Source organism: Gouania willdenowi, chromosome 10 (assembly GCF_900634775.1).
Source record: "Gouania willdenowi chromosome 10, fGouWil2.1, whole genome shotgun sequence".
NCBI classification, from domain to species: Eukaryota; Metazoa; Chordata; class Actinopteri; order Blenniiformes; family Gobiesocidae; genus Gouania; species Gouania willdenowi.
The window spans coordinates 39,918,849-40,063,027 of record NC_041053.1 but is presented as its reverse complement, the minus strand read 5'-3'; the positions used below and the strand labels follow the sequence as shown (position 1 = coordinate 40,063,027).

The 144,179-nt window shown below is 37.4% G+C and overlaps 1 protein-coding gene across 1 annotated transcript; it reads left to right on the top strand.

The window, feature by feature from the left end:
* Nucleotides 1-29,868: 29,868 nt before the first annotated feature.
* On the top strand, nt 29,869-138,435 carry ppargc1b (peroxisome proliferator-activated receptor gamma, coactivator 1 beta). The gene is made up of 12 exons (XM_028459331.1): nt 29,869-30,010; nt 98,940-99,125; nt 103,545-103,745; nt 115,158-115,283; nt 119,527-120,481; nt 122,196-122,241; nt 125,751-125,818; nt 126,402-126,963; nt 128,154-128,211; nt 130,054-130,172; nt 130,663-130,790; nt 131,781-138,435. The coding sequence occupies exons 1-12, from the start codon at nt 29,930-29,932 to the stop codon at nt 131,870-131,872; spliced, it is 2,622 nt and encodes an 873-aa protein (XP_028315132.1). The 5' UTR covers nt 29,869-29,929; the 3' UTR covers nt 131,873-138,435.
* The last annotated feature ends 5,744 nt before the right edge of the window (nt 138,436-144,179 follow it).

Genomic DNA, 144,179 nt, shown 5'->3' with positions numbered 1-144,179 from the left:
CGTGTTGTCATGTTTAGAGGAGAAGTTCATGTCTGAAACACAGCAGGGCTCCACCACACACACGGAAAAGATATCTAAAAATCAAACCCTTTCAAAATAAAAGCATCACTTCTTGTGTTCCATTTTTAACCCTTTTGTAAATAGGGCTCTTGTTTTGAAGTTAACAGGAAGCACAATGACAGGTCTCCGAAAATCTCTGAAATGTTGGAATTAAATGTGTTTTTGTGAGTTTTATGGATTAAATGAGCACATGTTGATATTCTACTTGTTCACTTTCTCACTTCAAATGTTTTCAGAACTTTCAAAGTAAAGGTGGAGAATCAACAGATATTTAGCCTCAGTGTGAACAAGGTTTTAAACGCTGTAGTTTCCAGATGTATCTTGGGAAACTTGGAAGTATGGTTCAGTGGGAACGCTCATCATTTTTGGAGAAGGGAATGAAGGTATGGACTTGGACTTGATTTTATATAGCGCTTTATCACCACTGAAACAGTCTCAAAGTGCTTTACATATCAGCTCATTCACCCAATCACTCTCACATTCACACACCAGTGGGACAGGACTGCCATGCGAGGTGCTTGTCGACCACTGGGAGCAACTTAGGGTTCAGTGTCTTGCCCAAGGACACTTCGACACATAGTCAGGTACTGGGATCAAACCCCCAACCTCTCGATCAGAAGACGACCCACTACCACCTGAGCCACGGTCGCCCAGGTATCTGAGGGAAAACTCAGCTGTGAAAGACGTGTTTGCTGCTCTGGAATCTAATAAAGTTGTCAAACAAAGTTTGAGGAGTTAAGTGTAAAATATAAACGCACAGAAGTGAAGGTTTGTCAACCTGTTTAACCAGACAAACCTAGATACCATTAAGTCACATTGAAACTATTTCAACAAGAGACTGAACAGACACTTTAGTGTTTGATCAAAGGTAAACGAAACAAAGCGTTGCTTCAAACATTAGACTAGATCAGCAAAATGATGGTCCATTGTTCTATGAATCTGTGATAACCACATTTATTTATTCATCTGAATAATATACACTGTTATCCAGGAACGTTTATTATTATTATTATTATTATTATTATTATTATTATTATTATTATTATGGAAATCCTTGTTTTAATCAGAAATAAAATAAGTTTATAGAGACCAAAAATGGTGGAAAAGGTGGTGAAATAGGATTTTAAAACCCACAGAAATTGGTTAAAAGTTGCAAATTAGAGTGGACAAAAACAGACAGAACAAGTGGTAAAAAAAAAAAAAAGAGTTCAAAGTGTCAATATTGGCTTAAACAATTAATTTAAACTGACAAATAATGAGCATGACAAACTGTGATTGTGGTTAAATTGGCAAAAAATAAGCATGAAATATGGTGAAAAGAGGTTAAAAGTGACAATAATGGATCAACATGTGTGACATTAGGTGGAAAAGTGGTGGAAAGGGTTTAAGTGCTGAACATGTCTGGAAAATGAAAAAACAAATGTAGAAAAGGCTTTGAAAAGTGTTAGAAATGAGAGTAATGTAGCAAAAATACATTAAAAGGAGCAAAAATATGCCAAGAAAAAAGTAAGTTTGGTGTAGTTGCAGAAAAAGGTTAAAATGGGATCCTGACGCCAAGGTTGAGAACCGCTGATCTACCTGATACAAACGTATCTATCTGCGATGCCGTTGTTGTTTTGCTCTGGTTTTCAGATGGAAAACATTATTCATCCCTAGTTGTAGCGTTTCCTCTGGTGATTCTTTGCATCGCTGCTGTAAACCTCAAAGCTTACGTATAATAAATAATGCACTATTAGCCTGAAGCATCACATGCAGAGAGTTGACAGAGTTCATCCTCTCATCTGCTCCCAGCACGTCACACACACACACACACACACACACACACACACACACACCTCAGTCATGACAGAGCAGACATTAAAAATGCTGAGCATGCACCATCTAACATGAAAACAGAATGCTAAGAACACCTTCAGCGTTGTTATTCCAAGTGTTTTCTCATCGTAGTAAAAATCCATCTATTTCAGCGTGTGTAACGATGTTTGAGCATGGCTGTTATATGTAATTAAAGTCATGTAAACTGTGTAACTAATTAATAATTGTGAGAACTAGTAGAGTTTACGTATGGTTGACAGTCACAGTTTTCTACGGTGCCTTCAGTGAATTATCAACCTGTTTGTAGCACAGAGGCTAATGTTAGCTCTGCCTTGGAAATCATTGTCTAATCTCTTGAATCTTTTCAAACACATTCCATTTGAAGCCTTTTTTTTAATATGTCACCTGATTAAGATCACTAACATGTTGCAATAACCTCCAGAGAAAATTCCAGAGAATTGATGTGCGATGAAGTTAATATGTAACAATATGTTACGATTTCCACTTTCCTGCAGCAGGAAATGATTTAAAGCAACACGAGCTTAGCTCAGCAATGAGATGATCAACATTATCAGTGTCTTATTTTTCTGTATTTCTTTTTGTGGTTTTATTTCATTTTCAGGTTTATTCTTTGTCATATTGTGTATTTTTGAAGTAATTTTGTGTATTTTTTTTTTTACTGTTTTACTATTTTAGTAATCTTTTGCAACATTTGGTAAATTTTGTGCATTTCTGATGTCATTTTATATATTTCTGTTTATTTTTGTTGTCCTTTCCTGTATTTTTTGCTAATTTTGTATGTTTCTTGATTAATTTTTTGTACATTTGTCGTCATTTTGTACATTTCTCTGTTGTTTTGTGTATTTTTAGTCAACTTTTCTGTTTTTGTTTTGGTCTAATTTTGTGTATTTCTCCTGTCATTTTGTTGTGGTTTTTTTTATGTTTTTGTTATTTTTGTTGACCTTTTGTGTGTTTTTCTGAAATGTTGTATGTTTCTTGAGTCATTTTGTGTATTTTTGTGGTCATTTTGTAAATTTCTCTTTGTCTCTGTGTATTATTGGTCAACTTTTCAGTTTTTTTGGTTTATTTTCTGTATTTTTGCAATATTATGTATCTTTGAAGTCAATTTGTGTATTTTTGTTGTCATTTTTTAAAAATGTTCTCTTATTTTTTGTATATTATTGTATTATATATTTTGTTCCTTTGTCTTGTCATTTTGTCAGTTTTTGTATTCATTTTTTATATGTTTTTGTTATTTTGTTGTCCTTTTGTGTCTATTTCTGTAACTTTATTTATTTATTTTATTTGTTATACGATCATTTTGTATCAATTATACATTAGGGATGGGGTGAGTTGGGGTCCCCGGGATCCAATTTTTGGTGTGTGTGTGTGTGTGTGTGTGTGTGTGTGTGTGTCGTCTGTAGGTTCTGAAGAGCAGAAGTTGCCTTGAACAGACACCAGCTTAATGAAACATCAATGACAAGAATGCGGCACATCTGAGGCAGAGTACACACACGCTGCTTTGAGTCAACCTCACACACTCGCAATCAACTGGAAGCACACACACACACACACACACACACACACACACACACTCTCTTTCTTTCTTTTATAATCCAGTTACACAAAGGACACACCTTGAATGTAGCGTGCACACTTAAACTCTGATCATCTGTAGCATATTTTGTCAAATGTGCTTTAAATGAATAAAAAATACAGATTTAATTTAGTTCAGCATTGTTTAAAATCTTCTGGATAATATCCACTGTTATCCTGGAAGTTTATTATTATCATAGTCATCTTAAAGAAGGAAACCTTGTTTAATTAATAAATAAAATGGGTTAAAAGTGAGCTAAAATGGTGGAAAAGGTGGTGAAATGTGGTTTTAAAAAAAACCACAGAAATTGGTTAAATGTTGCGAATTAGAGTGGTCAAAAACGGACTAAAAAAGGGTTAAAAATGACAATATTGGCTTAAAAGTGGCAGAAAGGGGGGGCAAGGGGGAGGTAATGTAATTTAAAACAATTAGTTTAAACTGGCAAATAATGAGCATGACAAACCATGAATGTGGTTAAATTGGCAAAAATAATCATGAAATATGGTGGAAAGAGGTTAAAAGTGACAATAATGGGTCAACATGTGTGACATTAGGTGTAAAAGTTGTGGAAAGGGTTTATAAGTGCTGAACATGTCTGGAAAGTGGAAAAAATGTGGAGAAAAAGCAGTGAAATGTGATGATGAAGTGTCAGAAATGGGAGAAATGGCCAGAAAAAAGTGATAAAAATAGGCTAAAATATGTCAAGGGGTAAAAAAAAAAAAAAAGCAAAAATGGGCTGAAATTGTTCATAAAATATTCTGTTTCTTGAAGACATCTGGCAACCCCAGAGGTTGAGAACCCCTGGTTCATGTTGTGTTTTTTTGCTGTTGTTTTTGGAGTCAATTTGCATATTTTGTTGTACTTTTTGTTACGAGTCATTCTTTTGTGTTTTTGGAGTAATTATCTGTGTATTTATTATGTTTTTGTAGTTTTGACTGTTTGTGTATTCATAAATAATAAATAAGGGAACGTATCAGAGCAGAGAGGCTGATCTGTTATTCATCAGTAAATATTAATGTGATCATAAGGCGAAGCACTGTGAACTCTTCCTGATTTATTCATGTTGTCATTTGCCCTCAAACATTTAGCGTTAGCATTAGCATTAGCTCACTGATTGCGTCAAACACCTGCAAACACATCAGTCCATCTTATTTAGTCAGAAATCTTTCTGAACACTTACTTTCAGCCTCATTCACCTGACTAATAAACATCTGATTTTAACATATTTTAAATAATTCTGGATTTATTATTTTAAATACATACAAGGATTTGTTTCGTTTTTTTCTGTAATAATTTTGTTGAACAAAAATACGAACACAGCCAAAGTGTTTGAATTGTTTATTTTTTATAACCTAACATGAGAAAAATGTGTTTTTTTTAGGTGATAACTGAGTAAAACTAAAGGTTAGGCTCAATATGTGTGTATTGCTGTATTATTGGTTTTGTATGTTTGTGGGGAAAAAATGGTGCTTTGTTGAAATAAATCCTGATTCCACTGCAGCTCAGTGTTGATATTCATAACAAAATGAGAGAAAAGAAGATTTTCCCAACGTAAGCTCTTTAGTCCACATTATTGCTGAGTGTGCAAACACCTGTGTGTTAAACTCCATCCCACATGCATGTGTGCACACGCTCAGTGTTACGGAGCTACAGCTGATCGGTGCATCTGTAGGTGATGGCCCAATTTGGGCCTTTTTGTCTTAATCCAGACATTGGCAACTGGAGGCCTGGGGGCCACATGGGGACCTCGATCTATTTTTGTGCGGCCTACAAAGTAAACACACAAATTGACACTAAAATTACACAAAAAAATGCACAAAAGGTCAAGAAAAAAAACCAAAATAATGACAAAAGTATACACAAAATTACTCCAAAACACACAAAAATATCAAATATATACAAAACAACAACAGAAATTACACACAAAATAGCCACAAAATCACACAAAATTAGAGAAATCATAAGAAACAACAAAAATACAAAAAACAATCACAAAAACATGGAAAAACACACAAATAATAATAATAGTAGCAGTAGCAATAGTAGCAGTAGCAGTAGTATTAATAGTATTAGCAGTAGCAATAGTAGCAGTAGCAGCAGTAGCAATAGGTAAATGGACTTGATTTTATATAGAGCTTTATCACCACTGAAACAGTCTCAAAGTGCTTTACATATCAGCTCATTCACCCAATCACTCTCACATTCACACACCAGTGGGACAGGACTGACATGCAAGTCGACCACTGGGAGCATCTTAGGGTTCAGTGTCTTGCCCAAGGACACTTCGACACATAGGTACTGGGATCGAACCCCCAACCTCTCGATCAGAAGACGACCCACTACCACCTGAGCCACGGTCGCAGTAGCAGTAGCAATAGTAGCAATAGTAGCAGTAGCAGTAGCAATAGTAGCAGTAGCAATAGTAGCAGTAGCAATAGTAGCAGTAGCAGTAGTATTAATAGCAATAGCAGTAGCAGTAGCAATAGTAGCAGTAGCAGTAGCAATAGTAGCAGTAGCAGTAGCAATAGTAGCAGTAGCAGTAGTATTAATAGCAATAGCAGTAGCAGTAGCAATAGTAGCAATAGTAGCAGTAGCAGTAGCAATAGTAGCAGTAGCAATAGTAGCAGTAGCAATAGTAGCAGTAGCAGTAGTATTAATAGCAATAGCAGTAGCAGTAGCAATAGTAGCAGTAGCAGTAGCAATAGTAGCAGTAGCAGTAGCAATAGTAGCAGTAGCAGTAGTATTAATAGCAATAGCAGTAGCAGTAGCAATAGTAGCAGTAGCAATAGTAGCAGTAGCAGTAGCAATAGTAGCAGTAGCAATAGTAGCAGTAGCAATAGTAGCAGTAGCAGTAGTATTAATAGCATTAGCAGTAGCAATAGTAGTAGTAGCAGTAGGGTTGCCAACCGTTCCGTAAAAAACGGAATCGTTCCGTATTTAGAAAAAAATGGATGCGTTCCGTATTAAAGTAAGAAGGAACGCCATTTGTTCCGTATTTCTGTCAGAGCCAAAATGAGCAAACATTAATCAATGAACGAGAGAGGACGTTTTATTTTGAAACTGCACGGTATGCCAATTTCCTACTCTTGTGTTTTGTTGTCACCAATGAGATACGGGCACTTACATTCCCACTCAGCTCATTGGTCAAGATAGGCTCACTTCCTTGTAAGGAAGATGTGTCGGCGAAACAGAGAAAAACAAAGCAGCATGGACGACACCGGCTCGGAGAATATACAAGATTTGCCAACCAGTACTGCTTCTACAAGCACTGACAGTGCTACACCTCCCAGGAAGAAACAAAGACGTTTACAAAAATATCGAGTTGAATGGGAAAAGGATCACGCATGGCTGGGGAAAGTGCATGACAATGAATATAAAGCAAACTGCATAATATGTCGGCGCGTATTTTCAATTGCCCATGGTGGCATTCATGACGTGAAACAGCATGCAAGTGGTACTGGACATGTCGAAAGACAACGGGCCAACCAAACAAGGGGAAGCCTTGACCGATTTGTTGTCCATCAGGCAACTCCAGAGGCAGATGTGGTAAGTACTTCTGGTTATAGAAACGTGCAATGAATAAATGTCAGACTCAGCATGTTATTGCCAGCGATATTACAATAGGCTTTAATGATAGTCTACAGTAGGCTATCATTAATATTTTATAATACTTTATAAATAAAATATGATTGATTTATTGAATATAATTGCAATTGGTGGATTAATGCATAAAATGTATTTCCAAAAATAACTACAAATACATAGATAGGCTAATTGATGAGCACAAAGACCTTATACATTTCTAATAAGTTCAAACTTTTCATAGATATTTTCATATGCATATGCATATTTTCATGTGCAGACAGATATATATTAATTGCATGTTGGTAACCCTTGATGTAACAGAGTTATTGATTATTGTAACAGAGTTATTGAATATTAGTTATTCTGTAGATATAATATGCTTCTGTTTGTTAACCTGGGTTTAGTAATACACGTCGACTATAGGCTAATAAGATAATTTATTTTTTTCCTTCTTGATAGGTGACTGCTGCAGAGGTAGCTCATGTGTACCACACAGTCAAACATGGTTTAAGTTATAACTCAGCCGACTGTGCACTCAAGTTGATCACCCGAATGCTGAGTGACTCCAACATTGCCAAGAAGATGTCCTGTGGGAGGACAAAAGCTGAGGCAATTGTGAAAGATGTCCTGTCTCCAAAGGCGATAGAAGCTGTTATCAAACAGTTAAAAAGAGATGGTAATCCACTACCATTCTCTCTTCATACAGATGCCTCAAACAAAGGCAATCGCAAGATGTTTCCCTTGGCTGTACAGTTTTTCACACCAGAGAATGGGATAGTCAACAAAGTAATAGATTTTGTAGAAAATCCAGATGAGTCTGCAGAGGGAATAGTCAGATCAATCCAAAGCTCCCTTGACAACACAGGTTTATTCCTTGATCATGTGTCTGCATTCAGTGCTGATAATGCAAATGTCAATTATGGTGTCCACAATTCTGTCTTCACAAAATTGAAAGAGATCAACTGTGAGATACTTCGTGGCAACTGTCATGCACATATCATTCATAACACAGTGAGAAAAGCTCTGGACCAGCTTTCAGTGGATATTGAAAATATTGTCCTCAAAGTTTATGGCTTCTTCTCCATCTCTGCCAAAAGGAGAGAGTCTCTGAAGGAGTTCTGTGAGTTTTGTGATACTGAATTCCACGAAATCCTGCGCCATGTAGTGACCAGATGGCTGTCACTGAACCCTGCAATCACCCGCCTGCTCCAAAATTGGATGCCACTAAAATCATATCTGATTAGCATTGGTGAGGAATGTCCAAAGCGTCTTCAAACATTGCTGAGGTTGAGAAAAGACGCTCCTGGACCAGAGGAGGAGGCAGACATTGTAGAAGTGTACCTTCTCTTTTGCAGTAATATCATGTCCTTGTTTGAGGAGGTGGTGAAGAAGCTGGAGACAAACGTAACTTCGTCTGTTGACCTTTATTGCATCATGGAATCCTTTCTGAGGAGACTAATTCAGAGAAGAGATGATGGTTTCTACGGTTATCTCACACGACAGAGGCTCCAGCATCTCTCACCATCTGAAGCTGATGTTGCCAAGCAGGAGTTTACTGCCTTCTTAAACACTGCCATTAGTTACATCCAGAAGTGGTTTGACTTTTCAGAGGAAAACTGGCTTTTTCACCTGCAGCCCCTCTCTTTAGAGTCTGGGAAGATATCTTTTGATGAGATGGAGAAGATCACTGAGCGGCTTCACATGGTTAATAGGTAAGTTAGATACAAAATGCAAATGTAAACCATGTTTTACTATTGTTGATGATTATGAAAGTCCATACAACTCATAGAAATATTCAAATAAATACATGTATATACGCACACAACTTTCTACACATATAATTAATTTAGTTAAATAAACTGCAAAATACTGTATAAAGTTCTGAAATGTGTTTTATTTCTGTATTGACCACCTTATGGCCTGTGTACCATTTATGACTAACACAACCTTTCTTCTCCTCTGAAAGACTTAACATCTCCATGGACAGCCTCTATGAAGAATGCATGACCACAAATAACCTTCTTGCACACCTCACCACAGTGGCCCAAGAAAAAGAACAGTGGCAACGCAAGGGAACAGCAGAGAGGTGGATGCAAGTTCTTCAGGCAACTGATCTCCCCAACATTCAGGCTGTTGTATCCTTTGTCCTCAGCATCCCATCTTCCACTGGGTTTGTAGAAAGGATTTTCTCCTTCATGAAAAGCAAATGGACAGATGTGCGGAACAAATGTTCCATTGAACTTATTAGGAGTGAGCTTATTGTCAGCCTCAATTATGACATGTCTTGCTCAGAGTTTTACTCTGCAGCACTGAAAGACAAACAGCTCCTTGCTGCAGCAAGAAGTCAAAAGAAATACCAGTGGAAAAAGTAGGTTATGTACCACTGAGCTCTTAGGATCCCAAGGTCATTCACATTTCTGTTTCAATACAAATGAACATTCCAGGCATTTCAGGTAAAAAGGTTTTTTTTGGCACAGTGCAATGGTTCTTTGAAATTGTCTTTACCATTTTGTACATTAACAGTCCTGTATTGCACACTGTTTTAAGTTAAAGAGGACTATTTTTTCTTAAGAGAAACCTTTTTTGCATTTTGCACATTCAGTCTTCATATCCCACTGTTTTTAGAACACGAGGACAATTCATTATTTAAAGGAAAAACTTTTTGTTTCTGTTTTTTTTGTTTTGTTGCTAGTTTGCACATTTTACAAGCTTTTAGTATTCACTAGTATAGTATTAGTATTTACTATTCAGAATAATTTCTGTTACAGAAATTATATTTTTTCCAGTGCAATAAATAGATAAATGTTGTAACAACAATTTATTTCTGTGTATTCCATGGAAGGAGGGGGGGGGGGGGTTACATGGTGGATTTGGGTGGGAGTTGTGCCGGGGGGGGGGGGGTCCTTGCTGTTGGGCAGGGGTGTTCCTTATTTTTTTTGTAGGGAGTTGGCAACCCTAAGTAGCAGTAGCAGTAGCAGTAGTATTAATAGCATTAGCAGTAGCAATAGTAGTAGTAGCAGTAGCAGTAGCAGTAGTATTAATAGCATTAGCAGTAGCAATAGTAGCAGTAGCAGTAGTAGCAGTAGCAGCAATATTAATAGCATTAGCAGTAGCATTAGCAGTAGCATTAGCAGTAGCATTAGCAGTGAGGTCAGCTTCAGTCCCATGGAGCAGAGGAGAACAACTACAAACCATCCACTGTTGAAACTTTCCTATTTCTGCACAACAACATGGATTATTCTGATCTTTGATACATAATGTAAACAGACCCAGTGGATCTGTTTACATTAATCTGATGTTTGACATTAACAGTTGTTTGCTTATCACTAAATATCTGGATGTTTGTTGGGTTCAGGTCGGACTCAGACAAAAAATGTGCCCCGATCTACTCACTGTTCATGTGACTGTTTACTGCAAGACCTCTACGCATGCCTCTGCGGAACCAAACAGTAGTTTGGTTCCTCACGCTTCTCGTTCTCGTTCTTGTTCTTCTTTATTTCCAGCAGAGTGGACGCCTCTCTGCGTTATTTAACGTCACGTGGGAAATTTGGACCCAGAATTACAGAACAAAATGTATCACATAATAGAGAGAAACGTGTGTGTGTGTGTGTGTGTGTGTGTGTGTGTGTGTGTGTGTGTGCTCATTGTCTTTAGTTTTAAACGCTCCATCATTCATTAGCTTTAATGTTCATTTAATTACTGTATGCCCCTTTAATTATCATTCCTTGATTTCTAATGTTCTTAATTATTAAACGAAGGATTTATTTTCCTTCTGTTTCAGATTAATTTCCTGATCATGACGTTTGTTTGTTTTTAATTCCATGACTTTGCAAAAACACGCCCTCTGTCATTTATTGTCAGCGTGTGTTTCAGCAGATGTGAAACACAAACCAGTGACGTCACGTTGACATACAGATGTGTTTCAAACATAGATTTCTCTGATTCACGCCACTCGTTGTGTTCCTTGTGCTCGTGCAGTCGATGCAAATGAATCTGATTAAAGAGAAACAGAGAGAGAGAGAGAGAGAGAGAGATAAACAGAGAGAGAGAGAGAGAGAAACAGAGAGAGAGAGAGAGAAACAGAGAGAGAGAGAGAGAGAGAGAGAGATAAACAGAGAGAGAAACAGAGAGAGAGAGAGAGAGAGAGAGAGAGAGAGAGAGATAAACAGAGAGAGAGAGAGAGAGAGAGAGAGAGAGGAAGAAAAGCACTGCAGCATCAAGTCAGAGAAGCAGATCGAGCATGAAACAAGGGCTGAGTCATGTCCACTCTCTCTCTCTCTCTCTCTCTCTTGCTCGCTCGCCTTCCTTCCTTTTACTTAGATACAAGCGCTGCTCTCCACCAATCAGAGGGCAGCGTACTCTCCATCACTGCCTCTCTGTGTCACTTCTCTTCTCGCTGACACACATTCTTTATTCACACAAAGGTCAGAGGTCACTCTGATTTATCTCATTCACACATGGTTCCAGCTTCCATTAAGTCACACCAGCTATAAACATGTTTTCTGTGGTTTTTAAATCCCATTTCACCACCTTTTCCACCATTTTATTCCTGTTTAAAACAAGGATTCACAGCTTTAAGATGACTATAGACTATGGCGTATACCACAGGTAGGAAACTTTTATCACAACAGGGTAAAAAAGAATCTGTTTGTTTGATCAAAGGGTCACATCATCAAGAATAATGAGCGATCTGAGCATTAATACAGGAAAAAAACAGAGTTTCTAGAGTCATTTTGTGTATTTTTCTGTCATTCTGTGTATGTTTGTTGTTGTCTTGCTCATTGTGAAGCAAATTGTGTATTTCTGTTGTCCTTTTGTGTATTTTTCCTGTAAAATATGTGTTTTTTGGAGTCATGTTGTGTATTTGTGTGTGTGTCACTTTGTGGTTTTTTGGAGATTTTTTTGTGTATTTCCGTTGTCGTTTTGCTTGTTTGTAGTAGTGTGGGTTTGCGGAGTCATCGTGTGTTTTTTTGTTGTCTTTTTGTGTTATACTGTTGTCATTTTGGTAGTAATTGTGTTTTTTTGAGTATTTTCTGTGTTTTTGTTTTGTCATTTACTGTACCTTCCTGCAATGTTGTAATTATCTGTATTTTTTTATGTATTTTTGCTGTTGTTTTGTGTATTTTTCTGTCATTTTGTACATTCACATTGAGGGCCGCATAAAATTAGATCGAGGGTTGCATGTGGCCCCCGGGCCACCAGTTGCCTATGTCTGGCATATACTATTTATTGGCTGTGAATCTGAACATCTTTGCTTTCAGAAACTGTTGGATTTTTTCCGATGGCGCAAACATTGATGGAGACACAGTGATTTAAAATGTGGTGTCGACACGTTTGGTGCAAATAAATTCCCGTGGATTGTTGTGATTATGAATGTTTAAGTTGTAAAGTAGCTTTAAAATAACTCAAGTGCTCCATTTATTAACAACTATACTTCTATCATTTCCTGGTTATTCCGATAAATATGGCTCTCTAATGTAGCTAATGCTAATATCGCTCTTTACTCAAACACCGTGTGCTTTTTTCTCGCTTTTTAGCTTCATTACGTTGAACATTTTAAATGTGTAGATGTGTGTGTTTCCAACATGTGTGTGATTATGGAACGATGATGTGGGGTCAATGCGGTGCATGCTAAGCCGCTGCGTTAGCATGTGGCAGATGGAAGGAGTGTTAGCATTAGTGTGCGTGTGTTGTTTTTGTGTGTTTTGTGTCACGTCTGCTCATCACTGTTGGTTTGTTCGTTTACGTTTGGACTCATTGACCAATCTGGGTTGATCGATACACACACAGAAGATTGATTTACTACACAATGTTGTGTGCACGGATGTGATGTAACAGATGTGCGTGTGTGACAGATGTGACTCTGGGACAAAAGCAGTGTTGAGTGTAAACAAGCGTAAGCCTTCATGGAGATAATGTCAAGTCGTCACATTTTGATTTTTAACGTGTTTTCATTAAAAAAAAAGTATATGAAATGCAGATTTTCTTGATTTTAAAAATATTTATTTGATAATATGTGGACTAATAATTTAAAAACACAGCATTTCCATTCAAATCCGTCATACAATTATATAGGTTTTACTACTTCTTACTCCTAGTAGCTTAAAGCTTCACAATTTATATTTATATCATATCTTAATAATTGTTCCTATTTAATATTTGACCAGTTCTGGCTCACTATTATTTAGCTGCACAATATCAACATGTGACCTACATTAGTCTATGTCTAACATTCATCAACATTAATGTCAGTATTTAGAATAATGACCCATTATAGCGTTAATACAGGAAAGTACCAAGGCTTTGTGTGTTTTTACTGTTATATTGTGGTTTTTTTGTCATTTTGTGTATTTTTATGTCATTTCGTGTATTTTTTTTTGTCATTTTGTGTGGTTTTTTTTGTCATTTTGGGTGTTTTTTTTGTCGTTTTGTGTGTTTTTTTTTGTCATTTTGTGTATTTTTCTGTCATGTTGTGTATTTTTTTTGTCATTTTGTGTGTTTTTCTGTCATTTTGGGTGTTTTTTTTGTCGTTTTGTGTATTATAGAGTGATTTTTTTTCTGCAGACGTGAGGATTTGTCTCCAAGGATGCTTCTCATGCATTTGAATGAATAAACATTTATGAAAGGGACAATACATATTAATTAACATTTGATAAATATGAGATTGTTGCTTAAATAATATTAAAAATACCTATTTAAAAAAATGTTAAAATTTATTTTATTTTTTAATTATTGCTTATTTTATTTAACTTTATTTACTTACATTTTTATTAAATCTTTCATTATTATTTATTTCAATAATTTATTTATTTTAAAATGCATATCTGATTTGTACCAATAATACACAAATGTGCAGAGAGAGAATTTATTGATTCATTTGTTTTGACAGACAAACAGTGTTTGTGGGTGAAACGTTCAAAGTGTAAAGGATAAATGTGAAATGTTTACAATGTGATGGTTTCAGTCGACTGTCTGACAGATGATAAATCTGTGTCCAACCAGGTCGAAACTGTGTGTGAGGCCTATTGATCACCTGCTGATCAATGATCACATGACCGGTCTGTGATTGGTTACTAGGAAGAACACGCTGGGCTCTCAGTAATGTTTGTGGACAGCTTTATGAGACGTGAGATCCACTCGTTTGTTAAAGTGTGAGCGATAGCGTCAGTAACACCCGCTTATTTATATTTATGAAGCTGTAGAAACACACTTTACATGTGACTGGTTTGGTTACAGTTTAAACTTTATTTACACATTAGCAATCAACACAATTTATCATTTTTAACTACTAAAATACATATTTAACTACTGAATTACATATTTAACTACTAAAATACATATTTAACTACTGAAATACATATTTAACTACTAAAATACATATTTAACTACTGAAATACATATTTAACTACTGAATTACATATTTAACTACTAAAATACATATAACTACTGAATTACATATTTAGTCTGCTATCCATCATGCATTTATCCATCATCAATCCATCCGTCCATCATCATCCATCCATTTATTTACATATCCATCCATCCATCATCCATTCATTTATTTACATATCCATCCATCCACCCATCCATCCATCCATCCATCATCCATTCATGTATTTACATATCCATCCATCCATCCATTGATTAAGTTATTTATAATACTTACCATGTTGCTACAACTTCAATATCAAATGAAATAAAAAAGATACACACATATAATTAATCATTATAATATAAAACAACAAATATAACAAATAAAATCAGCAATATCCTATATTGAGTTTAATCTAAACTGTTACAATTGCAGATGCAAAGAAAACATTTTTATAAAATATAAATAAATAGAAATATACCTAATCAGAAAGCCTGATAATGCTAAATCACACATGTGGCACTGATAGATCTCTATACCTGTCATCTTTTGTTCGAGCTTGAGCTGAGATGTTGGCACAACACATGCCTCCATGTCTCAGTGTTTATACCTAACTACTAACTGTGTGTTATTCACTTTAAAGACTGTGTAGCTGAAAGCTAACGTTTACATTTAGCGCTCAGTCAGCAGATGTGAGCACATCCCCAAGCTGCCCAGTGCATGTGTGGGTGTTTTCATACTTACTGTATATAGGCCTGCTGGGTATTTTTGGTCGTGTATGACTGTTGGAAGCCTTAAGCAAAGAACACTCATCCTCGACCCGGGATTCAACCTGGATTAGCCAATGGGATGAGAGGACATAACGAGCAGAGAAGGACCCACTTCCTGTTGGGATAATGTGAAGGCTTTTAAAACACGCATGAGCAGCAACACTTACATGTAACACATGTAAGACCCTCCGATTATAAGCCTGTTACGACACCGCCGGATGTCAGACTGCTGTAAACCATGTTCAACAAAGGACAAAGAAGACAAGACAGGAGGAGACAAAGACCAGACTAAGATACAACAAGCAAGGGGAACAACAAAGACGAGACAATACCAAGACAATACAGGGACATGGATGAGGACAGAACCAAGACCAGAACCAAGCAAGAAAGACAAGACCACACAAGACAAGACAAGACATGACCAAGAAAAAGAGTCAGACCAAGAAAGACCAAACAAGGGCTATAGAAACAAGAAAAGACAAGATCTAGAACAAGACAAGTCAAACAAGTACCAAGACAATATTAAGACAAGGACTAAACCAAGAACAGAACCAAGCAAGACAATACCAGACCAGACCAGACAAGACAACAGCAGACAAAACAAGACAAGACCAAGACTAAGGCAAGATAAGACCAGGAAACAGAGTCAGACCAAGGAAGTCCAAATAAGGGCCATAGAAACAAGAAAAAGCAAGATCCAGTACCAAGAAAAGAAAATAACAAGACGAGGACAAGAAAAAATCAGGACAAGACTAAGAGAAACAGAACAAGGACAAGGACAAGGACCAAGAAAAGACTAAACGAGAACTATAAACAAGAAAATACATGGACCAGACCAAGACTACCCAGACTAAGTACTACATCAAGACAATATCAAGACAAGGAAAAGCTCAAGACTCGACCAAGACAACAAGACAAGATCAATACAATAAAAATGATAATAATAGTACATACTGTAGATTATATATAGTGCTTTTTGGGGGACTAAAAGCTGCTATACAGAATACAGAAAAATAAAGAAAAAAGACCAAGACAAGACAAAGACTAAGCCAAAACAAGACCAAGAAAAAGAGTCAGACCAAGAAAGACCAAACAAGGGCTATAGAAACAAGAAAAGACAAGATCCAGAACAAGACAAGTCAAACAAGTACCAAGACAATATTAAGACAAAGACTAAACCAAGATAAGACAACGAGAAGGACCACACAAAGACAGGTAGAACAAGTACCACGAAAAGAATATAATAGGACAAGGATGAGAAAAGATCTGGACAAGACCAAGAAAAGACAAAACAAGAGCTAGAAACAAGAAAAGACATGGACCAGACCAAGAAAAGACAAAACAAGTTCTAAAACAAGACAATGAAATGAAGAGGAAAAGTTCATGACGAGACCAAGACAAGTCAAACAAGTACCAAGACAAGACCAAGAAAAGATCAAGACAAGAAAACCAAGGACCAGAGCAAGACAAGACAAGCACAAGGGGCAGAGAACGTCTTCAAATGTGTTTTTATTCTGTTTATGGCATAAAGTAGGGCAACACCTTCTTAATGAGAATGAGAATTTACTCTCATCATTTTAATGAAATGTCACAGTCTTAACCTTTGAAGCCCAAAGATAAATTGATTGGTGTTTCCACTCAGGTTCACCTCATCACGCTGCAGTATTAGAAGAAATGCACATCAGCAAAGTAACCCTCGCAGCACGTGACACAGTGAGGGAGATGTAGGCCACGCATGGCCGCCATGCTAACACACCATGATGGCGTTTTACGTCCTCTCAGCACTTCTGTTACTGTTCAAAACTACCTCATCCATGGAAGACCTGCTCCAGTTTGCAGGGCTGTCAACCAGTTAGGAGCACACTGATGTAGTTTACATGGGCCTCTCTGATAGAGGGGGTGGCCGGTGCATGTTCTCCTTTTTTTTTCTCCTTGATTTCGATAATTGCATACAACATATTCTAGTATATATCAGATAGACCAGGGGTTCTCAACCTTGGAGTCAAGACCCCATTTGGGGTCATGAGACACTGGGAGGGGGTCACCAGATGCCTTCATGAAACTAAGAATATTTTTTGAACAATTTGAGCCCATTTTTGCTAGTTTTTACCCTTTTTCTGCAACTACACCAAACTTTCATATTTTAACCTGTGTTCATCTTTTTTTCACGTCATATTTTTGTTCTGTTTAATGTATTTTTGCTACATTTCTCCCATTTCTGACACTTCTACATCACATTTCAATGCCTTTTCTGCACATTTTTTCCCACTGTCAAGACATTTTTTGCACTTATAAACCCTTTCCACCACTTTTCCAAATAATGTCACCCATTATTTTTCTTTAAACCTCGTTTCACCATATTTCATGCTTATTTTTGCATTATTTGCCAGTTTAAACTAATTATTCTCACTTTATAAATTACATTATTTTATTTCTGATTAAAACAAGGATAAACATATTTAAAATGACTATATACTATGGCACAAATAATAGTACACTTCCTGGATAACAGTGGATATTATTCAGATGAATAAATAAATGTGGTTATCACAGATTCATAGAACAATGGACCATCATTTTACTGACTTTATGGATGGACCCCAAAAATCTCCCCTTTATTTCCCCTTATAGATGGTCCTGTCTCCACATGACTGTTCTTCAATGTTCATGTCTGTGTTCAACCACCTTCAGCTACAGTGGGGGTCCCCGCTCTAGGGAACCTTTATTGTGGGGGTCCAGGGCTGAAAAGGTTAAGAACCACTGAGCTAGACAATCAAACGCGGAATTCATAAGCTCGAATCAGCTTTACGCACTTTCAAGTCTTTGTCATTTTCGATACTGAACTGGCACAGCAGAGTGGTGTGCTGCTGGGAATCCTTACACAACCAGGAGATAAACTAATTGTTGAGAAGCGACAGCGAACCCTGAGGCGTGAGAAATGAACACCTGCTTCCAGTCTCCAGTGGAGGAGATCTCGTGCTCGCTGACTCAGAACTTTTCTCTCCTCCTTCATCACCGTCTCCCTCACTGTGTACACCACAAACACACGTACAGGCAGACAAGCTGATATATAAATGTCAAACATCGCAGAGCAGGTTATTATTACAGCTCTCTTTGATAGGTCAGTGTGAGACATGCCTCCATAAAATCCATTTGGAGTGCCTGTTCACACAGAGCATCTTCTACCGCGGTGCGGCACTGATTTGGAGGAGGGAGGCCAGCTATGGCTTCATAAATTATATCATAAATCACACCACACCTAAGAGGCCACACGAGAACATCACTGTAGACTACAAGCTAACCCACAGTGTCTTTAGAAATATAATAAAATAACATTATACTGAACGGGTGGATAATAAAATGTGACATTTCAACAGGAAGTTACACACCGAACAAAGAGACGTGATGCTCACAAAATGTAAAAAAAAAATATATATATATATACATATTTGTTTATTCTCCTGTCAACCAACGTATCTATCTTTTTACTCATTCCTGTTGGTCTGAAGACATTGTGGCTCTTCCAAGGACACGTTATATGTTAGCGTGGAATCAGAAGAACTTTCTGTTCAGGGTTACATAAGTTAGAACTTTAGTCAGTAGATTTGTGAGGGAAAGAAAGAGTTGACAGGATTCCATCCCGTCTCCACACAGGTGCGCCTAACTCCCCGATTGCCTGCCTACACTATTAAGAGTGTTCGTCTTTGTTTTTGTATTGGACCCTGCTTTTTATTATTTAAAGGGATCGTCCACTCTTTTTATAATGTGGCCTAAAATCTTTCAAATGTCCTTATTAGTAGATCTATGTTTAACAAAACACATTGTTTAGCACCACATTTGTTTTATGAACTTTTAAAAATGGGACAACTTTACAGTTTTAGAGCCTGTGTTCCTCCATCTTGATCTAAAAATCAGGCTGAATGTTTCACTCCAATAGAAAACAATGGGACGCTTACAGGCAGTGGGTCCGTGTGACATATTTAATTAGGGCCCTATAAAATCGGAATCGCAAACGGAATCACGGAATGGACCAATGAAAACGGTTAAACGTGGAAATGGACAGAATCGGCATGAAACGCCGTCACCGTGGGGCAAGGAACGATGTTTTAAGGGGAAATGTTTCCGAGGGCCGTTAATTAGGTGCACCGCCCTGTCCTGGCTGCATTAAACTCCGCCTAAATCACCACGAAAACAACGCAAATCATCACTGACTCCTAAATACAGAGCCACCAGTGCCCGTTTAACTTTGCTGTGCCTGTAAAGCTTCTTCCGTTTTGCAGCGGTGCTCCGTGAGAACATGATCAGCTTTAATCATCTTCCCCTGCTCAGTGTTCGAACTGTTGTGTCTGGCTAACTAAGAATAACTCCGTTTTGTTATTTAATTATTTTAATTCCAGCCTTTTGTCCGTGCCGAGCTACACATTCACAGTCAGTTAGCTACTGTACCTCAAGTGCAACCCTTTCAGTGGGAACTTCCAGTTTACAAAATAAAAGTCAGTTGGAGCAACGTTATTAGAATGTTACATTCTAACATCTCATCAGGGCTACAGAAGATAAGATAATTTAAATTAGGTTAATTTAAACTAAGTTGATCAAAACCTAATCAATAAACCTGATCAGATTCAGTAAATCATTGATCCCTGAGAGGAAATCAGGTGACATTGATGTTGTTCTCATACATCTTTATATGACAAATAAATAATTAAAAAGGAGCAGTCAGAATAATCCATGTCACTACAATTTATATCTACCTTTTAATTGTATCTTACTTTATTTTTGACATACATTTTTGTTTAATTATGAGTTTAGTTATTTATTAGTATTTATTTTGTTTCCTCACAGGAGTTAACAACTAATATTTTCTTTAAAAATTGATAAATATTTCTAAAAAAAAAAAAAAAAAAAAGAATCAAAAAAATTAAAGTGGAAAAAATAAAACGGAATTTGGAAAAAAAATGAAACAGATTTTTTAAGGCCCTAATCAATCACATGATTTCAAGATGAAGGAACACAGGCTCTAAAACTGTAAAGTAGTTGCATTTTTAAAAGTTTATAAATATGGTGCATAATAATGTGTTTTGTTAGACATAGATCTAATAATAAGGACATTTCAAAGATTTTTTTGCCACATTTTTGAAAACAGTCAAGGATTCCTTAAAAAAATTGCAGGAATATGGACACAAATAAAAGATTTATGACAATATGAAGAGAACAAACTGAAACACGAAGGACATATTGTGTCGCATTAGTTGGGACACACACATTATTTATTCCTACAGATTATATTAAAGAAGTCAAGGTCGTCCCGCAGGAAAAATGCGAATAAGCAAACAAGTGAACATTTTGTTCAGCACTTTGAGATGACTGTGTTGTATGTTACGCTATATATATAAAGTTGAATTGAATTGAACATGCCCTAAGTGCAGGAGACGAACACACACACATAAAGATAAATAAAGTCTAACTCGACTCACGGTTCCTTACTTCGTCTCCACAGCAGCTCATCAAACCAAGTAATGAAATTCTCTGGTTACATGTCAATGATTCCTGCTGCCTTTGATGAAATGCTCCCATAAATCACGGGGCGTTGATTCAGTAATGTCCTCCGCACGCTTTCTTTACGGATGAGGAATGTAAATTGATTAATAGCGATGATCCCTGCACTGGGTGTAGTAGAGTGGTTTTCCTCTTCCTGTATTCACACAGATGACCAAACATGCTGTACTAACGCTCCATCGTAATTTAAATGTTTGCTGGGATTTCTTTGGACGTAAAAATGTGTTTCATCATCCTGGTATGTTGTAATAACATCTCAGTATATAATGATATACTGTATATGGACAGTTTATTTGCACTAAAATATTAGTTTTGAGAGTGTTTACTTTCCATATTTCTTCACTAACTCTCTCCTCTCTGCAGCACCTTATTCCCATCAAACAAGAGGAAGACAGACCGAAACAGAACTCACTCACACTTGCTGTCCCTTAGAGCAGGGATTCTCATCCAACCTTGGGGTCAGGACCCCATTTGGGGTCGTAAGACACTGGGAAGGGGTCACCAGATGCCTTTAAGAAACTATTTTTTGAACAATTTCAGCCCATTTTTGCTTATTTTTACCCATTTTCTGCAACTACACCAAACTTGCCATATTTTAAATCTATTTTCATCACTTTTTTGCTCTTTTTAATGCATTTTTGCTACATTATTCCCATTTCTATCGTTTCTGTATCAATATCAATTTCTTTTCTGCACATTTTTTCCACTTTCAAGACAATTTTGGCACTTATAAACCCTTTCCACCACTTTGGTGGTTGACCCATTATTGTCACTTTTAACCACATTCACCATTTGTCATTCCCATTATTTGCCAGTTTAAACTAATTGTTACTACTTTTTCTGCCACTTTTAAGCCAAAATTGACACTACAAACCCTTTTTACCACTTTTTCTATTCTATTCTATTTTTGGCCACTCTAATTTGCAACTTTCAACCAATTTTTGTGGTTTTTAAAATGCCATTTCACCACCCTTTCGTCCCTTTTTGGTCACTTTTAACCCATTTTATTTCTGATTAAACCAACATCTTTAATTCTTCCTACTTTTTAAATTATTTTAACCCCCCCCCCAACTTCTGCCATCTGCCATTTTTAAGCCAATATTGACTCTCTGAATCCTTTTTACCACCTTCTATGTCTATTTTTGGCCACTCAAATGTGCAACTTTAAACCAATTTTCGTGGTTTTTGATTTGATTATTATGTTTGGTTTGGTGAAGCTAATGGAGAGATACCAGGATATACTTATCCAGCTTCGTAGTACAGACCCTTATAGATAAAATCCTGCAGGGACTGATATCTGTCATATATTACTTGGACATTCTCAGTACCTTACATACTAATTTATACATTGTAATGCCAACCTGGGCAGAATATTGTTGAAATTAGTGGTTTTCTCGCCTAATATTTGCAACACATTTGAGATCAAACTTAAGGTGGTCATTTCAATTAATATGTGTATATATATATATATATATAATGTGACATAAAATTAGTTTGAGGGAATGGAGGTTTATGTCTTTAATGGTATTTGTAATAACAGAAATCAGAAATTAGGTGTTGGTCAATTAAATGTTGGACAATATCAGATATTTGGCAAAAAGCCAATATTAAACATCTCTAAACACGTTAACTTTATGGTTAAACCAGCGTTCAGGATGAATCCAGGTCCTAAATCACTGCTATCAGGCGCTGTGACCTTGTCAGGAATAGAACGTCCCAATGTGCTCGCCTCACCCCGGGGGTTAAATTTAGACCATCCTTCTTACATGACTGGATTCTTCCTTAACGACCAGTGGCTGGATCTAAAGATCTTTAACTGAGTCAGCAAATGATTCAAACACCAAATCTCTCATGACACCTTCTTATCGGTTTGTTCCCAACATGTGTGTTCGCTGCACAGGGAGAGGCTTATCGAGGAAAGATCAAAACTAATTTAGATTTATTGATTTTTCACATGATTTCATCAAATTATGTGAATGCTGCGTATCAAAACCAGTGATGGGCCGTAACGCATTACTGTAATCTGACTACTTTTCCCAATTAACGAATATAGGAAGGGATTGTAATTGAAGAAACAATAAATAGATTATAGTTATTTTCCTGCAGGCAGGCTGTCTTAATGTGTTACTAAATTAAAACTGTCGTTTTATATTCATTATAACCAGTGTTGGGCGGTAACGTGTACTGTAACGCAATATATTTCTAAAGAAATAATGCCGTTAACGTTACAATATGGTGCATTTGTCCGTTACTTTGCTAGCTGCAGTGTACTTCCTGTTTACAGTGGCGCTACATATTTTTGCGGGACACTGTGCCAAACACGGTAAAACAGTAGAAGAAGAAGCATTGTCAGCGTGTTTCTGTTTACATCACGTGTGTCAATCATGGCGAGTCAAAGCGAGAGCAGGACGAGCTTCTCAGAGTGGAAATACACGTATTATTTTTGTCTCCAAAAGATGCATCAGTGAAGCTAAGCTAACGCTGCGGCTGTTGTCCAGGGACAGGTCAGCCAAACTATTGCACGGTATGTTGTTGTAAATATGCAGCCTGTTGCTACTGCTGAGTCACTGCTAACAGCAGCTCATTATCCTGATATGTTTAGCATTGTGTAGCTGAGAAAAATGCTGTGAATTAGTTTTTCCACATTTATTTTTATAAGCATTTTCAACAGCAGAATGTACACCTGGAATATGCACAGCTTACTTTACATTACTGTGCTAAGGCTGAAAAATTACTGTTTTAATTTTGGAGCAGCTGTTTTGTGCTTTATATGCACATCATTTATGGTTGTTTTATAGCAGTTGATCAACAGTGGATTATTATATTATTACAGCACTAATATGAAGCTGTATGGACACAAATGACCCAAAATAAATAATACATTCTTTAATTCTAAGTAACTCAAAATTACTTTTTTCAGTAACGCATTACTTTGTGGTGTAAGTAATCAAAATAGTAACTGAGTTACTTTGTGAATAAAGTAATTAGTAACGGTAACTAGTTACTTTTTTTCAGTAACTAGCACAACACTGATTATAACCCAGTCAGCCACCGTAGTCTCTCTAAGCCAATGACGTAAACGGTGTGACATCATTGGTAAACAAAACACATGAAAATAAAGCACGAGAGAGCATTACGTTACAGCCACTTAAGAAAAATCACAAATAAAAGAATAAAACATTTAACAAAGACGGACGAAAGAATAAACATTAAATAAGTGTATAATTAAGTAAAAGACTTAAAAATACACACACATTACAGTAGTAATTAATTAATATTAATAATAATAATAATAATAATAATAATAATAATATTATTATTAATAATAATAATAATAATAATAATAATAATAATAATAATAATAATAATAATAATAATAATAATAATAATACAAATATGATAGATATTTACAAAAATAATACAAAATACACAAATATGATACATCTCTGTGGTTCAGGGACAGACAGAGCTGAGACTTTCAACATGGCTGCTGCTTGGTTCAATGATGTGCAACGTCAGATTGGTTTGGACTGCAATGATACCATTAATAAATTATTTCATAAATGCAGCTTTGCAGAACAGCTCAATGCGAAGAAATGTGTTGATGTCATTGGTTCTCTTAAATAAAGCAAGTTCCTTTACTGATGATGATGTCATAGGTTCTCTCAGAGTCCCAAGCCCGGATAAAGGAGGAGAGTTGGATGTTGTAGCTAACAATTCCACCCCACATAACAGTCTTTTAATTAAATTTGATATTCTAATATTTAACAATACAGGACAAAATGTATTTATGTAATGTGGGTCTAAAACATCAAAGTCATGAAGTAGTTATATAACAAACAGTATAAGGTCTTTTACCTGCTTTCTGTGACATGTCTTGTGATAACACGTGTTATGAGTTTGTGCTATACAAATAAAGATCAATTGATTAGTGAAGTTATTTGGAGACGTAACGACCTCTTTCAATGGAAAAATAAAGAAAATTAAAAACAGAATCAACAGAAGAAGATTAATTTGTAGTTCATACTCTCTCTTAGCAAGCTGCTGATGTATGCTAGCCTATACTACAGTGCTAAATATATACATACTTCCTACGGACACTGTACTAGTTTTATTAAAATGTGGTTAATTTAAACTGAAGTGTTGGTTGGACTTTATTCAAATGAAATTTGAATACGTTTTACGTTAAGTGTTTTTTTTTTTGTCCATCTATTTAAGGATGATTTCCTTACAGGAAACATCAGGAATCTATGGAAACTCACCTGTACTGTCCAGTATCCAGGGATTTATTTACTGAATGGATTTTAAGTCACTGAATTGTTCTAAATTAAGTTCATTAACCAATAATATTGTCCCTGAATCGAATTGTTGCTAAAACAAATCGTTACACCCCTAGTGAACACAATTTTTGTCGTGGTTTTGTTATCGTTGTATTTTTCTGTGCATTTTTATGATCATTTTGTGTGTTTCTGGAGTCATTGTTTTTAGGTATATCTGGTATGTTGTCTGCCTTTTTTTTTTGTTTTTTCCAAGTCATTTCTACTAGATTTCCCACGACTGAACAAACCAGATGGTGAATTACGTTTGATGTCTTGTTGTATTGTAATAAGTGAAACAAGATATAAACCAACAGAACTTATTTAAACTGATGAGGTTTTGCATTGATTTTGATTGAAAGTGTCTCGTCCTGTGACGTTCCCACAGCTCAGCTCTGGTTCTGTCTGAAAGTTTTTCATTGTAACCAAACATGATTTGAGCGTCTCGTGCCCTCAGGTTAGTGTTGTGTTTGTAGGAGCGTGAGCACACCCTGAGGACTGAATATTATTGAAATGTCAAAGCTCACTTTACATTCAGCAGGACCTGGACTGTGTGTGTGTGTGTGTGTGTGTGTGTGCTGTGATATACGGAGTCACTAACGCTTCTCTGCACCACCAGTTTACAGCCTGTTTGTCATCCTGAAAATGAGTTTTCTTTTAGGTTTGGGAAATAATAGTTTTCTAAGGCTCCTGTGATATTTCCCACTCTATATCCGCTCCATTATTCCCGCCTTTTTTTGCCGTTACAGACAGAGATGATATTTAGTAGGTTTGTTCTGAAAGTGGCGACACATAAATGTTTGTTTTTGTTGAACTGTCGGCCTTGTCAGGTTGTAAAGTTTATTAATTTGACTTATTACAGTAAATTCTTGTCCTCCTACACCTGAAATCAGGCCAATGATCTCCCTTCACTGCTGCCAATCCCTCTAAAAAACAAGCAAATAGTCATAATAAGGTTGGTCACCAGGTATTCTTTTTTTTTTTTTTTTCTTGTCTGCACATGATGTCAAAGGTCAACACTACAAGAAGTGCAATCATTATGAGACAGCAACGCATGTTTTGTTATTGCAATAAAATAAATGTATTTATTTTAATTGTGACCATCACTAGCCCTCCCTAAGGAAGGGTAAGAAATATTTTATTATAGGGAGGATATAAAAAGGGAGAGCAGTGTTACACCTAGGTGGAGGTGGGGGGGGGGGGGGTGGGAGCAGGGAGGAGAAACTCAAGGTAGGAAATAGAAAGGGTGGGAAGAATAGATTGTTTTACAGTGAGGGTGAGATGTGAAGTTGTAGAACATATTGTGCTTATTAAATTGATTGAATAAAAAAAATAGATGAAAATGAATAAACAAATTTCAACAGAAATCGAGCTATTAAGAGAAATAGAACAAAAATAAAACAAAATTCACACGCGCCATCAACGTCTGTGAGATTTACATATTCCTTCATTTATGTACTTTTCAAAGATATGTATTTTGTAATTTTTACTCAAAACACCCTCACTTTGTCCTTCTTCTTGTTGTTGTTGTTGTGTACACTAGCTAAAATCACTTCTCCTCTGTTGTTCGAGAACGAATCGGGCCGAAATGTGGTAGCTATAATCTATATATGTGTACGCATTGACGCTCGGAGCCCGATTTTAGATGTCAAGGGGCCCCCTCCAAAAAAACAAAAAACAATGTTGATTTCTAATTTAGTTGCGAGTCAAATATATATAACGACGGTTGGTGGAACCAAATCATTGGTACACACCAATATATAAATAGGGCTCATTACCCTGTATGTATCACGGGGGCACCAGGGGACCCCATTTTTAAAATGACTACTCCTCCGTTGACGCTTGTTGAATCAGGCTGTAATTTGACATGGATACGAGACCTTTTTTCACTCGGTGGAACCGAGTTATTTGACTGAATTCTCGGGAAAGTGGTACGTGCTATTTGGCGTGGAGACGTTCCACGAGCCAGGCCGTAGTTCATGAGAACCTGTTTTTAAACTGCATTATATATTTTAATTGTTTCATCAAGATTGTTCCACAAAACCAGGCCACGAATAGAAATACCCAATTTTTAAAACTAGTTCGACCGTCCTGTTGTTTCAAGTTTAGTTTCCCCCTAAAGTTTTAATATAACCCCCCTGTCTGTCTGTGAAGAGTTTTTGTATGTTTACAGGTAGCAGTTTATTTTTGGCTTCATACATTATCAGTTCAGTCTTAAATTATGCAAAATCCCCAAACTTTAATGTGTGTATTGGTGTGTTCATAATATCCTACCTTCTGTACTATACAAATGGCTCTCTTGTGTAATTTGCCCAGTGATTGTAAGGTCGTTTTGTAAGTATTGCCCCACACAGTAATTTAAATATGGTAACACAAGTGAACTATACAGAATATACAGCACTCTCTCATTCAAAACCTGGCACCTATTCAACCTGAACACCCCAAATGAATGAAAAACAAATGTCATCTGTGAGGTTTCTTGTCTGTAAATAAAGCTGACAGTGATTGGTTTTATTTTATTTCCCAACGTGAGCAGCAGAATCACAAGCACAGCTTCAGCTCTCAGCCGAGGCTTATCGTGAAATCTCAAAATCTGCATAAACTCATCATACGGCTGCTACAGAAAGAGGAAATAAGAGTGTGGCTATGATCAAAACCCCGACGTGGTTGTATCTTCAGACACTTGTTCATAAAGCTCTGAGCTAATCTGTAATGAAAGCATCAATTACTGCTCATGTTTATGTTTTTAGGAGCTGAAAATTACATGTTGTTCAGAGTGAGGTGAACGTTCACACGGACAGAAACAAACAAAGTCTCACTTGGAACTCTGAGAAAGTAAATGTGACAGAAAAAGAGAAAATAGAAACATTTAAATAGTTAATATTTACATTTAGATGATGAATAAAAGATAAAAGCAATTATTTGTAGTTTACTAAGACCTAAACATCCATCATCATACATACATATGGATGATGGATGAACAGATGGATGGAGGGATGGATGGACGGATGGTAGGACAATTGGATGGTTGGACGGGCGGACAGACGAATGGATGGATGGACAGATGGATGAACTGTTGGATGGGTGTATGAACAGATAGATGGATGAACAGATAGATGGATGGATGAACAGATGGAGGGATGGATGATGAACTCATGGATGGACGTATGGATGGTTGGATGGACAGGCGGACGGACAAATGGATGGATGCCTGGATGGATGGATGTACAGATGGATGGACAAACATGTGTATGAACTGATGGATGGTGTAAAAACAGATAGATGGATGGATGGACAAATGGATGAATGGTTGGATGGACAGACAGACAGATGATGGATGGTTGAATGGATGGATGAACTCAAAGATGGACATATGGATGGATGGTTGGAAGGGCGGACGGACAAATGGATGGATACCTGGATGGATAGAGGAATAGATGGATGGATGGACAGACAGACGTATGGATGGATGGATACATGTATGATGCATGTATGAACAGTAGACGGATGGATGTATGAACAGTTGGTTGGATGTTCTTACTTCAGACTAACTTTAAGAGGCAGTTGATTGAGTGACAGCAGCTGAGTGGTTGCCCATAGCAACGGCTCAGTGAGCTCAGACTGTAACACTGTGAACACGCACGCGCGTCACCTTGGATTAAATTATCCGTCACTAACTAACTGTGCTACATTCAGTGTGTTCTTGAAAAAAAAATGTGTTTTTTTTCTGTTGTTTTCTGTTTTCTTGCGTTTTGTGTCATTTATCGTCATTTTGTATTTTTTGTTGTTGTCATTTTGTGTATTTTGCGAATCATTTTGTGTTTCTTTCTGTTATTTTGTGTATTTGTGTATTTTGTTTTATTTTATTTTAATTGTGTGTTCTCAGAGTTGTTGTTGTGTTACTTTCATCACATTTAGCTCATTTTTTATTCATTTGAGACCCTGACCTCACACTTTGCACAATTTCTAAACATTCAGCTTTACACTTGGCAACCGATTTAACTTTTATATCTAATTTAACATTTAGATTTAGATTTTACATCTAGATTTAGATTTAGCATTTAACATTTAGGTTGAACATTTAGTATTTAAGATTTACATTTAAGATTTACATTTAAGATTTAGATCGAACATTTAGCATTTAAGATTTACATTTAACATTTAGATTTAACATTTAAGATTTACATTTAAGATTTTCATTTAACATTTAGCATTTAAGATTTACCTTTAATATTTACATTTAACATTTAGATCTAACATTTGGCATTTAAGATTTACATTTAACATTTGAATTTAAGATTTACATTTAACATTTAGATTTTACATTTGCATTTAGCATTTAGATTTAGCGTTTAGACTTAACATTGAGATTTAATATTTAACATTTAACATTCAGCATTTAGGATTGAACATCTTGAATAAATTTTAATATTTAACGTTTAACATTTAGATTTAACATTTACATTTAAAATTTAACATTTAGATTTAACATTTACACTTAACATTTAGCATTTAGATTTCACATTTATATTTAACTTCCATATTTATATTTAACATTTAGCTTTATTGTTTATTTTTCATGTTTACACATTTTTAACGATGATATAAAACATGCTGTTCAAATTGTGTGCGTGTGTGTGTGTGTGTGTGTGTGTGTGTGTGTGTGTGTGTGTGTGTGTGTGTGTGTGTGTGTGTGTGTGTGCGTGTGTGTGTGTGTGTGTGTGTGTGTGTGTGTGTGTGTGTGTGTGTATAAACAGAGGCGCCCCCTGCAGGCCGACCTGTCCCACTGCTCCTCCTCCTCCTCCTCCTCCACGTGCTATACTCCGCTCTGACTCCACAGCTCCTCATTCACTAGAAGATGGCGGACTGCGCTCCACTATTAGATGAGGAACTCTCGTCCTTTGTCTTCAATTATCTGACAGAAAGTTCGGGCAGCCAGGTAAGAGCCGTGCTCCTCTGGACGCCCCGGACCGTGGTCTCCACGCTGCGGGGCGGATCGCTGCACGTCGCGGCTCGAGGCGCCTCCTGCGCCCGCTTTGATGCGAGCCTCACACCGGCTTGTCAGCAGCATCTCCCCCGGCTTACAGCTTAAGCCGGGTCGGTGTGTGTGTGTGTGTGTGTGCGCGCGTGTGTGAGAGAGAGGGTTTGACGGCTGGCTTTGCAGGAAAAATGTCACATTTTGTGCGTGAATGTATCGGCGCGCACGGATTATTTGGTATGCGCCGGATGGAGCGCTGTGGAAACTTTTGACGCATTCTTTGAGGGAAGTTTTCATGTGTGTGTGCCGGGAACTTGGACACGTGGGGACGGCTGTGAACGCACCGCCTCGAGCCTCTTATGATGCAATGGTCGGTGTGTGTCATCGTCACCTCTGATCGGATCGATCCTTCCTGGTTCTGGGCCATTTTACGCATTTGGTCACCGTGATGTGTGAGTGTGAGGGGCTGTTATGGAACCACATCCACACCTCCACATGGTAGTGAGAGGTTGTTGGACCGTTTCCGGGGGGTGTGCACGGTGCACCGTGGACCGCGCACATCACCGGGATCAGGCTGTACATTTGGATTCCCGTGAGAAAAGTTAAGGCGACGCCACCTTTTTGGTTTGCGTAACGCTGCGTAAACACCGCTCTGTGTGTCTGGTGTTATGGACGCGCAGAACTGGTTCCCCTTGCGCATGTAATGTTAGTGCACGTCACGACCCAAAGCATTCTTATCGCCACCTGTTACACCCCCCCCCCTCCCTCCCCCCATCATCGATCATTGATCAGATTGTGGTTCAATCAGATAAAGTTGTGTTGGAGCTGTTGCTGCATCACTGGATACTAACATGTCATCTTTTCTGCTGCTCTCGTGCAAATTAAAATGGAATTTCTATTGTAAAGCTAATCTCAGCTGGCTGTGCGCACGCGCCCACGCACGGATTACGCGGACAGCCGCTGTTCTGTTCTGTCAGTGCACGGAGAGCCGGTATGTGAGCTCGATGTTCCGCTGATTGCTGTGATGATGATGATGATGATGATGATGGTCACAGCTGATTGGAGGCTCAAGCATCCAGGGAAACCGTCCGTGAACCGTGCACACGCACACGCACATCCTGATCAGTGTGAGCTGCATGATGTCACCAAAGTGATGATGAAAGCGTGAGAGGAAGGTCATGATGTGACTACAGATGCTCCCATCTGTCCTCATGAATTAGGGCTGGGCAATATATCGAGATTTAACATATACATCGAGTTTATTATTTATCAATATATGTAATTTACAGCTTATTTTGTATTAGAATAAAGCATGTAAAGCACAGTTAGCTGGATTTCGGAGTGCGTTCTAACCCAGACCTTCCCCTAAACAAGCCACACTACAGAACTCACTCACACGTGCTGTCCCTTAGAGGAGAAAAAGACTAAAGTGAAACATATTGTGCAGCTGTTTGTTAATAAATGAGCCTGTGTGGCATTTTGCATCAGCACATTTAACACAGAATTGTCTCTATGGTCAGACTTTATTTATATATATATATATATATATATATATATATATATATATATATATATATATATAGAGAGAGAGATGCGAGTTTTGGTTCAGGCCTAACCTGCATACATGCACAATGTTCAATATGCACGTGATTAATGTGCGTTGGACTCAATGATCACATTTGAATCTGTTTGTTCGTGTCAAACAATACATATCAGATCCAAATCTGAAATAAAACCGTGCTCATGTTTGCTTAAATAAAGTGGGTGGAATGTCATTAGTGTTTGATGTGTTTGTAGCACGCAGAGGTTTGTCCTTCACAGCAGAGGTTCTCAACCTTTTCAGCCCTCGACCCTTCAAAATAAAGGTCCCAGAGAGCGTGAACCCCCACTGTAGCTGAAGGTGGTTGAACACAGAGTCAGCAAAATGATCCATTGTTCTATGAATCTGTGATAATCATATTTATTTATTCATCTGAATAATATCCACTGTTATCCAGGAACCTTTATTATTATTATTATTATTATTATAGTCATCTTAAAGATGGAAATCCTTGTTTTAATCACAAATAAAATAAGTTCAAAGAGACCAAAAATGGTGGTAAAGGTGGTGAAATGGGATTTTAAAAACCACAGAAATTGGTTAAAAGTTACAAATTAAAGTGGACAAAAACAGACAGAAAAAAGTGGTAAAAGGTGTTAATTAAAAGTGTCAATATAGGAATAATTAGTTTAAACTGGCAAATAGTGGGCGTGACAAATTGTGAATGTGGTTAAATTGGCAAAAATGAGCATGAAATATGGTGAAAAGTGTTTAAAAGTGACAATCATGGGTCAACATATGTGAGATTAGGTGTAAAAAGTGGTGGAAACGGTTTAAAAGTGCTGAAAATGCAGAAATTGCTCTAATTTGACGAAGTGGCAGAAATGCATTAAAAGGAGCAGAAATATGGAAAGTTTGGTGTAGTTGCAGAAAAAGGGTTAAAAAAAATCAACAAAAATGTGCTCAAAGTGTTCAGAAAATATTCTTAGTTACTGTACTTGAAGGCATCTGGCGACCCCAAATGGGATCCTGACCCCAAGGTTGAGAACCTCTGTCTTAGAGGACGTTTGAAGTCCTTGAGTGTCAGAATGAAAGAAACAAAGTGCACGTACGGTGCACGTTGAACAGCAGCAGATCTGTGTGTAGCTTATCTTTCTACAAAGGTAGAGTTAATATATGTTAATATTTACTCAGGGTTATTAGTTGCTGGCTGTTGCCTTTCTCTCTCTCTCTCTCTCTCTCTCTCTGTGTGTGTGTGCATGTCTCTCGCCCCTGTCGGCTGCTTATTGTAATACTACTCTATCCTCGTGACTGGAGTTACAGAACAGGGCTACTGCAGTCATGTAATGTAGTAGTGGGGGAGGCGTTACCGTGACGTAGACCTGTGACGGGCGGCCCATCCTCTTCCTCCTCCCGTCATGTGACTCCTCCCTCCTCCTCCTCCTCCCCTCACAGCCCTCCATTGCTGTGGATCAGTAGAGTCTCACTCATTTTAGCCAAATATGGATAAGTTTCATTTTCAACATTAGTGCTATTTTACATTTTTATGTATAAATGATAGAAATGTATGTAGTACAGACGTGGGCAACTGGCGGTTCGGGGACCACATGCAGCCCTTGCTCTAATTTTGAGCGGCCCCTGAAGTAAATAAACAAAATGAGTTAAAAACACACACAAAATTACAGAAATATACACTAAAGCAGGGGTTCCCAAACCTTATAGGCTCTAGTACCCCTTTTCTCTTATTTCCAACTACAATATTTTGTTTAGAAAACTATTTAAAAACATCTATAGATCATAATGATGAAACGAACGAGTGTTAAAACACATTTTAAATAATGGGATTTTGTAAATAAGTGAATGAATCAGTATTTAGTGCCTCCTGAATAGATTTATTTCTATAGTTTTGATCATTTCCGGTCATCGACGTGGAACCCAGTATTTTCAGGTCTTGTTCTGATCAAGATAATTTCTATTAATATTTTGTGTATTTTGTTGTGATTTGTCTGTTCTTTTTATTATTCAGTATATATTTTTTCTTATTTCGTGTGTTTTTGTTGTGTTGTTGGTATTATTTCTCATGTCGTTTTGTATGTTTCTGGTATTTTTGTGTATTTTGTAGTGATCTTGTGTATTTTTCTCATTTATTGTGTCTTTATTGTTGTTTTGTGTGTTGCTGGTAATAGGAAGTATTGTTCTCTGACAGTGTGTGTGTTTTTGGTGTTATTTTGTGTATTTTGTTGTTGTTTGTCTGTTCTTTTTATTATTCATTATTATACATCATCATATTTTGTTGTTGTTTTATGAGTCACAAGTAATATTTAGTTTGATTATCCTTTTGAACTAAAAATAAACATTATAAATCCATATTTTTAAGGCTTTCATTTGTTAATTTTCCACTCTCTCTCTCTCAAGTATTGTAGTGCCATCGCGTACTCCTAGGGGTACACGTACCCCCTTTAGAGAAACACTGCACTAGAAATTATAAATTCACAAAATGACACAATGGCAACAACAACAACAAACAAAAAACAACTCATAATGAGAGAAAAAATTATAAAATTACAAAACGACAACAAAAACGCAGAAAATTAATAGACAAATGTCTCCAAAATCTCAAAATGACAACAAAAATTCACCAAAGGGTTCTTAAACACACAAAACAACAAAAAAAACGAACTAAATAGGAGGAAAATACGCTAAACACACATAAAACGACAGTAAAAACACACAAGACAACAACATAAATCGCAAAATGAGAAAAAAAAACGACCTTAAAAAAACAAAACAATAAATTACGCCAAAAAACACATGAAATGTTCTTCCCTGTATTAATGCTCACATTGGTCTGTATTCTAAATGCTGACATCAATGTTGATAATGTGACCCTCGGATAAGAGAATCACCTTTTTTGTGGCCCCTGCTGTAGTTGCCCACCTCTGATGTAGTGTATAAAGCACCAACAATATCCATAGATTCACTATTTTTATTTAATTTGGGAAAAAATATTTGTCAAATATTTTGAGGATTGAGCAGGATTTTTAAAAAAATGAGGAATTCTTTTAAGAATTTGAGAGTAAAATGTTCCATCATGTTCTCCAAACATGGGAAACTGTCAAATTTTATAGAGTTTTATTGAATTTATGATTAATTCAATGAAACTCCACTTGAATAATTGTAAACTTCCAAATAAAACGGTTAAAATGTTACGTTTTTTTTACTTTTTTTAGTGTATTATTTTGCATGAATGCTAATATTTAATGTTTAGATATGATACAGTGATTTAATTTCAATAAATATTTCCCTTGAAAAGTTTCTATTTTTGGAATTTTGCCAAAATTCCCAAGCTCAAGTTCCCGTGGAAATTTGCCAGATGTCTTTGCCGCCACACTTAGATATCCACAACTGAATTATTTTTGGTTTTCTCAGCCGATTTGGATGTTTTGTAGGGCCGTATTTGGCCCCTGCACCTTGAGTTTGACACATGCTGTAGATTCTCTTCCTAACACACATTTTGAACTTGTTTCCCGTCACTCAAAGCAGTTTATCATTTGTTAAAGTGATTTTGTTTTGCCTCCATTGTGGTATTCTGGACAATATTCATCATTTCCTGCCAGTTTACGCCTCGTGTGTTGAATTTCTGTGGAAAGGTCAGGGCGACGAAAGGTTCCCCACGAGTGGTTTGATCAACTTTCAAGTAAATGTGATCTTCATGGTCTTCACCTACTTCTCTCAGTGTCCAAAGGCCAAAGTACTGTGATAACAAGCAGCTTTCATGCTGAGAGCTGGGACCGCTTTCATCATCGTACGCAGGTTTCACATGCACTCAAACGCTTCCTGCACCTCATTCCTGGAGCTGCTACTGGATGCACGTTACTGTGTGAAATAAAACGACAACAATCAAAACCAGAGAAATCTAAAATCATGACACAAATAGACAGGAAACATGGTTTTAGTGGCAATAAGCAGATGTAAATATGACCAAAATATGTGGAATTAGAAAGGTAAGATGAGTCATAGCTTTTATTCTGAAAATACCATTTGTAACCTTCACAAATCCAGCTTTTATTATGAAAAGACCATTTAAAACACTCACAAATTTGGCTTTTATTATGATAAAACTTCCTGTTAACTTCAAAACAAGAGGCCTATTGACAAATGCACTAAAGCATGAATGAAAGACTAGAAGAGATGCTTTTATTTTGAAAAGAGAATGTTTGATTTGAAACATTTCAAAACATTGAGATGTGCTGACATCGATCTTCCGTCTCGTCCAATCCGGCGGCTGAAATCAAGCTAACGTCAGTGTGCACATGCTGCCGCAGCAGGACTCAACCAGCCACACATGGCTAGTAAAACATTAGCCCTAGCTTAGCGCTGTGCCTGTTTGCTAACCTTTGCATTCTAAGCACAAAGCGCACGTACACAACATCTGACCTCGTAAAACGCTTCCCTGGCTCTAAACTGTGATTACTGCACAACTGTCAGCATGTGCACTTATTTATATATACTTATATATTCTGTGGCATCAGAACAAGTTTAGTGTACGCCGAGCTGCTCCGTGAGACTAATGTCTAATGTAGATATAGAAACTGTGATAGACGTTGACCACTACTGTGATATCTGTTGGTTTTCTCACACATTTATCAGGTTTTAACGACACAAACACTATTAACGGAGAAAATGCACGTGAGAATGCCGTGTGCTAACGTCATCATCACACAAAAACAATCAAATGTTGTTTTGGGTGGAAAATGTTATGATATAGATTAAAATAAATAATAAAATTTGATTTAAAAAAAAAAAAAATCATCAAAGAACACATGCCTTTGATGATGACGTCACCGGCTCTCGTCAGCAGCCAATCAGGAGAGTTTGTCAGCCTGAAGGGGCTCATTTCTCATTGCCGTGGTAACATCTATTAGGGATGTAACGATTCACTCAACTCCCGATACGATTTGATTCACTATACTGGGTTCACGATACGATTCTCTCACAAATTATTTTACAAAATGGGACAAATGATGACTGAAAAAATATCCCTTTATTTTTTTGGGGAAAAAAAATAGAAAATACTTTACAATTTTCCTTTTATTTTTCATTGTCAAAAGAATCCCTTGATAAACTATTCAAAACAATGCAATTTAACTAAAAATAAATCTTGAATGAAATAAATAAAGGAATAATACAAATGAAGAAGAAGCCTATTCATTTAAATTCTGATTCTATAGTAAACAATGCAAAACTGCATATTAGTTCTTTTTCTTTTTAAAAGTGCAACTGAAAATGTATTTTGTGTCTTAACAATTGGACTTTTTTTTTTTAAAAAAAAGTATATATATATATAGTAATTTCACTGTATTTAGGTCAGATATTTGTTTGGACCAGCAGAGGGCGCTGGTAACCCAGTGGTTGGTTGGCATGCAGATATTCTGTGCAGTGAAGAAGAGATGCTATGCTAGCAGACAGAGCTAATAGAAAAACGTGACTTTTACAGATATTCACGTAATATTACAGACATTCTTTCGGTGCTAAATGGGTAATGAATCATTTTTGAATATGTTTAAGAGTAGAAGGCGGCCAGAAAGAAAGTAGTAGCAGATTTCGTCCTCCGCCTACGTTTCTGCACAAGAGAAGGATAAATAGATTGCGCCCTCTGCTGTTAAAACACACCAGGACATTGGAAGATATAATAATTATAATAATGAATAAAAATAATGAAATTAAAATACTAATAAAAATAAATACAAAATAATGAATAATAATATAAAATGATAAAAAGTAAACTAGATAAAGAAGAAAAAATAATAAATAAATAAATAATAATGAGTTCTTTACAGCATTATCACGAGTAGTGCATGCTAACTCATCATTTTGGAAGATTTGTAAAAATCTGAGATGACAAATACATTTCCTGCTTCTGTGTTTGCATCGTTTATTTGTGCTTTTCCTGCATGTCACACGTAGACGACTAAAGAAGAAAATAAACTGCTTTCTTCTTTTTGTTCGTGACACATTGAAACAAAGCCTTTGTGTATCAGGAGTGAAAAGCTAATAAATATTAAAGTCCATCGTTCTCCGCGGTGCAGCTCTGCTCAGCCTCATGCTGTCAGTCAGCACTTTATCCCGTGTGTGTGTGTGTGTGTGTGTGTGTGTGCGCGTGGGTGTGTGTGTGTGTGGTGTGTGCGTGTGTGTGTGCGCTTACGTAGCAGGTGGTCACCTTTCATCCCTGGCTATCAGGTGATCCTATCTTAATTCCAGATCAGGAAGTGGCACAGTCTCCTACTGACCACATTAGCTTTCTCTGTGGGAAAAGACACGTTTTTGACGTTATTAAAGCTCCACGTCGTTAGTTTTGTATGATTACCGTCTTTTCCTGCGTATGAATCTAAATCAGCATTAGAATATTGAGTGATCTGAGCATTAACACAGGGAAGAACAAATAGTTTTTATTGTCATTTTGTGTTTTTCTTTGTTTGTTTTTTTTTTATTTGTTATGAGACATTTCTGTTGTGCTTTTGTGTATTTCTTTATGTAAAATGTTTTTTGGAGTCATACTGTGTATTTGTGTTGTCATTTTGCGTTTCTTGGAGTATTTTTTGTGTGCTTTTGTTGTCACTGTGTCAGTTATTGTTTTGTGTTATTGTGTGTATTACTATTGGTGTTTTGTTCATTTCTGTAGTAGTTTTGTCAATTTTTGTGTTTTTCTTTTGTCTTTTCTGTTGTCCTTTTGTGTATTTTTCCTGTAAAATGTAAGTTTTTTGAAGTCATACTGCATATTTGTGTTGTCATTTTGCATGTATTTGTGGTGTTCTTGTCTTTTTCTGTAATTTTGTTTAGTCATTTTGAGTATTTTTGTTGTTGTTTTCTGTTACTTGGAGTAATTTTGTGTATTACTGTTGTCGTTTAGTTCATTTTTGTAGTAGTTTTGTGTGTTTTTAAGTATTTTTGTGTTTTTCTTGTCTTTTACTGTATTTTCCTGCATTTTTGTGTATTTTTGTTGTCATTTGGTGTATTTTTCTTTTCGTTTTGTGTTATTTGGAGTAATTTTGTGTATTACTGTTGCCATTTTGTTCATTTTTGTAGTAGTTTCTGTGTTTTTCTTGTCACACTACAGAACTCACTCACACGTGCTGTCTCTTATAGGAGAAAAAGATTGAAGTGGCAGATGTTGTGCAGCTGTTTGTTAATAAATGTGCCCATAACTGAGACACAGCTCCCACACCATTCTCACATGGTAAACCTCATGTTGACTACCATCCTGTGGCACAAAGGACAGTTTAACATCACGTCTCGTGTTTATTGATTTTATGTTGCTTTTTTTGATTAAAAAAATAGTGTAGAATTGCATCAGCATTAAAACTGCAGCATGGGTATTCCTGAGTACTGCTTCGCTCTGTGAGTAGGCGCCGCTTTGTTACGTGGGCCAATAAATTGGATTGAAAGTGGCCTTTGACTGAGAAACAGTGAAGCATCCAGACGGTAGAAGTTCCAGTTAGGAAGGGGTGGTGTGTGTGTGTGTGTGTGTGTGTGTATAAATAACCAGTGATGGATGCTGCTGTGGTGGGCAGTGCCACACTCGTCTTCTCCATCCCATGTTCTCCGTCTCTCTGTCTGAGTCGTGATGTGCAGAACTGCTGCAGTGGGATGTGACTCACCTGTCCATCCCACACACACACACACACACACACGCACACACACCCATTGCTATACCAGATGTGTGTTATTTAAAGCAGAGGTTCTCAACCTTTGCCTTCTAGAAACTAAGAATATTTTCCTTAATTTGAGCAAATTCTGCTTATTTTTACCCTTTTTCATCATTTTTTCTTGCCACATTTTTGATCCTTTTAATGCATTTTGCTTCTCCATCAAAATTCATTGCCTTTTCTGCACATTTTTTCCAAGATTAAGACGCTTATAAACCCTTTCCGCCACTTTTCCACCATAATGTCACATATGTTGACCCATTATTGTCACTTTTCACCTGATTTCATGATTATTTTTTCCAATTTAACAACATTAACGATTTGTCGTGCCCATTATTTCCCAGTTTAAACTAATTGTTCCTATTAAAATTACGTTACCACAACCTACCTTTCCCAATTTCTGCCACTTTTAATTAAATTTTGTCCACTTTAATTTGTTACTTTTAACCATTTTCTGTGGTTTTTAAAATCCCATTTCACCACCTTTTCCACCATTTTTGGTCACTTTTAACCCATTTTATTTCTGATTAAAACAAGGATTTCCATCTTTAAGATGACTATAATAATAATAATAATAAACGTTCATGGATAACAGTGGATATTATTCAGATGAATAAATAAATGTTTATCACAGATTCATAGAACAATAGACCATCATTTTACTGACTTTATGGATGGACCAATTTAGCCACTTTCACCATTTGTCAGAACCATTATTTAAACCAATTGTTCTAATGTTGACATTTTGAACCCTTTTTTACCACTTTTTCTCTCTGTTTTTGTCCTCTCTAATCTGCAACTTTTAACCAATTTCTGTGGTTTTTAAAATCCCATTTCACCACCTTTTTTCATCACATTTAACCCATTTTTATTACTGATTAAAACAAGGATTTTTTTTTTTTTAAATGAATATATACTATAGCTCAAATAATAATAAACTTCCTATTCAGATGAATACAGATGTACCTTCAGCTACAGTGGGGGTCCCCGCTCTCTGGAACCTTTATTTTGGGGGTCGCGGGCTGAAAAGATTGAGAACCACTGGTGTAAAGGTTCTGGTTGTGAATAAGAAAAGGTTCTCTAACTGTAAGGAACCGTAACAAGTCGGAGAGAACTTGTAAATCCTTTTTCTTGTGACGTTTCCTCCTAAATCCCTCTGAGGTTAATCAGACATCCGGTTCTGATGCTGACCCCCCCCCCGACGTGTGTGTGTGTGTGTGTGTGTGTGTGTGTGTGTGTGGTGTGGTGTGTGTGTGTGTGTGTGTGTGCGTGTGCGTGTGCGTGTGCGTGTGCGTGTGCGTGTGCGTGTGCGTGTGCGTGTGCGTGCGTGTGAGAGAGTCACATGGTAACATTGATTCTCAGCTAACGTGTAAGCAGAAGCAGGTGAAGGAGGGGGAGGGGGTGGGGGGGGTTCTCTCAATAATTCATTACCTGGAGGTTTGTCAGCAGCACTCAGCAAACACTTCATCAGAGCTCATGTACAGCTTTCACATTTTCTGTATCAAGTTTTCCCCAAAATTCAGTTTTATAGTTCACTTGGTTTACATTTTATTACACATTTCAGATCAGATACCACCCCCCACCCCCCATTGTGATAATATTGAAATAAAAATATTGACCATTCTATTTCAAATATTATAAAATAACATTAAATTTGCAGTCTCTTATTTTAGAACAGAAATAAAGCTTTTTTTTTTAGCCCCCCCCCCATGCCCCCTCGCTTCCTTGCGCCCCTCCTGTTATGATTTTGTGGTCCCGCCCCCATTTTGGGAACCACTGGGTTAAGGAAACACGTTATAAAATACAGTAGGTAAGATATGACAAGGCATAAGAAAGGACAAAAAGCAATAGAATTTGATGAGACACTGTAATATATTAGGGCTGGGCATTGCCATGTCACGATACGATATATCTTGATATTAAACAATGAGATCTATATATATATATATAGTGACAAATCACAATATCAGTAATTACAAATGTAACCTTTACAAGCACAAAATGGTATTAAATGCAATATTTCATTCTTTTTAAACTTGCGAGAACTAGTGAATGGTACCTAACTGTAATTCAAGTACAAATAATAAATAATAAAAAGTGATATTTTTATCAAACTGTCAAATTACATTTTTCAGAAAAGTTCATCATGGTCTGATGGTGCGTTCACTGACCGGGAGTTTACGTGCTATGCATGTTAGCGCAATGACATATTTTTTTTGTTAAAAAACGTGATAAAAAAAAATCAATTTGGACATTTTTTGGATTGATTTGACAATCTTGCCGTCAAATATTGAGACACATCATCACAGAATTGATTTTTTTTGACACCTTTATAATATACTGTAGGTAAGATATGATCAAACAAGGTTTGGGTAAGATACTAAAGTATAGATAAAATCAGGGATGGCATAGAATACGATTTTATTTGCTTTAGTCATTATTGTAGCGTTGTACAACCTTTACATGGCTGTTTCTGTCTTTGTAGAAAAATATGTTCATTTTATCACAAGTTTCTCCAAAGTTACACAAACATCTGGGTTTGATGCTATAATCTTCCTTTTAATGATAAAACACCTGATGGTTTGTGCTGGAGATGAATGATAAACTGCTTGGTCATTGATCTCAGTTTAACCTTTAACCTGGTTTTTTTAAACAGGGATAAAAGCGTCCACCAAAGGCTTACTGATCATTCCTCTTCAGTACGTCACCCAGCAAAGCTCCTCTACAACATTAAGTGTTGTTTTGGATTTTTCTCACCTTTTTACGGCCCCTCAGAAGCTGAAAAGTGATCGTAAAAAGGCTGAGATTTTCACACAGGAGTCAGACTTTCAGTGCAAACTGCAGCAGAGACTAAAGTCAGTGTTTCACGCCATCATCTCGCATGCCGTCCAAAGGCTTTTCCAAACCCTGTTCTTCCCCTGAGGTGAAGCAGCAGCAGCAGCAGCACTCAACCGTGCACAGAGTCCAACACGCACTAAGGCTTTATAGCGTGTAAGAAACATGGAGTCTCTGCTGATACGCAGCGAACCTCTTTTCTGTCTTCATTCTTATGAAAATCTATTGGTTTTGTCTGAGTTTGGGTTTAAAACATATGAGGTACCTTTGATTTTTTATCATATGTTTGCTATTCTGTCATGATTTTAACCAACAAACTGTAGCACACAAAAGAAAGGCAGTGGTTTCCAACCTTTTTAGGGTTGTGACCCCATTTTTATATCCAAAATTTCTCCCTAATCATGTTTATTAAAGTTTGTTACAGGATTCATGCACAAAGTGAGAATATATTTTTATGCTGCATTTTATTTGAACTAGATTCATATTTAAGAAAGTTTAAAGGTCTAATATCGTGGTATTTTTTTAATCTCCATTTGTTCTAAGAACCACAAAAACATAGTATTGGAGGTTTATTTTCCCAAATTTACCTCGTTTCTGGAGTTTTAGCCTCTGAAAAGTACCTACTTATGCATATTCATGAGTGGGCGGGTCTGTAGACGCTGACTCCACACAACAGCTGATCGCTACTGGAGTTTTTTTTTTTGCAATCCACACACTCTTGTTTTTGTTTTCAGCCAAAAAACTGCACATTACAGTAAAACACATGGATATTTAAGTGGCTATTGTTATTGTGAGTCAGACAAACACTGTTTCAGGGTATGTGTGCGGCAGCAGCAGCAGCGGAGTCAATCAGCTGTTTCAGCTGCTTCAAAGACTCACCGGAGCTGCTACGTCGCTTTTTTTTCTCCTCCTCTTCACTACTGACCACAGAAATAGTCCATTTAAGGTGATAGTCACTGTTTTGTCCAACCGCTGCATCGCATCACAGACACGTCAGATCAAGGCGATACGAGATGATATAACGGATGCTAAAAATGGAACTGCTACACTCTGGCTGCCCACTGCTCCTCAGAGAGGGGTTAACTGCAGAGAACACATTTTGTGTATGTAGTTTTACATATATGGCAATAAGGTATAATATATATTCTATATTAAACCGCAGTGTTTGTTTTAGCTGTGAGGCAGTTTGAGAGGGAGGAGCTCACATTCTTATAGGGTAGGAGGGGCCAGGATTGTCTGGAGGAGGAGTTTCCGCATTGTGACGTCACAACGTGAGATGTATTGTGTGTGATGTGTTAATTTGAAAAAGAATAATAATTTAAAAATGTAAAAATACAATTTTAATCAATGTTTTTTCTTTTCTTTTTTTTTTTTTTTTTACAAATTCCTAGACATTTCCTATTTTAATTCCAGGCAACCCCACAATGGGTCACGACCCCAAGGTTTAAAAACACTGCATTATAATTTTAGGCATCTCTCCTTGGACTGTCTGTAAATATATATGTAAATATATCTCCTTTGCCCCCTACCTGTAAATATATATATATATATATATATATATATATATATTATATATATATATATATATATATATATATATATATATATATATATATATATATATCTGTGTCCTTTATTCTTTATATGATACTTTAGTATTTCTATGTATGTATACAGTAGCTTTTATTATTGTGTTTATTTTATCTTCATTGCACTATTTTTGGGGTTTTTCTGTTGTCTTTTTTATTGAGCTGTCATGACATTTAATTTCCCCACTGCAGTATGAATAAAAAAAACTAAACAACCTAAATATTTAAGTAACTATATAAACTAAGCACATAAAAAGGCATTATTGTTGAAATAAAAAAAAATGTTGCAAATATAATTAAAAAAAAATAAAAAAAAAACCTTTTTAAAGGGAATAAAAAAATATGTTAAAAAGGAAAAAGGTTTCATTGCATTTAAAGGAGAACAGGATATAAAATTAACAAAATGCATATAAATGGAATAACATAATTTTTTTTTATCAAAGTGATGATGTGATATAATATTTTTACATCCCTATTTATATATATATATATATATTTTTGTGCATGTGTTGTTGATGAATTGTGTGTCCTACAGTAAAACTAGAGCTTGTGTATTATCTGTATTTGTGCTTCAGAGGGTCGATACGAGCAGCCTTGTGGTAAACTGTCCGTTTCTCTGTGTATGTTTGATAACCTGCTGAGGCTCTGCTCTGTACATTACATATACCATCTCTGATCCTGATTTTTTTACCTCATTTTACACACATTGTCTCGCTTGTTTTCTGGTGTGTGTTTTTTGTGTACCTGCACACACACACACACACACGTGTGTAGCATGTCATGTGTCCTAAGCTAACCTTTGCCTGCATATTTGTATTCATCACACACATGTGCCATGTTGCTGAATTGATACTGTCAACCTGAACGTGAGGTTATTTGTCATTCTACACACACACACACACACACACACACCTTCAGGTGCATTGTGCAACACCTGAGGTTTGAAGGAGAAAGAATCCAATCTGCTGTGTCGGGGGCTCGTCCAGGCCCGTGGGGGGCGGGGGCTGAGACGCTGCCTGTTCTATTTTCTTCAAAGCTCTCTTCCTCTCGTAGCTGATTTATGGCTGAGGCTGCACACAGGACAAATACACTTATTTTAAAACAGACAGAGCATACAGAAGGGGTTTTTATTTTTATGTCTGAAGCAGATTCTACAAATCACAGAAAACCAACGTGCTCACAGACTCACGATATGTGATGTTTTATTAAACCAGTTTTAAGCACTTCAGGAATGTAAATGTGCACAGATCAGCCATGTTATTATGGGTAGTGATCTCTCTGGTGGACCTGGTGCTTTAGAAACAGGAAAAGTGGACAATCACAAGGATTTTTAACCAAATATTACTTTAAAAAAATACGATACATAAAAGGCTTATTGGTTTCACGTGAACGATACGATACAAGATTTAGAAAAGTGGAAAAAAGACGCCCCAAAAAGTATTTATTTTAAATTTATTTTATTAATATTATGAATAGATTTGAACTCTATATATGGTTTTGAAGGTTCAATCTGAATATAAATATGAAATAAATGCTAAAAATAAGACTTTTCCTTTGTAAAGTGCAAACATGGGCTAAGAAATAATTCCAACAAGTTCATTTTGCCTTTTTTTTTTTACTTTTTTTTTTTTTTTTTTTTTGCTACTCAAAGTGTATTTCTAAATACATTTCAAAGTACATTTCCTTAAAAAAAGTTGTCTAAATAAATGAAACCGTAACATATTATAGGTAAAAAAAGTTCCACTGCCACACTGATAGAACTAGAATTACGCAGCTAATATATGGGGGAATCCAGGCATTAGCATAGCATTAGCACCAGTTAGCATCGTCAAAACAATAATGATACAACTTTATTCATAAAAATTAATCAAAAGCTTTTTTTTAATAGGCTGAATTTTGTAAAATTGTCCAACAAAGGAATAAGTAGTGAAGCATAGTAAGTTGGAGGCCAATGATGCTAATGCTAATTGCTAAAACTAAATTGGGGAGATCAGTCATTAGCATGGTATTAGCATCATTTAGCATGGTTCAAACATCCTAATTGGAGCTTGATTATGCTAATAATGTAATTTCTTTTTAATAGAAGGGCATCAGATTACAGCGTTTGTCGCAAATGACCCGTACATTATTTTGTAGTTTGGTCATTATCATAGCATTAGCACCAGTTAGTATTTTAAAAAAATGACTAAAGAGTGAAATAATTAATGGGTAGAAAATTGTTGAAAATGTACATTGACTTACATGGAGTGTTATAGTATTTTGTGTGTTTGTGCTATTTTTATACTTATTTTAATACATGCTTTTATTATGAAAAGGCCAAGCTGTCTTGTTTGGTGTGAACTATGTGTCTTTCAGATAGTAGTTTATGGTTTTTATTCTAAGACAGCACTTATGATACTGTAGATAGTGAAGCTTTTATGTGTCTCGTTATTACAGCTGTAGAACACTTACAAACCCAGACTATGTTCAAGGCTAAGTTGTGTTTCAGTGCGGCTGTAAAAAGTACACTAACTGTCCCAGTTATCAAAGCGGACTTTAACACCTCGACGTCGTCTTTGTGCCGCCATGTGACGTTAAATACGCCTCAATCTGAGCTGAAGTGCCCTACTGAGAGTAGGGCTCTGATGTTGTTCGGGCTCCGTCACAGCTTTGTCGAATGCTTGTCCTGGTGCCAGTGTTTTGGCTGGCCTCCCCCCCCCCCACCCTTACATCAGACGGATTGAGTTGTCAAGATGTCTGGACTGTTAATGGGAAAACGCCCAACTAACACCAGACCATCATCATCATCATCATCATCATCATCACTCCCTGGACACTGACACGATAGCCTGTTGGCCCAAATACACACACACATACTTTGATATATTTGCAAACACAATCTGGTGTCGTGCCAAGCTGAAATGTATACACAACTATGTCCATTCCTCTCCAATAATCCGTTGGTTGAGCGGGATTATTGTGTGTGATTACAACCCTGCTGCACAACTTTAGGGATTACAAGGTGCAGCCAGAGGGTAAATCCTCCTGTGGAGACTCTTAACACATCTTATGCTAAGGTTGATGAAGCTATGTAGCAGTAGCATCACTGCTAAATAGGGATGTAACGATTCACTCAACTCCCGATACGATTCGATTCACAATGCTGGGTTCACGATACGATTCTCTCACGATTTATTTTACAAAATGGGACAAATGATGACTGAAAAATATCCCTTTATTTTTTTCGGGAAAAAAACTTGAAAATACTGTATTATTTTCCTTTTATTTTTCATTGTCAAAAGAATCCCTTGATAAACTATTCAAAATAATGCAATTTAACTAAAAATAAATCTTAAACGAAATAAATAAAGGAATAATACAAATGAAGAAGCCTATTAATTTAAATTCTGGTTCTATAGTAAACAATGCAAACTGCATAATAGTTCCTTTTCTTTTTAAAAGTGCAACTGAAAATGTTTTTGTGCCTTAACAATTGGACTTTAAAAAAAAAAAACAGTAATTTCACTGTATTTACATCAAATATTTGTTTGGACCAGCAGAGGGCGCTGGTAACCCAGTGGTCAGTTGGCATGCAGTTATTCTTGCAGTGAAGAAGAGATGCTATGCTAGCAGACATAGCTAATAGAAAAATGTGACTTTTACAGATATTCACATTATATTACAGATATTCTTTTGGTGCTAAAGGGGTAAGGAATCATTTTAAGAACATGTTTAAGAGTAGAAGGCAGCCAGAAAGAAAGTAGTAGCAGATTCTGCCCTCCGCCAACACTTCTAGACAAGAGAAGGATAAATATAAATAAATAAAAGTACTGCGATTCAATTTTCAGAGTATCGATGTGAACCGTGATACCTATGAATCGATTTTTAACTGCCTTACGATTAATCGCTACATCTCTACTGTTAAATGCTCGTGTTGTCAAATTGGGTTGTTAACCATTTTTTTCCCCCTCATGAAAGCTATAAAGTTCTCACTGTTAGTGATTTTTCTTCATATTTAACACTTTTCTTTGGTAGGAAATCATCAGTTATCAACATTTTCTAACATTTGTTGTCATATAAGTGACTATTAAACAGCTAACTGTTGCTAGTTAACGTTGTATCATTGACTGTGTGACTCCTTTCTCTACACTACACACTCTATAGTATATACTGTCTAGTATACAGTATATACAGTACTATAGTATGATTAGGATGCTAAGTGTTTCCTGCTGAAGTATACTTTCATGTTTCCCAACAAACCTTGTTCACACTGAGGCTAAATATCTCTGTTGAGTTTCCACCTTTACTTTGAAAGTTCTGAAAACATTTGAAGTGAGAAAGTGACCAAGCAGAATATCAACATGTGCTCTGTTGATCCATAAAACTCACGAAAACACATTTTATTCACACATTTCAAAGATTTTCAGAAACCCTCCATTGTGCTACTTCCTGTTAGCTTCAAAACAAGAGCACTATTTACTAAAGCTTGAAAAAAAAAAAAAACTAAACTAATGGAAGAAAAGAAAAGATGCTTTTATTTTGAAAAAGGACTGTTAGATTTTTAGCTTGAAGCCGATCCCAGCACTATTTTACATTCTGCTCCCAATGCATCATGGGACGGTTGAGTATGACTAGTGTGCCCACGTGCATACTTTAAAAATGTCTCCATATAGTATACATCGTATACATACTAGTTGATGTCAGACTTAGTATGAGTAGCGTTAGTATGTGATTTCAAACACAGCCTAAGACTTTGTACCACAACTTGAAAATACCTCCTTGAAGTCTTTGAAACCTTGTAGCTAGCATGTGGCTAACATAGACTTCAGTAGCAAAAAGGATGATGAAAATACAAAAAACACTACTAAAATAAACAAAGCAAGACATTAAATGAGAGAAATAAGACGTACAAAATGACTCCATAAACACAAAATGTCAACAAAAACTCACAAACCCTTTGTTCTTTCCTGTGTTAATGATAAGAATGGTCATTATTCTAAATGCTGACATTATTTATCATCACGTGACCCTCGGATCAGATACGGTTTAGAGTTTACGATAAATACAAACCTTAACCTTTTTACTTGTGTTTGGACGTTTTTCCTCTTCACCTTTAGATGCTTTAACTGTATAAATATGAGACGTGAAAGACGAGAACACACTGTGTCACCTGAGCCGCAGGTTTCTTACTGCTGAGTCAAAGATGGGCAACATGTGATCACGGGTGGAAAATAACACGTCCCAAGCTGCTTATTGTCTGTGCTGTGGATGTGGATGATGCCCTGCAGTGCCACACACAGACACACACACACACACACACACACACACACACACACACACACACACACGGTCCATTAGCATTAGCATCAAGGAGTCGTGATTGAACAATTCTGATTTTCTTTTCTTTCATCTGTTAATATGACAATAGTTTCCTGTGTTATATACTGTAATATAATGCTGATATTTTCCACTCCTGGCAGTGATGTCATTGCTGTTGTAGCGGTAAACAATAATCATGTGACGGTTTGGCAGATTTGATGGTTTTAAGAGTTGAATACACACACAAAATGTTTATGGTATCAACAGAGGGACAGTTATTTTATCTGCACTGTTGTGTACAGTACACGTTGTGTGTGTGTGTGTGTGTGTGTGTGCGCGCTCTCAGGGGCTTTGCTGTAAATGAGAGAATAGTTCATGGGAAATTTCCATCATGTAAAGCAGCATCATACACACACACACACACACACACACTCACTTATAGCCGTGGTTTCCATCTGCCAAAGGAAAGTCGTGCACAGATCAGTGTTAGCAAGTCGTTTTAGCGCGGGCGATAAAGGCTCACACTCACTTCATCACCACCCCCCACCCACAGCCCATGGTGTTATTCAATACGCCCCCCCGCTGTCACCCATTCACCAAACATCCTCTCCAGTCGTTTGTAGATATTTTTAGCCGTCGCCTATTTTCCCACAGAAAAAGAGACTTTGATGTGCAGGTGCGTTTCCTCAGAAATAGGTTAGCCGTGCTAGCTCGTCACTAGGCCCGTAGTGATCCAAAGTTCATGAGGAAGAATCTTAAGATCCATCATGTGTGAGGGTGAGATCGGTTTCACACACCTAGTTTTTTCAGTCTGCAAAATAAAAACATCACCTTAGTGTAGATTATTGAACCTGAAACACCATCAGCAAAGTGCCGGTCCATTGTTCTATGAATTTGAAATTGGCAAAAAAATAAGCATGAAATATGGTGAAAAGAGGTTAAAAGTGACAATAATGAGTCAACACGTGACATTAGGTGGAAAAGTGGTGGAAAGGGTTTATAAGTGCTGAACATGGTTTTAAAGTGGAAACAATGTGCAGTAAAGGCATTGAATTTTGATGGAAAAGTGGAAGAAAATTGAAATGGGAGTAATGTAGCAAAAAATGCATCAAAATGAGCAAAAATATGGCAAGAAAAAGTGATTAAAATAGGTAAAAATTGGTGTAGTTGCAGAAAAATGGTAAAAATAAGAAAAAGTGGGCTCAAATTTTTCAAAAGATTTATATTCTTAGTTTCTTGAAAACAAATGATGACCCCCTCCCAGTGTCACGTGACCCTAAATGGGATCCTGACCCAAGGATGAGAACCCCTGGTCTACAGTGCATTAATTGAATGGGTTGCTATCACTTTACATAAGTCTATAGCAGATTTCAAAGGGCAAACCAACTGTTTTTGGAGCTTATTTTACATGTCAGAGCTTCAGATACAAGTGTTGTGTTCATAAAATGTGTTTTTCTAGCTTTTCTTTTATATTAAACTTCTCTCCTCTTAAATACTGGGCAGCTATGCAGACACTAATGTGATCTCTGTTCTCGGCCTAATAAATTGGCCTCTAATGTAATAACCTTGATATTGTGATGCATTTCTGTGGTAATGTGCTGTAATTACAGCCATAATTCACTAAGATGAACGTACAGGAAGCTCTGCAAAGCTCAGGGGTAGAAAGTTTATAGGTGTGTTTGTGTTGGAGTGTGTGAGTCATGCATGTGGGTTGCTATAGTGACGAGCAGGCTGCTACCTGTGTGAGGTGGGCGACGCCACTCCTTCCACACATAAACACCCTGGCACACTGGTTCACGCGAGGCCTCCCAGTGCACCCAGTATCTGATGGTGGTAACTTTCCACCACGGTGGGTCCTCCCCAGGACTCCAGCTCCATCATATCTCCTCCACTGCTGCTCACTGACCTACTTCTGATGGTTGCGTGACCCAACAGTTCAGCAGCATCAGCCACACACATACAGTATAGATATTCACGTTCACAAACATGCGTTAGAGTTTTCTGTTGTGCACCAGAAGTTGTGTTTGTGTAATTCATTTCACCTTCAAATGATGATTTATCACACATGAAAATACACAAAACTGGACAATTGGAAATATTTTAACCTCATATTAATGGAATATTTGCACGTTCATGCTTGCAGAACAGGGTTTTACCCACTTTATTTATGCATTGTGTTGCGTTCAAGGCCTGTATCTGTGCATTAATACAAGAAACAACAAAGGCTTTGCATGTTTTTGTTGTTCTTTTGTATATTTTCCCCTCGTTTTAGTGTTTTGTTTGTTATGAGTCATTCTGTGTATTTTATATTCACTTTTACAGACATGTGTAATTGCGTATTGCGTAAGCATTTTCTGTTGTGCACGGGAAGTTAAAAGACCAGCCTCTAAATGCTGTGTAATGGTGCACGCCTTGATTTTAGCTGCAAATGATTTCTCACACAGGAAAATACAGAAAACTGCACAATTTACCTTATATTATTGGAATATTTGCACATAATGCATGTCGTAGAACTATTAAAGGAGATCTTGTTCATTTTCCTGGTTAGAAATCATGTTTTTACCCTCTATATTTATGCATAGTGTTGTGTTCAAGGCCTGTACACATGCATCTGCAAACACAGAAATATATAAACATTCATAAACATGCGTAAGCATTTTCTGTTGGGCACGAGAAGTTAAAACCAGCCTCTAAATGCTGTATAATCGTACACGTCTTGATTTTACCTGCAAATAATGATTTCTTACACATGGAAATACATAAAACTGCACAATTTACCTCATATTAATGGAATATTTGCACATATGCATGCCTGTAGAAATATTAAAGCTCGTTTTAAAACATGTTTTTACCACTGATAACTACAGCTATAGGTTTTTGTTGTTGTTTTGTATAGTTTGTACAGTTTGTTTGTTTTTTTGTTACTTTGAAAACACACATGATGACGACAACTATTTGCAGAGGGAATTTGTGTATTTTTTGTCGTCATGTGCATTTTTATTCATAATTGTGTATGTTTTTGATGTCATTTTTTGTATTTTTTGAGGTTATTTTGTATATTTTTTATCTCATTTTATTGTTGTTTTGTTTATGATTAATTTTTGTGCATTTTTGTTGTTTGTTTATTTCTTGTTACTTTGCTTATAATCGTGTTTTCAGAAGGAATGTGTGTATTTTTTGTTCTTGTGCATTTTTTTTAGGTTATTTTGTGTATTTTTGATGTATTTTTCAGTCACGTTATGTGTTTTTTTTTTGTGCACATTTAGAGCATTGCTATGCTTCAATGCCCGTTTCTCCTATTAACGTTTGAAGATGAATAAATCCACTGTTTTTTCACAGAATCACCGATGAATATTTGTGTACTTTTAGCTTTGCTACAGATTTTTTGCCAGCGTCAGAGTTCACTGACACACATTGGCTGAGTGTGTGTGTGTGTGTGTTTATCTGGAATAGTGAATGTTTCCCGTGTGATGCAATACGTGTAATAAGCCAAATTCTTTCTCGCTGAGTTGTCTTGGTTCTCGTGGTAAAATGTGTCCAAACGTGCGTCTGCAGCAGTTTGGTTTGTGTTCTTTCTGTTTGCATGAACATTAAGGTTTGGTTTGGGTGTGTGCCGCTCTGCTCCTCCTCCTCCTCCTCCTCGTTCAGGTTTTTGAATAGTAAAGGTGTGAATGAGGTGACAGTTGAACTGTTTTCTTCCCGACTGGATCAGCCTGTACTGCTTTTATTCTCTGTTCACTGCTGAAAGTCAGTTTCATTGTTTAATCAACCCTTTGAATTTCACAAATTCCTTTTTAGGTTTTTATCCATTTCCACCTCACATTAAACATTTGTCTTTCATCATCTTTCCCTGTTTAGACGACTTTACGGAAAGTTTTTATTAAACTTTCCGAAGTTGTACCAAACATGCTAAATATAGGGTTAATAGTAGGGGTGTGCATTGCCATGAATCCAACGATGCGATACGATTTGCATGTCACAATACAACATATCCCGATACTAGGGAAGTAACGATTAATTGTAAGGCAGTTAAAAATCGATTCATAGGTGTCACGGTTCACATTGATACTGTGAAAACTGAATCCCAGTACTTTTTTTAAACAGCAGAGGGCGCTATATATTTATCCTTCTCTTGTCCAAATGCTGAGGCGCTACTACTTTCTTTCTGGGCACCTTCTACTGTTAAACATGTTCATAAATGAATCCTTACCCCTTTAGCACCGAAAGAATATCTGTAAAAGTCACGTTTTTCTATTAGCTCTGTCTGCTAGCGCATAGCATCTCTTCTTCACTGCACAGAATAGCTGCATCCCAACCGACCACTGGGTTACCAGCGCCCTTTGCTGGTCCGAACAAATATCTGACGTAAATTCATTGCAATGACTGTTTTTTTTTTTGTTTTTTTTAAGTCCAATTGTTAAGACACAAAATACATTTTCAGTTGCACTTTTAAAAAGAAAAAGAACTATTATGCAGTTTTGCATTGTTTACTATAGAACCATAATTTAAATTAATAGGCTTCTTCTTCATTTGTATTATTCCTTTATTTATTTCATTCAAGATTTATTTTTCGTTAAAATGCTTTGTTTTGAATAGTTTATCAAGGGATTCTTTTGACAATGAAAAATAAAAGGAAAATAATACAGTATTTTCTAGTTTTTTTTCCCCAAAAAAATAAAGGAATATTTTTCAATCATTATTTGTCTACAGTCCCATTTTGTAAAATAAATCGTGAGAGAATCGTATCGTGAACTCGGTATCATGAATTGAATCGTACATCCCTAGTACTCAATCTTTTTACACTATCTAATGTGAACGCACTACTTTACATACTCATTTTGAGCATTAATACAGGGAAGAAAAAACAGTTTGTGAATTGTTGTTTTTATTATGGATTTTTGTTGCACTTTTGTGTATTATTTTGTAATTTTTTTTGTCTTTTAAAGTCATTTTGTGTAGTACTATTTTGTTGTGTTTCACAACATAATTACTCCCAAAAACACAGAACGCGACTATAAAAACAAACCAACTGAATAACAGGAAAATACGGCAGACGACAACAAAGTCGACTGATAGAATTGAAAGCATGAAATACAGTAAAACGGAGAATGTGTGAGCGTGTGCGTCTATTGATCCCTGGAGACACGAGGTGGGGCGATTCAGGGTGAAGGAGATAGGGAGGGATGAATGAAGCTGGAAACCAGTGTGGACCATCATTGCACCTGCTTCTGTTTGCTGCATTGTGCGGGAAAATGTGTCATTTCTAAATGTCAGAGTGGGTTTTTAGGATGCGTGCATGTGGGCTGACCTATTCAGCGAGCTTTGAGTAAATCTGCAGTTACTTCACCGTGTGCTGGATTAATAAAAGCAACCTTTTATGGCCACGGTTTCTCCTGCAGAGAAAAGCCTTAGAAATACCCTTTATGGTGCTTTTAGAGGGAAGCAGCTCCTCAATCCCTGTTTGGTTCTGCACACCACAGAACACTGAATAGCATGTTCGGCTAAGACTTTAGCTTCCCTAGCATATGCTAAATCCATATCAACTAAGTGGAATTTAGTCAGTTTTTTCAGATGCTAGCATCCCCAAACATTTCAATGGCGGTAAAACTCCAATTAGATTTTACTACTTTGAGATTTCAAAGGTCGTCGTATCAAAGGAGCAGCCTCCATGTTGAAGATGAAGTAGAACAGTCCTGTACCCCTTCAGACATTTAACCTGAAGCCATGTACCCCCTACTCCTGCACACTTAAAAAACATAATAATGCCTCGTGGTTAAGGGCGCTGGGCTTGTAATCAGAGGGTTGCCGGTTCAAACCTCACCTGGCCATCACTGTGGGATGTTGAGCAAGTCCCTTAACCCTGAACTGCTCCTCAGGCGTCGCAAAAATGGCTGCAGACTGCTCCTCAGGGATGGGTTAACATGCAGAGGACAAATTCCATATATGTGTAACAACATATATATGACCAATAAAGGCAAAAAGCCCAATTTAATTAATTTAATTAATTTTAATTTAATTTCCTGAAGATAATGCAGGTGAGAATGCAGGTTCTGGCCAGCGTCACACTGCATTAGCTTGTCATTGGCATTATCTAGCATTAGCCTAGCAATAGCAGTAACCTAGCATCAACATTAACATTAGCACAGCAATAGCATTTGTTTAGCATTAACATTAGCCTAGCATTAATATTGACCTAGTATTAGCTTTAACATAGCAATATTATTGGCCTAGCAATAGCATTAGCCTAGCATTCAAATTAACATGGCAGTAACCTAGCAATAACATTAATCTAGCATCAACATTAACATTGGCACAGCAATAGCATTTGCTTAGCATTAACATTAGCCGAGCATTAATATTGACCTAGTATTAGCTTTAACATAGCATTATTATTTGCCTAGCAATAGCATTAGCCTAGCATTCACATTTACCTAGCAATAGTAAGTAAGTAAGTAATATTTATTTATATAGCACCTTTTACAGACAGGAGTCACAAAGTGCTTCACAATACATACAGTGCATACAATACAATACAAGTTACAGTTACAGTCACAAAAATATGATGGTCATAAAACACCCCTATCACTGGAATTTTAAAATGCTTTCTGAAACAAATAGGTTTTCAGTTGGCTCTTAAAAGCATCAACGGAATCAAGCAAACGCAAGGAAAACGGAAGATCGTTCCAGAGCGTTGGCGCGACCGCCTGGAAGGAGCGATCTCCTCTGGTCTTGTAGCGGGTACGGGGGACCATGAGCAGGTTCTGATCCTGGGACCTCAGCCTCCGGGAGGGGGTATAAGGACACAACAAGTCTCTAATGTAGGAGGGAGCCTGACCATGCAAGGCTCTGAAGGTCAGCACCAGAATTTTAAAATTGAAACGAAAAGTGACTGGGAGCCAATAGCAATAACCTAGCATCAACATTAACATTGGCACAGCAATAGCATTAGCCTAGCATTAGCATTAGCCTAGCATTAATATTGACCTAGTATTAACTTTAACATAGCATTATCATTAGCCTAGCAATAGCATTAGCCTAGCAATAACCTAGCAATAGCATTAACATTGACTGCTCTATTTATATTCTAGTTTATTTTCATTCATGTACCCCATGACAGTTAGCGTACCCCTGGGGGGCTATATTGCCATTTTCGGCGACCATAAAAAAAAAACGGAGGCCGTGGACAAACATTAGGAAAGTAGCAAAGACGTGAACTACACTATTGCTTGGTTAGCTTCGTTGCTAGCCACCACTTATTGTATTAGCTCTTTAGCTGAGGATGTTATCTTACACGTCTTAGTATCTTTTATCTGCTGTGGTATTATGGCTGGTTGTTAATGACTCCTCTCCCACATTTGTGTGCTTTATAATTCTTTAATTAGGCTGTGATTCAGTGACGTTCACATGAGCACAGTTTGTCCCAGTTGCACTTTAATGCATCACACTAACAAGCACGTGAGGCGTTTGCTGCTCAGTTGAAGATGTCTGATGAGGCTGGATTAGCTTCACGTCTTTGGCCCAGTTTGGCCATGAATGGGAATTGTTTCCAGAGCCAGGCTTTTCCTACTGGTTGTATTTACTCCAGTATTGAACTGGGAGGCAGGGCTGAATGCTCACTCTGTCCCCATTAGGAACGCCTGCTCTGCTCGGCTCTATTCTCTGAATGAGAAGCTCAACACTTCAGGAACACACGGAGAAAAGCTTTTCTCAGCTTCCGATTCAGTCTCTGTGAAAAGGTTTACACATAGAGCTATGATTCTAGAGTTAGGCTTTAGATGTTTTTACAATGTTCTGTCATTTCATACATGGCTACATTTACAGTTTGCATGCAAAGCTGATGCAATTATCAAAAAATTTGCAGAGAATTACAATAAAAAATTAAAAATCTAACAAAATTATTCCAAAAAACTGTACAAAATTCTCCCCAAAATTACAAAAGAATGATTCCAGAAACATAAATGGACAAATTTACTCCAAAAAAACCTTCTAAGAATTACTAAATATTGCAAAGAAATTACCCCCAAATGTAAACAATTTAAAATATACCAAAAAATAAGAAAATATTTCCAAATGAAAAGTACAAAATGACCCAAAAAATTACAAAACACAAAATGGTAGAAAAGAATATACAAAATGACTGCAAAAACACACAAAAAGAACATCATAAATGCACAAAACTAGTCCGAAAAACCTCTAAGAATTACATAAAAAGTATTACTAAAAATGAACAAAAATTGTACAAAAATTCCCGAAAAACAAAACAAGAGGAAAAATATACAAAATCACTCCAAAAAATGACACAAAATAAAAAATGCACATAATTAAACAATTTACTGTCAAAAATAAACAATCAGAAATATAACAATAAACAACAACAAAAAGAATTTAAAAATAATATTATTTACAGATAACATTACAAAACATATCACAGAATGATTCCAAAAAAGTACTAAATTACCCCCAAAAGTTGAAAAATGCCAAAACACAGAGTGAGAGAAAAATATACAAAATTACAACAAAAATAAACAAAAATACTCAAAAAAAAAAGCAATTTGTACTAAAGGGTGACAAACACACACATTTACTCCAAAAACACAAGAAAATGGCTGTTATACACAGAAAAAGAACATTTCTATTTGTTGAGCTGTTGATTGACGGGCGTTTAGTGGCACTAGCTGCTCAAAGGTTGCCATTGGTTACCAGAGGAAGAAAGATGTCTTTAGATCTTAAAAGGCACTCGAATCATGTAATGGTCACATTATTGCATGTCTTTATATAATGTCTCTGAGTGTATGAATGATTGCTGATGTTTAGCCCTCCATATGTAGTTGTGTAGTTGTGCGTCGCACACAGTCTGGGATCATGATTGTGGCTCCGCCAACGCACACTCACACGGCTACTGTAATCCCACTGGTTTTGATTGACTGGAAATAAATCTGCCTCCTTTGCACTGGTTTGGAAAAGAAATGTCAAATGTTTGCTGCTGAGATGACTAAACGCTTACATAAGAACATGCGACACCCACACACACACACACACACACACACACACACACACACACTTCACAGCTCGTTGAAAAACCATAAATTAGCAAATTTACAGAGTGACAGCGTGCGTGTCCATTATTCATGTCGTCTTTTTGCTAAATTGTGTTTTCTTAAGGGATTTTGAAAGTGTGTTTTCACGCGTTTGTGACTCCATTGCATCCATTAAACCCACTGTGGGAAAAAATAAAAAATAAAGATTAAAGCGCTTCTAAAAACACTCAGGGAGAACCTGCAAACTCACCTCACAACAAGCTCATTCCACCATCTTATAGCCTTGAAACGGCATCATTTACCACTGATTGGCCCACAGTGGATAGTGTGACAAACTCATGGCCCGGGGGCCAAATCCGGCCCTTTGGAGCATCTAATTCTGCTCTTTGGAGAAAGTCAAAATGACAGAGAAAACATGAATCATTGTGTAAATCAAACTCAACAATATTTGCAGGTGCTCACAGTTTTCCTGGTGCTGACTGTATATTACGGTGTTTGGTTTTAGTCATTTTTAAGGTTTAACAGTGGAAAAAAAAATTAAAATTCATACAAAACCCTTAAATCTTCCTCAAATTACAACATATTTCCCTTAATGAAATAGAAATGTATAGTGTAGACCCTGTTAGGACTGATATCTGTCACTTATTGCTTAAATATTGTTGGTTTCTTACATATTTAGTATTTAATGTATACGTAGAAGTGCAATAATGTTGAAATTACTTGTTTTCTAACATAAGATCTGTGGCCCACTGGAGATAAAACTGCTCCATATTTGGCCCCTGAACTAAAACCAGTTTGACCCCCTGCTTTACTGTGTTCCATAGTATGACTTTAGTGCAGGTGTGTGTGTGTGTGTGTGTGTGTTAGTGATGTACGGTCAAATTGGGTTGTTTGGTGATGGACGAGGTCAAAGGCGTGAAGGTCATTCCACCGCTATAATATGCCCCCACACGCACACGCACACGCACACACACACACACACACACACACACACACACACACACGCACACACTTAAGCCACCTCGTGTTATTTATTGTGACGTTTCGCGAGCTAACCCGCTACCTGTGTGTTGTCAAAGTGTGTATGTGTGTGTATTTGTGTGTGTGTGTGTGTCTGACATGCATTTACAGCAGACATGTTGTGGCCCCTAAAGTAAAAGCACAACAATTTTCAAAAAAATAAACAAACAATTACAAAATAGTGTACGAAAAGGAAACAAAAATACACAAAATTACTCCAAAAACGCACAAAATAATTACAAATTTACTTATGAAAAGCAGAGAAATAAACAAAATAGAATAAAAATGATGCCAAAACCTAAAATGAAACTGAAAATACACAGAATGACAAAGAAATGAACATGACCCACAAAATAAACACAAAAACCCACAAAATTAGATAAAAATATACAAAACGACAACAACTTGTGAATTTTATTGTGACTCTCAGATCAGATGTGTGTGTGTGTGTGTGTGTGTGTGTGTGTGTGTGTGTGTGTGTGTGTGTGTGTGTGTGTGTGTGTGTGTGTGTGTGTGTGTGTGTGTGTGTGTGTGTGTGTGTGTGTGTGTGTGTGTGTGTGTGTGTGTGTGTGACACAGGAAGCAGATCTTTTGATGAGACAGCTGGAAAGTTCAAAGTCAATGCAGCTTTACATTTGATGGACACACACACACACACACACACGCACAGAAGCAGCTTCACTTTCCACACACTGTATTTACAGATAAACTGTGAGGTCAGAGGTCACAGTACAAAGTCTCTCTCTCTTATGCCTAATAAGGCTCTGCTACTACATGCGTCTGTGTCACGTGCATTGTCTAGAGCACACACACACACACACACACACACACACACACACACACGCACACACACACACACACACACACACACACACACACACACACACACACACACACACACACACACACACACACACACACACACACACACACACACTTCCTTTACAAACATTTTCAATGATGTGACTTCTGTTAATTCAGCAGTTTATGTCATGTATAGATGTTGTGTGTGTGTGTGTGCATGTGCGTGTGTGTGTGTCCTCATCCCACCGATACAATGTCAATCCTTCCCGTTGGATTTTGAAACCAGGACAGGACGCGAGACACTGGGAGGGCGTCGCCAGATGCCTTCAAGAAACAAAGAATATATTTTTTGAACAATTTGAGCCTTTTTTTGTTTATTTTTACCATTTTTCTGCAACTCCACCAAACTCACCATATTTTAACCTATTTTCATCACTTTTTCTTGCCATATTTTTGCTCCTTTTAATGTATTTTTGCTGCATTTCTCCCATTTCTGACACTTCTATGTCACATTTTAATACCTTTTCTGCACATTTTTTCCACTTTCCAGACATGTTCAGCACTTATAAACACTTTCTATCATTTTTACACCTAATGTCACATATATTGACCCATTATTGTCACTTTTAACCTCTTTTCACCATATTTCATGATTATTTTTTGCCAATTGAACCACAATCACGATTTACCATGTCGATTATTTTCCAGTTTAAACTAATTGTTTCTACTAATTGTTCCAATATTGACGTTTTGAACACTTTTTACCACTTTTTCTGTCTGTTTTTATCCACTCTAATTTGCAACTTTTAACCAATTTCTGTGGTTTTAAAAATCCCATTTCACCACCTTTTCTGGTCACTTTGAACCCATTTTATTTGTGATTAAAACAATGATTTCCATCTTTAAGATGACTATAATAATATTAATAATAAACGTTCCTGGACAACAGTGGATATTATTCATTATTTAGTTTTGGATTTATTACATTTAGACTTCAGACTTTGAACCACGATGACATGTCGGACTCCAACTCCCACGTCTCCTAGCTCCTGGTTGTGCTGGACTAATTCTGTGTGTGTTAATCCACTAATCTGTGGTTATCTGCTCACATTTGGCTCATCAGCCTGAGCGTAGTCCGCTAACCAGCAGTCACAGTGTGAGACACCTTTATTTCTACCTGTGTCTCAGTTTGGGATTCATAAGAAGGGTTTACGTTAGCGTCCATCTTTACTAACTGCTTAGAGCAGACATTGGCAACTGGTGGCCCGGGGGCCACATGCGGCCCCTAGGTCTAATTTTGTGCAGCCCCCAAAATAAATGCACAAAATGCATAAAATGATGCCAAAAACATAAAAAATTACATAACATTTCCAAAGTAAAAATAACAAAACATAAAAATACATAGAAAATACACAATATGACACCAAAAAACATTGAAATTACAAAACGTTTAATAAATGATTTTTTTTTTTATCAAAAAACTCAAAAACATAGAAAATTAGAAAAAAAATGCACAAAATGACTTCAAAAAACAAAAAAAATACATACAATTATGCCAAAAACAAACAAAATGACATAACATTTACAAAGTAAAAATAAAAATATGCAAAATGAGACAAAAAAAACATTAAAAAGTACCAAACGTTTATGAAATTAAAATGAAACCACACAACAAACCAAAAAAATACATAGAAAAACACACTGACAACAAAAAAACATTGAAAATTACAGAACGTTTAATAAATGAAAATAAAAATACACAAAATGACACCAATAAAAACATGCAAAATTACAGAAACTTTACAAAATCAAAATAAAAACACAAAATTACTCGAAAACATAAAATTAGATAAAAACACACAGATTGACTTTGAAAACTCACAAAACTACGACAAAAAAAACAAATTGACTCCAAAAACACACAAGATGACTGCAAAAATACACAAAAAGGCAACAAAAACACACAAATGGACTCAAAAAAACACATGAAACAACTACAAAAATACACAACAAAATAACCACTACATAGTAAAACAGAGCATATTAAGAAATGCAGACGTGGAGCAGTGAGGAGGAGCAGCGTGTGTCTGTTAATTAGATGTGTTCAGGAATCAGAGCCCGCCCCCCAGGCCCACTCTGATTGGCTGAGTCGTTTGATTGGCTCCTTCTTTGTCCAATAGTGAAATAAAACGTGATTTTCATCATGAAAACGGTTGATTTCACGGCTAAAAAAACTAAATACGGTTTAATTCATGACATCTTCACGACTTTTGTATCACATTAGTAGAACTTCTTTTTTGTTGTTGTTGTCGTGGTAATATTTTCATTCTTCCAGCAGCAGAAAAGAAGTTTCTTACAGAAAAACAAGCTAAAGTTAAAATGAGGAAATAAAGTTATAAAGTAGATCAGGAGGTTTTTAATGAGATAATGAAGATTCTCTTTGTTCTAATTAAATACTGAGTGTTTAATATAAGGACAGGGTGATGAGGAGGAACGCTACTGTGTGTGTGTGTGTGTGTGTGTGTGTGTGGGTGTGGGTGTGTGTGATGAAGGTCGACGTCTGTCCTTGAATCACACACGGCTCAAGTTTCCAACCTTTCAGATTTACTGCATCCGTTCATTGTTCAGGTGTGTGTGTGTGTGTGTGTGTGTGTGTTGTAAATGCTTGCAGGGACACGAACGTGCATGTTTTTTTCTTGCACCAGCTGACGTACGTGCACATGAAAACGCTTTTTTATCATGTTATCTGAATTGTTTTTGTTTTTTTTGTTTGTTTTTTTTGCCATAAATCATTTTCCGGCGTGTTCTAGTCCTTTGTTTATTTCTTATTAATTTTTTTTTGTTATTTTCTTCAATTACATTTTATAATTAGTTTCATTTATTTATTTAATTAAGTGTTTTAATTTCAGTTTTGAGAGAATTTGTGGAGTTGTGTATCTTTGTTGTATTTTGTGTATTTTTGGAGTTATTTTGTGTATTTTTGTGTATTTTTTTTTTTTTTAAATCTGTGTGTTTTTTGTTTTAATTTTGTGTATTTTTAGCTACTTTGTGTGTTTATTTGAGTCATTTTGTTTGTTTTGGTGTTTTTTTAATATATTTTTGTATCATTTTTGAGTAGTTTTCTAGTCGTCTTGTGTGTTTCTGTTAACATTTAAAGTCTTTTTAAGTATGTCATTTTTTGTAGTTGTGGTTTCATATTTTTCTAATCATACTATGTATTTTTTTCCCATTTTGTGTATTATATATGTAGTCATTTTATTTCATTTATTAGTCATTTCATGTGTATTTATTTATTGTATTGGGATTCTTTTTGTTTCTGTTGAGTGCTGTACATATTTGTTATATTATATCAGGGTTAGTGAAGCTCCCTCTGTGGTTTGTCCACATGGATAACCTTTTTAAAACTATGTTGGACCAACGAGTCGAGGTTTTATGTGACAAACATCCTCCAGAGGAGCAGCCTGACTCTTTCTAAAATACCCAGTGGAGCCGCCACAGTCATGTCAACCATCCGCCGGCGTAGGAAACGTCACCGGGTCGCCCTTCAGTCGGGCCCGCTTCGTTCCCACACGCCGTCCTGGGCGAGTATTTCTGTCCCGCAAGCATTCGAGTCACCTTGGCAGAGACGAAGGAGGGTTACTAAGGAGGTGACGGGTCAAGGCGGGTCACGGTATCCCTGTCGGGCATCGCGTGCTCATGACTTCAGTGTGTGTCACGTGAAACTGGGTCAACGGCTAAACGTTAAACACACAAAATGACCCCAAAAAAACATCCAAAATGACAGAAAGTTTACAAAATGAAAATAAAAACACATAAAATAACTCAAACGCCCAAGTAGACTAAATCATACGTAACAACAGCAAACACACACACACACACACACACACACACACACACACACACACACACACACACACACACACACACACACACACACACACACACACACACACACACACACACACACACACGCACACACACACAAAATTGCAACAAAAACACAGATTGACTCAAAACCCACAAGAGGATGACAAATAATACAGAAAATGACTCAAAATGAAGCCAAAAAACTGACAATTACAAAATAAATACACAAAATGATTAAAAAAACACATGAAACAAAAAATAGAAAATTACAACAACAAAGAAAATACACAATATGAGGCCAAAAAAAGTGCAAAATTGCAGAACATTTGCAAAATGAAAACAGAAACACACAAAAGGACTCAAACACACAAGTAGACTAAAACATACATAACAACAGCAAACACACACAGAATGACTTGGATGGGACACACATACACACACACACACACACACACACACACACACACACACACACACACACACACACACACACACACACACACGTGTGAAAGAAGGAGATCTATCTATATTCCCATGTGTGTGAATGCCTGTGTGGATATTTTGCGCTCTATATTTTTAGGCGTAGGAACACCTGCTGTGAGCTGAAGTTCTTTCGTCATCTGTGTTTTTATGAGATCAAACTTTGGGTCACTTTGTGTCAGCGCCGCGGCACAGGATGAAAAGTGTGTTTGTACGACTGTTTTCATCTATATCGTCCTTGAATCCAATCGTTACACCCCTAGTATATTTGGAGATATTTTGTGTGTTTTTCTGTCATTTTGTATTTTTTTTGCATTCATTTTGTGTATTTGTGCATTTTTTCACTCATTTTGTCTGTTTTTTTGAGTCACTTTGTATATTTTCTTGTATTTGTGTTGTCATTTTCTCATTTTTCTGGTATTTTTGTGTATATTTTTCTTCGTCTTGCGTGTTTTTGAAGTGATTTTGTATTTTTGTCATTTTGGGTAGCTGTGTTGTCATTTTGTGTATTTTTGCAGTCATTTCCTGTATTTTTTTTGTCATTTTGTGTGTTTTTGGAGTCATTGTGTGTGTTATGACTAATTTTGTGTTTATTTTGTAATTTTGTATTTTTTTCTGGTATTTTTGTGTATATTTTCCCTTGTCTTTCGTGTTTTCGGAGTGATTTTGTGTTTTTCTGTCATTTTAGGTAGTTGTGTTGACATTTCCTCTATTTCTGTTGTCATTTTGTGTATTTTTGCAGTCATTTTATGTGTTATGACTCCTTTTTTGTGTTTATTTTGTAATTTTATATATTTTTCTGATATTTTTCTGTATGTTTGTCCACGTCTTGTGTTTTTGGGGTCATTTTGTGTGTTTTTCTGTATTTACGTTAGAGCTGCACAAACCTTTATGACAGGAAGTGATGTCTCTCCTTCCTGTGGAGTGGTAAACATGGCTGAACAGTAACACTTATAGAATGCTTAGACATTTCTTTAACTGATGCACTGATTTGGAGCTGATAAATGATTTATAGGAATAATTTGTCAGTCTATATTACTGGGCTCCTATTGTAGGTTATCTGGGCCGAGTGCAGCGTTGGGGGCCCTGGGGAGCAGAAACACTTTATCCGTCAGACCTCGGTTAAAAAATAGAGCCTGTGTGACAGCAGCGCTCTGATAAATGCACTGATTTAGTCGCGTGTCAGACTTCAGCTTTAAGACGGGAAACGTTCAGTGGCTTTTTGTGTCTTAGAGGAGCTGCTCTCTGACAGTAAATCTGAACCTGGACATCTGGTGGCCCACAAAAATAGTGGGAAAAATGTACAAAATGACATCACTAATACATAGATTGACTGATTACACAGAATACAACACAACAAATACACAAAATGACTCCAAAAAGACACGAAATGGCACTAAAAACACAAAATGACAGACAAATGCACTAAATGACTGTTAAAATACACAAAACAACTTTTAAAAGAATCAAAATTACAAAAAGATGCACAAAATAAGTTTAAAAAGATATAAAAGTACGGGAAAATACACAATTTGATTAAAAAAAGACACAAAAGGACTGTAAACACATAAAATGACAAAAAAATGCACAAAACGACTCCAAAAAGAAACTAAATTACAGAACGACACAGAGAATATCCAAAAACACACAAATGACAGAAAAATATGTAAAATTACTATAAAAAAGAAACAAAATGATAGAAAAATGCACAGAATGGTTACAACACACAGTGAGAAAAGAAATTCACAAAATAACTCTAAAAACACATGAAATAACAGAAAAATACACTAAATGAAAAGTTAAAGTTAAAAATAGTGTGAACAGAAATACATAAATTGACTCAAAAAATACATAAAAAGAGAATAAAAACACAAAGTCTGTTGTTTCCTGTAGTAACGCTCAGATTGATCATCATTTTAAATGTTGATCATGTGACTCTTGGATCAGAACCAATCAGATTGTTGTGGCTGTGCTGTAGATGATGTCCTGTATATCAGTCTTTACCTTATGTGTGTTATGCTATAGTGTACATGTATATACAGTATAGTGTGGATTACCCTGTGCTTTTATAGTTGATAAATAAATGAGCACACACAGAGGATTCACTAAATACCCATAATGCCGTGTGTTGTTCTGCTTCCTTTTCTGCTGCGGCTGCAGGGAGTCAAAGGAAATCAGTATTTTTAGCCGTGCTGTTTCCATGCTAAGCAGCTCTGGCATGTTCTGCTGCATCCACCGCCACCAAGTGTCCTTCAGGCAAAGAGCCGTGTGACCTTCACAACGGCAGCGTATCAGCAGTTATGGAGGGACGCATTAGGAAGGGGTGGTGGGGGCGGACTGGGAGGTGAAGAGATGTGAGGATAAAGGATGTGTGAGAAGTGAAGGAGGAGGAGGATAAGAGAGTGGATAGAGAAATGTGAAATATGATCAGAGGAGGAGTGGGACTAAAAGGTCAAAGGTCACCAAACTGACCTCATGGTTTGAACGAGGTTTGAACTCATGTTCGGATGAAAGAAACCTCTACGCTTTGATTTTGATCCTCTACGCTTTGATTTTGATCTTCTACGCTTTGATTTTGATCCTCTACGCTTTGATTTTGATCTGCTACGCTTTGATTTTGATCCTCTACGCTTTGATTTTGATCCTCTACGCTTTGATCCTCTACGCTTTGATTTTGATCTTCTATGCTTTGATTTCGATCCTCTACGCTTTGATTATGATCCTCTACGCTTTGATTATGATCCTCTACGCTTTGATTATGATCCTCTATGCTTTGATTTTGATCCCTACGTTGTGATTTTGATCCTCTACACTTTGATTTTGATCCTCTACGCTTTGATTTTGATCCTCTACGCTTTGATTTTGATCCTCTACGCTTTGATTTTGATCTGCTACACTTTGATTTTGATCTTCTATGCTTTGATTTTGATCCTCTACGCTTTGATTTTGATGCTCTACACTTTGATTTTGATCCTCTACGCTTTGATTTTGATCCTCTACACTTTGATTTTGATCTGCTACGCTTTGATTTTGATCCCTACACTTTGATTTTGACAACACACATATATATATATATATATCAGCTGCAAAGTCTCTTTATTATAGGTGATTTGTTAGTTTTACTTCACAAAGTGTGGTCCTCAAAATGCAGGAAATAGTGTCTAAGGATTATCAATCTCAATCAATCAATCTTTTATTTGTATAGCGCCAAATCATAACCAATGGTATCTCAAGACACTTTACAGTAGAGCAGTCTTAAGGACGGACTCTTCATTTTATGGACACATACTACGACCATACATACTGTATGTATCCCACACCCAACATAAATTTATAAATTGAAACATTTTATGGGGGTGGAACTGGAAGCCCCTGGACCTCCCTACAACACCCTCATGACACACGATTCCCCTACGCTGTGAAACATTCCTGGTGAGAACCCTGTCATGTGTTAGGATGAAAGAAACCAAATAACTGAGAGGATGTGAAAGTTGAGGAGCTTTGATTTCTCACAGAACTGCTTCGTCACATTTGAATGCAAACCCAGTTCACTGGTTGTTAAACATTTCACCACCACCACTCTTTCCTTCCTCATGTCACGCCCTCCCATATGTGACAACTTCACTTCACTCATGTTTGTGTGTTTTTTGGTTCATCCCAGGACGACTTGGCCCGTCTCTGTCATCCTGCTCTACTCGTTCTTCATCTCTGAGACGATTCACAGTTCTCAATGAGCAGGGAGATAATTAATAGTGTTCTGTGTGAGTGTGTGTGTGTGTGTGAGTGTGTGAGTGAGTGTGTTGTGCTGTAAGTCCACACACACACACACACACACAGGCTGCTTCTGCAATGCTGACTGTCTCCAAGGAGATGCAAGAGGTGAGAGAAGCAGTAGGAGCCCCGAGAAATGTCACTTACAGTGTGTGTGTGTGTGTGTGTGTGTGTGTGTGTGTGTGTGTGTGTGTGTGTGTGTGTGTGCGTGTGTGCGTGTGTGCGTGTGTGCGTGCGTGCGTGCGTGCGTGCGTGCATGCGTGCGTGCGTGTGTGAGCGAGCCAGCCCTTTACCTGTTTGCCTGTTGCTTAGCAACTCTTTGTATGTGTCCGTCAAAGTTGCTTATTCCTTGTGGTTTTGTCAAACCTGTGTGTGTGTGTGTGTATGGGGGGTGGATCACTTCTAAATTCATGCGCTCCAGTCCATCCCACGTGTACCTGCCTAACTTTCACTAAACTTACCTAATTATAGTAGGTAGGTGTAGTGGCAGGTGTGGCGTGACTGAAGCTGTAGAAATCAGGCGCGCTTCACTATGTAGCACCGTCTGCGTGACATGTAAACACTAGAAAAAATGATTAGGCGTCCAGGCGTGTACACACGTGCACGTCAGTAAGTGTGTGTGTGTTGAGTGTTGTATCCAATCACAGCAGCGATCCGACTCAGAGCGTAACACTACAGTCACTACCACTCTTTGGGCGGGTGTCGTGACACAGACTGTAACCAGACTAAATGGTGGTCCGTTATACACTCACACACACACTTACATACCTGCACACGTGTACACGTGTTTACATGTCACGTAGACGGTGCTACATAGTGAAGGTCACCTGATCACGTGATCCAGGTGTGGCGTATGTGTGCATACACTTTAATGTGTATGTACATTAAAGCGTCTGCAGACGTGTTAGCACATTAACACATCTGCGAGCACATACGTGCACGTGACTTGTGCCCGTGTACCCATTCTAGGTCTATGGGAAATGTAGATCAGACGTGCAGGTGCAGGGTACGTGTTTGTTGGACTCGTGCACATGAATTTGCGTGTGTGCGTGTGTGTGTGCATGTGTGCGTGCAGCCTGTATCTGTCTGTCAGCCTTCGAGAAAAAAGGAAATAGTTTTTTTTTTGGCCGTTTTTCTACGACCATCAACAAACACAGATGAGCGTGCTGGTGTTGTGGGCTATCTGGTAACCATGTTATCTGGTGACTGCTTCTTCACTGGTTACCACACACATATTGGCAATGTAAAGAATGCACAGTCACCATCAGAGGTGGTATTTTTTTGTATTTTAAGTAACCAATCAAATACATTGATGAATCACCAGTTATAATTCAACTAAAACTCCAGCACATTTTCTATATTTTGGGCGAGCAGGTTTGTTTACACACTGTCGGGAGGTTAACAGCTTTGTTTTGTTTCATTTAACCAAATGGATTGATGACGGATTTTCAAAATAAAATCAAAGTGCAAGCGGAGTTGAACCAAGATAACTGACATTGACATTTTATGAAGCTGTGCTCTATGTTGATGTGTGTGAGTATGGACTGGGACCTGTCGAGGGTGTCTTTATAAATAAAGACCTAAACAGAGGATGGAGTGATGGGTTCATTCCCTCTGCTCGTTTCCTTGAAAGAAAAGAAATGCTGCCTTATAAACGACCTCCTGCCCTCACTGTAATCCTTTTAATCCTCCTACCTGTGTGTAGGCCCCTCCCCCTCTATCTCTCTATCTATCTATCTATCTATCCATCTATCTATCTATCTATCTATCTATCTATCTATCTATCTATCTATCTATCTATCTATCTATCTATCTATCTATCTATCTATCTATAGTATCTATCTATAGTATTTATCTATCTATAGTATATATCTCTATGCCTCTATATATTTATATCTATATGATTTTCTGTATCGCTCTCTTTTTATCTGTCTTACAGAAACACATAAATTGACTCCAAAAACACACAAATGACAAAAAAATACACAAAACAACTCCAATAAGAAACAAAGAAAGATAGTCAAAATGACTTTATAAAGATATTACAGTATGGAAAAATACACAAAATGACTCTAAAAGCACAATAAATGACAGAAAAATACATAAAATGACTCGTACACGCAAAGTGAGAGCAGAAATATGCAAATTGACTCAAAAAAAGACACAAAATTACAGAAAATTACACAAAAATGAATTTAAAAAGAAATAAAAGTATGGACAAATACACAAAATGACTCTACAAGCACATAAAGTGAGATCAGAAATACACAAAAGATGAATAAACTCTGTTTCCTGTAGTAATGCTCATCATTCTAAATGCTGACATGTGTTGATCATGTGACTCTCGGATCAGAACCAATCAGATCTTTGTGGCCGTGCTGTGATAAAAGTTGTTCATCTCTGATGTAGTTCCAGTTTAAATACTGGACCCGACCAGTAAACTCCCAGTTACAATCAATAACGAGTTGTGAATGGACCAGTTTGGCTCTGATTAGCGTCCGTTAGCATTAGCATTAGCCAGGCTGTTTAGTAAAGCTGCACTTAGCCCTCCAGACTACAGCAGGTCAAAGATTAACTCCTCACGCACAGATGTTGGAGGGAGTGGGGGAGGGGTTAGTTTACGTTTGTATGGAACCAAACAAGGAAACGGCAAGTCAACGTGGTCACGCCTCCACGTCGTGTTTTAATTGGGCTTCTCTGTCGGCCAATCAGAGCGCTCGCTGGGAGTGATGTTGCAGAGGGACGTTGCTCTGAAAAGTTGCTGGTGTGTGAGAGCAGATGGCTCCACCGTCTGTCTCCACATTAGCAGGATAGTGATGGAATGAGTCTGTACACACACACACACACACACACACTTGTTGTGTCACTCTGCTCATCACACACACGAGTCCATCTGAAGATGATCAGTAGTGGATATAAGTGTGCTGGTCAGGCTGCTGTCACATGTCACAAGCTTCTCGTGCACATCTGTAGGGTTTATTTATTATCATCTGTGGAAGGGGGATATAGGTTTGAGTTCTATCCGTTTATGCGTCCGTCCGTCTGAGTCAAAACGAACAGCTTTTCTCAGAAACTGTGTAAGATAGGATAACTAAATTCAGTGTGTGGCTTCAGGGTATCAACACCTTGATGGAGTTCGAAAATGAGAAGTGTGCAATTATTTTTTCTGGAGTTATTGCAGTTTTTCTGTTTTTGGACTCTTTTTTTAGACTGTTCGAGGTATCTTCAAAGGGTTTTTAACAGCTTTTCTTTCAAACCATTTAAGATAGTTAATAATTTTAAATTCTGATGTGATAATATTTTCTTATTAGGGATGTAACGATTCACTCAACTCCCGATACGATTCGATTCACGATACTGAGTTCACGATACGATTTTCTCATGATTTATTTTACATAATGGGACTGTAGACAAATGAAGATTGAAAAATATTCCTTTATTTTTTGGGGGGAAAAAACTAGAGAATACTGTATTATTTTCCTTTTATGAAGAGGAAGCCTATTAATTTAAATTCTGGTTCTATAGTAAACAATGCAAAACTGCATAATAGTTATTTTTCTTTTTAAAAGTGCAACTGAAAATGAATTTTGTGCCTCAACAATTGGACTTTAAAAAAAACAGTCATTGCACTGTATTTACGTCAGATATTTGTTTGGACCAGCAGAGGGCGCTGGTAACTCAGTGGTCGGTTGGCATGCACATATTCTAGCAGTGAAGAAGAGATGCTATGCGCTAGCAGACAGAGCTAATAGAAAACCGTGACTTTTACAGATATTCACGCAATATTATAGATGTTCTTTCGGTGCTAAAGGGGTAATGAATCATTTATGAACATGTTTAAGAGTAGAAGGCGGCAAGAAGAAAAAGTAGTAGCATTTGGACAAGAGAAGGATAAATATAGTACTGCAATACAATTATCAGAAAATCGATATAAACCGTGATAACATAATGAGAACCATTTTGGCAGGGGATGTTGATGACTAGTCTTCTAGTTGTTATTGTGTGATCCTGTAACGACGCCGCGTTCAGACTCGCACTAACTTCAATGACTGTGTGATGCTCTACTGCAGGGGTGTCAAACTCATTTTTAGTTGAGGGGCCAAATAGGAAGTATTTTGATCTTAAGAGGGCCACAGATTTTAGGCGAGAAAACGAGTAACTTTGTACTTTACATGACGTACTGTATATACTGTATCAAACATAAATATGCAGGCGATAAGTGACATATTTTATCATTTCAATGTCATTTATTTAGTGACCATTTTTTGTTTCATTTTGAGAAATTATGTGAAATAATTTCAGGTAAATTTTGTTCTTTGAACAATTTGAGATTTAAAATGAGCGCAGTCACGTGAAAACAACTGAATAATTTGGTAATTTAGACAATAATTCATGTTTCAACTTTGATGAGATGGACTCACGTCCACCTAAAGCCTCTGGTTTCCTGTTCTCATCAATCAATGAGGAGGAAAACCTTTGTTTTAATAAAAAGCACTTTGTCGCTTTGGATTTTACTTCCAGGATTTAATCGGTGTGTTCTGTACTACGGCGCTGGCTAACGTCCCCCAAAATGAACGTACAAAAAAAAAACAGAAGAAAATATAAAACCAAAGCAAGAATACGTTAAAAAAAATACAAAGAATTACAAAATTGCAGGAAAATACACTAAAAGACAAGAAAAAAAGCAGAAAATACTCCTAAAACACACAAAACGACTACAAAAATGAACAAAACCACAACACTAATACACAAAATGACTCCGCAAACCCACAATACTAACAAACAAGCAAAGAGACAGAAATACACAAAGATTATTCTAGAAAACTGGAAATGACAACACAAATACACAATGACTTAAAAAAAACATATATTTTTTACAGGAAAAGGACCACAGAAATGCACAAAAAAACACAAAATGACTATGAAATATATATATCGTCATTCTTACTGTGATTTTTTGTGTTTCTTCACCAGACAATGAGGAACGTGATTGGCTCGACTCCCTTTTTTGTTCTAGTTTCTTCACAGTTTTCCCTGTAAAATCTCCTCAATGCAACAAATATTCAATTTCATCCAGATTCAAAGAAATACTTCTATGCCTCCGTCTACAGGACTCCACAACCCACAATGCAATGCAGGAAAATGTGCCCATAATATCAATAAGAGAGTGTTTACAGTGGAGATCAAAACAAACTTTCAAGAGGCAATTACAACCATTTATTGAGCAAAAACTCATGTATTTATTGACCCTTGAGGTCAACACTGTCTTTATGTGATAAAAATGATCAGTGTATTTGTAGCGTTGTCTTCCTGACCTGAGGTGGGCTCAGATGTCTCTGGTCTATTCTCAGTTTTGTAGGTTTGCACGAGGATGTTTTTGAACCTGAGTAGAGGGAACACGGCGTGCTCAGCATGTTGGAAATAAACCCTTTGAAGCCCACAAAGCCCATAAATCACACACCGTTTGTTGGAATGATTTATTTAAGTGACTTAATGATGTGCCCAAATTTAGGTTTTCAAGTCAAATCCTGGAATCAAAATGCAGTTTAGAGTTGATTCAGTTTTCAACACATCTTTTTAAAAGGTTTTTATTGACAGTCTGGGCAGCAGCTATTTAATATTCAGGTTTTATTGATGTGGAAACTTCATGATTTTTGCCTTTTCTCTCGCAATTTCTTTGCGTTACAGATGTTGAAAGTGTTCCTCGATGACTGGAAAGTACACAATGTCGACAGAAAGGCACAAAATGACAACAGAAATATACCAACTACACAAAAACACACAAAATGACAATAGAAACACACAAAATGACACCAAAAATACACAAAATGACAACAGAAATATACCAACTACACAAAAACACACAAAATAACAACAGAAACACACAAAATGACAATAGAAACACACAAAATGACACCAAAAATGCACAAAATGACAACAGTAATATACCAACTACACAAAAACACACAAAATGACAATAGAAACACACAAAATGACACCAAAAATACACAAAATGACAACAGAAATATACCAACTACACAAAAACACACAAAATGACAATAGAAACACACAAAATGACACCAAAAATACACAAAATGACAACAGTAATATACCAACTACACAAAAACACACAAAATGACAACAAAAACACACAAAATGACATCAAAAATACACAAAATGACAACAGAAACACAAAAATGACAATGCCTTACACAAAACAGCAACTAATATGCACAGAATGAGCCCAAAAAACAATGAACACACACACAATGAGACAAACAAACACATAGCCTTGTGTTAATATTCAGATTAGTCATTATACTAAATGCTGACATGGATGTTGATCATGTGACCCTCGAATCAGATACAGTCACATGTTTGTGATTGAACGTGTGTTATCTTCTACTTTGGTTGGGCTTGTTGTCTGAGTGTTGGGCTGATATAATTGTATCGTGCATCCCTAGTGGATAGATATGTCAGGTCCTGGTTGAGTTTGTGTATATTCACATATTTATAAAAGTTGTTAGGTTAGCTAATGCTTTATAAAAGCAGGTTGTGGCTGTGGTGTGTGTAATGTGTGTTTGTAATCACTACTGCACTAAGCGTGTTTGACATGTGTAACACTTCCTGTCTGCTGAGCGATGGTGTCTCCTGGTTTCCTGTGTGTGAAGTTATGCGTGGAGCGTCGTGTACACTAAATATTAGCTTTACAGTCTGGGTGATTGTGGTGCCTTGCTCCGGGGCACATCAGCTGCGGGATTCAAACTTTTGACGTTTGGTTGATGGCTGAGTGGAAGACATGTTCACATCCAACTGTGTGTGTGTGTGTGTGTGTGTGTGTGTGTGTGTGTGTGTGTGTGTGTGTGTGTGTGTGTGTGTGTGTGTGTGTGTGTGTGTGTGTGTGTGTGTGTGTGTGTGTGTGTGTGTGTGTGTGTGTGTGTGTGTGTGTGCGCGCGGGACAGCTGGTTCTCACTGGGATACATGCAGTGGGACCCTGGCTGTCCTGTGCAAAGGTCAAGCTCCGCCCCTCTGAGCCGCGCTACAGTTACAAAACAAACCCACCCCTCTTCTCACAGACACCCTACGTATTTCCCTACAGGAGAAAGGGTTCCACATCGCCCCAACACATATACACCATGGCAGAAACACACAAAATGACAACGGAAATACACACAGTGAACGTTTCCCGGTGCAGGTTAAAGTGCTTTTCATAACGTTATGAGTTTATCGTGTATAATAAAAGTCAAAGGGGCGAGAAATACAAAGAATACAGGAGAGAGAGAGAGAGAGACGGATGAAGATTACGACCACAGATTTTGCCCGTTGGGGGGGGGGGGGGGGCAGGGCGGAGAGAAACGAGCATCATCGCTCGTATTTTGTCATATATAAGAATATTCAAGTGTTGCAGCATGTTAGTAAATCATTTTTTAATTTTTATTTTATGCTAAATTTGATAGTTGTCGCTGATTATTTTCACAGGCAGAAGAAAAACCATTTTCCATGTCAGTTTGTGTTTCTATTTCATCATATTTTCCCTAATGAGACGTTAAACTTCTTAAAATTGTGCCTAACAAGCTTAATACGGTTAATAGTTAACTATTGTTATTAATTTCATGATTATGCACACTCATCAATTCCTGCATTCCTTCCTTCCTGCTTTTTCCGCAGCATTATGGATTTTAATTCTTCATATTTTTAAAGAATTATTCCTCAATTGTGACATAAGTTGCTCTGCACAGTTTCTCCGTGTTTGTGATTGGTCTGACGCTGCAATCTCCCCCTGCCACAACTGTGTGAAGTGAACCTGTTTATACCCAGCTTCATAGTACAGCTGCTCTGTGACAGAGAATGTTTGGCTAACGGAGAGATATCAGGATATATTGATCCTGCTTCATAGTACAGGATATATTGATCCTGCTTCATAGTACAGGATATATTGATCCTGCTTCATAGTACAGGATATATTGATCCTGCTTCATAGTACAGGATATATTGATCCTGCTTCATAGTACAGGATATATTGATCCTGCTTCATAGTACAGGCTCATGAAGATAATCGTAATGTTTTTGTCTCTGATTTTCCTCCGTCTTGACCAACAATGTCAAACTCCAGATTATTTTGTGTCTCATTAGATTATTTTATCAGATTATCCTGTGGCCTGAGGTTTGTTCAGAGTGAATTTCTCCTGATAATCTGCCATCGTGCGTGTGTGTGTAAAGAAAGCCGACAACTCTCGACTCATGATCGTTAAGTTGCTCATGTAATGCTGCGTTCATGGCAACTCGGAAATCTGTTGAAAGCACGTAGATATATCTCAAACATGGCTGAACGCTAGATTATTATATTATTTTATAGACTTTACCTAGTAGGAGCTTCTCCTTCTCCTTCTCCTCCTCCTCCTCCTCCTCCTCCTCCTCCTCCTCCTCCTCCTCCTCCTCCTCTTTCTCCTCCTCCTCCTCCTCCTTCTCCTTCTCCTTCTTCTTCTTCTTCTTCTTCTTCTTCTTCTTCTTCTTCTTCTTCTTCTTCTTCTTCTTCTTCTTCTCCTTCTCCTTCTCCTTCTCCTTCTCCTTCTCCTTCTCCTTCTCCTTCTCCTTCTCCTCCTCCTCCTCCTCCTCCTCCTCCTCCTCCTCCTCCTCCTCCTCCTCCTCCTCCTCCTCCTCCTCCTCCTCCTCCTCCTCCTTCCAAGTAGGAAGTCAGAAAAAATTAGCAGGTGAAGTCTGTCATGTGACATCGCAGTACGTCTGATTTTGTGCATGAATTGATGTGTTAATGTATAAAAGTTTTCCAAGTGACAATTTGCAATTTATGCTTGATGGTGTTGATAAAAATATGTACGTTATGTATTTTTAAATAATAATACTTTTGATTCAGGAAGATACTTTTGTATTTTGGCTCCATTTTTCTTTCCCGTGAATATATTTGAAGTGAACAAAGTCATATTTTGTGCCGTTATCTCCTGAATGCTCAGCTTGATCAGATTCATTTTCCTGCCAAACTTACACACACACCTGAACACACTCAGCGTCTGCTCACGGTGACGTATGAGGCTGTGTTGGTTCTGTTTGTTTCTAAAGCGACTTAAAGAAGGTGATCCATCATCACACCTGCAGACGCGTCTCTTTTATCTGCTGTCCGAGTTATTGTTGTTGTGTGGTCGTACAGTCCAGATGTTTAAAACACACACACACACACTTTCTTTGCCTGTTAGGGAGTCGTGACTGGGTGGATGCAGAGAGGTGTGGATGGATGGATGTAGGGATGGCTGTAGGGATGGATGCATGGAGAGGGAAAGACTGGGTGTGTCGTAACGCTCAGCATCACCTTCATTTCAGAGAGAGAGAAACTCACATACATCCACAACTCTGCAGGAGACTGAAACTGGACACACACACACACACACACACACACACACACACACACACACACACACAGATCAGGTGACTGAGGACTTCTCCTTTACCTCCTCCCTCTCTCTCTCTGCATCATTTATCATCTCATCCTTTAATTCTTCCTTTTTATTTCCTCTTCCTTCTTTTTGTCCTCTTTCCTTTTCCCAATATGAACTTTTCCATTTTTCTCATTTCATTTTCTTTCTTTCTTTCTTTCTTTCTTTCTTTCTTTCTTTCTTTCTTTCTTTCTTTCTTTCTTTCCTCCCTCTCACAGCTACCTACAGCCCATAAATCAGCTCATCCGTGCACACGTATCGTTGTATGTGCACGTGAATCCAGGCCAGTTCCATTCATCACTGTTAGAAACTGTTAAATCTGCCCAGATACAGTAGCTGCTACACACACACACACACACACACACACACTGGAGGAAATGTTTTAAACCCTAAAATCTAAATCTAAAACCCTAAATCTGCCTCAACCTCATGAGGAGGTGGCATCACTTTGAACTGTGTACGTGTGTGTGTGAGTGTGCGTGGTTGTGTGTGCGTGCACCAGAACAGGTGTGTGTTACCCAAGTGTCTGTAACCTTAGACACTCACTGTCATTGTGTCTGTGTAAAGGACACTGAGGTGCTGACAGAACCCAGCGCCCTGTGTGTGCGTGTGCGTGTGTGTGTGCGTGTGCTTGTGTGTGTGTGTTACGTGTGTGTGTGTGTGTGTGTGTGTGTGACGGCTGCCAGCTGGGTCAACCTACACGCACCACGTGGTCGTCTTATAACACGTATGTTTCCAGTGACATGTAACAAACGCTTAACGGGACTTGTTGGTTGTTGGTTTGAGTCTAAAGCACATGTGTCAAACTCAAGGCCCGGGGGCCGAGTGCAGCCCTTTAGAGTATCTATTCTGGCCCACAGTAGAAAAACAACAGAGAAAAGATGAATTATTGTGTAAATGACCAAATAATTCAGATGTACAGTAGATAAACCAAATTCACCAATTTAATGAAACTACAGTATTTTAGTTTTTTCTTTGTTTATATCACATGACTGCAGTGATTTTTTAACAGCATATTGTGGAAAAAATCTCAATTTGACACAAATCTTGCAATTTCTCACAAACAATTCCACAAAATTGGTTATAAAATCAATATTTTTTGAAGTAAAGTTATTAAACCTGGTATTAAAAACTAGGGCACAATTCATGTTAAAATGGTTCTTTACAACATAAACCTGTGGCCCACTTGAGGTCAAACTGGTCTATATTTGGCCCCTGGTCTAAAGCTTGTATGACACGTGTAGTCGTGCTGGTTCAGTTTTTATCTGTAATATAAAAAGATGATGTTTTTCTCTCACTAACCACAGATGAATTTGTGTGAAACTCTTTTATTTTTATGAGATGTTTATATTCACACAGAACAATAGTAGTGTTTGATACACAGATAGTAGTGGCTGGGAAGGAAGGAAGTAATGCAAACAGGAAGCAGAGGAAGGCAAGAATGAAGAAAGGAATGCAACAAGGAAGGAAGGAAATCATGTAGGAAGGAAGGAGTGGAAGGAAGTAATTAAAGAAAGAAAAAAGGGAGGAAGGAAATAATGCTAACAGGAAGGTGAGGAAAAAAAATAAGAATGAAGGCAGGAAGGAATGAACGAAAGAAAAAAAGGAAGGAATGAGAGGAAGTAAGGAAAAGGAAGGACGCAAAGAATGCTAACAGGAAGGAAAGAAAAAATGAGAGAAGGAATGAAGGAAGGAAAAATGTCAGAAGGAAAGAGGAAGAAGAGGAAAAGATGTAAGAAAGAACAAATGAAGGAAGGAAAACACAGAGAGGACGTGATAGAGGAAGTAAACTATAGTGTGTGTGTGTGTGTGTGTGCGTGTGTGTGTGCGTGTGCGTGTGCGAGTGCGTGTGCGTGTGTGTGTGAGATAAGCTTTTTCTATTAGCTCCAGCTAACAAGACCCACCTCCAACACTTTTCATTTCATGTGTATATCAGTGATCCAAATGAGTCCATTTGGATCACTGATATACACGCACACACACACACACACACACACACACACACACACACACACACACACACACACTCCTGTGTTAATGAAAGAGGATGTCGTAGATGTAGTCATTGTGTTTGAAATGAATGTACGCCTACACTTAGTTTTTAGTGAAATAAACTTAGTTTTGTTTAGTTTTTAACATGATTACACTGAGAATTAGACTTTTCTTTTTAACATTGAAACAAATTTAAAATGATTTTCAGTGGGTTGCATGTGTTTGGCTGATCAGAAGAAGTTAACGTGCTTTTATTTTGAAAGGAGATGACCTGTTGAGAATGGAAGTTTTGATGTGATTTAATTGAATATTAGAGACTTATGATTGGCCGATGTTTCTTCTTCCTATTGCAGCTTCGACTAAGTTTGACCAAAAGTTCTCAACACGTGGGTTGGGACCTAAAAGTGGGTCACAACTCAATGCAAAAGTTGGAGTCATTTTGGGTATTTTTTGGTTCTTTTTTGAGTATTTATTGTAATGCTGTGTATTTTTAGGGTCAATCTGTGTGTTTATGGAGTAATTTTGTGTGTTTTTAATGCCATTAAGCATTTGTTTGGAGTCGTTTTGTATGTATTTGAAGTCCTGTTACGTCGCATATTTTCTTTTGTCATTTTTGTGTGTTTATGGAGTTATTTTATGTATTTTTACAGGTATTTTTGGTTGTTCTTGCCGTTATTTTCTTTTGTGTGTTGTTAGTCAATTTGTGTGTTTTTTCAATGTCGTTTAAGCAGTGGTTTGGAGTATTTTTTGGGGTCACTTTGTGTGTCTATGCAGTAATTTTCTGCATCTTTGCAGTTGTTTTGTTTGTTTTTAGTCAATTTGTATATTTTTAACGTCATTAAGCGTTAGTTTGGAGTCGTTTTGTATATTGTTGTGTTGTGTTTTTTTAAACATCATATTTTTAAACATATATGATGATAAATAAAGGCAAAAACCCCTGATTTTATTATTTTTTTAAATGAATAAAAAAATAGTGTATATTTGGTCTATTTTTGTTGTCGTTTTGTGTGTTTTTTTGTGTGTTTTTAGTCAATGTGTATATTTTTAACGTCATTGGAGTAATTTTTGTCTTGTTTTGTTGTGGTTTTCTTTACTTTCATTTGAATTTTTGAGTTATTTTGTGTGTATTTGGTCTATTTATGTTGTTGTCTTGTGTATTTTTTGGGGCGGGGCAATTTTGTATGTTCATTACAAGGCATTTTTAGGACATTTTTCACAGCACACGTTGTGTTGTATGAGCCACTAAAACCAATGTGCAGAATGAACTTCCCCCTCCTCATTAACCCCTCGGCTCACCTTTTACCTGACCTCTGAACATAAGGTTTATTCTGATTCGCTGCAATCCCGTTAACGGCTTTACAAACTCTGCCCGGGCTTAAAAAGATAGATTACTGGATGGAGGGATTGATGCACTAGAAAAAAACTAAGACGACGAGGGTGGAGGTGAGGAGCAGTTATAGATTATCAGTGAGAGATCACTTACAGATTACTGGAAGTTGCAATTATCCAATATTTAGAGCCAAAGGATCCTTTCGTTCCTCCAGTGCACGCCCGGGACTGTGCACGTCATGTGACATGAAAGACGGGGTGCTGTGTTTTGAGTCATTTTGTGGATTTTTGTAATAGTTCTGTGTGTTTTTTAGTGTTAATTACGGTGTGTTTGTCTGCTTTTGTTGTCAGGTTCCAGGGTCATGTTTGTTTTCACTATTATCTTGTGTTTTTGTCATGGATTGACATATTATTGGATTCATTGTTTGTATTTGTGTCAATTTGTGTGTTTTTATATGGTCTTTATCATTAGTGTGGAGTCGTTTTGTGTATTTTTAGCATCATTTTGTGTCTATGGAGTAAATTTGTGTATTTTTACAGTTCTTTTGTGTGTGTCATTAAGCTTTTTTTGGAGTCATTTTGTGTTTTTATTTATTATTTTTAGGGGTCATTTTGTGTTGTTTTTTTTTTTTTTCAGGGCTCATTTTGTGCGTCTGTGGAATAATTTTGTGTATTTTTGCAGTTATTTTGTGTGTTTTTAGTCAATTTGTGTATTTTATTTGTCATTAAGCATTGGTTTGGAGTCGTTTTGTGTATTTTTGAAGTAATTATGTATGTTTGGGTGTTTTTTGTGCTTTTGTTGTCATGTTATGTATTTTGTTTTGTATGATTCCAGGATCATGTTTGTTTTCACTATTGTTTTGTGTGTTCTTAATATCGTTTTGTGAGTTTTAGTCATCGATGGGCATTATATTGGATTGATTTAGTCAATTTGTCGTTTTTGTGTATTTTTAGCGTCATTTTGTGTGTCTATGGAGCAAATCTGTGTATTTTTGCAGTTCTTTTGTGTGTTTTTAGTTCATTTGTGTATTTTTAGGGTCATTTTGTGTGTTTTCGTGTGTAATTTTGCGTGTATTTGTGTGCTTTTGTTGTCGATTTATGGAGAGATTGATGCACAGGATTAGATTATAGGTGAGAGATCACTTACAGATTACTGGAAGTTGCAATTATCCAATATTTAGAACCAAAGGATCCTTTCTTTCCTCCAGCACACGCCCAGGACTGTGCACGTCATGTGACATGAAAGACGGGGTGCTGCAGGGGCTGATGGGTATTCTGATGAGTTCCTCAGTGATGGAGCGCTCTGACCTTGATGTCCCGTGTGCAGACACAAGTATAGTATACGGCCCACATGTGGGAGCCATGCATCAGCCGTCCAGCGTTTACTGCAATGATTATAAAAACGACAAAAGATGGAGAGAAGTAGAAGATGGAGGTGGAGAGAAGGATGGATGGAATAGAAAGCGTGTAGTAGAGGAGGAGGAGAGGGAGAAACATTTGTGATACGTCAACAATAGTTAAAGTGAAGTTTCAAAGTTTACTTTTTCTGATTTCAGCTCATTTTTGCTTATTTTTGTCCTTTTTCTGCCACATTTTTTCACCTTTTAATGCATTTTTTTTTTACATTTCTCCCATTTGTGACACTTCATCAAATTTCAACACATTTTCTGCACTTATAAACCCTTTACATCACTTATGTCACATATGTTGACCCATTATTGTCACTTTTAACCTCTTTTCATCATATGTCTTGTTTATTTTTGCCAAACTAACCACAATCAACTTTAACTCGACAACAAAAACACACAAAGGAACCCAAAATGACCCTAAAAATAATGCAAAATTACCAAAAAAAAACCTCAAAATGACTGCAGAAATAGACAAAATGACTCCATAGACACAAAATAATAAAATTACAAAAACAATGCACAAAATAACTCCTAAAATACACAAAACGACTTTCAACAAATGCTTGATGACATTAAAAATACACAAATTGACTAAAAACATGTAAAATAACTGCAAAAATACACAAAATTACGCCATAGACACAAAATGACCCTGATAATACACAAATTGACTAAAATCTATACACTATGGCCCAAGTAATAATAAAGTTCCTGGATAACAGTGGATATTCCCATCATTTTGCTGACTCGTGGTTGAGTAGCACTGCTTTAGACAAGCTTTAAAACCTAAAACACTTTATTTAACACCTTCCTCGTGTCGTTGTGCTGACAGTTATCAGTTCTAATGTATAGTGAGGCGTGCGGTGGGTAAACTGGACCACTAATGGAACGGTGGTTGTAGGTTTTTGGTGAAGCTAAAGGCCTCTGGGGAGCTGCAGAATGAGACGTGAGGACGTGGGGACACCTGAGACCGCCGCAGACGCCGTGGGGTTAAAGTCTTTTCTGTGGCAATTTAATCAAGTGCGGCCTCTCGCAGGGAATTTGGAAAGTGGTTACCAGTGCTTAAAGAGATTACCAGCGTATGGAGGGGAGTGGTGGACAAAAGGACACGGAGGACGTTTGGAACTGGATGAGATGCTGATGACGCGGGTTTTTTTTTCTTTCTCCAATAATGATGATGAAATAATTCTTCTGACTGAGCTGAAAATCAAATTATTTGCCCTCATGTTCCAATTTAAACAACCATCTGACTCATTGCATCTGCTATTCCAGTGGAGGCGAGCTACATCTGTAGCCACAGCTGCTCACATCTGTAATTGATTACACAGTTTGGCCAAAAGGACAGATTTCTCACTACGTTTACGGTCCATTGTTTGTTTACATTTATCTATTCATCTGAATAATATCCAGGAAGTTTATTATTATTATTATTATAGTCATCATAAAGATGGAAATCCTTGTTTTAATCAGAAATAAAAATGTGTTAAAAGTGATCAAAAATGGTGATCGTGGTGGTGAAATGGGATTTTAAAAACCACAGAAATTGGTTAAAAGTTGTAAATTAGAGTGGACAAAAATATTAGAACAGTTAGTTTAAACTGGCAAATAATGGGCGTGACAAACCGTCAATGTGGTTGAATTGGCAAAAATAAGCATGAAATATGATGAAAAGAGGTTAAAAGTGACAATAAATGGTCAACATATGTGACATTAGGTGGAAAGTGTTTATAAGTGCTGGAAATGTGGAAAACAAAATAGCAAAATATGCATTGAAATGTGATCGAGAAGTGTCATAAATGGGAGAAATGTAGCAAAAATACATTAAAAGGAGCAAAAATATGGCAAGAAAAAGTGATGAAAATAAGTTAGAAAATGGTAAGTTTGGTGTATTTAGCAAAAATAAGCTCAAATTGTATATTTTTATGCATTTAAATCTTTTTTAACTAAAAAAAAAAACAAAATCAGTTGAACAGAATATTTAGGCGTCACGTCATTGACCTTAACATGACCTCACTCGCTAATAAATGTAGTTTTTCATTAATATCATATTCATATCAAGCAGAAATGCACTGAAACCAGAGATCACGCTAGCGTTAACGCTGCTAACCGTTTGCTACGCTAGCTAAAGCTAACATTAGACCACTCGTTTATAGCTTAAATATGGTGTGAATGTTTGATTTTTGTCCATATTAAATATGTCTATTAAATATATGCAAGTATCGACATTTCCGTCTTTCTGACCGCTGTTTATGAACACATTATGAATTATTTTAAATGTGTGATATTTTACTAAAACATGCACGTGAGGATATATTTATCCTCAGATTACAATTTCAGCTTGTTTTAAGAAGAATAACAATATTAGTTTCTGTACGATAAGATACATTATGATATTATTATTAGTTTTATGTTTCATATCTTAATGGTTCTCAATCTTTTTTGGCTCCTTTGTCTGACCAGAACATTTTAATCAAGATCATTTCTATCATCATTTTGTGTGTTTTTGGTATTATTTAAATTATTGTATCTCATTTTGTGGGTTTTTGGTGTCGTTTGGTTGTTTTTTATGTCGTTGTGTATGTTTCTCTGTTTTTTTTTTGTGTATTTTGTCGTGATCTTGTGTATTTTTCTCTCATTTACTGTCTTTGTTGTTGTTATATTGTGTGTTGGTGGTAATAGTGTGTATTTTTCTCCTTTACTGTGTCTTTGTTGTTGTTATATTGTGTGTTGCTGGTAATAGTGTGTATTTTTCTCTCCTGTGTGTGTGTTTTGGTGTCATTTTGTGTATTTCGTTGTTTGTCTGTCTGTTCTTTTTATTATTCAGTATATTTTTCTCTTATTTTTGTGTGTTTTTATTTATACGTTTTGTGAGTTTTCTCGTCAAATTTAATACGATTATCATTTTTAACTAAAACTAAACATTATAAAACCTCATATTTTTAATGATTTAATTTGTCAATTTCCAGTGATGACATCATGCACAACAACAACGTGTTGGATGGAATAATGGGGAGGGGCTCAGTGCAACCAATCAGAAACCAGCAAAAGGAGATTCCAACACCAACAGAATCATCTTGTTTAGTGCTGGTTGTTGTTGTTGAAGGATCACCATGGTTGTCCTCCATCATTAGCCTCTTACAGTGAAGATGGGGGTTCACCCCCCCCCCCGTCCAGTCTGATAGACGAGCAGAGCGTGGGTCGGAGGCTTTGAGCCAGATTAGGTTCCATGGTGAGATCACTGTAACGGATCTATGTGAACTGGGTTTCAGGTTGTCCTTCACCTCCAGAAACGCTGTTAAAGGGACATGAACGACCACGTTTACATCACAGCTTTAACAATTTCAGCTCATTTTTGGTTATTTTTTACTATTTTTCTGCAACCACACCAAACGTTTCATATTTTAATTTATTTTCATCGCTTCTTTTGCCATATTTTTGCTTCATTTAATGCTTTTTTGCTACATTTTTCCCATTTCTGACACTTTGCCATCACATTTTAATACCATTTCTGCACGTTTTCCACTTTCAAGACATTTTCAACCTTTTCCACCTAATGTCACATATGTTGACCCATTATTGTCACTTTTAACCTCTTTTCATCATATTTCATGCTTATTTTTGCCAATTTAACCACATTTATCATTTGTCATGGTCATTATTTGCCAGTTTAAACCTTTTTTTTTTTTTACCACTTTTTCTGTCTATTTTTTGGCCACTTTAATTTTTAACTTTTAACCAGTTTCAGTGGTTTTTAAAATCCCATTTCACCATTTTTTCCACCATTTTTGGTCACTTTGAACGCATTTTATTTCTGATTAAAACAATGATTTACATCTTTAAAGATGACAGTAAACTATGGCACAAATAATAATACAGTGGATATTATTCAGACTAATAAATAAATAAATAAACACCGTCTAGACCTAAATCAGATTTGAATGAAGGCGAATAAACACGTTTTCCATCTAAACCTAAATTCTAAATGACTATTTCCATGTAAACACAAACCAGAATACTTTAATTCTGAATAATTCACACCTGAATAGTTCATTCTGAATTAAAAAACATGTAAACGAGGCCAGTGATGACTTAAAAATGTTTTTTTTTTCATTATTATGAGATAATTATGGTTTCCAGAATGAACCCTGAATTATCCACAATGCACTCAGAACAAAACTGTAACGTCTCGTCTCTGAAACTTTCCTGTTACCATAGCGTGCAGCTTTTAAAGCACGTGTCAAACTCATGGCACGGGGGCCAAATCTGGCCCTTTGGAGCATCCAATACGGCCCTTTAGAGAAAGTAAAAATGACAGAAAAAAACATGAATCATTGTGTAAATGAAACTCAACAATATTTTTTATGTTAAACTGTTGAAGAAACTCAAAATTCTTCATTTTTGTTCATATCATGACAATAATTCTCTGAATTAAATAGAAAATGGAGGAAATGTCATAGATCAGTAGATCACAGTGAAACGTTTCCAACACAAACACAATGACCTTTGACACAGTGAGTGAAAGATTAAACACCAGGACAAAGAAAACTGTGTTTGACGTCTTTATCATCTTTATCTCGTCTTCTTTTCATCAAGTCTGTGTCACGTATCGGCCTCTAGTCCTGGGTGCTCCTCATTTATCATACATCTACAATTACCAAAACTCTGATTAACCATGCATTCAGAGCACAACGCTTTGGTTTAATGGCATGGTTTGTTTGAAATATTATGACTTTAATCTCACTAAATTATGATTTTAATAAAATACAACTTTATTCTCATGAAATTATGACTTTAATCTCAAAATATTATGACTTTATTCTCATAAAATTATGATTTTAATAAATTACAACTTTATTCTCATGAAATTATTACTTTAATCTCAAAATATTTTGACTTCATTCTCACAAAATTACGATTTCATTAAGATGCAACTTTATTCTCATAAAATGGTGACTATATTCTTGGAATATTACGACTCTAATTTCAAAATATTACAACTTTAATCTTGAAATGTTAAGACTTTAAGCTCATAAAACCACAATTTTATTAAGATACGACTTTATTCTAATAAAATTACAACTTTATTCTTGAAATATTACAACTATAATCCCGTAGTGCCACGATATGTTTTTTTTTGCAAAGTTGTAAATCATATTTCAGTCTTTATTGCCATCGCACATCAAACAGTGTAAGATACAACAAAACATCACCTTTTACTTTAGAGGTGTGGGGGTCGTAATCACAGCCTGTCCCAGTGTGAGAGACGGACGCTGACGTAAATCAGTGTAACTGCAGCGTTGCAACAGGTCAAGGCCACGCACAGCAGCCTGTCTGACTGCAGCTGATTGATTCCACAATAACACTTGTTTGTTTGCAGTAGTGTGTGTGTGTGTGTGTGCGTGTGTGTGTGTGTGTGTGTGTGTGTGTGTGTGTGTGTGTGTGTGTGCGTGTGCGCGTGCGTGTGTGTGGGGGGTCATCTGTGTCTGGCAGCAGCTCCTCAAGTCACTGGCAGCCTGTGAAGGAGCAGGTCATGGGACCAGTTTGGAGCTAATTATGGACACACACACACACACGCACACACACACACACACACACACACACACACACACACACACACACACACACACACACACACACACACACACACACAGAAACTCCATGCTTGTATCTTAGCGTGTGTTCTTTTATTTTTCCGTCCGTCATTCCCACAGAGAGCACAGGAAGTCTATGGAGGACCAAAATTAAAAATAAATGAATAACTTAAACAAACGAGAAAAAATAAATACAAATAAATTTATAAGTGGAAAAAATGCCAAAAAAAAATGTCCAAAAATTAAATATAGATTGATAAATAAAAAAGAAAATACAAATATAATGTATTTTTATTTTTACTTTTTACTTTTATTCGGTGAATCATTTATTTAATACACATAAAAATATTCTAGTTTTTGTGATGTTTTTATGTTTACTTTTATAATTTTATTCATTTATTTGTTTGGGTCGCAAACAAAATATAAATATAATGAGGGGACTGTGGCTTTTATTTATCAATCTATATTTAATATGCATTTTTATTTTTTTGCATTTATTTATTTAATGATGTATTTGTATTTATATTTTAGTTTTTCAAATTTTCCCACGTATTCACTTATTTTTTGTATTAATTTTTTAAATTTTTTTTAATTTTTCACCTTTATTTATTTACTTATTTAATTTGAATGATTTGGTCCTCAGGGACGCGCGTCACTAAACGTTGATTCTTAGGAGTGTTTTTCACTGACATTGTTTGCGTGACGTGATTTTTTCGTCCCGTTTCCTTCTTTGTGAAAAAATCTGACCATAGTTCACCTCTTTCTGCTTCCATATTTAATGAAATTATCTGGAACAGGGCTTCTTGAAAAATATGTTGAGCTTATTTTTGCTTATTTTTTACCATTTTTCTGCAAATTCACCAAACTCACCATATTTTAACCTATTTTCATCACTTTTTCTTGCCATATTTTTGCTCCTTTTAATGTATTTTTGCTACATTTCTCCCATTTCTGACACTTCTACATCACATTACAATGTTTTTTCTGCACATTTTTAGACATTTTTAAGCACTTTTAAACCATTTCCACCACTTTTACACCTAATGTCACTTATACTGTATTGACCCATTATTGTCACTTTTAACCTCTTTTCACCGTATTTCATGCCCATTATTTGACAGTTTAAACTAATTGTTTCCATATTGACACTTTGAATCATTTTTTTAACACTTTTTCTATCTGTTTTTGTCCGACTCTTAATTTGCAACTTTTAACCATTTTCTGTAGATTTTAAAATCCCATTTCACCACCTTTTCCCCCAATTTTTGGTCACTTTTAATCTATTTTATTTCTGATTAAAACAAGGATTTACATCTTTAAGATGACTATATACTATGGCACTAATAATAATACATTTTCTGGATAACAGTGGATATTATTCAGACTAATAAATAAATAAATAAATAAACAAACAAACGTCACCCAGACCTGAATCAGAATTGAATTAAGGTGAATAAATGCGTTTTTTATTTGAAACTAAATTCTAAATGACTATTTCCATGTAAACACGAAGCAGAATACTTTAATTCTGAATAATTCAATCCTGAATCAATACATTCTGAATTAAAAAACATGTAAACAAGGCCAATGATGAGTTTAAAATGTTTTTTTTTCTTATTATTATGAGATAATTATGGTTTCCAGCTGCTAAAATGAGCAGAATAAATTAAAATCACTTCCAATCTTGTCTTGTTTTGTTGTCTTTTCTTGTCTGGTCTGACCACAGATCAGGAGAAAATCTGTAGTTTGTTGTAAAATGGGAAAATCCTCTTGTTCTCGTTTCACTTTGAGTCACAGAACAGTTGTGTCTGAACACTCTCACATTAAAGAAGTTTCACTTGTGTGAAGCGTGGACTCTGTCATCGTATCTTATCTGTGTTTCAGTAGTTCAGAGGATGGAGACCCTGCTCTGCTCTGAGCTCCATCCACAGCTGAATAGAGCGTGACCTTGTATGGCGCTGGTGCTGTTTCTGATGGAGTGTGAGTGTGATTGTGATTGTGTGCCAAAGGGGAAGGTTGGACATCCAGGACTGTAACCAGGACCATCCAACATGTGACTGACTGAGCATGTGACTGACCTTACGTAACGTTACTCACTGTCTGTCCACTATAGCTCCCAGGAACACATCATTTTTTTATTCATCAATAATGTGTTTCAATGTGAGTGAGCAGCAACATTGAAATATTTTCATACTGTATAAAAATATATCAAAAGTTTTGGGTCGTGACTGACAAAATTAGGCGAAATTATCTGTTTTTCTCAAACTTTTTTGTGTATCCTCTAGGGCTGGGCAATATGGGCCAAAACTCATATTTCAATATTTTTTCTCAAAATGGCGATAAACGATGTAAATCTCTATAATTTTAAACTAAATAAAGTCTGACTAGAAAGACAATTCTGGGTTAAATTTGCACATTCTCATTTATTAACAATATGTGTCACTTTTGGCTTTTTCCTCCTCTAAGGGACAGCATGTGTGAGTGAGTTCTGTAGTGTGGCTTGTTTAGGTGAGGGTAGAAGAAGAAGAAGTGGAGAAAGCAGCAACTCCTAAAAAAACGTATTTTGATACAAAATAAGCTATAAAAAAAATAGATATATCAATATAGGCGATATTGTAATTTTCTATATTGCCAAAATTGTAAACTTGATATATCGTGAATCTCAATATATCGCCCAGCCCGAGTATTCCCCACTTTGAACAAAGGTGAACTTTCAAGCTCATCCCCCCAAAATAATACTGACAAATAACACAATTTAAATTTTTTTTGAACTAACGAAACAAGTTATGAAGATTGTGATGAAATGGCTTAAAATACAGTTTTTTTTATGACTTTGTGCTAATAAATGAGAAACACATCAATGTTGCAAATGTTTATTCAACTTGATGCATCACAATTTCACTTCTATTTTCATTATGAATTCTGAGTGGGTTATAGAGGGTTGTCCTGTTTCATCAAACAGATTGTCGCCATATTGGATTTTGCTCTTGATGCAATATATAGTATTTTAAGCCATTTCATCACAATCCTTGTCCCCTAAAACCTACATTTTGCCACAAAGATCCTGTTTCTACGTCTAACAGAACCAAAGTTATGGTAAGAAATTCGCACTACGGATGGCGGCCATCTTGGATCTTGCTCTGAGCACAATTGACGGTATTGTAAGGTAAATTATTGAGTTCCTTTACCTTGAAAACCTATACATCTCCACTGAGATCATTCTTCTATGTCAAATAGAACCAAAGTTATGACAAAATATACAAATTAGCATCACGATTGGCGGCCATCTTGGATCTCTTGATTTTGCGTGGGAACCGTTGGTTTGCCGACGTGGATCCCATTAAAAATGGATCTAAATGTACAAATGTTCATGTTTTCTTCCAGAATTGAACATCTTAGCCTAATATTGTTACATATGTTTATTTACACTAATGATAAATAGAGTTAACCTGTGACCACATGGGAAAAATACATATTTAAACATTTTAAATCAATCAATTCTGGGGCAAAATTTAAAATATATTTTTTAAAATCTTTACATAAAACATACATTTTCCCACCACCATTATTTATTTCTTTAATAAATGTTGAGCAATAGCTTCTTAAAGTCCTACGTTTATTTAAAGCTGTGAGAATTCAGAAGACATTTGTGACATTTCATGTGATCCAGTTACCTCATATTACTATTCATCTGAGAAAACTCGTTAGCGCGACGCCTTTAGCCTGAGCTAATGCCATAATTTCAGCCCCTGAGAGGTGCTTGTGTAACGATAATTCCAATTTACTATTCATAGTGAACCAAGCACGGCACCATGATAGGAGATAACCCTCCTCAGAACCAGCCTGGCATGTGTTCAAAGATGCAGTGGAGGCACGAGCCGGGCTGGCCTTTCCTCCACTTCTTCCTCGCTCCCATTAGCTGCCCCACGTGAATGCCCGACTATAAATAGCACAGGTTTAGTGTGTGATGTTCCCAGGAGGATTCTTTTCTTTATGACTGAACAATTCGGTGTTAGTAAGTCACGAATTCACCAGATTCTCCTAAAATCACTGTTATTTCACGCCAACATTTAAAGCAGACATTGGCAACTGGCGGCCCGGGGGCCACATGTGGCCCTCGGGTCTAATTTTGTGCGGCCCGCGAAGTAAAGGCACAAAATGACTCCAAAAATACATAAAATGATGACAAAACACACAGAAATACTTAAATGATAACAAAAGAATACACAACATGAGAAAAAATGAAATAAAGAACAAAAATTACATAAAATGAAGAAGAAGAAGAAGAAAAAAAACACATGGAAATACATGATAACAAAAAAATACACAAAATAAATGCATAAAAATGAAAGAAAACATAACCAAAAGTACACAAATATACAAAATGACAAAAAAATAATTTAAACTAAATGAGGTGTGTCCAGACTGTTCACTGGTAGCGTTGATATATCTATCATTTATACAGTATTTCTAATCTTTATATCATTATACCTGTTTTTCATCTATATATCTATTATTTATACATCTGTGTATCTTTCACTTGTAAATCTGTCATTTCTATGTATTTCTCGTCTATATATTTATACTTTTTACATCCTCATACAGTAAATCTCATCCATATATTCATATATCTCTTATCTATATATCTTCCATCTATAGATTTATCATTTATAATTTTAAACAGTATATCTTTCATCTATATGTTTATCATTTATATGTCCCAATAAAGGTCAACAAAATAAATCAAAAGCACACATAAATCGACCAAAAACAAGACACAATAGAACAACAACAAAAATAACCCCAAAAACATATAAAATGATTAACAAAACACATGAAATTGACTCAAACGAGACAAAAAAATACTTATAATTAGAGAAAAATATACAAATTGGCAACAAAAATAAAGAAAACAGACAAATAAATAAACATTGCTGTTGTAAATGATGACATGAGTGTTAATAAAAGTTTCCCATCTCTGATTACGAGGTTAAATCCATTTAATTAGCTAAACCCTTATTCCCACATTCACGGTTGTTTACATGTTTAGAGCGAAACGATTCAGATTCAGACACAATGAGGAGCTGCTGTTGTGTTTTTGATGACGCGTGAAAACAAGCCACAGAGACATTCATTGTGCATGAGGAAGTGTTTTTATGCTCAGCCTCCACCACCACAACAGGAAGTCAGAGTACCTTTGTTGTTTTTTTACATTTCCTTTGATGCACGTGTACAAATGTTGGAGCTGACTTTGCTGCTGAGCTCGTCTTCGTCGTGTTTTCACTGTTTTATCAGGACAGTGAACGTGTGTTTGACCTGACGCTGCAACTGGAGGATGACGATGTTGTTGCTGAGTCATGTTTAAAACAAACAAACAACACGCGGGGTGTAACGTTGGATGCGTTAAGGAAAAAAAAAAGCTAAACATTAAACTGTGTGAGCATCAGAGGTCATATTATAAACCCTGGAGTGAAACCGACACGGTGTCAACAACGGCAACGGTTGCCAGTTGTAATAGTTGCCAATGGTTGATAGCGACTTGAATTCCAGACCACGTTCCATCACCGTATGATGTTTCTAGAACTCTTGTGAACAGCTTTGACTGTAATGATTCCAGCAAGTTCATTTTGTCGTCTTTTTTGAAAAAATAAGTTAAGTACTTTGATCTCCTGACATGTTTCGACTGCCAACTGTCAGTCTTCCTCAGAGGCATCTACTGGTTGTGTCCTCTATGATTTACGGTTCTCTGAGGCTGGACACGTCCAGAAAGAACCTGACAAAAGTTCAGGTTAACTTCAAAATAAGAGCCCTATTTACAAAAGCATAAAAAAAAGACTAATGGAAGACCAGAAGAGATGCTTTTATTTTGAAAAGAGGATGTTTGATTTTTAGCTTGAAGCTGGTTCCAGGATCATTTTACATTCCGCTCGCAATGCATCATGGGACGGTTGAGTATGAGTAGTGTACCCACCGTGCAGACTTAAAAAATATCTGAAACGTGTGAATGAAATGTGTGTAACATGAGTTTTATGGATGAAATGAGCACATGTTGATATTCTACTTGGTCACTTTCTCACTTCAAATGTTTTCAGAACTTTCAAAGTAAAGGTGGAGAATCAACAGAGATATTTAGCCTCAGTGTGAACAAGGTTTTTAACGCTGTAGGTTCCAAATGCATCTTGGGAAACTAGGAAGTATGGTTCAGTGTGAACGCTCACCATACTAATCATACTTATCGTATATATAGAGAGTATGTACTCATTGAGTGTGTAGTGTACGTTAGTGTGTGATTTCAAACACAGCTTATGACCCACGGCGTGCAGCCCTCAAGGCCTTCAATGCTTTAGCCATGCATCGCCTTCTTCTTCTGCTGTTAAGATGCACGTCACGCGTGCAAACGTGTGGCATGTCCCACTGTTAGTGTTTGTTAGCGGTGTGTGACAGAGGCCAGCCTCTATCAGAGTGTGTGTGTGTGTGTGTGTGTGTGTGTGTGTGTGTGTGTGTGTGTGTGTGTGTGTGTGGTTTGTGTGTGTGTGTGTGTGTGTGTGTGTGTGTGTGTGTGTGTGTGTGTGTGTGTGTGTGTGTGTGTGTGTGTGTGTGTGTGTGTGTGTGTGTGTGTGTGTGTGTGTGTGACGGAGAGCAGCACAGCGTCATATAAGGCAGAAGATGAGCTGAGTTGGTATGCAGCTCTTGGCCTGATTTCAACACGCGTGTCACGGCCAAGGAAGGATGTCTGCATTGATCCATGACTGTAATGGTGAAAAGAGGGAAAGATGAAGTGATGACGGAGGAGGTAGAGAGGAAAAATAAATGTATAGAAATCAATCAATCAGGTCGTCCTCCAGGTTTGTTAATATGTTGGAGAGAGAAAAACAACATGGAGGAAACAGTTTGTTCATGAGCTCATTGGCCACAGCTACATGATGTTTTTCTAATTCTGAATTAATTATTCTGAGTTAAATAATTCAGAATTAAAGTGTTCTGCTTTGTGTTTTTATGTGGAAATAGTCATTATGAATTGAGTTTTACATGGAAAACACGTTTATTCACCTTTATTCAATTCCACTTTATTTAAACCTTTTCTTTTCTGCTACAACATAGAAGATCACATAATAAGAACAATTTTCACTCTTACTTTGATGTAGTTTTGAAGCAGCAGCTGGACAATAACATGCTTATGTCAGCCATCTTGGATTATTTTGTCACAGCGCGTCATTGCAACTGGGCGAGTACAGTATGCTCAGAATGACTGGATTTAGAATAAAGTGGATTTAAATGTTTACAAGTTTGAGGAATTATTCAATTAGAAATTAAAGTTGGAATAAACCAGCCACTTAATTCAGAATGTCCGTTTTAATTCAGTATTAAACGTTTACAAGGTCAGATTTCATCTTTTTGAATTAAAATTCTCATGTAAATGTAGCCGTTGTATTTGATGGCATAGAAATAGAAGACAACGTCACTGAAGGCAATTGAATATTTATTGGAATTAAACTAAATGGGAAAAATAAATTGAATTAAATTGAAGTGAATTGAGAGGAATGGCAATGATTGAGTGAAAGCAGGGAGTCATAATTGGAATGAAATTGATTTAAATGGAATTGTATTGAATTGACAGAAATTGAAAGTAATAGCATGGAATTGAATATTACACCGAATTAGATGGAATTGAAATCTGATAATTTTATATATTTAAATATAATGTATTGTGATCAAATTCAAAGGAAATTAAACCGACTTGAACTAAAGGTGGTTGAACAAAACTAAATTGAAAGGTTTTTGAATATAATGGGAATGAATTGATGATGATGAAGATGATGAAGGTAGGATCAGGTTTTCAGAGGTGAATCAAAGTTGAAGACGAGAAGGTTTCCATGAAACTAATGATGGATGAAAAGATGGATGAAGACGTTTGGGAAATGGATGCAGATGTTGGAAAGAAAAGAGGGAGAGGAAGGATGAGCTGAAAGTCAGGGATGAGTCACACACACGTGAGAGAGACGTGAGCCGCATGTTAACTACACGCACACACACACACACACACACACACACACACACACACACACACACACACACACATCGGCATCTTATGGAGAGGAAGCAGCAGGAGGTTCTGATAGAGGACATAGAGCTACACCTCCTTCACCTTCATCCATCCATCCATTATTTTCTCTCTGTTGCACTATCAAGACAGCATCCATCATCCATCCATCCATCCATCCATCATCAATCCATCACTCATTCATTCATCCATCTGTCACTCGTCCATCCATTGATCCATCCATCATTCATCCTTTATCATTCGATCATCCGTCTATCCATCATTCATCCATCATCTGTCCCTCTGGTTCATCCATCCATCATCATTCATTTATCATTTCATCATCCATCCGTTATCCATTATTCTATCATTCATCCATCCATTTGTCTATCCCTCTGGTTCATCCATCTTTCATTCATCCATCCATCTATCCATTCATCCTTCATCCATTCGTCCTTCATCCATTCATCATCCATCCCTCTGGTTCATCCATCTTTCATTCATCCATCCATCTATCCATTCATCCATTCGTCCTTCATCCATTCATCATCCATCCCTCTGGTTTTTCTGTCCATCCATCCATCCATCCATCCCTGTGGTCCATCCATCCATGTATCCATTCATCCTTCTGGTTCAGCCATCCATCCCTCAATAATTTTACCCATCCTTCATCCATCAATTTTTCATCCCTCCATCCCCCCCTCTGGTCCATCCATCCTTCATCCATTCATCCATTCACCCCTCTGGTTCATCCATCCATCCATCCCTCCCTGTGGTCCATCCATCCATGTATACATCCATCCTTCTGCTTCATCCATCCATCCACCCCTTTGGTTCATCCATCTATCTATCCCACTGGTCCAACCATCCATCCATCCATCCATCCATCACTCTGGTCCAACCATCCATCCATCCATCCATCCATCACTCTGGTCCATCCATCCTTCTGGTTCATCCATCCATCCCTCAATAATTCCACCCATTCTTCATCCATCAATTTTTCATCCCTCCATCCACCACTCTTGTCCATCCATCCCTTCATCCATCCATTAATAATTCTATGTATAATGTAATGTAAAATATACCCACTGCTGCCTGTTCACTGACATTCATGTTGAGTTAATAGTTTAAAGTCTTTTTTGCATTAAATATAAACACAACACAGTAAAAGATGACCTCACCATAACTGATACAGTACGTTTGTGATTTATTTAATCACACATTCACCTCTACAGTCTGTGGGGGAGAACCTGCAAACCCATTTAGCTGTAAAGCTGAAATTATACAGCGTACAGCTTGTTAGTCATCACTTCTTTTTTTGAAAACTTCTAAAAGAACAAACAAACAAGACTTTATATGAAGTGATTAGGAGTAAAAGGACATATTTGTTCTCCTAATTATAATAAAAACCAACTAACTAGCATTGATTGTTTGAATCGATGCTAGGAGTGAGCAGCGATTAGCACCGACTCAAAGGCATGAGAACAAAGGAGATGGATGAACACGCAGCATCATTAATTAGCATCATTCCTCCTCCGTGTTTACGGATTTTTAAGGATCATTCACGACACCGATCACACTCGGCCTGATCATCATATTTGTGTTTGTGTGATATCAACAGATCCTTAACGCTGCACATGCTCACCGGTTGCATTCACAGATGAAATTGTGTAAAACGTGCACAATAATGTGAAAACAGCTTTTTTAAAATTCTTCCTCCTGAATCTTTTTATTCTTCCTCTTTCACTTCGCTCACAGACGGTGCTCATTTCCTGTCTCTCTCACACACACACACACACACACACACACACACACACACACACACACACACACACACACACACACACTTCTACTTCTTCCTTTGACAGTTCTCACAACCACACTATACTCTGTGCGTGTGTGTGTGCGTGTGGCCTGTAGAACTCACGACTCTCTTTAGTTCCTAAAAGCTTAATGTCGCCCTAGTGGTGGTCATGTGTTATTGCAGTAATGAGTTTTATAAGTTATTGTTGTGGAATTGTCTGAGGTTAATACGTGCAGGTAATAATCTGAAACTTGTGTTTCGGAACAACTCAGAACTTAATTTTTACTCGTTTCTAAAAGTGGGAACAAGCAGGTAAACAAGACAGATGGATGATCACATATTCACAGTTAAAATCTCGTTATGATCCTCCACTGTTTTAATAAATGTGTCCTAAAACCTTTGACATGTACTTATTATTAGATCTATGTCTAACAAAATACATTATTATGCACAATATTTGTTTTATTTCCTTTTAAAAATAGGACTTCTTTACAGTTTTAGAGCCTGTGTTCCTCCATCTTTAAATCATGTGATTGATGATGTCACACGGCCCCACTGCCTGTAAAAATCCCATTGTTTTCTATTGGAGTGAAACAGTCAGCCTGATTTTTAGATCATTTAGTAGAATTTTTTGGTCAAAATGCCAATTTGTGCTGCTTTTGGTTGCAACAATAAATTGTTGAAGATGTCGATGTAAACCTCTTTTGTTTACAGTTAACAGTTAGTTATGATTGGAAAAAATGTGTGACCAAAGGGAGTGACAGTTCCAACGCTGCGGTTTGGTAGTAGACAATGAAGCAGAGAAGAAGAGCTCTCCATTGTGTGGCTGAGGTTATCACAGACTGTTGAAGGTCTCCCACCCAAAAGGACATCTATCCTCAGGGTTTGTGAGCACTGCTAAAGAGCAGCTGTTGAGAGATGAATCGGACTTGTTGTGACTAAGACAGTAAATGGTGATATGATAATAATCTTCAGTGTATGCCTGATCATGGAGGCTTTTATCCAGAGTGCTTTGCAGAGAGCAGCATACATATTTTAGTGCTAATGCTGCGATGGGTTTGTTTGTTCCATCTGTGCTGAATGGGAACCTGTGTGTGATCAACTGATGTATGTATGAATTAGTTGATTAGCTTGTTTGGTGACACGTGGTTGACTGTTGAATGATAAAGGTTCAGGTTACAGATTTTATGTAACCTAAAGAGAATAGTAAAAGCTTTATTGAAAACATGAATTAAAGAGGTTTTAATACTTCTGATGGTTTCATTGGATGCAGAAGTCCAGTCCTGATGGTCCTTCTAACGTGTCTTTTGTGTCCGTCTGTTCTTCCACAGTATGGGGAGGAGGAGGTGTGTTCTGACCGCCTGGACACAGACTTCCCCGACATTGACCTCTCTCAGCTGGACACCAGTGACTTCGACAGCGTCAACTGCCTCAGTGAACTACAGTGGTGCAGCGAGCAGTCGGCCGACGTCTCGCCATCCAACATCCACTACAGCACAGCCGACGAGCTGTTTGAGGTGAGTGAACTTACCAAAACACACAAGGCTAATACTGTTGTGGTGGTTTTGAATGGGAATGAGACGGAGACAAGTTGTAGGGTTGCTGGTCAGATGCAGACACAGGGTTTATTTGGTCAAAGGGTTTTCAGACAGACCGGTCTGGGATTCAGAGGTTTTCAGTGTGTGTGTCCCCAATGAACCTCTAATTGTTCTGTGCTCTCTGGGTTTTGTATGCTGCTGATAGTGCTCGCCATAACGATGACGGAGCCTCTGAGAAGAGGCCTTGGTAAATGTTATCAGTATGATAGTATATGGCCTAGGGATGTAACTATTAATCATAAGGCAGTTAAAAATCGATTCATAGGTATCACGGTTTATATCGATTTTCTTAAAATTGAATCATACTTTTTTAATCAGCTGAGGGCGCTATATATTTATCCTTCTCTTGTTCAAATGCTGAGGCGGTGGGCGGAATCTGCTACGTCTTTTTTTCTGGCCGCCTTCTACTTTTAAACATGTTCATAAATGATTCCTTACCCCTTTAGCACTGAAAGAATATCTATAATATTACGTGAATATCTGTAAAAGTCACGTTTTTCTATTAGCTCTGTCTGCTAGCGCATAGCATCCCTTCTTCACTGCAAGATATCTGCATGCCAACCCACCACTGGGTTACCAGCGCCCTCTGCTAGTTCAAACAAATATCTGATGTAAATACAGTGCAATGACTGTTTTTTTAAAAGTCCAATTGTTAAGGCACAAAATACATTTTCAGTTGCACATTGAAAAGAAAAAACTATTATGCAGTTTAGCATTGTTTACTATAGAACCAGAATTTAAATTAATAGGCTTCTTCTTCATTTGTATTATTCCTTTATTTATTTCATTCAAGATTTATTTTTATTTAAATTGCATCGTTTTGAATAGTTTATCAAGGGATTCTTTTGACAATGAAAAATAAAAGGAAAATAGTACCGTATTTTCCCAAAAAAAATAAAGGAATATTTTTCAGTCATTTGTGTACAGTCCCATTTTGTAAAATAAATCGTGAGAGAATCGTATCGTGAACCCAGTATCGTGAATCGAATCGTATCAGGAGTTGAGTGAATCGTTACATCCCTAATGATAGTATATGGCCTGCTTAGGGCAGTGTGACCAGAACTGACACGTACCAACTACATATATACAGAAAAATAATAGAAATATCAACAAAAATGACTTGCCTTTAATGCAGACATACACTGTGCGATTTTTGGTGTAGTATACATGGTGTAGTATACATGGTGTAATGTATACATGGTGTAGTGTATACATGGTGTAGTGTACATGGTGTAGTGTACATGGTGTAGTATACATGGTGTAGTGTACATGGTGTAGTGTACATGGTGTAGTGTATACATGGTGTAGTGTACATGGTGTAGTGTATACATGGTGTAGTGTATACATGGTGTAGTGTACATGGTGTAGTGTATATGGAATCTGTGTACGCCTACAGAATTAAGCCATACACAGGATGATACAATGCACAGAATGAAAAAAATGTAATAAAGTAACAACAAAAAATATACAAAACAACAACAGAAATGCACAGAATATTATTTTTTCTCTGTTATTGTATTAGTTAAATTGGTCATTATTCTAAATACTGAGATGAAATGATATTGTCTCTGGTTCACTATTTCCATTTACGTTGTTTTCATTTCGTCGACTTACCCCGAATCAAATGTCAAATCAAAAAGTGCCAAATGTTTCCTCCCTGTTTTGACTTTTGAAACTAAAACCGTGAATAGATTTAGTCCTGAGCTGTCGATGGGGTCCTGGACCCGATTGAAGGTCAGAGCAGTGGGTTTGTTTTCCAACCGCGTGAGACTTAACGTGGTAAACATGTGTTGATTTGATTCATTTCGCCGCTGTAACACGATCCTAGCACGCACACACACACACACACACACACACACACACACACGTGTTGGCCTGGGAAGCACTCGCTACGTCTGCCAAAGTGTACTTTACACCCAGACGCTCGTCCGAGCCTCACCTGACCCTGAGCTGAGAGCTGGCCAGCGTGTCCCGCAGGAAATACATTTCCTCGATGTGCTGCGTGTAACGTGATGATGATAAGGACCGATCGAGTTTAGATCACAACGATGTTCCAGCTCAGCTTCACAGAGACGCAGAATCCAACAAAAATCCTGCGTTAGCTCAGACATGTTAACTTCCCTGATACTCTGAACCAATGAAAAACAAGAGAGCAACATAATTACAGTGAAAGTATGTGTCTGTTGTTGATGTTTGAGAATATCTTCTTAATGAATGTCTTGTTTTTTGTGGTATTTTTACATTTGTGTATAGTTTTTTGCTTTGTTCTGTGTTGGTTTTGTATTTTATTTGTTCTTTTAATTTCTTACTGTGTTGTCGTTTGATTGGTTTGTAAGATTTTAATATTTAGTGGGTTTTTTTTATTTGTTTTTATGTTTTTTTCAATTCATTTTATGTTGGTTTTGTTAAGTTTTTTGTTATTTTTGTTTCTTACCATGTTGGCTTTTGATTGTTTGTGTTTTGTTAATAGTTTTGTGTTGGTTTTCAGTGATTTTATGCTTTTTTTTTTTTTTACACTAAACTAACAAAAAAACTGCTATAAGTTTTCACACAATTTTTTTGCCTTCAATTTTTTTTTACAAAATTTGCAATTTTTTAAGTAAAATCAGTTTTAAAAATACATTTAAAAAGTATGATAATAAAATTGGGAGAAAAAACGGTAAAACAATTCAAAAATTGTAGATAATTGAAGTTAAATTATTGAAGATATATTTACAATTCTAATAGAATTATTTATAGTAAATCAAAATTTAAATAAAATTTAATATTTAAATATTGCAATTTATAAAAATATTATTAATACAATTATTTTATGGCACTTTCCCTGAAAAAATATACTTGGGACCAAATAAAGTTTGGTCCCAAGTATCTCCACGTTCTAAAGCATCAGATTGACTGTAATGCGTCTCCTCTGAGGTAAAATGATTCTTTTGGTTCAAAGTGAGACTCTGGACATCAGGTGACGACAGACTGTCTGTGACGTCTGTATTTTTACTTCCTTCCCCATTAGCTGACGTTAAGTGACTGTTTGTCTTCCTGCTGAGACACTCTCACGCCGACATTAACGCTAACAGACATTTGTGTTGACGACATGTGCTTTATGAGCGTGTCATGCTTCATTTTTAGGGTCTGACGGCGACAGCTGGAATGGGAACAGATGCATTACCGTCTTAACATTTAAAAGCTTTGTTTTTATGTGTTAAGATAACGATCGCTGCCATTTTTCCATCTCTGAGAATTTTAATAAATCTAATTCTTACAGTAGATCCTGATCCTGAAAACTTGAGTAATGTGTTTAAAGTTTTCTTTCATTCAGACAACTTTGTTCAGGAAATGTACAGTAATGACCTCTTGACATGTCAACTGCCAGTCTTCATCAGAGGCATCTGCTGATTGCTTTGATGTGTCCTTATAAGTTCTTTCTGAGCGTGGACAGAGGTGAAAGTAATGAATTACAAGTACTCGCGTTACTGTAATTGAGATGCTTTTATAGGCGATTTGGGCCAAACATCATTTCTTGATATTATTTCTCAAAATATACAATATAAATCTCAATATTTTGAAACACAGATGGAGGATGATGGGAATATTTTACCTTTACATCTTAACCTCCCTTTTTTCTTTTTAAATTTAGATTTGATTTTCATTTTATTTTTCTTGTTTTCATTAAAATGACTTCCATCTAGAGCTGGGCAATGTGGACCAAAACTTATCTCAGTGTTTTTGCTCAAAATTGCAATATATCATATAAATCATCATTAAAAAATAAAATAATAATAATAATGTTTTACTTTATAAAGAAAAAATATGTGCTATAAAAAATATATATATATATATATATATATATATATATATATATATATACTGTATATATTGACGATATATATATATTGTCAAACTAGAGAATTTGATATCTCTTGAATCTTGATATATTGCCCAGCACTAGGTACTTGTACTTTTTTGAATATTTTTCTAAATGAGTAATTTTACTTGTACTTAAGTCCATTTTAAAAGAAGTAAAGTCATTCATTACATTTCTACACCCAACCGTTCCTGAGTAAATTATTGTTTTATATTGAGTAGAAGTACTCAGTTACAGTAACGTGAGTACTTGTAATCCATGACATGATTTTGTATTTTGCAGTGGTCTAATAATGCAGATTTTAGATTTTCCTATTGGGCCTTTTATTTCCACACCTTTTTTCTGTCAGAAAAAAGTTATTTGAATAAAAGAAAACATTTTATTCACAAAGAGGACAGTTAATGAACCCCCTGGAATGAAAACTGAAGTGTCCTCCTGATCCGTCTCCTGTGGTCTTTGTGTCCGCCCTCCTGCAGATAGAAGAGGAGAACGCGGCTCTACTGGCCGCTCTCACAGACAGCCTCGATGGCATCGTGGACGCTGAGGTTGGAGGTCTCTCCGTCTTTCCCGCCCTAGAGGAAGAACCCAGCCATAAGGACGAGGATGAGGAGGGTCTACCTCTCAGCGCTGAAGACCTGAGCCGCTCCCTGGGAGCAGAAACCGAGGATCCTTCTCTGGTAAGAATGGACGGTTTTTAAAAACATATTTTACTACTTTCTACCATAGGCGGAGTTTGAGATTCTTGCCAAGGGAATCAAAAGAAAAATTGCACAACAGAAGAAAAACCAACCTAAAGTCTCAAAAGTTTGGGTTCATTTCACTGAAAATGTATACTACACACCTGAGGTAGAACTAACTCAGGGGTGTCAAACACATTTTAGTTCAGGGGCCAAATACAGAGCAATTTGATCTCAAATGGGCCACAGATTTTATGTTGGAAAACGAATAATTGCAATATTATTGGATCATAATTTGCACTTCTGCATATACAGGTACATAAAATACAAAATGTGTCAGAAATTGAACGTATCCAACAGGATCTTCACCTTAACTTTATGAATAATTTCTGTTTAATTAAGGGAAATATTATGTCACAATTTGAGGAAAATTTAGGTATTTTTTTTTTTTCTTAATTAGAATTTTGAGTTTTTTTCAACAGTTTAACATTTAAAATGACTGCAATCATGCGATATAAGCATTGGTTAAACTGTGAGCCCCTTTAAATATTGAGTTTCATTTACACTATGATTCATGTTGTCATTTTTACTTTCTCCTGCAGGCCAAATTTGATGCTCCAAAGGGCCGTATTTGGCCCCCGGGCCACTAACGTGTCACATGAAACTAACAGTAATATGTTAGAATCAAAGCAGCAGAAAACTATTTTATAAAAAAAATAATAATAATTTGAAAGAATTTAGGAAAACTGTAATGAAAACCTTTTACCCATTTTTCACTTTCTTTCTGGTCTCTTCTTTCAACCCTTTTAAAGTCTATGTTTGCTCGTTTGTCTCACAGTCGTTGCTCTTGTTGCTAATTCCGACCCCGTTTTCCCTTTTCCCTTTCACACCGGGCTGCTGAATGCCTCCCCCCATGCTGGGGCCCCTCCATCATTCGCTGAACTAAACTTCTAGGAATAGGCCTTGTTTTTCCTCCCCACATTAACCACCTCCTGTTATCAGCCACATGCTCCACCTCTGAAACTATGAACCCATGGCAGCTTTTTCCACCCATTTACAGTAAATATCGTGCCCTACTTTCTTTCTCTGCCGGTGCACACTCAGCTCCAAAGTCTGACTAATGCAGGAACCCATCCAGCTTACTACGAGGTTTTAACTAAAAATATGGCCTGGTTGCACCTGTCGGGATGAATCCTTAGTTCACTCTCATCTCACACTTCTAGAGGGCTGCTAGCAGGTCGGTTTGTACACACACACACACACACACATGGATCCGTTGGGCCGACAAGGACACCATTGTTCAGGGGTTAGAACTAAATACCTTCAGTGTAAATCTTCACAGAACCGCTCTGATGAAAACAAGAGAGACTCAGGAAACCTGAGGAGATGGTCAAAGGCCGAGAAAGCTAGCTAATGCTAAAGCTAAAGCTACACTCTGTCCTGATTGTGTCAGAGAAGTAAACAGGAAGTGAACCAACGAATATCTTTTATTTTACCAGGAATAAAGCCGTACAACTTGAGATAAAAAAAAAAAAGGATTTGGTGAGGATTGCGGCATACAGCTTGGTACTACGTAAACAAATGAGACGGGACAAGACCAGACAAGATGAGACAAGACTGGGAAGAGAGAGGACAAGATTAGAGGAGACAAGAAGTGAAAAGATGAGATAAGACAAAGACTAGATGAGACAATTGAGATAAAATGAGACAGGATTAGCTGAGACGAGATAAGATAAGATGAAATAATATGAGAATAGAAGATGTGATGAGACGAGAAGAGATATGATATGACGACTTGAGATAAGATGAGACAAGACTAGATGGGACAAAACAAGATAAGATAAGAAAAGATATGATAAGACGAGATGTGATGAGATGAGATGAGACAAGGAAAGACATGTGAAGATGAGACAAGAAGTGAAAAGATGAGCTAAGACAAGATAAGACAAATACTAGATGAGACAAATGAGATAAAATGAGACAGGATCAGCTGAGACGAGACAAGATGAGAAGAGAAAAGAAGAGTTGAGATGAGACAAGACAAGATGAGACAAGATGAGATATGAAAAGACAAGATTTGGTTAGATGTGATGAGATGGGAAAAGAGATGTGTGAAGACAAGTATTATTGAGACAAGGCAAGGCTTGATGAGACAAGAAGAGACGGGATAAGATGAGACAAAATGGGTGAAGACTAAAAGAGATAATTGAGATATAAAAATTACCTGAGTGATTAGCTGAGACAACACTAGATCCACATATGTACTGTATACCAGAGGAGTCTCCTCATCCTTCAGCTGAAGCTGCTGTAAAAAAGGTGAAGTTTGGAAGAAATATGAAATAGATTGTTGACTTCATGAGAAGGAATTCACGTTTTTCATGAACAACTTTGGCTGAACTTTCTTAACTCTGTCAAATGACCTTGATGACTTCAGTCATTATACACACACACACACACACACACACACACACACACACACACACACACACACACACACACACACACACACACACACCATGGTTTCTCCACAGTAATCACCAGTGTGTGTGTGTCGTCGCCATATGCTGGCATGGTGACATTACTCAGGAGAACAGGTTGTTCCGCTGTGGAGCGTTCAATCTCATGAAGGCAATTGTTTATCCTAAAACAACGGGTCAGCATCAATGGAAACCATCGTTTCTACTGTTGTGTTTTCAAACAGTCGGCTCGACCTTGAAGTGTCCTTGGTTAACGTGTGAACAATGTGATGTTAATAAGTGACTCCTGCCTCTTTAACTTCACCTTCAAACCCAAGGTCACGCTTTCATAGTTTTGTCAACTTCTCCTTCACAAGGACAAGGTCCAGTAATGCTGTGCGATATAAAAATTCACTACAGGTACGGTTTAAAATTATAGCAGTGTCCCTTATTGTTGGTTTTTCCGCCCCCTGGTGACATTTCCACCGACACATTTGTAGCAAAAGTCACAAATATTCCTTCACTGAGAAGATTCTTAAAGGAGAAGTACCATTTATAAAAACTTTCACAAATACTGACCTTTACAATTTTTATTTTTATTATTATTATTATTCCTTTAATTTGATATGGACATCACAATTACATTAGTTACCCAAATGTCTTGTTTTGAGTGTGTTAGCACATGTGCTAATTTACAACCTGTCCACAGGAGGCTTTTAAAAAGGTTAAAAGTAAGAAAATTATCCATATCTTGGTAAATTGTTGTGAATTTGCTCTTTTGAAACAATATCTGGAAAAAAGATGATGCAAAATCAGGCGTTTTAGGCTTTAACAATCGCAGAAATTGGTCACAAAATCCTAAAGGTCATAGAAATATATAGATAAAGAAACCATTTTTATGTATAAATAAATATGTAATGAATATCAGTTTTCCATTTATTTAATGTAATTTTAAGGAGAAATACTATATATTGTTATCAGGATATAAATCTACCCATATTGTGATATAAAATGCACTAATGTCCAGACAATAATTGTGAGGAATGATCTTTTTTTGTGGATGTGAAGCTTTAAATGCAGACAAAAAGAGAAGAAGTGTGAGGATGAAAAGTGCATGTTTGGAGGTAAAGGTGTGATGGATGTTACTTTTTATTCCACAGCAGCAGCGATTGTTCTGCAGATGGAAGTCTGATGCTGATAGAAATGTGACGGCAGCAAAAAAGAAACAACAACAACAAAAGACCTAAAAATAAATTGAATTGGTGCACATTTTTCCTCTCCATCTATTACTTGAGAATCTGATGTGGCGTGTTTCAGCTCGCTCAGCTTTGTGCTGCTGAGATAACATGCTTTGCTTTCACATTTAGCTTCTGGATCTGTTTCTCTGCTGCTCAACTTTTCCAGAAAATCTCCTCAAAAGTTACTGAGTTTTGGACTCGGTCGCACCTTCAGGCCACAGGTTTGTGGCTTTGCGAGTCACGACTGCTTTGAGGGATTTTCTGTCAGAAATGAGATATTTCTCTAAACTGCAGACCAAACAGCCCTGAGTCATGCTAGCAGCTAGCAGCTAGCTCACACCACGTTTTTAAACCTGTCACATTTACTGGAATGAAACAAGTGAAAAACTACCTATTACTTAGTGATGCACGATGATAATCAGCACAATAAATGCACAATTTATAACATTTGCCCCGCCCTTTTACCCTTTTACCCTTCTTAGGCAGCTGGCTAAGCTAATGTGCTAAGCTAACCATCTTAAATACATAAAACGCAAAGATTCATCTTCAAGTTTCCTTATCCCACACCTATAAAGACGACACAGACACGAAACATAACACAAAATGACGACAAAAGACACAAAACATCCAAAATGACCCAAAAAACACCCAAAATTTTAAATAATTTCCAAATAGATTAAACCACAACAGAAGTCCACAAAATAAAACACCAAAAACACAGAATTACACCATAAGTACACACACCAAAAAACATAAACACCAAAATTACACAGAGAAACAAGAAAAAGCTTAAAATGACACTGAAATACACAAAATAACACCAAATATACACAAAGGACACTTAAAATGATGGCAAAAAATCACAAAATTACATGAAAAGTATACATAAAAGCAAACAAAAACAAAAATGTCACCAAAACTCCAGAGTTTCGACTCGGTTGCACCTTTAGGCATCAGGTGTGTGACTTTGCGAGTTGCTACTGCTTTGAGGGATTTTCTTTCAGAAGTGAAACATGTTCTAAACTGCAGCAAACAGCCCAGAATCATGCTAGCAGCTAGCTCACACTGCGTTTTTAAACACATTTACTGGAATGAAACAAGTGAAAAACCACTTATAACTTAGTGATGATAATCAGCACAAAAACTGCGCAATGAATAACATTTGTCCCACCATTTTACTCTTTGACCCAGCGTATGCAGCTGGGCTAACGTGCTAAGCTAACCCAAACATGGGCGATTAGTCACTGTTAAAGAGTTGCTTCACTGTAGTTTCCTTATTCGTCACCTAGAACAATGACACAAACAAGGAATATAACACAAAATGACAAGAAAAATATACAAAATGACCCAAAAAACACACAAAAACAACGAATTTTTAACCCAATTCTAAGTAAATGAAACCACATCAAAAGTCCACCAAATAATACACAAAATGATACCAAAAATACACAGTAAAACTGATAAAAACTCTCTAGATTATCCCAAAATAACACAAAAACAACAAAATAACACTAAATGTACACAAAGAACACTTAAAAAGACTTAAAATGACACCAAAAATAGACTTAAATCACCAAAAACCACACAATGACTACAAAAACACAGCAAAAAGACACGAAATGACCCAAAAAAATGCATAAATCACCACAAAATGACATCATAAAGGATTCTTGTGTAAGACATACATCTTTAAGTTTCCGTATCCCTCACCTAAAATAAAAGCTACAAAAATGACTCCATTTGGGAAGGAATATGAAACGGCCACTGCACAGAAACCTGAGCTAAACTTTCAGAAACATCATTTATTTTATTTCAGCTGCAGATCAAATGTGCCTTAATGGATGGTTTGGCTCTAGTTGTTACATTTACTAGTTCCACTCTGACAGGAACAGATCTATTCTTCTACGTCTGTAACGAAGGAGCGGAACACACTAATTGATGCACTTTATTTTGTTTGACATTGATCGTTGATATGTTTTATGTACATATATAAGTAACTTTCTTTCTGCTTATGCGTTGTTAAAAACAAAAGGAACAAAAAAAAACTACAAAAATGGAAGTTCATTTGTTTATTTATGATAACGTATTTTTTATGAGACAGATTTAAAATACATGTCTTGGATTTGTTTTAAATGTAAACATTTTGTGAGAAAAACATTTTTTTTTTGGTTTTTTATGAGTTATTGGATCAAACGTTAGCTTTATTTCCCCCCAGATTTGTATAAATTCAACCACAGATATTTATAACTGTTTTTTTTGGGGTTGGAAAGCTCTGGATTTGACTGATTGATTTTTGCTCCATCAAGCAGCACTAAATGATTTCCATTTTTTGACATGAAGCAGAATATTTCCCTTCACTCGACATAAATCTGCGTATATTTCACCTCGGCTCTGTTTCCATTACTCACACGATTAGTGGCAGAAAATAGTGAACTGACATTCATGTTTACTCACCCAGAAAACTCTGCTGTAATAACATTATGAGGAGACTGTGTGTGTGTGTGTGTGTGTGTGTGTGTGTTCCTTTTCCATCAGTTGAGTGCTTTATAGTCACATGACTACTGTCCATCATTAGTTAATGTTAAATGCTGCCCTCTGCTGGTAGGAGCTGATATAATCTACACTTCCTGTTTTATTGACTTTACAAGGAATATTTACATTTATTGATAGTGATATGACACATATCTGACACACATATGGTATATATGTGCAGGTTTTTGGAAGACAAAATAGAGCTAATAGTATTTTCTTTTTGTTATTTATTATTATTAATATTTTTTATTGATATTTAGGTCCAAATGATGACTTTTTATTTAAACGAGGTAGAGCAGGGGTGTCAAATTCATTTTAGTTCAGGGGCCAAATACAGAGAAGTTTGATCACAGATTTTTTGCGGCGAAACAAGTAATCTCAACATTATTGTGCCCTAGTTTTCACTTTTACGTATACATTAAATAGAAATTATGTAAGAATGCGACTTTATCCAAGCAGTAACTGACAGATATCAGTCTACACTTTAAATTTCCTTGATTTTGTGACGAATTTCTATTTAATTAAGGGAAATGTATGTAATAATTTTCAGGTAAATTGAAAGATTTTATAAGAATTTACATAAAAAAATAACTGCAATCATGTGATTGTGATAAGCACCAGGAAAACTGTGATTCCCTGCAAATATTGTTCAGTTTCTTTTCCACAATGGTTCATGTTTTCTCTGTCATTTTTACTTTCTCCTGCGGGCCAAGTTTGATCCTACAAAGGGCCAGATTTGGCCCTCAGGCCTCATTTTCTGACGTGATGATGATCTCTAAACAATGTATCATTCTTCTGCAAAACATCTTAAAACCAATGTGTTTATTCTCTGTAATGTAACAAAAGTGCGTTATGGCGTAGCTCCGCCCCTTTACCCTTTCACCCAGCTCAGCCAGCGCGGCTACATGCTAAGCTAACCAATACATGTGGAAAAATATTCTTAATACGACCTCCTGAAATGATCTATTCCTCATCTGTCCGTCAACAAATTGGAGGAAAAGTAAATTATCTGTGTGTGTGTTAATGTGTGTGTGGTGTGTGTGTGTGTTAGCGTACAAGGCGTTCATTGATGAAGCTTTGGATGGCGTCCAATGTGTTTGAGGGTCCGTCAGTGTTTCACACAGACACAAACCTTCAGTCCGCTCTTCACTGCCTTTAATGAGCCTCTGAGGAGGATCATCATCATCATCATCATCATCACACTGAGCCAAGCCGACACACACACACACACACACACACACACACACACACACACACAGTCCTGTTAATAACTCGTCTGACCTGGTTAGTATTCTGTTCTGTGGCTGCAGCTTTAAAACATTACAACACTAGGAAATACAGCCACTACACAACATCTGTTCTATGTTCGTGTTCTTCCTCTGCCTCATTGGTCGTACTATAATGGTACTTTCTTACAAAGGTGGACTCTTTACATCTGTTTACATGCAGCCCTTGGTCTGAGTGTGTTTATCCCATAAAGTAAAAACAAAATGACTAAAAAAAGTCTAAAATTAAGAAATTGCACGAGAGAACAACAGACATGCACAGATTTACTCTAAAAACACAGAAGGAAATTACAACTATACACAAAAATAACAGGAAAACATAACAAAATAACAAAATTACACAAAATGAGAAAAAACATACAAAATGTCAACAAAAATGCACGAAAAGAGAATTAAATACTCCAACATGACTCCAAAACTACACACATACCTGAATAACTCAGAAATAAAACATCAAGCATGCAAAAAAAGTTAACAAAATAATAACAAAAATACATATGAAGACTCCATAACCAGGCAATATGTCAAAACAAACACAAAACAGCATTCACAAAATTAGTCCAGAAAGCTAATAAACTTACAGAAATTGCACAAAAGGACAACAAAAATGCACAAAACCTCTCCAAAACACAGAAAACGGGTACACATATACACAAACGTAACACAAAATATCAATACTTAAAACTTAAACACACACGACAACTACAAATATACAGAAAAATATCGAATAAACACACAAAATAACAAGTAGATAATGACAATAATGACTCCAAAACAAGAAACGACGACTTACTTACCTGAATTACTTCAAAATATACACAAAATGACAACAAACATACTCTAAATATTCACTAAAATAAACAAAATGACAAAAATACTCATAATGACACCAAAACCACACAAAATGGCAAAACAAACACAAAACAACAGCAAACATGTACATACAGTAATTAGTCCAAAAAGCAAATAAAACTATTGAAATTGCACAAAAGGACAACAGGAATACACAAATCTTCTACAATAACACAGAAAATGGCTACACGTATACACAAACATAACACAATTATCCCCAAAATCGAGCAAACGACTACAAATATGCAGAAAAATAACAAAAACACACAAAATGACAAGTAAAACGACGATATGCATACCTGAATAACCTTAAAATAGACACAAAATGACAACAAACATACACAAAATATGTAAAAAATAAACAAAAATGCACATTATTCTAAACGGTGACATGAACGTTGATCATGTGACTTCAGGACCTCCACTGTGTCCATCACAGGTCGTATTGCATTTCCTAAACGCGTTTCCATTACATCTGTATTTTCTGCACCGTCTTCCAAAGCTTAGAGGGATTTTCTCCCTAAGCTGATTCCTATCAGCTGATACCAGCACTGCCATGAAACCAGGCAGTGGAACAAATGGATGAACGGGAAGATGAGAGGCGCAAAAAAAAAGAAAAGAAACTATAGTCTATGAGTGAATCATATCCATTTATAGGAGAACGGGAAGTGGAAACTGCAGGGAAGACTCCGGAAGGGTTAATCTGATAGAAAATAAAGGATGAAGTTAAAGTGAAGCTGAGGACTGGCGTGTATGACGAACGATAGGAGGAGAGAAGACAGGGATCTGATGAAAGAAGGATGTTATTCCACAGAGAGGGAGAATGGCTGGATGTGTAATAATAGGAAACGTGAAGGTGTGGTGTCGCTGTCAGCTTTAGTGAAGTGATAAATGAGCCGAATACGCTGACCTTCACGAACATTATTCCCCTGGACAAACATCTATCTGCTGCCTGTTAACATTTGACAGAATTTAGATTAAAAAATTGGACCTGAGCGGCTGAAGGAACCACATGTTGGACACCGTCATTATTCCCACTTCACATTGTCCAGGTCTGCTTTTATCTCCCAGTAACACAAACACGGTTAAAGAAACGAGTCCTTCTGTCATCCAGGGTCTGTTGGTTTTTGTAGCTCGGTCCAGACGACTAGATCCTGATGACTCGTCACTTTCACACGTCCAAACGGTGGGGGTTGATTAGCCGTGATTAGCTTATTAGCTCTACACAATAGGCTTAACTTCAACTACAGTTGCCTAAACTAGGCCTCGAGAAACAAGGCTGTGTTCAAAATGTCCCACTCTGCACTACGCTCTACAAACTCAGTGAATATATACTGTCTACTAGGGATGTAACGATTGATCGTAAGGCAGTTAAAAATCGATTCATAGGTATCACGGTTGATATCAATTTTTTGAAAAATGAATCGCAGTACTTTTTTTAACCAGCAGAGGGCGCTATCCACAATCGTAGGCGGCGGGCGGAGTCTGCTAATACTTTCTGTCTGGCTGCCTTCTACTCTTAAATATGTAAATAAATGATTCATTACCCCTTAAGCACCGAAATTATATCTGTAATATTACTTGAATATCTGTAAAAGTCACATTTTTCTATTAGCTCTGTCTGCTAGCATAGCTTCTCTTCTTCACTGCAAGATATCTGCATGCCAACCGACCACTGGGTTACCAGCGCCCTCTGCTGGTCCAAACAAATATGACGTAAATCAGTGTAATCATGGTTTTTTTTTTTTTTTTTAAAGTCCAATTGTTAAGGCACAAAATACATTTTCAGTTGCACTTTTAAAAAGAAAAAGAACTATTATGCAGTTTTGCATTGTTTATTATAGAACCAGAATTTAAATTAATAGGCTTCATTTTCATTTGTATTATAACTTTATTTCTTTCATTCAAGATTTATTTTTAGTTAAATTGCATTGTTTTGAATTGTTTATCAAGGAATTCTTTTGATAATGAAAAATAAAAGGAAAATAGTACAGTATTTTCTAGTTTTTTTCCCAAAAAAAAAAATTGTCTACAGTCCCATTTTGTAAAATAAATCGTGAGAGAATCGTATCGTGAACCCAGTATCGTGAATCGAATCGTATCGGGAATTGAGTGAATCGTTACATCCCTACTGTCTACTATATAATAGCTTGATGAGCGTTCCCAAGATGCATCTGGAACCTACAGCGTTTAAAACCTTGTTCACACTGAGGCTAAATATCTCTGTTGATTCGCCACCTTTACTTTGAAAGTTCTGAAAACATTTTAAGTTACAAAGTGACCAAGTAGAATATCACCATGTGCTCATTTCATCCATAAAACTCACGTTACACACATTTCATTCACACGTTTTCAGAGATTTTCAGAGACCCTTCATTGTACTACTGATTAAACTTCCTGTTTACTTCAAAACAAGAGCCCTATTTACAAAAGTGTTAAAAAAAAAAAAAAAAGCTAGTGGAAGACAAGAAAATAAACTTTTATTTTGAAAAGGAGATCTTTGGTTTTTAGCTTGAAGACGGTCACAGGATCATTTTACATTCTGCTCGCAATGCATCATGGGACGGTTGAGTAGGACTAGTGTGTACACCGTGCATACATAAAAAATGTCCCCATATAGTATACGTCTGGGTATTTTCCATATTATCTAACATGAACGCACTACATGGTCATTATGACGTCAGACTTAGTATAAATAGTACGTTATTATGACATTTTGAACACAGCCCATGTCTAAATATAGGGATGATCACAGAAAATGCAGATTATCTTTATTCAAAATCTTGCCCTAATATGACACGTAAATATCACACATTTATACGATTTTTTTCCCTGGAAATGCGGTGACTGAATGTCTAGTAAACGTAGCAAAAGGACGAATATAACTCGTAATCTTGTTCAAAATCTCTGCTTTATTGTGATATTATACCTACTTAGCATGTTTGCTACGCTTTTAGGAGTTTAAAAAGCAGTAAAATCATCAAAACAGGTAAAAGTGATAAATACTGAAACGGTAAACTGACGTTGACGTCGTTCTCTCTTCCTCAGCTGATGAAGCTGCTGCTGACTCCTCCCAACGTGCCCACGGGTGCCGACGCACACAAAGATGGAGTCCACGGGCGTCGCTACGGCAACAGAAGCCTCCACCTACGACCCTTCAGACCTCTGGCCAAGGTAAGCCCCTCATGGTCGGTGCTGAAATAACACCATTTAATCACGTAATTAAAATCTCGTGGAAATTCTATTTTTTATTATTTATTTTATCTTGATCACTGTTCTTCACTGCACAGGTTAAAGCGGGGAAAGAAGTCAATAAAGTGGTCGTCTAAGTGATTAGCATGCTAACTTTATGTACAGGATCCCACTGCTGTGCTACGTTGTTAAAGTAGTAGTTTCAGCGTTTTTTTTCTGTGTGCTAACTTGATTTATTACATCCCACTGCTGTGCGACATTATTTAGGTAGTCGTTTTAGCTTTTTTAAATGTGCTAACTTTATTTACAACATTCCACTGTTATGCTATGTTTATAAAGTGGTAGTTTTAGCGTTTAGCGTGCTAACTTTATTTACAACATCCCACTGCTGTGCTATGTTAGTGGTCGTTTTAGCAATTAGCATGCTAACTTTATGTACAGCCTCCCACTTCTGCGCTATGTCATTGAAGTACTCCTTTCAGCGTTTTTATAAGTGTACTTTTATTAACAACATTCCACTGCTGCGCTACATTGTTAAAGTAGTCGATTCAGCATTTTTAAAAATGCGCTCTTTATTTAAAACATTGCACTGCTCTGCTATGTTAATAAAGTGGTGGTTTTAGCGACTAGCACGCTAACTTTATGTACAACATCCTACCACTGTATTATGTTGTTAAAGTAGTCATTTCAGCGTGTTTTTTTAAGTGTACAAACTTTATTTACAACATTCCACTGCTGTGCTATGTTTGTGGTCGTTTTAGCGATTAGCATGCTAACTTTATGTACAACATCCCACTGTTGTGCTACGTTGTTAAAGTAGTCATTTCAGCGTTTCTTAGTGTGCTAAAAATTCTTTAACAACATTCCACTGCTGTGTTATGTTTTTAAAGTGGTAGTTTTAGCGTTTAGCATGCTAACCTTATTCACAACATTCCACTGCTGCGCTACATTGTTGTTAAACTAGTTGTTTCAGCGTTTTTCTAAATGTAGCTACTAAAGTTATCGACAACATCTCACCTATTTTGAACACTGCTTTAACGGTGATAAAATATTTAATCACATTAAGAAAATCACGAGTTAATGAGTTAATAACTTTAGTGTTAACATAAAATGACAGAATGGTGATGGCGCCCTTTTTAAATCCAATCCCAGATCGTAATAGAAGGTCTTAAAGGTCACATGGTTTGCTGTTTCCACAGGAGTTGTCCTCTTTGACCTTGATTATGAGCTCCCCTAAAGATTAATTAACCCTAAATTCTATAGATTTGCATCCGAACCGTTACGTGATTTGTTTTTTTATCGCTTGTAAGAGCCGCGTTTTGTTGACACACCAGACCTGTGAAATGCCCTTCGAAAGCGGCTCTTTATCGGAGTAGAAACATGTGGTAAAAGCCTGCGTTCCTCTGCCCAGCGCAGCATTAACCTCTAACGCTTAGATTGGCTTTCAGGGAAGAGCTGAAGCATCACACCAAGGTTAATTGCTGTCACAGAGGCGTTTTTATTCCTCAGGAAATGGACGAGAAGGGAGAAAGAAATGGGACAAATGCCACCGAGCCTTTTGGGGGATTAGTGAGTCACAGAGTCACACGTTGGATTGGACGGCTCAAAAACAAGTCAAATTAAACGTATCATTATAGTAATACTTAAGGCCTGATTATCTATTTAATGCGTTATAGATGCTAAATAGTCATTGTCATTTTCCAAAGCTGTAGCTAATGACAGGGACTGTTTGTGTGCATTTATTCAGCGTGTTTTAACATGCAGGTGTTCCTGGCACAGCTTTACCTACAGATGGCTGCAGGTATTGATAGAAGAACAATTGATTTTCTTCTTGTTTTCTCCACATCATCGACTTTCCCAGCGATAGCAAACCATTATGGTGTTTCTCGCTCTTGTGTTCAGCAAGCGAAATAGAACATGTCTCCACCACTTCAGCTACGACAACAACAAAAACAACTAAAAAGCAAAAACACTCATAATGGGAACTAAAAGACAGAGAAATTACAGCAAAAAATACACAAAATGACCTCAAAAAGACAAAAAATAACTCCAAAAACACACAAAATGTCAACACAAAAGCACATAATGACTGTAGAAAAACACAAAACAACAAAATAAAACACACTGAAAAAAACAAAAACATAAAATGTCAACAAAAAATGACAAGAAAAATGCAAAAATTGACTAAAACAATACATTAATACATTAAAACCGAAAAATGTACCGAATGAAAATCAGCTTGTGCTTATTTCAGTGCTTTTTTAGTGTCCTAAAATTATACATTTTATTTTGAAAAGAAGTGGCTTCAAGGGGAAAACTTTGGCAAAGTAATAACGTATTTATTTAAAAGATCAATCAAAGAACATTTAATCCGTAAACCTTTGTCATTTTTGTTGAATTTTACATTTTTCCTTTTTTAAACACACGTTTGATAATTATTATTAAAGTTATTGCATGGAAAAGCCCTGAAAAGGTTCTATGTAATGATTTGAGATTCACTTAAACCTTCAAACGTCTGAACTGAGGACGATTGTTGATGATTAAAAGTAGAAAATGAACTTTTAAGCCAGAGTCTGGTACAAACATCTCTGTTTTTAAAACTTAATGTATTTGTACGCTGTCCTAATAAATTAATAAATGAAATGAAAAGAAAAAAAAGACTGTCGGAAGTCAGACGCTTAACGTAACCGCTACTGTAGCCGCTAATGCTAACTGTTTTCGCCACCTTCATGCAGCCCAGAGCTCTCCATCATTCCTTTTTATTCTGGAATCAAAACTCAAAGCGTGCAGAGACCTTCAGCTGCTGCTCATGATAGATGCCACGTTGGGAGCGAAAAGACATTTACAACACGGCCAGCGGTGTATGACTTAGCCGTAATTGGATAGCTGCTAGCATTGTGCTTCAAGTGGCCATTGATTACATCTCCTGTCATTTATCTTGTACTCAGACCAGACTTTGGATACACGAGGAGAACCTACAGAACGAGTCAAGGCTGTATCTCTCACATACACACACGTGTGTTAGCATAGTGTGTGTGTGTGTGTAGTGGAGACAGATGGCGGGAGGATTGACTGACAGGGCAGGAGGGCAACCGTGAATCAGTTTTTTTTCCACTCCGTATGAGTAATAAAGGAATGCGACATCTCGTCACAGCTGTACACTGAATCATCCCGACTCACAACGACTAACAGAATTTACCGCCGTGCATCACGTGAACTGGTATCCAGGGCAGGAAACACACAAAACACTCCTTCATGGACGTGGGTTTTTTGCACATTATTTTCCAATGATGCTTATGGAACAAAAATAAATAAATAGTCATTTATATTCTGTATAGCTTTGGTCTAGTTTTAGCTAATGATAAGTAATTACTTTTCACTGGTGCACTTTAAATTATCGTGTTGTAGTTCAAGGGTTCTCAACCTTAGGGTCAGGACCCCATTTGGGGTCGCGAGACACTGGGAGGGGGTCGCTATTTTTGCTTATTTTTATCCTTTTTCTGCAACTACACCAAGATTGCCATATTTTAACCTATTTTCATCACTATTTTTACATTACTCCCATTTTTGACACTTTTATGTCACATTTCAATGCCTTCTCTGCACAGTTTTTCCACTTTCACGACATTTTTAACATTTATAAACATTATAAACCCTTTTCAGCACTTTTCCCATGATTAGTTTAAAGAAGTTGTTCCTACTTTTTAAATTACATTACCCCAACACCTCCTCCCCCATTTATTCCACTTTTAAACCAATATTGACATTTTGAACCCTTTTTACCACTTTTTCTGTCTGTTTTTTGCCACTTTTAACCAATTTCTGTGGTTTTTAAAATCCCATTTCACCTTTATTTTTGGTCATTTTTGGCCCATTTTATTTGTGATTGAAACTAGGATTTACATCTGTAAGATGACTATAGGCTGACATCTGTCATTAGCATGAATAAGGTGTCATGAAGGCTGTCTTTAAGTGTTGTTTGTTAAATTATGACACATTTGGAGCTATGTTGGCGTGTTTCAGGTTAGATGGAGTTAGACGGGGTTAGGGTACTTATCGACACCCTTCATGACACCTTATTCATGCTAATGACAGATAATGACAACTTAATGTCAGCCTTATGTAAAAAAAAAAGCGTTACCAAACTTTTTATTTAGTTTTTCTTTTGTCATAAAGAAGAACATTTTTATTCACTGGTCTAAAAGTGATGTTTGTGTGTCCTCAGAGTGACCTCCATCAGAAGCGGAAGCCCCGAGCGGTTCGTCCAGCGGGTCGCCTCTGCACCGAGCTGCACCGCCACCTCACCACCGCCCAGGACACCGAGGACACCCCCACCCCCGACACGGAGGAGGACGAGGAGGAAGAGGACGAGGACAGTGATTCTGAGGAGGACGAGGACAGGGAGGAGGAGGAGTCTTCCAGCAGCGAGGTGGAAGCTAGCGTTAGCGTTGAAGCGGCTAAACCTCAGTTCAGCTCAGAGAAGGAGCTGCGCTCGGTGGTGGAGCTGATCACCTACATGCACACCTACTGCCTGCCCACGCGCAAGCAGCAGCAGAACTGGGAGCGCAAGGACCGAGACCTCTCCAAGCCTCGGGTCCGACCGGACTCCATCGCCCGACCTACCGCCACAAACTCTCACAGCAGAGTGGTACTGGTGGTCAGTCCTGGGACCGGTGGGAGCCTCACTGGGCCGACCAATAGGAAGCTTCCTTTCGCTAGACGAAGGGAGATCAAGGCGAACTCGCTGCTTCGGGAGCTGCTGCAGCAGAGCGGCTCGTTCGATGTGAGCAAGCCCTACAGACTGCACAGCCCCCCGTACTCCCACTCCCCTTCTGCCCCGCCCACCATCCCTAAACCACAGAAAGACACTTCCTCCCCCGAGAGAAGGAACTCCCCCTCCGAGCCTCCTCAGAGTCTGGAGGACGATGGTGGTTCTTTCTCCGTGCGGCGCTCTAGGCGACTAGCGTCCTTCCCTAGCCGCTTCGCCAAGAGGCTTCGGCCTGGACGGGCGAGGGACGAGGAGGGGGTGGACAGGGATGGGAGGGAGGACGGCAGGGCGTTGATCAAACTTTTGCCGACTCTAGCGGGAGGCGGGACTACGACGGAGAATCAGGCGGAACAGTTGGCGTCGACCAATGAGAGCATGAAGACTTCTGAGCCCAACAAACTCTGCTGCCACGGTTAGAAAAACAAACGTATTAAACACCAACAAATATTAAAATGGCTTCTAGATTAATGTCAATAATTAAATATCTTAGAATCAATATTATTTTTATAATAATAGATGTTGGATGAAACTGTAAATTTCCAGTTTTCGATATTAACCCACAGTGGTATCTACATAGATTCCTTCCTATGAGTTTGCATTAGCTTAGCTGTTAGCTGTGAGCTCGTTAAATATGTACGAAATAGAGAAAAAACCTTTTATGACAGAATATACGTGAACAAGCAATTTCTAGGAAACGTCACTACCCAATCTTTTCACGGACCAGATCCTTTCAACGCATGTGCGTAGACTACGTAACGTCCTTCAGTCCTTTACGACAGAGCTACTGGGACGTGATATTTGACTGTAAACTGACCATATGACGTTTGTTAAATATTTTTAATAGTACACATGTAAAAATGTGACTGTTTTGTGGTGTTTTTGTTTATTTAAGAAAAAAAAAACACAACACTGACAATCAAAAAACAAACAGAAAATAAGATAAAAACCAAAATAAATTGAAATTCACTCAAAACTTACATTTCTAATTCTTTCTAAATAGCAGAGTTTCAACCTCTTTAAATAGTACACAAACTGCTGTAACGCGCATGCGTTGAAAGGATCTGAAAGGATCTGCTGCGTGAAAGGATTCGTTTTGGGACTTCCTGTTTTGACAGGAAATGACCCGTATTGGAAGGTCCGGGCAGGAAGTCCAAACAATGCTTTTTTCCACCACTAGTTAACACCGTAACACCATAAACAAAGTAAACAAAACTTGAGGCAGAACAACAGATATTGTTTTTTTTATATTGGTTTGAAAAATCAATAACGACGTCAATCGATTTATGATCATTACATATAATTTCAGGACATCCCACGCACTTCGGTCTCAAAAAATTCTGAAAAGTTTACCAATTGTTCCTTCTTAATTAAATAATCACACTGTAAATTTTTAATTTGATCGGATTCATACTTTTTGTGATATGGATAATTTAGTGAGGGGGGGGGGGGGGGGGGGGGGGTGATGATTTTTGCTCGTCCTTATTTTTTTTCCATTTTCATCTTCCAATATCTCAGGAACTCCATCACATAGGAAACTGTAATGTGATATATTAATAAGCTCCACCTACTCTCTCAGAATATATAAATAGATCTGCTATACATCCTATCTGGTGGACATGATAAACGCTTTGGGTCTAGAACATATTTGGGTCTTCAGTAAACTACTTAGCATATGTCTCAGCTCCCTGTAATGTGATCAGCTTAGAGCTATGAACATAGACTGTTCACATCACTAATGATTAGTCACAGATATGTATTGGTTCGAGGCTCACACGCTCTTAAAATTAGAAAAAAAAAAGCCAGTAATGGCCAATAACTGCATGTGAGAACGTAAGAAAACATCTGATCTCTGTTTTCATTTATAGAATAAAAGTTACTATTTCTTGGGATATAAAACATTTTTTTTTTTAAGTGACTTCTTTATTTTCATTTTGGACTTAAGCTTTTGTTATTTCAGCACTCGCCGATATTGAAAATCCTTTACATGAGGCCATTGTAGCTTGACTCTGTGTCTTATGATCATAATTTATGGTTTATTAGTTTTTCACTGGTAACATAACATGCCTATGTATTGATCTGGTGTGTTTAATCAATGGCTCTGACTGGTTTTCTGATTGATTTTCTAGAAAAGCGAGCTTGCCTCTGTCTGCCTCTCGTCCAAAAGTCTACTGGGTGAGTATCTGCAAACCATGCATCAACTGAACAAAAAACAGTTCTTTTAAACGTATATAGGGAAGTTTGTCAGTTTATCCCGAGAACTGTCGTTGTGTTGGCAGCACATTTTGTTCACATTTACCATGAAAGAATTATTGCTGCTTCAGCGGCTGCAGACGACCCTGATGACTAATGTGAACACGAACACGGGAAAGAACAAAGGTTTTTGTCACTTTGTTTAGTCTGTTGTCATTTTGTCAGTTTTTGTTTTTTGTGATTTTTTTATAAATGTGTTCATTTTGTGTATTTTTTTTGTCATTTTGCACATTTTATTATGTGTAATTCCTCTGTCATTTTGTGTATTTTTGCATATTTGTGTCGTCGTTTTGCTTATTTTTGTTGTCATATTCCTATTTTTGCTGTCATTTTGCATATTTTTGTTGTCCTATTCTTATTTTTATGTCACTTGGGGTATTTTTGTTGTAAGTGTGTGTATTTTTCTGTCATTTTGAATATTTTTGTTCATGTCATTTTGTGTATTTTTCTGTCATTTTGAATATTTTTCTGTCATTTTTAATGTTTGTTGTCATTGTATGTGTTTTTCAATCATTTTGCATATTTTTGTTGTCCTTTTGTGTATTTTTCTGTCATTTTGCATATGTTTTTGTGTCGTATTCTTTAATATTTTGTATTTTTGGAGTCATTTCAGGTATTTTTCTGTGCTTTGATGTTTTCAAACGGCTCTAATTTCACAGCACAATAGGCTAGCGAGGCTCACAGTGATTCTTAATTAAATAAAAATGTAATTATTGAATTTATCTGAAAACCCAACATATTTATTTTATCTTCTCTGCTGCAGATGTAGCTCACTGTAAAGATTATAATGAAACAAATGTCTGCTAATTAAAAAATTGTGGAATACGATTTTCTCGGAAAAGCTATTTATAAAATCCAGTATTTTTTGTTTAAATCAAGCAAATGTAATCAGTGACCTTTCATTCAGTTAGTTTTTTTTTTTTGTATAGTTTATATATCTTGAATTCATCCCATGGAGCTGTTTCTTACCTCCAAACAGACGCACATTTCTGATGTCGTTGCCCTAATAGCTGCTCAGCGCCAATAAAAAGGTGAAATACACCCGGAAGAGGAATAAATTCTGAGTGAAACACAAATATTCCCTCTTACTAATGTTAGCTCGGCTCTTTATGGCGTATTATTTCACGGTGTGATGCAAACTGATTATTAATGAGCACTAAGTGGGCTTTCATTAGGGACGATTGCTTCATTTGCACTAATGTAATGTCTTCAAACACGCTGTTAATCACCTGTGATGGAAACTGCACGGATGTGCTTTACTTATGCACGTAATCCAAAGCTAAAAAGGTGGAATATTGAAACATTAGCTGGGTTTGTTATCTCCTGTTAGAAAAGGAACAAAGAGTTTTTCACTCTGAGATCTGTAATGACTCAAAGCTCCAGGACATTTCTCACATTTCCCTTTTCACATTAACCTCCAGAGTCCCGACTCATCCAAACTCTGGAGCAGAAATGTGCAACTGGAGGCCAGGGGGCCACATGCGGCCCTCGGTCTCATTTTTTTCAGCCCTCAAAGCAAACGCACAGAATAATAGAAAAATACAAAAAAACAATAGAGAGATTAAACAAAATGACTCCAAAAAAAAACACAAAATGACTGAAAAATACACAAAACGACAAGAAAAACACACTAAATGACTCCAAAAACACAGATTGTGACTACAAACATATGCAATAATAAACAAGGAGACTTCCAAAGACATACAAAAATACACAAAAGGATACAAATCCATGAAAAAAAAACAAATAAAATACACAAAATGACTCACAAGACGACTACAAGAATACATAAAAATAAACCAAACAATAAAAAATACACAAAATGACAAAAAAGCAATAATGAACAAAACGACAACAAAAAATAGACAGAATCGCATAAAGATTGACAAAACATCAGCAATAATACACAAAATGACTCCCAAAGACATACTGTATAAAATTACAGGAAAATTCACAAAAGAGCAATAAAACGACCACACAAAACTAGGGATGTAACGATTAATCGTAAGGCAGTTAAAAATCGATTCATAGGTATCACGATTGACATCGATACTTTGAAAATTGAATCGCAGTACTTTTTTGAATATGTATATATATATAATATATTTATCCTCCTCTTGTCCAGCAGTCTACGCGGCGGGCGGAATCTGCTACTTTCTTTCTGGCTTCTACTCTTAAACATGTTCATAAATGATTCCTTTCCCCTTTAGCACTGAAAGAATATCTGTAATATTACGTGAATATCTGTAAAAGTCACATTCGCATGGCAACCGACTACTGGGTTACCAGCGCCCTCTGCTGGTCCAAACAAAAATCTGACCTAAATACAGTGAAATGACTGTTTGTCCAATTGTTAAGGCACAAAATACATTTTCAGTTGCACATTGAAAAGAAAAAAAACTATTATGCAGTTTAGCATTGTTTACTATAGAACCAGAATTTAAATTAATAAGCTTCTTCTTCATTTGCATTATTCCTTTATTTATTTCATTCAAGATTTATTTTTATTTAAATTGCATTGTTTTGAATAGTTTATCAAGGGATTCTTTTGATAATGAAAAATAAAAGGAAAATAATGCAGTATTTTCTAGTTTTTTTCTCAAAAAAATAAAGGAATATTTTTCAGTCATCGTTTGTCTACAGTACCATTATGTAAAATAAATCGTGAGAGAATCGTATCATGAACCCAGTATCGTGAATCAAATCGTATCGGGAGTTGAGTGAAGCGTTACATCTCTACACAAAACAGATCCAAAGATTCACAAAATGAGTCAAAAAACAGAAAAAATACACAAAAATTTGGAAAATGACTGCAAAAACTCATAAGACGATTATAAAAATACAGAAAAGTACAAAATAATTCACAAACCAACAACATAAATACACAAAATAACTCCAGAAAAACCCACAAAATAACAACAAAAACACTTACAGTATGCTCTTTGTTCTTTCCTGTGTTAATGCTCTGATTGGTCATTTATCCAAATTCTGACATGAATGTTGATCATGTGACCCTCTGATCAGATACAGTCTTTGCTCTGGAGCGTCTCCAGCTCCATCCATCTCTCGCTAATGAAATACACTTTGTGTTGTGTGTGTTATTGAAACGCTATTTCTCGCCTGAAGCCAAGTCGCTCGGCTCAGCTCCTGCTTTTTAAGGCAGTGAGAGGAACAGAAGCACGTGGACAGAAATAGGCTGAGGATGAATAGAGAAAAGACGAGTGTTTGTTGTGATAAGAGACGAGCGTTTACAGGCAGGAAGTGCTCTCTCCTCTCCTAGCCGACGTCAGCTCAAACTGCCCCGGGCTCATATTTTAGGACAAAGCGTTTCACCCATGTTGTTGAATCCAATTATTTAATTATTTATTTTTATTTATAAAAACACCTATAAATCTCCCAAATGTGACATTTCTCTGTCTTGCCTCCGGCAGGGATTCACAGTACAGCAGCAGTAAGGCTTTTGAACAGACGCTCAGCATGGATCTGTGTGGAACTGCAGGTGAGAAACAAGTCTTTTAAAGTCTGTACGTTTGTGGAAATAACGTCTGTGAATCAGTCGTTGGACAGTTCGCCTTCACCGTACTGGACGAAGTGCAGAATAAATATATCCACTGTTATCCAAGAACTTTATTATTTGGGCCATAGTATATAGTCATCGTAAAGATTATTCAGAAATAAAATGGGTTAAAAAAGACCAAATGTGGTGGAAAAGGTGGTGAAATGGGATTTTAAAAACCACAGAAATTGGTTAAAAGCTGCAAATTAGAGTGGACAAAAACAGACAGAAAAAGTGGTAAAAATGGTTAAAAGTGACAATAATGGGTCAACATATGTGACATTAGGTGGAAAAGTGGTGGAAAGGGTTTATAAGTGCTGAACATGTCTTAAAAGCGGGTAAAAATGTGCAGAAAAAGCATTGAAATGTGATTAATGGGAGTAATGTAGCAAAAATACATTAAAAGGAGCAAAAATATGGCAAGAAAAAGTGATGAAAATAGGTTAAAAAATGGTAAATTTGGTGTAGTTGCAGAAAAAGGGTAAAGAATCCAATGATGTGACAGTTTGGTTGTTTTTGTTTTCAGGTCTCACCCCCCCAACGACCCCCCCTCACAAGCCCGTGGAGGACGAGCTCTTTAAGCCCACAGATGGAGGTAAAGGTGGAGTAGGGGGAGGGGGTGAAGCTCCACACGCCAAGGCGTCGTCCTGGCTGAACCGCACCCAGCACCAGCGGAAGCTTCCGGAACAGACAGAGCTCTACGCCCAGTTGCAGCGCATGGTCCAGTCCGAGGGCGACGCCCACCACCGCAGCTTCGGGGACCACGACTACTGCGCGCTGAGCCCCGGGGAAAGCCGCAAACGCAACGCCGCCATCCTCGGCGCCATGTTCCAGGCACAGGGGGCGGGGGGCGAGCTCGGGAGTGCCACGGCGCCCAAAGCGGGGGAGGATCGAGAGGAGGAAGAGGAGGGGGAGGAGAAGCTGACCTCTGTGGTGATGTCGTCATCACCTCCGCCCGATCGCCATTCATTGGCTGCCACGCCCCCGACCTCTGAGGAGGAAGAGGCGGAGCGTTCTGCTGCGTCTCGCTCACCCTCACCCATCCATCACCTGTGTCCAGACTCCCCCTCCAGCAAGACCGACTCCAGGTGAGACCTCCCACCATTACAGGATCCACTACTAGACCAGGAAGTTCTTCAAAACACGAGCTCAACCAAATTACACTTACAAATGTAACTCATCGTTGAAAAAACAAGTAAATCTCCCTCAGAAACAATCATTGATCACTTATAATAATAATGATTTACCTTTACTGCACTTAGTTCTCTTAGTGTTGTAAAGTATTCACTTAAATCTGGTCCAAAAACACACAATATTACAGAAAAATACACATAATGACAACAAATGTAGACAAAATTACACCAAAAAAACACAAGATGACTAAACAAACAGCGTAAATACACAAAGTACCTCAAAAAAACACACAGAACAAGAATAAAAACAAGAAAATAACAGAAACATAAACTAAATGACAACAAAAATACGCAAAACAACAAGAAAAATACACAAAAAAACACGCTAGAGGACTACAAAAACAACTGAAATACACAAAGTACCTACAAAAACACAGAAAATGAGAGAAACATAATAAATGATGACAAAAAAACACTCAAAACAACAACAAAAACACACAGAAATTGACCAAAAATGTAAACAAATTGCTGAAAAATGTTACATAAAAATGCGGACAAGGAAAAATAAAACAAAATAAAACATTTGATGCATATTACTCTTCAGCATATTGATGATCATTTCACACGTCTTAGGAGAACAATTTTTTTTTGTCCAACACCTATTGAAGAACCACTCCGTTATTGTCCAAAGAGTCATTTCAAAGTAAAAGTACAGTACAAAATAACAAAATACGCACAAAATTACAGAAAAAAAGCACAAAATGTTCTCTTAAATACAAAAATGTACCTAAGTTGTCATTTTAATTCTCATGTCGGCTGTTAATAGAAATGCTGACATGAATATAAGTTATCACATTTTGTACATTGTAATGATAATTTCCTGTTCCCATGATAAATCTCATGACACTTGCATTAAATATGGGAGCAAATGAGTTACATTTGACAATTGCTGCTTGGAAAAGGTCAGCAGTCATGAAGGGACCAACAGAGGAGAAATGTGAGAGGAAACACCAAGAATACTAAAATGCCATCCTGCAGTGTGTAAAGAAAGAGTTTCCTCCTTTCTGACATTTCAGTTTCAGCCCTTGCTCGCCCTTATTTCATACACTGTCCCCTCTCTCTCTCCCTCTTATTTCCCCCTCAAGCGAGAACTCAGAAATCTGTGCCGATGAAGCCGAAAGGAACAAAGCCACGTCTGACGAGGTACGGAACATTTTGTCTCCTGGAAGTTAAAGAGTTGGAGCCAAAAGTTTATTTTTCTAAGCTTCAAACTAGAAAACCCAGATCAAAGCAGTCGTTACTCAGGAGATTAAAGCCATGCGTACACTAGCTGTTTAGTATTGCCTAATGTGCATATTTACATTCATCCTGCAGCTCAACATAAATAATATTTCAATGAAGTTTTAAACCCCAGATGACTTTATAAACTCAGGGTCAGTGAAAACTCTGTTTTCCAGAATCTCAGTTATTAGTAAATGCTGTAGCGCTCTTTAGCTCGCGTTGACTGCACATGGTTGGATTCACTGGAAAGTCCAGATGTGAACACGCAACTGGACTCTGGTGTGGATCAAGGAATTGAACTTAGCCATCCATGTATGTGCATACTGGTCGAGTCAACATCGACTAGTCGATGACGTCACCAAGAGCCACAGCCGAGCTGAGCGGCAGCCGAGTGCCGGTGTTGTGCTAAAATCTGTGACCCGAAAATATCTTTGACCGCAGGTGGCGACAGTTCCAACCCCTGCGGCTTTTCAGCGGACATTTACTCCTCCTTAAACACGTTTGTAATTATTCTACAGTCTGCATTTACTTCACCGCGTCATGTTTAAGGGGGAGTAAATAGCTAAATCTCTTCTTGGCTATTAAGGAGCTATTTATTCCCTCTTAAACATGATGCACCGGTGGGTGAAGTAAATGCGGACTGTAGAATGATTACAAACGTGTTTAAGGGAGAGTAAATATCCGCCGAGAAGCCGCAGGGGTTTGGAACTGTCACCACTTGCGGTCACAGATATTTTTGGTTCACAGATTTTGGCACAACAGCGGTCTTCCCCCGCTAACAGAGCCTCTGTCCTGTGCTGCTGATGTTTTCCAGATCTGCTTAATACACAGACATGTTACCACTGCAGATAACGTTAGCATGTATATTAGCCATAGTATTTGCCTACCAGCTGCAGTTTGAGCACAAACCAGGAAGGAGTGAGAAACGCTTGATGTTTGGCTCCTTTGCCATGCAGGGGTACTCGGATCCTCGTTTGCTGTGTTTGTTGTGGATAGTACGGAGTCACAGATTCTCTTCCACACTCTCTAACTTCAGCCACCAGAGCGTCAGCCATGCACTGTTTAAGGGAGCATTAAGGTCCCTTAGGAGAGCTCCTCTTCTCTGCTTCATTGTTCAGAGTTGGAACTGTCGCCCCTTGCGGTCACAGATTTTTTTTATGGGGTCACAACTGTTTTTATCTTCTTTCTGTAAACAAAAGTGGTTTACATCGACATCTTTAACTTTTCCAGTTTTTTTAGAACAACCAACAGCAGCACAAGTTGTTAGTTTGACCGACAAAGCTACTAAATGATGTAAAAATCAGGCTGAATGTTTCACTCCAATAGAAAACAATGGGTGTTTACAGGCAGTGGGGCCGTGTGACATCATCAATCACATGATTTCAAGACGAATGACCACAGACTCTAAAACTGTTGAATAGTCCCATTTTTAAAACTGAGTATGGGGCAAAATAATGTAATTTGTTAAACATTTAAAAATAAGGACATTTCAAAGATTTTAGCCCACATTTTTAAAATAATTGAGGATCCCTTTAAGACAAATCTGGACGAGGCAGAAAAAGACTCAGGGCTCAGTGAGACAACAAATAATCCCAAGGTCGCTGATATTTCTGCAGACAAATGCACGACTTTCACAATAAGAGCACGCTGAGAATGAAACCCCAGTCATAGTTTTTGAGAGTTTGATTATTTCCGTCCTCGTAATGAATCAAGTTTGTTTGTGTGTCCTTTTCTCTGACCGTTGCCATGGTTTCCCGTCACCAGGACAACTGTCAGGTGTTTTACATCCACAACCTGCCCAGCAGTGTGACCCAGAACATGCTGAGGAAACGTTTCCAGGTCTTTGGCAAAGCCGAGGACTGCAAAGTCATCATCTGCAATGAGTAAGTGTCCTTCCTTTTCTCTGCTCTGTGGTAATGATGACTCAGCACATTTTGGATTTTTAGCTCTAAGGGTCACGACGCGCGTGAGACGTAAAAACAGCGTGCTGAGATAAAAGTGTGGAGAGATTATATCAGAAAAAATGAGTTCAACATCAGTTAAAATTAAAGATTTAGCATTTTAGGAAGCAGTCGTGTTTATTTTAACACAAAGCACCATAAAAAGGTTGTAGTCTTTGGCTTTTTCTGCTGCTGCTTTGGTCCAATCCAGTTCCTCATACAGGACACACGTCCCTGGGAGGTCTCGTTAAAGCTGACCTTAAACAGAAAGTCAAATACAAACTTTCTTCCTTCCTACGGTTATATTTATATCTTTATCCTTTATTTTTTAAGGTTACTCTGTAAAACCTTTAGCAGTCGTTCCCTCCCCTTTTCTACAGTTTTATCTTTCTGCTGGCCATCCCATAATGCCTACTGTGTCCTGTGTTTGCAGGGAGCGCTGCGGGGTGATAAAGATCCGTCAGCCAGGAGTTCAGCGGCACTGGAAAGAGAGAGAGACTATTCTCCAAAGTGGGCCCGCGGGCCTCAGACGGCTGACGAGGAAGCGCTACATAGACCTCGGTAATTAGAAAACACCGTAGCACCAACTACTGAACAGATGGACCTCAGTCCAAGTTTAAACTAGTGCACTTTAAATTCAACCTTTAAAAGATTAAGTTAGCATTTAGCAAAAAATCTTTAATAACTACGAGAGTAGCGACACCTTTAAAACACGTCCCAGGACAACAAGGACTACAGAGAAGTGCTAAGAATCATGGGACATGTAGGATTTGAAGGGAAACTACTACCCAGCGGTGTGCCCAAGTATTTTTTAGCTCTTCGGCAGTTTATCTTAATGAAAAGCACAAAGTCAGTCCTACAGGTGCTTGGTTCTGGTTTTTGTGTGGAGGCTCAAAGCCGACTCATGGTTTGCCGCCTGTTACTCATTTCATTTTATCGAATGCACGCTTTGAAATCACACAAGATTCAACGCTTGTCCGTCTGCTAAAGTTGCTACACATTAGGCCTCCCTTTTTTTGGTACAAATCTGTCTGATTTTGTCCTAAAACATGCATGTGAGGGTATATTCCCTCTCTTATAGCATTTTACACTTGATTTTGCTTTAAAAGCCAATGTTTTTTCTGTCCATTTTCTGCGATCATGGAAAACTGGAGCCCCTAGAAGAGATGTTGGTACATGTATGTTGATCTGTGCAGGGAAGGGTTATCAGGTTGAGGTTAGCTGTGAACCTCTAGATCTCCCAAATAAGGTTCTGTTTTTTTCTCAGAACTTCACATTTATCTTGAACATTTTAGCTTTTTCAGCTATTGCTGCAGTTTTGGTTCCCTTGACGTCTGCGCAGCTTCTTGATCATCCAGTCCGGTCCTGTGGAAGACGTTTCCCCTCTTATCCAATAGGCTTCTTCAGGAAGTGAATCAAACGAGTCAGTTTCAGAAGTGAAGAAGCCTCTTAGATGAGAGTCCATAAGCAAAACTTCAAATCTAGATTCCTCGATGTACATGTTGGGTTCATGTGTGACGCTGAGACTGGTTTTGTTGATCTCCGTTCCAGATGAGGCAGGTCCAGGTCCCGTGAAGAGCAAGTACGATGCACTGGACTTTGACACGCTGCTGAAAGAGGCCCAGAAGTCCCTGCATCGCTGACAGAACAGCGCCACCTACTGACCAGCCTTAGTTAATCGCAGCAGGACACCTCCTCCTCCGACTCAGACGGGCCCGTCGGCCCCTCCATGCAAGGCAACCTCGCAAAATGTTTACATTTTTATCGGTGGGATAAAGTAACAGTAAGGACCTTGGTTTTTTTCTTTTTTGAAGTTTGTTTTGCCAGAGGAATACTGCTCAATAACGAGGAAGCCACTGGGCACGATGAGAGACAAATAGAGAAAAATAGGACTTTTAATAGCAATGGTACTAAAACCACAAAGGATAATTACACACTTTCTCCACTGAACCACAGTGACAACAAAGCTGCTTCCTGTCTGTGTTGGTGAGATCACCGTCCGCCCCACCGCCCCCCGTCGTGGACCAGCGGATGCGGGAGATCTGTAGCGACTCCTTGCTATCCTTCTGTCGCGTTGATCGTCGTGGTGTGTGTTCCTACGTGTGTGTGTGCGCGTGTCCTGTTTGTAACAAAAAATATAAAAAAAAAAAAAAACCTCCCTTTTGTCCAGGTCACACGTGGGACATGCGTCTGCCTGTGTGTTGTCGTACGACCTGATACAACCTGCAACGCTGCTGTTATCGCAAATAGTTGTGGATGTTAGACCATTTTAAACCTCTGTGTGTGTGTGTGTGTGTGTGTGTGTGTGTGTGTGTGTGTGTGTGTGTGTGTGTGTGTGTGTGTGTGTGTGTGTGTGTGTGTGTGTGTGTGTGTGTGTGTGTGTGTGTGTGTGTGTGTGTGTGTGTGTGTGTAATGGACAGAGAATATAAAAAACAACAGTTAATCATTTTTTGACTGACAAGGTTTACAAATTTAAAATGAAGAACAAGAAAAAAATAGTCATGTTTTCTTTTGTACTTGTAGTGCTTCCTTGATTTGATCTATGCACTGTACGGAGGCACATGTCTCTGTGGTCCCTCACTGACCCCACCCCCCACTCCCTCTATCACTATCATAATAACTCACCTTTGGCTGCTGCCACCGGCTGCTCAGACCTCTGTTTAACAGGCACTTCCTGCTTCCACACACACAGCTTTGGTTGTGAACAACAGCTTACAGCCAAAAACTGAAATTTCAGCTAAAAGTTTGTTTTGCCTTAAAGAAAACTCCTTTTTTGAGTTTTTGCTGGCTTGTTATCGAAATTTAATGAAGGTTGAACTGAGATGCTAACTAAATAACTGCTAAAAAGTAGACTTTCCATGCTGGTGAGGGCGAAATGATGCTAGCCTGTTCTTTACAACTCAGCTTTGAAGGGTTGTGCATTCACTTTTAACGATTGGACAGAAATTGAAATATGAATATGAAATATGTATGATGAACTCTGACACACCAACGACAAGCTAACGTTCCGAAAAACTAAAATTCCTGCTCTTTTGGACGAAATCAGCAGCCGTTGTGTTCTCGTTCAACTGGTTTGCATTTTATCTAGTGGCCAGTTTATTGACGCTCTTCAAAAAAGTGTTTGTTTTTCAGTCATTTTAGCCAAGTTACAAGGTTAGAATAAGAAATATCCATTGTTCAACCCTGCAATGAAGCTTTGCCCCTGTACGGGTGCATCAACAGGTAAAATGCTGTGTCAAACTCATGGCCCGGGGGCCAAACCCAGGCCTTTGAAGCATCCAATTTGGCCCACAGGAGAAAATAAAAAATGACAGAGAAAACACGAATCATTGTTTAAATAAAACACAACGATATTTTGCAGGGGCTCACGTTTTTTTCTGTGCTTAAATCCCATGATTGCAGTCATTTTTAGTGTTGAAAAAAAAAAAAACCTCACGATTCTCAAATGACATAAATGACATCACAAAATCTAGAAAATGTAAAGTGAACACCCTGTTGGGACTGATTTCTATCACTTATCGCTTGGATATTGTTGGTTTCTTACATATTTTGAATTTTATGCATCAACTAGGGCACAATAATGTTGAAATTACTCATTTTCCAGAATAAAATCCTTGGCCCACTTGAGATCAAACTGCTCCATGTTTGGCCCCTGAACTAAAATGAGTTTGACTCCCCTGATTTAAACTAACCCCAGCTTGTAAACACTTCATAGACTTCTCTGATAAATGACCAAAAACAAAACTCTGCGTTAAGATCTCATTCCCATGAAGTCTGTATATAACTTAATACAAGAAAACATTTCACACCCCCTACCCCAAAGTTAGCCACAACTTAAAGCATCATACAGTACTTACGATACTTCATTGAGGTTATTGAATTTCTTTAAGAAGTGTCAAATATTTCAGCTATTCCTTCTTGTTTTAGACGATTGACGAGGATTCGTGCACCAAAGGACCTAGCTAGAGGCAGAAGAAGCTGATGTTCAAAAGGAATGTATCCATGGTTCTGAATGTAATTGTTGGCACTTGCTTCAAACTGGTACACTTGCCTAGTCATACACTAGACTGTGTGAGCAGGAAGCGCCTGGTTTACACCGCAGTGGCAGCCGGTAGCAGCACGCTGTGAAAAAGGGAGAGAGCATCCAATGCCCGTCAGTCAGAAGGTCCCAAACCAACAGTGATAATAGATCATAAACAGAGCCAGGGAACAAGCGTGGGACGGGCTGAGAAAACAGACAGACGAGTGGACCCGAAGTGGGGCTTCTCCTCTGGGAGGTACGGTATGAAATGAAACGAGCATCTCTACCTCACCCCTGTCTTTTTAATGTTTGTCTGGATGCTCTCCCCCCTCCTCTTCTGTAAGTCCCTCACTGTTGTTTTCTGTTTCAGAGGTTTTTCCTCAATTGATGGGCAGTTATTGGTAGTGTCGGTGGTGTTGTGTTGGGAGTTTTTAATCCTACCATTAAGGCCGTTTTGCAGGAAGTAACTTCTAATCTTTTTCTCCGTCTTCATTCTGTCTCCTCCCACATCGTGGCCCGTTAGCGTGCCTGTCTATCATTGGAGTCTGGAGCATAGGTTCGTGCGTAACTCTGTCTCGTGTTGAAGTCGCGTACCGCTGACTGGGTGAGGAGTGGAAAAGCAGTTGGAAAACAATGGTTGGTGGTTTTCCTCAGGGTTGTTCTCTCCTCACCTCGGAATTCGGCATAAACACAACCCGACTTCTTCGCCAACTTAAACCGTCCGTTGTCTGTTTATGATTCCCAGACCCAGGTCTTCCTCAGATACCCCAATTATCCTCTTGCTCTTCCTCGTCCTCTCTGTATCAAATCAAACCCCCCTTGGAAACAAACACAAAAAAACTGAATGTTTACATCACTTGATTCTCCTTTGACTTTATTAGAAACGCACACTACGTACAAAGGCGCCTTATTCAGTGTTTAGAGCAGGAGTAACAGCACGTGGGCGTCCACAGGCTCACTGATGTCCAAAACTAAATAAAAATAACTATATTTAGTGCTATACATACTGATTAAGATCCAACGTGTCAACTTTCAAAAAGAAACTTAGCTAATGGCAAACAACTGAATGAATATTTGTGCTTAGTATGTATACTACTAAAATGTGAGAGAATGTGCTGGTTTACATATTAAAAAACTAAATTATATATAAATATATAATGTGTACATAGCACTATGCCTCATTGTGAACATAAAATGTAATGTGTTTTTTAAAGGTGGTGGGTCACGGATAGAAGTTGGTCAGGTTGGATGAGTCGCTGGTTCAGTAGGGGAAGTAAAAGAAGGGAAAAAATGACTTCACACAAGTTCAACACTGAAGGAAAGACAAAGAGACACACGTATCCCTTTACGTGCTGTGTATACAGCAGAAGGTGGAGCAGAGACTATTATTTTTATTCCCAAAAAGCAATCTCAAATGCAATACAGTGAGACAACTTTCAGTAGAAACTGAAGTAATCATGTCCAGCAGTCGGAAAGGTCAGAAAAACAACCAAAAAGAAAAGCAAAGTACAGCAAGAATGTTGTCGTTCAAACACACACACACACACACACACACACACAAACACACACACGTTGCACCGGTGTAGTCTGGTGAAACAGCCTCACAATGGTTTCGTCTCAGTGAAAGTCGTTCCTTTGGTGTGACCTCACTTCGATGGCTGACATGTTGAGAACCAAAGCTAGACTCTGGTAAAGGAATGTGGGAGGAATGGACACGTTGTCGCTGGTTTGAACTTCTTGGAGTTGATACATGTTGAGGTTGACGTTGTAGAAATCCCAGTTTACAGCTTTATGGTTTGGAGAAGGAAAACAATAACCGGGGTCCACCAAAATCACCAAGAATTGTTTGTTTGGGGTAGTCTTTACCCTGAGACGGTATTCGCCCCCTGGCCCGTCGATGTATGCCACCACGTTTTGAAGTCTCTAACTAAAACTAAAAGTGCACATATTTGATCGTTCGCGGCAGAAACCGCAGTGTAGAAAACGCCAAAACTAGAACTTTACGGTAGAAATCGTCGTCAAAGCTGGTAAAAAGTCTTGCAAGTGTCCTAAACAAAAAAATAGATTACATGCTTTCCAATGGTGTATCATCTAAACCTGAAAATATGAATGTTAACTCCTCGCTTCTACAACTACTGAGAAAACCAGTCTCCAAGTTTTCACTGCGTGTTAACAACAGGAGCACATTCCATTGAACTCACAACAAGTCAACTGTGTATCTAGCACGCTAGCAAACATTAGCCATCGCAACTACACAGCACTGGATCATGAATGTAGCTTAGCTCGAGCGTCCCTCTTTTTTTCTTCTGAAACAACTACCAGTCATGATAAAAGCAAGTTTCTAATTCTATCTCGTTTTTGTTATCAAAGGCTGTTTGTTGATAAAGACGATAACGTGAGCAGATAAAGAGCTGTATTTTTACATTCCAGGGGAAGAATGCATTTGTTTGTTATTCTCCTTGTGGATGGGATTAGTTAGAGGCATTAGCAATAGGTACACTCAATAACATGGACTTTTAAACCTTTAAAACCCTTTTAAATCAATGCTGACTTGCAGGAACTTTTACCAGCTTTGGTTACACATTTCCTGACAGTTCCTGGTAAAGTTCTTGGTTTCTGCAGTGGACGTGCACCTACTTGAGTTCATTTAACTACTACGACCAAAATGCAACGTCCTGGGTGATATGTAGGTAGCTTGAGAGTAGATAATGTGCTGGGATTTCTACAGTGTCCATCACTCCCTGTGTGGGAATCTCCATCAAACTAACCTGCTGTTCATCATGGCAAGCCTTAAAAATCAATCGAGGGGAAAGAAGCTACAACAAGCTTTCATTATTTACCTTCTCTCCAATCCCACGTGGTGTATTATTGAGTACCGACATGATTTCAACTTTTTTCAATAGCCATATAATAAAAAAAAAAGTATATACATATATATGAATATATATATATTTGTGTGGTTGTGTAGATATCTAGATGATTATATACTTTCTTATAGAAAACTTTGATGTTGATCATTCTCCTGCGTGTTTTGAGAACACGACACATTTCAACATATTACCTTTGTCCTCTTGGTCTAGGTGCTAGGTCAAAGGTCAATGAATCCAAATAAAAATAAAAACAATGAAAAAAGGAAAAAAAAAAATAGAAACAAAAAATTCAAAGGGAACCAACCCTCATCTTAATGCAATACCTTTTACTCTCCCTCATCGTGTCGAGAACAAAAAAAAAACACAATAAAACCAATAAAAGTCAGAGGCAAGTCTACCAAAAAACAAACCATACAATAACAATAAAAGAGTGAGTCTCGCAGGAAAATGTGACTTTTTCGACAATGATGTCGAATTCAGCCGTCACGTTTCCAATGCCATGGACCGATAAAATGCACTTACTCGTTTCCGTGTCACTTCCTTTGTTTCTTGAGTTTAGCGTATCTCCCAGCAGTCGCTGCAAAGACGGGCGATGTGTCACCACCTGTGAGCAGCAACAGTTTGTACCGCTACACCAAAACCCAATGGTAACAGTGGCGTCACACTGGCAATTAGTGCGGAATAGAAACTGTCACATCTGCTAAATGTGTGGGAGTTGTTTTTCTCTTTGTTTTAGTGGAAGAAAAGACTTTGACATAAAGGGCATACATTGTTTTTTTTAATTATTAATAATTTCCTTGTTTGATGGTTATCAAATACACAGAAATCATTGTTTTCTTTTTTTAAAACTTAGTTTTTGGTAAAAAACAAAACAAAAAAAATGACACAAGGTAATAAAATACTGCTAGTGAGATTTTATATTTTTACATATGTTGGGTTCTATTTTGCGCTTCTTTTTTATTTATGCGCCACTTAGTTTGGATGTCTCTAAATGGTGTTTTTTTTCTCTCTCTCTCTTTCTCTGTTTTGTGTGATTTCATGTGTCTTGAGAATGTGGCGAAAAAAAAGGCATTTCAGTATTTTTGAATTGTTAAAATCTAGTTTCATAGAAGCGGAAGTGTCCGATGTTATAAATTATATTTTAATTCATGTAAATAGTTTAAAACAGAAGACTATGGCTTCCTTTTAAACTGAATACATTTCTCTTCAGAGATTGTTTACATTATGAAACTGTAGAGATGTGCTCCTCATATACTGTATAAAGTACATATATTCATTGATTTGCCTCCAAAAAATAAAACCCTAATGAACAACAGTGTCTTTGTGCTCGTGTTGGTTTTTAACGTCACTGACGTTACTTTTAATGGAATGTTTACAAAGGTTTGAACTTGTTCAGGGACTCGGTCTTCAGCGTCACGAGGTGTCGAAAGCATTACTAGGCAAAAACGCTGCAGTCACTTGACCATGACTCAGCAATAACTCAGCAGTAATATGCAAGTACAAGGTGACTTGAACCACACAGCAAGAGTACTCTGCTAAGCTTTTGTGTTTGAACCATGACTCGGCAACAATAGTTAGGTACGCAGCAGAGGTAACAAGTAACCAAGTACAAGTACTTTGTTACTGTGTGTAAGTAGTTTTTTCTGGTATTTGTACTTTGAGTATTTATTTTTTTAACTTTTTTAAATAAATATCTGTTCTTTCTACTCCTTACATTTGAAAAATGAGCTCGTTACTTTTAAGACCTTCTAAGATGACGTCACGACGTAAAAAGACAGCAAGTTCCTTTTGTCTTCTTTTTGAATAATATGTTATGGTTTCATTTATTTAGACAACTGTTTTTCAGGAAATTCACTTTGATATCCTGACATGTCAACTGCCAGTCTTCTTCAGAGGTGTCTGCTGATTGCTTTGATGTCAATTGGACCAAACTGAGTGGTTATTAATGAAGACAGAATTTCTTCCAAGCCTTTAAAAAGAATAATCATGTTACCATGATCAGGATCAATGATCCAGATAACTGCCAATATCTGGCAAAGAGACGTTAGCTTGGTGGTTAGCGTCCTCTGAGTACTCTTGTTTAATAAATTATCTAAAATCGTAGTTTAGGTTCAGTTTTTCAAATGTATTCTGTCTAAAAGTGTAGGCTTTGTACAACACATCATTTGTGTGATGATGTGTTTATTTTGGGATCCATTGTTAATCCAACAATGATGGTTTTTTCCCAGCGTGCTGTCCTTGCTTTGGTCGTTTCTGTGGGACAGACTGTCGTGACTGCAGCAAACACAGATGCTCTGCACTGCAGAACTCACACCTTCCTCACGCTGTCCTTCCCATGAGCTCCAGCTTAAATCTGACAGCAACGATAGCTACGCTGCCACACATTGAGGCTTATCAGGGTCTCTATTATGACCTGGAAATGCACTGGGAATGTTTGCTTTGGCAGCATTTGCTGTCAACTCATTCCTTATAGCTCCTAATGGTGAATAAATATAGAAATGTGCCATACTGAGCATAGAAACAGTGTTCCTGTCAAGCTCAGAGCTGATGTATACAGACATGAGGCGGGAGACTGGGGTAAGATGAGTCATTTTTCATATTTAGTATCACTACATCAAGGCAATCATTGTTTTGTCCCTAACTAATATATCTGCATATATTTCGGGATATGGTGCATCCCTTCAAATAAACAGAATGAGTGTAAACATAACTGTTTGGATAATGTAGCATGTCCAAAAGAAGTGCTGAAGGAGCATGATATGTTGTCGGTTTTTGAACAACTCAAGCCAAGCCACTCCTGGTAAAATGTTATCTTTACAATGATGTCTGTCTTCTGCTGCTTACCCATAGCTAGGTCATGGGGGCAGCTTCCTTGGTAGAGAAGCCCAGACTTCCCTCTCTTTGGCCACTTCTTCCAGCTCTCCCCAGGGGATCCCGAGGCCAGCTGAGAGACATAGTCTCTCCAGCGTGTCCTGGGTCTCCTTCCAGAGGGACGTGCTCTGGGAAGCATCCTGATTAGGTGCCCGAGCCACCTCATCTGGCTCTTCTCAATGAGGAGAAGCAGTGGATCTACTCCGAACCCCTCCCGGATGACTGAGCTTCTCACCCTATCTCTAAGGGAGAGCCCCCCCACCCTACGGAGGAAACTCATTTCAGCCACTTGTACCCAAGTTCTTTGGGTCATGACCCAAAGCTCATGACCATACTGTAGGTGAGGGTAGGAACCAAGATTGACTGGTAAATGGAGAGCTTAGCCTTTTGGCTCAGCTCCCTACCCTACCACGACGTATCACTGCAGACCACACCAATCCACCTGTCGATCTCCCTCTCCATCCTTCTCTCACTCGTGAACAAAACCCTGAGGTACTTGAACTCCTCAACTTGTTGCAGGATCTCATCCCCAGCCCACAGAAGACACTCATGTTGTTAGCTAGCTGGCTGGTTGGCAGTAATTCTGGGAGAGGACCTTGCATATTTAGATAGATCTCTACGTTAAATATCTCTTCAACAACCTGCTCGTTTTTCTCTTGACCATCCTTTATTAGAAGGTATTAGTCCCCACAGCTAAAATGGTGCAGTTTAAGCTAGGTTCATGACCTCATGTTGTAGCTCATAGATACCACAACTGATGTATAAAACAAATGATTTATTTTGGTCTAAACACAATTCTCATGAAACTTACGATAGACAAATTTCACGTTCAAGAGTGAATTTATTTTATTTTTAATTTTTTAATAAATGTCTTTACCCATGTGGCTCTTACCTTCACAGACTCAATGAAATAATGTCTTCCTCCTAAATATGTGGTCACATGATCAGTGTTTTTTTAACCGTTTCCTAGCAACAAGGGGTGGCTAATCTTATCCTATGGCTCAACGTACCCCAGACTGGTGTCCTTAGCTGTGTTAGCATCACGTTAGCACTCGCTCGGTCACGCTCTGCTACAAAGCTGCTAGCTTGTTTACATGCTAACAGCTAGTTGGACAATAACTAGCTTTCCTGACGCTCTTCATCACGTTTTAGGCTCTGCTTCAAATGATACAAGCAAATGAATCGAATAAAAGATATATTTGTTCTACTTTAAAAGAAAATCCCCTTTGTAGTAAAGTATTAAAACCAAATGAGTACTCTAGACATTCAGACTGTATCAAAGTTTTAGCATTTTTTCAGAAAGTTAAGCAACATTTTTAATTAAAATCTGATTCGTCAGGATTGGAACAGATGGAGAATAAATGATCAAATAACATTTGTGGCATAATTTACGCTGCCATCTGCTTTCAATCGCATATAATGGAACAAAGCAAGTTTAAAAAGGGTTCTGTGTGACATGGCACCTCTGAGACTTTCAGCGTGGTTTTCCTGCCTTGTTCTGTTTCACTTTCACTGCCTGCTGTTATTCTGTATATTGGAGGAAGATATTTGTGTCTATAAATCATATTAGCCGAACACTGAACCGTAAAGCTCAGGGGAATCTTCTTCCCTATGGAAAAAAAACCAGCTGATTGTTATTAATAGAGCGGCACTGATGGTGTTTCATCCTTGTACAGAAGCAGAGGCCGATGGATGAACCCGTACAGTATATTCAGATTGTTCTGTTGTATATGCAGTAGATGTTTCCTGATCCTGAATTCTTGAGGGGACGCATTTGGTTTGGTTTGAATATCTGTTTGACTCGCAAATGAACTCATGAAACCAAATGCTACTCTGGAGATTTTATTCCATTACATAATTGATAACTGATACAGGTACAATCATCCATGTCTTACACCCTAGATCAGGGGTTCAGGACCCCATTTTGGGTCACGAGACACTGGGACAGGGTCACCAGATGTCTTCAAGAAACTAAGAATGTTTTCTGCACAATTTGAGCTGATTCTTGCTTGTTTTTGCCCTTTTTTCTGCAACTACACCAAACTTGGCATATTTTAACCAATTTTTATATTTTTTCCTTCCCATATTTTTGCTCCTTTGAATACATTTTTCCTACATTACTCTCATTTCTGCCATTTTCCCATCAAATTTCAATGCCTTTTCTCCACATTTTTTCCACTTTCAGGATGTTTTCAGCAATTATAAACCCTTTCCACCACCTAATGTCACAAATGTTGACCCATTATTGTCATTTTTAACCTCTTTTCACCATATTTCATGCTTATTTTTGTCAATTTAACCACACTGACAATTTATCATGCCCATTAAGTGTTCCTACTTTTTAAATTACAGCTGCCGTTTTGAACTAATCGCGGGGCCACATTTTCATGTTGCATAAAAACAAACATCCCTACATAAGAGAAAACCTCGACCTGATTTTTGGTGAAAAACAGATCATATCTTTTTTTAAACACAGTGGTATGGGAACAACACTACTTTGAACACTTTTACCTCTGTTTTTGGCCACTCTAATTTGCAACTTTTAACCAATTTCTGTAGTTCTTCCACCATTTTTGGTCACTTTTAACCCGTTATTGGCAAGGCAAGGCAAATTTATTTGTATAGCACATTTCATACACAAGGCAACTCAATGTGCTTTACATGACAAAACATTCAACTGTTTAAAATCAATAAGAACATTTAAAATCATCAGTAAAATCAATTAAAATCATCAACAAACAAACGTATGTATATAAAAGCAAGGAATCTGTGTGTGTGCGTTCCTCAAATATCTCTGCGGATCAGAATCAGACTGACCTGAGAGTTTAAACATGGCTGCTGCTTGGTTCAAGGGTGTGCAGCATTGGATTTGTATGGATGCCCCACCCCCACGCCCATGATGTCATCAGTCCTACCTCTACAGTGATGACAAAACATAATTTTCATTTGCCAATATTAAACTGAATCCTATAGTTTTTTTTTCTTTTGCAGTCTAATTTTATATTCACCTACCTATGGATGTTAACCTGCCGAGAGCCAATTGTACAAAGAGAGAACAAAAACGTGCACGTGATGCTGAGTTAGCTCAAGAACGAGATGGGTGTGCGACGTCCAGTGACGTGCCGTCAGGGTAGGCAAGGTAGGCAGTGCCTACCCAAGGGTGAATTGGTATTTTGATTATTTTGTTTTTAATTATAATATAATTATAAATTATTTATTTTTTCCATTTCCAATAGCCTACAGTACCTATAAGTTTGAAAGTGTCAGCATTTTGTGCGTTTCCTAGCCCAAATGACTAAACAGCGTTATTTCCTGGAACAGCTGTAACCTCTGTAAAGCAGAGGGAGGCCACGCCCCCTCCCAAAGGCACGTTGCTTGTCTGCCTCTGTTCTCATTGCGTGTTTTTACGTGTTTGCGCATGCGCAGTCAGTTCCCCAAGATGAAAACCATTTACGTCCAAAGGCATCTCTCTACGCTGCCTTTGGACATATCCGCGCTATGCTAAATGCTATAAGTAAGTTCACAGTGCATTAGTGAATTAATACAAGTGACCGCTGCTGCTACGTTCTCTAGCTAGTGGGCGGGATAACACTACAGGCAGGATGACAGTGCCAGAGATGATAGAGAAACTTTTTTTTGAGGAAAAACGACAGCTTTTAAAAGATGGAGACCAACACCTGAGTTACCAGACCTAAAGCAAAGGAAAGGTCAGAACATTGTTGGTATTTTCTACAGTGAATGGAACAAAAGGAAGGATTGACTTTGTGGATGTTCCTCACTGAGGCTGTTCTGAGTTGTTGTTGTTGTCTTTTTCTCCGTGTTTCTGTCTTTCCAACACAAACAAAGGATGTGCTGCCGTGTCATGAGATATATCTTGTTGGGAGAGTATGGAGGCTATATTAAATAATTGTTTGTTTCTTTAATGGTGTTTATGATGTTGATTTTGTTAGATGACTAAATGCTTGTTCATGTGGATCTTGTTGGGTTTTTTCTTTATTATGAATTTTATATCTTGATAAGTGCATTGAGATGACTTTGTTGGAAATTGCTTTATACAAATAAAATTGATTTGACTTGAATTAACACTTGCCAGCAGAAACATATGAAATTGTCATTAGTGGTCTCGATTTGCAACGTGCCTACCCAGCCCTAGTGGCGACGTCTAATTTGTTTGGACTGCAATGATAC

Coding starts and splice junctions, on each gene's coding strand:
- ppargc1b (XM_028459331.1), top strand. CDS start 29,930: ATGGCGGACTGCGCTCCACTATTAGATGAGGAACTCTCGTCCTTTGTC. Junction 126,964..128,153: donor TCCAGCAAGACCGACTCCAG/GTGAGACCTCCC, acceptor TTCCCCCTCAAG/CGAGAACTCAGAAATCTGTG. Junction 130,791..131,780: donor GAAGCGCTACATAGACCTCG/GTAATTAGAAAA, acceptor TCTCCGTTCCAG/ATGAGGCAGGTCCAGGTCCC.